The sequence below is a fragment of the Oncorhynchus keta genome, chromosome 28, assembly GCF_023373465.1.
Source record: "Oncorhynchus keta strain PuntledgeMale-10-30-2019 chromosome 28, Oket_V2, whole genome shotgun sequence".
Classification (NCBI taxonomy): Eukaryota; Metazoa; Chordata; class Actinopteri; order Salmoniformes; family Salmonidae; genus Oncorhynchus; species Oncorhynchus keta.
Genome location: NC_068448.1, coordinates 45,467,872 through 45,612,050, shown reverse-complemented (window position 1 = coordinate 45,612,050; position 144,179 = coordinate 45,467,872). Strand labels below are relative to the sequence as shown.

The 144,179-nt window shown below is 42.8% G+C and overlaps 3 protein-coding genes and 1 pseudogene across 6 annotated transcripts in view; 2 read left to right on the top strand and 2 right to left on the bottom strand.

Moving 5' to 3' along the window:
* The window catches only part of LOC118361484 (CYFIP-related Rac1 interactor B-like), a 58,344-nt gene extending 20,792 nt beyond the window's left edge, over positions 1–37,552 (bottom strand). The window contains exons 1-2 of the mRNA XM_035741460.2: positions 37,256–37,552; positions 21,519–21,610 (exon numbers count right to left, since the gene is read on the bottom strand). The gene's annotated coding sequence lies outside the window, so the exon portion shown is untranslated. The remainder of the gene's footprint in view (positions 1–21,518; positions 21,611–37,255) is intronic.
* Positions 37,553–49,172: 11,620 nt separating this feature from the next.
* Positions 49,173–52,830, top strand: LOC118361132 (elongation factor 1-alpha-like; annotated as a pseudogene).
* Positions 52,831–54,355: 1,525 nt separating this feature from the next.
* Positions 54,356–125,417, bottom strand: LOC118361483 (arf-GAP with SH3 domain, ANK repeat and PH domain-containing protein 1-like). Of its 4 annotated transcripts, XM_052483157.1 has the most exons (31): positions 125,215–125,417; positions 124,786–124,880; positions 123,194–123,320; positions 99,388–99,460; positions 96,645–96,790; positions 90,335–90,409; positions 89,063–89,112; positions 87,130–87,259; positions 81,659–81,744; positions 80,247–80,322; positions 80,050–80,136; positions 78,403–78,503; positions 78,218–78,287; positions 75,534–75,621; positions 75,160–75,208; positions 72,429–72,607; positions 70,331–70,464; positions 70,041–70,132; positions 69,504–69,690; positions 68,102–68,187; positions 67,319–67,434; positions 67,097–67,164; positions 64,794–64,901; positions 64,359–64,593; positions 60,637–60,705; positions 59,517–59,654; positions 56,464–56,542; positions 56,268–56,332; positions 55,640–56,142; positions 55,257–55,379; positions 54,356–54,709 (listed from the first exon to the last, which is right to left on the bottom strand). In XM_052483157.1, exons 2-31 carry the CDS (start codon positions 124,860–124,862, stop codon positions 54,635–54,637), a joined length of 3,492 nt encoding a protein of 1,163 aa, XP_052339117.1. In that variant the 5' UTR covers positions 124,863–124,880; positions 125,215–125,417; the 3' UTR covers positions 54,356–54,634. The 4 variants fall into 4 exon arrangements, with proteins under 4 accessions (XP_052339117.1, XP_052339120.1, XP_052339118.1 ...); XM_052483160.1 differs by lacking the exon at positions 59,517–59,654 and having other exon boundaries at positions 125,215–125,416; XM_052483158.1 differs by lacking the exon at positions 60,637–60,705 and having other exon boundaries at positions 125,215–125,416.
* A 1,194-nt stretch (positions 125,418–126,611) lies between these two features.
* Positions 126,612–144,179, top strand: part of LOC118361482 (transcriptional repressor NF-X1-like) — a 29,714-nt gene continuing 12,146 nt past the window's right edge. Inside the window, exons 1-14 of the mRNA XM_035741458.2 lie at positions 126,612–126,851; positions 127,585–128,592; positions 128,941–129,102; positions 129,520–129,597; positions 136,002–136,107; positions 136,226–136,297; positions 138,201–138,340; positions 138,485–138,584; positions 138,769–138,986; positions 139,067–139,164; positions 142,388–142,418; positions 142,554–142,636; positions 142,830–142,938; positions 143,309–143,428. Coding sequence (XP_035597351.1) covers positions 126,830–126,851; positions 127,585–128,592; positions 128,941–129,102; positions 129,520–129,597; positions 136,002–136,107; positions 136,226–136,297; positions 138,201–138,340; positions 138,485–138,584; positions 138,769–138,986; positions 139,067–139,164; positions 142,388–142,418; positions 142,554–142,636; positions 142,830–142,938; positions 143,309–143,428 — 2,347 coding nt within the window. The 5' untranslated portion in view covers positions 126,612–126,829. The remainder of the gene's footprint in view (positions 126,852–127,584; positions 128,593–128,940; positions 129,103–129,519; positions 129,598–136,001; positions 136,108–136,225; positions 136,298–138,200; positions 138,341–138,484; positions 138,585–138,768; positions 138,987–139,066; positions 139,165–142,387; positions 142,419–142,553; positions 142,637–142,829; positions 142,939–143,308; positions 143,429–144,179) is intronic.

The following is a 144,179-nucleotide window of genomic DNA, read 5'->3' as shown; positions in this document are numbered from 1 at the left end:
CCCTCCAAAAAAGTAAGAGATAAGAATAACAAATAATTAAAGAGCAGCAGTAAATAACAATAGCGGGTAAATATACAGGGGGTACCGGTACAGAGTCAATTTGCGGGGGCACCGGTGTCTAGGTAATATGTACATGTAGGTAGAGTTATTAAAGTGACTATGCATAGATAGTAACAGAGAATCAGCAGCGTGGGGGAGGGGGGGCAATGCAAATAGTCTGGGTAGCCATTTGATCAGCTGTTCAGGAGTCTTATGGCTTGGGGGTGGAAGCTGTTTAGAAGCCTCTTGGACCTAGACTTGGTGCTCCGGTACCGCTTGCCGTGTGGTAGCAGAGAAAACAGTCTATGACTAGTGTGGCTAGAGTATTTGACAATTTTTAAGGCCTTCCTCAGACACCGCCTGGTATAGAGGTCCTGGATGGCAGGAAGCTTGGCCCCGGTGATGTACTGGGCCCTTGCAGTCGGAGGTCGAGCAGTTGCCATACCAGGCAGTGATGCAACCCGTCAGGATGCTCTCGATGGTGCAGCTGTAAAACCTTTTGAGGATCTGAGGACCCATGCCAAATCTTTTCAGTATCCTGAGGAGGTTTTGTCGTGCCCTCTTCACGACTGTCTTGGTGTGCTTGGACCATGTTAGCTTGTTGGTGATGTGGATGCCAAGGAACTTGAAGCTCTCAACCTGCTCCACTACAGCCCCGTTGATGAGAATGGGGGCGTGCTCGGTCCTCCTTTTCCTGTAGTCCACAATCATCTCATTTGTCTTGATCACATTGAGGGAGAGGCTGCTGTCCTGGCACCACACGGTCAGGTCTCTGACCTCCTCCCTATAGGCCGTCTCATCGTTGTCGATGATCAGGCCTACCACTGTTGTGTCATTAGCAAACTTAATGATGGTGTTGGAGTCGTGCCTGGCAGTCATGAGTGAACAGGGAGTACAGGAGGGGACTGAGCATGCACCCCTGAGGGGCCCCCGTGTTGAGGATCAGCGTGGCGGATGGGTTGTTACCTACCCTTACCACCTAGGAGCGGCTCGTCAGGAAGTCCAAGATTCCAGTTGCAGAGGGAGGTGTTTAGTCCCAGGGTCCTTAGCTTAGTGATGAGCTTTGAGGGCACTATGGTGTTGAACGCTGAGCTGTGGTCAATGAACATTCTCACATAGGTGTTCCTTTTGATCAGGTGTGAAAGGGCAGTGTGGAGTACAATAGAGATTGCATCATCTGTGGATCTGTTGGTGCGGTATGCAAATTGGAGTGGGTCTAGGGTTTCTGGGATAATGGTGTTGTGAGCCATGACCAGCCTTTCAAAGCACTTCATGACTACAGACGTGAGTGCAACGGGTCGGTAGTCATTTAGGCAGGTTACCTTAGTGTTCTTGGTCAGCTTGCAATTGGCTCATCCACCCCCCCCTCCTCCTCTCTCCTGTAGCTATTCCCCAGGACGTTGCAGTAAATGTGAATGTGTTCTCAGTCAACTAACCTGGTAAAATAAAAAAAATGTAATATATTGTTCTGTTTGTGAATGCCAAGTGGACAAAAAAACGGAATTTCAATCTCTGGTTGTTTTGCAACCAGTCAGATTTCATGGAAGCGAGGCAGTTGATTCCGAGAAGCAGAGGGGTGTGTGGGGAGGGGAGATAATCTCACCTCAGAAGGAGTAGTGTGAGAACTAAGCCCACTATCCTTCCCCAGCCCCTCTCACTAGTGTCAATATGAGGCACACAGATTCACCCAGTTCCTGGAAAAACCACAGTTAAAACCAACCCCCAAACCAAGCAGAGGGAAACCACTGTTGTAGAGTTCTGGGAGAGGGAACCCCTGCTGTACACACTGTCGGGTAAGAGGCTCCCATGTTTTGTGTGTGTGCACACACACACCTTATGGATGTTCCTAATACAGTTAATTCCTAGCCAATGACTCATATTTAGGGCAGAATTAGAGTATGGTACAGGAACACACATTCTGTATGCGCTACTGTACAACACAAAACTTTCCAGTCTCGAGGTGCACTTAGACTGCCTGTCACAGCACTGAGTCATTCCCTAGAAGGCCATGTTGAGGAAATAGAATAAATATGGAAAATATGGACCAGACAAGCATGTACAGTTCTGCAGAATCGGACAAACTGAAGCATTCACACTGCCCAGACTCAGGAGCTAAAGAAGTCTATGATTGCCCCTAAGGTATTTGGTCTGCTCCTTTTATGACTGTAGTCTATTGGCGATATTTAGAAAGCATCTCAATGCAGGAGTGCTGATCTTTGTACTGTACTGAGAGACAAAGTTCAAATGGCATTGGATCAGGGGTAGAGTGAAGATGAGATGAGAAAAACTTTATTGTCCCTGAAGGTACATTTTCTTGGGCATTTAAGTGCTGTTGCTGGCTAGTCGTGACACTGAGCTAGACTGGCGACACCTTGTGACAAGGTGGAGAAGGCTGAGAGATTCCACCTTGGTGACAGGGTGAATACTCTGATTACTGGTGGCAGGTTAAAACAAACTCAGTGGCTGAGTGAGTGCTGGTAAACCCGAGTAAGCTGATTAAGGTTAAAGTCTAGGTAAAGCTTAGTGACAGAGTGAAGCTCAGTGACATGTGGAAAATAATTGCCAGTGATTGTGAATGAGCGCAGAAGCAAGGTAATTGAAAAGTGATGACTAGAGACAAGATAAAGTTATAGGCTAGTCACTACATTTTTCATCCTTGTGGTTGAATAACTCATGATGAATAAATATAAGTATTGTTCTTTTAAAAACAAGTCTTGGTGTAATCATTTGAAGGAGGCATCGAGGACACATTTGTCTTCGCCTGTACACTAGTACCCCCTGCAACTTTCGTGAATGACCTCTCCCTCTCCCTGCACTCGCTGAACCGGTTTCCATGTTACCCACTGCCCACCTGGGGCACACCCACCTGCCACCTGCCACGCCTGGCTCTTTCATAACACTCTCCGTTAACGTGACCTGAATGATGCTGCTACACCTCACTGGGTACCTTCCTACTACCTTATACGGGTGGTAGCCACATAGCGGAAAGACGGGAGAGATGACAGCGTTGGAAAGGAAAAGAACAGAGGCATCGTTTCAAGTCTTATTAGTTTGTATGTACGGGATATGCATGGTGCACATCGTCCAACGAAATGCTTACTTGCAGGTTACTTCTCGACAATGCGGCAACAATAAGAAATAGTAAAAAAAATAAGAATACAAAGAAAGTAAATGAAAGTAGAATAGAATAAACATTTTAGCATGAGTGTAATACAGGATTGCATCATTTATAGTCCAATAGTTACACGTGCATTGGGGAGGGGGGCGGGGTGATGGGCAAATGTATAACTTGAGCAGTACAATAAGAATCTGGTAGCAGCGGTTGTGATGTGTGCTAAGGTGAGGAGAATCAGAGCAGGTGGTCAGTACAGTTTAAGTGTTCAGCAATCTGATTGCTTGGAGATAGAAATGGTCTCTGAGCTTGTTGGTATCAGACCTCATGTACCTCAATGCTGAACTGCAGTCAATGAACAGCATTCTCACGTAGGTGTTCTTCTTGTCCAAATGTGTTACGGCCATGTGAATAGCGATGGAAATGGCATCTTCTGTGGATCTGTTGGAGCGGTAGGCTAATTGGAGTGGGTCCAGTGTGGGCCATGACCAGCCTCTCAAATAATTTCATGATGACCGAGGTGAGTGCGACGGGGCGATAGTCATTTGGGCATGTCCCCTTGTTTTTCTTGGGCACTGGGACGATGGCGGTCTCCTTAAAGCAGGTGGGGACTACAGAGACCGTTTGAAGATATCAGCTGGTATTCACTCTTCAGAGAGTTTCCCCACGTCAGCCTCGGAGAGAGAAAACACCTGGTCGTCAGGAGCAACGAGAGTCTTCCTGGAGCGGCTCGGTACTGTTGAGGGGAAGACAAGGGAGGAATCACCTCGTTGATTATCCCCAGAAGGAGGGGAAGGGGTGAAGTCACATCACCATGTTGTTGAATGACTAGGCCTTCCCAATGCCTCTCCCCTAGTCCTCTACTGCCCCCTCTCAGAGAGGCTGAGTGACTGAGCTGAGTAGTATGAGGCATGGTGCCACTACCAGGCTCAGAGAGTTAAACACAGCTCCTTCGCTCTCGCTCAGTCTACATTGAGGTCATTTTAAGGACGGGGATTTGCGGTAGCTTCGGCTCCGCATTTCAAAGTCCAAGAGAAGATCCTCCAGCTTATGGATAACCTAATGAGAGATGAAATGAGGACAGGCTTTCTTTCTTTCGCTTTTTGCCGCGCCAGCAGAAATAATTTTGGTGAATGGTTGAATTACAGACCCCCAGGTTCTCATTCAAACCAAATTAAAAGCTAAACCCATTAATGATAACTAAAAAAAGCTATATATCAAACTTTTTCTCGTATATTGCAAATGTTTCTATTTTGAGCCAAAGTGTATGTACCAGTGACAAATGGGAAATGGTTTTCAAATCAAATCAAATTGTATTGGTCACATACACATGGTTAGCAGATGTTAATGTGAGTGTAGTGAAATGCTTGTGCTTCTAGTCCGACAGTGCAGAAATATCTAACAAGGAATCTAACAATTCCACAACTACTACTTAATACACACAAATTAAGGTAAAGGGATGGAATAAGAATATGTACATATAAATGTATGGATGAGCGATGACCGAACGGCATTGGCAAAATGCAGTAGATGGTAATAGAATGCAGTATATACAGATGAGATGAGTAGACATGTAAACATTATTAGTGACTAGTGATCTATTTATTAAAGTGGCCAATGATTTCAAGTCTGTATGTAGGCCTCTGTGTTAGTGATGGCTGTTTAACAGTCTGATGGCCTTGAGATAGAAGCTGTTTTTCAGTCTCTCAATCCCAGCTTTGATGCACCTGTACTGACCTCGCCTTCTGGATGGTAGCAGGGTGAACAGGCAGCGGCTCGGGTGGTTGTTGTCCTTGATGATCTTTTTGGTCTTCCTGCGACATCGGGTGCTGTAGGTGTCCTTGAGGGCAGGTAGTTTGTCCCCGGTAATGCGCTGTGCAGACCGCACCACCCTCTGGCGAGCCTTGCAGTTGTGGGCTGTGCAGTTGCCGTACCTGGCAGTCATACAGCCCGACAGGATTCTCTCAATTGCGCATCTGTCGAAGTTTGTGAGGGTTTTAGGTGACAAGCCCAATTTCTTCAGCCTCCCGAGGTTGAAGAGGCACTATACTATTGCGCCTTCTTCACCACACTGTCTGTGTAGGTGGACCATTTCAGTTTGTCCGTGAAGTGTACGCCAAGGAACTTTTAAAAAAATCGTCCACCTTCTCCGCTGCTGTCCAGTCGATGTGGACAGGGGGGTGCTCCCTCTGCTGTTTCCTGAAGTCCACGATTATCTCTTTTGTTTTGTTGAGTGAGAGGTTGTTTTCCTGACACCACACTCCGAGTGCCCTCACCTCCTCTCGGTAGGCTGTCTCGTCGCTGTTGGTAAATGGTTTGTGGTAATGATCCATTGCTCTAAATCATGTGAGATGAAGAGGTGTAGAACATTCAGTGCAGTGCTGAGAGGAGAGGAATGCAAGAGAAGAGACAGGAAGGGGGTGGTTTTGCGCCCATTCATTGGTATTGGAGGTTCTGATATGTCAGTGGGAGTCCCGGGCCAGCGGACAGGGTGTGGTTGTTTTTGGATTGGACCCCCCACTGGGCGATCGTGTGCTCACAGAGAGGAGGGGGGGTTTGTCTAGGGCCAGGGTGCCCTGCTTTACAACCGGGAGCCAAACAACACTCTCCAATTGGCTAAGCCACACTGCCCCACCATGTGCTGTATCCATGGACTCAAAAAAAGCTGGTGCCATTGAAAACAAGCAACCAGCCTATCAGAGGCGAGCTTGGAGAGAGATGGTACGGTGGTGGTAAGACTTCAAAGCACATGAATATATTAATACAGATGAGGTCCTGCGCCAAAAAACTGCGGATTAGGAGGGGAGCGAGGGGATCTGGTGAACAGGCAGTGAAGGAATGTTTTTTCCAGCTTCCAGCACTAAGTGAATAATTTCCCTGAGCAAAATGCAACTTGGTTTTTGCCAAATTGCTGTCATGTTCTGAAATAAAATAAAAACTAAATGACAACTCAAATATTTATACTGACAATATTCCTGTATAAAAAATATATACTTTTTTATTTGAGAGCGGACTTGCACAGCCTAGGAGAATGAAACAGTGGAGGAATAACAATAACAACATGAGTGAGGAGATCTCGGTGTCAGCCCTGAAGATCCTAATATTCAGTGCCACCCCCATTGAACATGGTGACCCCCCCAGGATGGCATTCCTGGAGTCACACACCTCCGTACCCCCTCCAAGGAAACGCCCCAGAACACTGCTGGACTTGAGGCTCCGCGTCGGCTGCGATGTCCTATAAAAAAAACAGCTCATTGCTGCAGGGGGATTATAGTACTGACATCCCACTACTACACTATTCTCTCTCTCTGCAGCAGCGTGAGGATCCACTCTTACTACGGCAGTGATGACAAGCCATCCCCATTTTTTTCCTCTTCAACCTACAGACAAAACTCCATAATGACAAAGCAAAAACAGGTTGTTTTTTTTTAATACATTTTTGCTAATTTATTAAAAGTACAAAACTGAAACACCACATTTACAAAAGTACTTAGATCCTTTACTCAGTACTTTGTTGAGGCACCTTTGGCAGCAATTACAGCCTTGAGTCTTCTTGGGTGTGACACTACAAGCTTGGCACAGCTGTATTTGAGGAGTTTCTCCCATTCTTCACTGCAGATCCTCTCAAGCTCTTGTCAGGTTGGATGGGGAGCTTCGGTGCACAGCTATTTTCAGATGGTCTCTCAGGTTCAAGTCCGGCCTCTGGCTGGGCCACTCAAGGACATTCAGAGACTTATCCCGAAGCGCCTCCTGCGTTGTCTTGACTGTGTGCTTAGGGTTGTTTTCCTGTTGGAAGTTAAAACCTTCACTCCAGTCTGAGGTCCTGATCGCTCTGAAGCGAGTTTTCATCAAGGATCTCTCTGTACTTTATTCTGTTAATCTTTCCCTTGATCCTGACTAGTCTCCCAGTCCCTGCCGCTGAAAAACATCCACACAGCATGATGCTGCCACCACCATGCTTCACCGTAGGGATGGTGCCAGGTTTCCTCAGACGTGACACTTGACATTAAAGGCAATCTTGATTTCATCAGACCAGAGAGATAATCTGGTTTCTGATGGTCTGAGTCTTTAGGTGACGTTTGGCAAACTCAAAGCTGGTTTTTGCTGTGACATGCACTGTCAACTGTGGAAAATTATATAGACATGTGTGTGCCTCTCCAAATCATGTCCAATCAATTGAATTTATCACAGGTAAGGATCTCAAGGATGAATAATGGAAACAGGATGCACCTGAGCTCAATTTGGTCTCATAGCAAAATACTTATGTAAATAAGGTATTTTTGTTTTTTATTTTTCATAAATGTGAGAAAATGGGGTCATTATGGGGTATTGTGTGTAGATAGATAAAAGAAAAGAAGAAAATATTTAATACATTTTAGAATAAGGCTGGAAACGTAAAAGTATTGAAAAAGTCAAAAGGTTTGAATACTTTCCAATTTTGATGGAAATGCAAAAAAAAAAAGGTATTTAGATAAGGATGTAGGATGTATACTGTGTGTCTACAATATGTGACTATGATATGTGGAGGTGTATTTGAGGGGGGGGGGGGTACTGCAGTGGTGGGAGCAGAGCAAAGAGGAAGGCAGCTTTAAACTTGACCTAGATTCTCAGGGTGACAAGCCACATGGCATTAGCCCAGTCGACCAGGACCAGATCCACCGGAGCTCGCTGCTCTCTGACACTGGCCCGATACGACAGGCAGAAAATGGGGGAGCACTTCCCAAAATGAGGCTGGCACGCAATTCTCCCCATGATGAGCATTGCTGCAGTCAATGCACGTGTTTTATCTCCCGTTTTGCATCAACGTAGCCTACTACTTTCACATTTTAACACTCATCAAATTGAGGCAAACTACAATTCATCCTTAAAGCTGCATAGTTGAAGATAAAAAAAAATAAACCTTTGAAATCCAAAGCGACCAACCAAAGCAGCAGAAATCACAGAGAGAGAACTGGGGGATGAAACCAGGAGATTCAGCTAAGCCCTACTCTATGGACTGTACCTGATCAAAGCCAGAAACCATGGAAACAACTACAGTCGGCTACACATATACGCTCACACACACGCACGCACGCACGCTCGCACACACACGCTCGCTCACACTCGCTCACACACACACACCACTTTGTATTCCAATACTTGCGAGGACTTTTTACCGTAACCTTATCCCTAACTTTAACTCCTAACCCATAATCTAACCCCTAATCCTAAAACTGCCTTTTTAGAAGTGAGGACTGGCCAAATAGCCTCACTTCTCTGAATTTCCCTTGGTTGACCACTGTTGTGAGGACTTCTGGTTGTTGCAACTATAGTAAAAAGTGTTGGGAACACACACTATTCTTCAAGAAGCAATGGCTATACCTAGATCATTAATTCAAAAGTTTTTAAAAAATGGATGTACGAATCCCAGATTGCCCCTTTAACTCTCTCTGAGTAGTTGAGGCAGTATTTGGTATTTGATTAGGATCTCCATCAGCTGTTGCAAAAGCAGCAGCTACTCTTCCTTGGGTCCACACAAAACATAATACAGTACATCATTAGACAAGAACAGCTCAAGGACAGAACTACATACATTTTTAAAAAAGGCACACATAGCCTACATATCAATCAATGCATACACACAAACTATCTAGGTCAAATAGGGGAGAGGTGTTGTTGCTTTATTTGTTTTTTGAAACCAGGTTTGCTGTTTATTTGAGCAACATGAGACGGTTTTCTTGAATTTATTCTGGATTTGGGGACTAATTTATAGTCCATAAAGACAGAGCAACCTGAGGATCACTGCAGTGCTGTGGTGACCTCTCCGTGCACGAAGAAAGAAAAAACACGCAGCGACTGAAATATTCTTAATGTTTTTTTTTTTCATTTTCTCACAAGAGCAACATCAGTACTGGTGATGAGAAGTCCCCTGTAGCCAGACACTGTAATATGGGGACATGACGTGTGCAGGCTGAGGTTCCGGGGCTTAGTTGTTGTACTGCCACTTAATAACAGAGGAGGTGATAGAGAAAAGTTGCTGCCACAGAGGCATATTATATCCATGCCTTCCTTGCAGAGAGCCCAAGAGGTCTGAATGAACAACTTCTGTTAGTTTGCTTCCTGTAAAACAACAGTCGCGCAATTCTTTGTATTTTGAAGCCCTTATGGAAAACAATAGAACATTTATGTAAATAACGTATTTGAAATAATGAATGTAAATAATATATGTAAATAATAACTGTGCAAAAACAAAGCAGTAGTACAATGTGGAGTCATCTACAAATACGGGTGAATGTCTATTGTTCTCCAAACTCTGACAAAGGGCTGCTGCTGAAACGTGACAGTTTATTCTGACTTCTGCTGCTAAACAAATACATTAGAACTTTCAGTGAGTTTCAAATCAAAATCAAATATCATTTGTCACTGCGCTGAATACAACAGGTGTAGGTAGACCTTAACATGAAATACTTACTTACAAGCCCTTAACCAACAACGCAGTTCAAGAAATAGAGTTAAGAATATATTTACTAAATAAAATAAAGCAATAAAATAACAATAACGAGGCAATATACAGGGGGTACAAGTACTGAGTCAATGTGCGGGGGTACAGGTTAGTCAAGGTCATTTGTACATTTAAGTAGGGGTAAAGTGACTATGCAGGTAGGGGTAAAGTAGATAATGAACAGTGAGTAGCAGCAGTGTAAACACTCCACTACAGCCCTGTTGATATTAATGGGGGCCTATTCGGTCCTCCTTTTCCTGTAGTCCACGATCATCTCCTTAGTCTTGCTCACATTGAGGGAAAGGTTGTTATCCTGGCACCACATGGCCAGGTCTCTGATCTCCTCCCTGTAGGCTGTCTCATCGTTGTTGGTGATCAGGCCTACCACTGTTGTGTCGTCAGCGAACTTAATGATGGTGTTGGAGTTGTGCCTGGCCACGCAGTCGTGGGTGAACAGGGAGTACAGGAGGGGACTGAGCACGCACTCCTGAAAGGCGCCCGTGCTGAGCATCAGCTACCTACCCTCACTACCTGGAGGTGACCCGTCAGGAAGTCCAGGATCCAGTTGCAGAAGGAGGTGTTTGGTCCCAGGGTCCTTAGCTTAGTGCTGAGCTTTGAGGGCACTATGGTGTTGAACGCTGAGCTGTAGTCAATGAACAGCATTCTCACATATTTGTTCCTTTTGTCCAGGTGGGAAAGGGCAGTGTGGAGTGCAATTGTGATTGCGTCATCTGTGGATCTGTTGGGGCGGTATGCGAATTGGAGAGGGTCTAGGGTTTCCGGGATGATGGTGTTGATGTGAGTCATTGGGTTTTCCTTCGTTCAAGTATATGCCTTTTGAACCCAGCACCCAAATACTTTTTGTTACTACAAACACTTGAGCTGAGCACACCAATCTCTTTCTATGACCTCTCCATGCAGACAGCTATAACATTGGGTGTAATGGGGCAGAGAGCAGAACTTCCCCACAGCCCCATAACCTGTGGGGTGGTAATTAGTGAGGGGTGGGTGACGATGAAGGGGGGCGCAGGCTGCATATCGTAGGTCACATGTCGCAGGCCCCAAACCATCATTACACAAATTACATTTTGACTGTGTTTGAGTCATGGACGCAACACAGCATACTGTATCACACTTTATAGTTGGCAGAATATAGGCCTATATATCAGCATCTCTTAGAGACTGTGTATGACATTTTATATGAGAAGTACATACAGTACACTGCACATGTAAGTAACAGATTCAGTATTATTTATTTTTTTGCTTCTTTGAACCCTCACAAGATAAAGGGTGGGGCACAGTGGAGCTTGCTGAGGAGATGGGGAGATGACGGTTATCAGTACAGACGTGCTGGTATCTCGATTATAATGCATTGAGCGCCCTCTGGAGGTGATGAACAGAAATGCATAGAAGACCTTGAGGAGGAAGAGCGACCACTCCCAAACTCTGGGCCATGCTAGAGGTATTACACATGCCAGCTTCAGCTACAAATCCTTTAGGTACCACAGCAAACTCAGATGAATAAATATCTCAAATTAAAACATTCTAAAATCATAACACATGCACCAACCCTGACATTGAAACGTTACCATAGAATTTACATGCATAATGTGGACTAACTTTCTAGTAAAACCACATTGGATTAATTAGCATAACCTGTTGGATATAAAAATGTGTTATATGCCAGTTAGCAGACACTTTTATCCAAAGCAATTTACAGTATTGCATGCATATATTATCGTTTGGGTGACCACAGCAGGAATTGAACCCACAAGCCGGGTGTTACTAGCACCATGCTCTACCAACTGAGTTGGGTCTCAAAGCCGTGGAACACACAGAATGTTCGACATCTTGTCATGCATGCTGCAGCCCATCCTTTAAAATGGGGACATTTCCTCAGCTCTCAAACACTGCAGCAACTCCTCAGATTAGCAGACATCTTGCCATGTACTGCATCAAGGGTTAAGGGGGGCTAGTGTTCAAATAATTGGATTAGGGCACCACCTTGTGCCATGTTGAGCTACAGGAAGAATGCAACATTAATTTGGGCAGTGGCACTAACAGTGATATTGTAATTTATATGGCCTGTCCTACAGAACAGACGTATGCTAGATCAATAGAAGAGATAGACAGAGAGGAGATGCAGAGAGAAAGAAAGACACAGACAGATAGGAGATGCAGAGAGAGAGAGAAAGAAAGACACAGACAGATAGGAGATGCAGAGACAGATAGGAGATGCAGAGAGAGAGAGACAGAGAGAGACAGAGAGAGACAGAGAGAGACAGAGAGAGACAGAGAGAGAGAGAGAGAGAGAGAGAGAGAGAGAGAGACAGAGAGAGAGAGAGAGAGAGAGAGAGAGACAGAGAGAGAGAGACAGAGAGAGAGAGACAGAGAGAGAGAGACAGAGAGAGAGAGACAGAGAGAGAGAGACAGAGAGAGAGAGACAGAGAGAGAGACAGAGAGAGAGAGACAGAGAGAGAGAGACAGAGAGAGAGACAGAGAGAGAGACAGAGAGAGAGACAGAGAGAGACAGAGAGAGAGACAGAGAGAGAGACAGAGAGAGACAGAGAGAGACAGAGAGAGAGAGAGAGACACCGAAAGAGACACCCAGAGACACAGCAAGAGACACCCAGAGACACAGAAAGAGACACCCAGAGACACAGAAAGAGACACCCAGAGACAGAGAGAGAGACACCCAGAGACAGAGAGAGAACACCGAGACATAGAGAAAACACAGAGACAGAGAGAGACACCGAGACAGAGAGAGACACCGAGACAGAGAGAGACACCGAGACAGAGAGAGACACCGAGACAGAGAGAGACACCGAGACAGAGAGAGACACCGAGACAGAGAGAGACACCGAGACAGAGAGAGACACCGAGACAGAGAGAGACACCGAGACAGAGAGAGACACCGAGACAGAGAGAGACACCGAGACAGAGAGAAAACACAGAGACAGAGAGAGACACCGAGACAGAGAGAGACACCGAGACAGAGAGAGACACCGAGACAGAGAGAGACACCGAGACAGAGAGAGACACCGAGACAGAGAGAGACACCGAGACAGAGAGAGACACCGAGACAGAGAGAGACACCGAGACAGAGAGAGACACCGAGACAGAGAGAGACACCGAGACAGAGAGAGACACAGAGAGAGAAAACACAGAGAGAGAAAACACAGAGAGAGAAAACACAGAGAGAGAAAACACAGAGAGAGAAAACACAGAGAGAGAAAACACAGAGAGAGAAAACACAGAGAGAGAGAGTCGTCATCTGCCTTTGGACTAAAGAGCAGAAACCTGGACTTCACCAAAGAAATCAGAAATACAGACATTGTCAAACATGGTATAGAGGAGACGGACCCAAGGGTTTCCCTCTTGGTCACAGGGAGCTGGTAGCCCCATCCACCAACCTACCAGGTGTGAAACAGGGAAGGGCTCAGGGGGTATGCTAACTTGGTATGGAGCAGACCTAACTCACTCCATTAAATTAATCAAAACAGGAACATTTTACATTTGGCTAGATTTTCAAAAGGAAATTATTTTAACAGAGAAAAATGTCATCCTGTGTGCTACCGATATCCCCCCACTAAAATCCCAATACTTTAATGAAGACATCTTCTCCATCCTGGAGGGGGAAATCAATCATTTCCAGGCCCAGCGACATGTACTAGTCTGTGGCAACCTAAATGCCAGAAACGGACAAGAACCTGACACCCTCAGCACACAGGGGGACAAACATCTGCCTGGAGGTGACAGCATTCCCTCCCCCATATGCCACCCCCTAGGCACAACATAACCAACCAAAACGGGTCACACCTCCTGCAGCTCTGTCGCACGCTGGGTATGTACATAGTCATTGGTAGGCTTCGAGGGGACTCCTATGGTAGGTACACCTATAGCTCATCTTTCGCAGTAGTACTGTAGACTACTTTATCACTGACCTCAACCCAGAGTCTCTTAGAGCGTTCAGTCAGTCCACTGACACCCCAATCAGATCACAGAAAAAAAATCACACTACTTGGAACAGAACAAAACTCAAACATGAGGCAGCAAAGCCAAAGGAACTGAATAATATTAAGAAAGTCTGTAGAATGTAGTGTGGAAACCTACCAAAAAACTGTTAGGCAACAACAAATTCCTTTTAGACAACTTCCTGGACAAAACGTTCCACTGTAATAGTGAAGGTGTAAACTTGGCAGTAGAACGTCTAAACAGCATATTTGACCTCTCAGCTTCCCTATCAAATAAAATAAAAATCTAACAGAAAACCAAAGACAATGAACAACAATGACAAATGGTTTGATGAAGAATGCAAAAAAACTAAGAAAGAAATTGAGAAACCTGTCCAACCAAAAACATAGAGACCCAGAAAACCTGAGCTTACACCTTCACTATGGTGAATCACTAAAACAATACACCACAGAAAACAGCAACTCGTCCAAGCCTTCCCCATTTCTCCTTCTCCCAAATCCGTTCAGCTGATGTTCTGAAAGAGCTGCAAAATCTGGACCCCAACAAATCAGCCGGGCTAGACAATCTGGACCCTTTCTTTCTAAAATGATCTGCCGAAATTGTTGCCACCCCTATTACGAGCCTGTTCAACCTCTCTTTCGTGTCGTCTGAGAATCCCAAAGATTGGAAAGCAGCTGCGGTCATCCCCCTCTTCAAAGGGGGGGACACTCTTGACCCAAACTGCTACAGACCTATATCTATCCTACCATGCCTTTCTAAGGTCTTCGAAAGCCAAGTCAACAAACAGATTACCGACCATTTCGAATCTCACCATACCTTCTCTGCTATGCAATCTGGTTTCAGAGCTGGTCATGGGTGCACCTCAGCCACGCTCAAGGTCCTAAACGATATCTTAACCACCATCGATAAGAAACATTACTGTGAAGCCGTATTCATTGATCTGGCCAAGGCTTTCGACTCTGTCAATCACCACATCCTCATCAGCAGACTCGACAGCCTTGGTTTCTCAAATGATTGCCTCGCCTGGTTCACCAACTACTTCTCTGATAGAGTTCAGTGTGTCAAATCAGAGGGTCTGCTGTCCGGACATGCTGGCAGTCTCTATGGGGGTGCCACAAGGTTCAATTCTTAGACCGACTCTTCTCTGTATACATCAATGAGGTCGCTCTTGCTGCTGGTGAGTCTCTGATCCACCTCTACTCAGACGACCCCATTCTGTATACTTCCGGGCCTTCTTTGGACACTGTTAACAACCCTCCAGGCAAGCTTCAATGCCATACAACTCTCCTTCCATGGCCTCCAATTGCTCTTAAATACAAGTAAAACTAAAAGCATGCTCTTCAACCGATCGCTACCTGCACCTACCCGCCTGTCCAACATCACTACTCTGGACGGCTCTGACTTAGAATACGTGGACAGCTACAAATACTTAGGTGTCTGGTTAGACTGTAAACTCTCCTTCCAGACCCATATCAAACATCTCCAATTCAAAGTTAAATCTAGAATTGGCTTCCTATTTCACAACAAAGCATCCTTCACTCATGCTGCCAAACATACCCTTGTAAAACTGACCATCCTACCAATCTTCGACTTTGGCGATGTCATTTACAAAATAGCCTCCAATACCCTACTCAACAAATTGGATGCAGTCTATCACAGTGCAATCCATTTTGTCACCAAAGCCCCATATACTACCCACCATTGCGACCTGTACGCTCTCGTTGGCTGTACCACGTTCATCTGTACAAAACAATAGTACGCAAGTTTAAACACCATGGGACCACGCAGCCGTCATACCGCTCAGGAAGGAGACGCGTTCTGTCAACTAGTAATAAATGTGCCTCGCTTCATACTCGTCGCCAAACCCACTGGCGCCATGTCATCTACAAAATCCTGCTAGGTAAAGTCCCCCCTTATCTCAGCTCGCTGGTCACCATAGCATCTCCCACCTGTAGCACACGGTCCAGCAGGTATATCTCTCTAGTCACCCCCAAAACCAATTCTTTCTTTGGCCGCCTCTCCTTCCAGTTCTCTGCTGCCAATGACTGGAACGAACTACAAAAATCTCTGAAACTGGAAACACTTATCTCCCTCACTAGCTTTAAGCACCAACTGTCAGAGCAGCTCACAGATTACTGCACCTGTACATAGCCCACCTATAATTTAGCCCAAACAACTACCTCTTTCCCAACTGTATTTTATTTATTTATTTATTTATTTTGCTCCTTTGCACCCCATTATTTTTTTCTACTTTGCACATTCTTCCATTGCAAAACTACCATTCCAGTGTTTTACTTGCTATATTGTATTTTCTTTGCCACCATGGCCTTGTTTGCCTTTACCTCCCTTCTCACCTCATTTGCTCACATTGTATATAGACTTGTTTATACTGTATTATTGACTGTACGTTTGTTTTACTCCATGTGTAACTCTGTGTCGTTGTATCTGTCGAACTGCTTTGCTTTATCTTGGCCAGGTCGCAATTGTAAATGAGAACTTGTTCTCAACTTGCCTACCTGGTTAAATAAAGGTGAAATAAAAAATTTAAAAAAGAAAAAGAAAATGAAGGAACAGCACTTCAGAAATCAGCTCAATGTAATTGATGAATCCATAGACTAACCACTTCTGGGAAAATTGGAAAACTCTAAACAAACAACACGAAGAGTTATCTATCCAAAACGGAGATGTATGGGTAAACCACTACTCCAATCTTTTTGGCCCTTTAACAGAGAACAAACAGCAAAAACATATACATGATCAAATACAAATCTTAGAATCAACTATTAAAGACCACCAGAACCCACTGGATTCTCCAATTAAATTGAATTAACTACAGGACAAAATAAAAACCATCCAACCCAAAAAGGCCTATGGTGTTGATGGTATCCTCAATGAAATGATGAAATATACAGACAACAAATTCCAATTGGCTATACTTAAACTCTTTAAAATCATCATTAGCTTTAGCATCTTCCCCAATATTTTCAACAGCAACCTTGGGAAAATCCTCTGCATTATCATTAACAGCAGACTCATACATTTCCTCAGTGAAAACAATGTACTAAGCAAATGTCAAATTGTCTTTTCCAAAATCACTGTACAACAGACAATGTATTCACCCCGCACACCCTAATTGACAAACAAACCAAAACAAAAGGCAAAGTTGTTGTTGATTTCAAAAAAGCCTTTATCATCTTCCATTACCTATGTATGGAGATGTGGGGCCATATGTTTGCAGGGGAAAATGGAAAATGCCTTCAGGTACTGTTCTCATCAAATATATATATATATATATATCTCCTTCATCAAGACAATCCACAAGTCAGCTTTGAATAAATATTTGCTATGTTGTAGTGTTGTCTACAATGCTTCCAAAAGATTCCAAGGCCAAAGAGCCGTAATCGACAGAGACTGCTGAACTACACTGAGCAAGTAAAATACGCCTAAACCATGGAGCCAGTAAGCAAAGCTTCAATACTAGTTAGGGATAAAGCATGTTAAACATATTCATAAACCTATTTGTACAAACTATTCAAATGCATATCTCAAGATCTTTAAATGTAGGTTATACCTTATATTCTCCATCACCACCTGGTGGCACTATTGCCTAGTTGTATTTTTTTGTATAAAAATCTTGGCTATACCTCTTACGCCTTGATCAGACCGACAGCAATCATTGCGTTTTGGTCTACCAGAAGTACATTCATTTCCATTAGAATGCTGCGTTTACCTTGCAGCATTGAGTTGCAGAGGCAGTTGCAGTTTATTCTGTGTGGTGCATATGTTGGACTTATCCAATGTGTGCATGAAATTGTATGTGCAGACTTGACAGAAAGAGTAGCAAAAGGTGAATGTTGAACTTTCCACTAAAAATGTTGGACTACATAATAAAAAAGTTTGACTGCAGAATTTATTAACCAGCATTGATGCCATTACGCTGTCGGTCTGATTGAGGTGTAACGTGGCGCCGAATGTCATGCATTTGAAATGGGGACATCCACAATGGACTGGAATCACAACGCCCCCTTGAAGGCTCCGTTGTGAGACGGACACCGCATACCTTACAATTTTCCAAACTTTGTGTCTCCTTCAGCCCAGCCAGAGTCTGTCAAAGAACAGGAAGTTACCAAAAAGAAAAATGTGAAAATATGCAGTTTGATACCTTTATGGGATATTTAACAACTACCCAATCCTATATATACCCATTCCAAATACACATTGGCTGTTAAGCCGATAATATTGTATGAATGTTGCCTCCTGTTGAAATGTATTGTGATGGTAATGACGTTTGGTTTTGATGATAGTTATTAGGTGGCGGTAGCTAGCTAATTGTATCTTCAACCTAGCATTGTTTTTAGCTAGCTAGCTGCTCTGTAGTGCAAGCTAGATTGACTTGCTATAAAGTTAGAGAAAAAAGTTAAGTAACTAAACAAAACGTTTTATTATCACCTGAAACAATATTTATCCTGTCTTGAATGAAAAGGTCACATTTTGCAATCTCAAAAAAGAAATGCGATCTCTGACGAGAGAAAGGCTTGTTTCCATCTTGCGTTACAAACACAGACAGCATGAAGATAGGCAGTGGTGTAAAGTACTTAAGTAAAAAATAGTTTAAAGCACTACTTAAGTAGTTTGTTGGGGTATCTGTACTTTACTATTTGACAACTTTTACTCCACCACATTTCTAAAGAAAATAATGTACTTTTTACTCTATACATTTTCCCTGCCACCCGAAAGTACTTGGTACATTTTGAATGCTTAGCAGGACAGGCAAATGGTCCAATTCATGCACTTATCTAGAGAAACATCCCCGCTCATCCCTACTGCCTCTGATCTGGCGGACTCACTAAACACAAATGCTTTGTGCCGAAAATTGTGCAGTTTGGTTTGGTTAATATAAAGAATTTGAAATGATTTTTACTTTTACCTCTGCCTTTGTGCAAGGAGGAGCAGGAGGGGCACTGCCAGAGCCCTGCAAAATGACCTCCAGCAGGCCACAAATGTGATTGTGTCTACTCAAACGGTCAGAAACAGACTCCATGAGGGTGGTAAATGAGGGCCAGACGTCCACAGGTGGGGGTTGTGCTTACAGCCCAACACCGTGCAGGACGTTTGGCATTTGCCAGAGAACACAAAGATTGGCAAATTCGCCACTGGTGCCCTGTGCTCTTCACAGATGAGCACAGGTGACAGACGTGACAGTCTGGAGACGCCGTGGAGAACGTTCTGCTGCCTGCAACATCCTCCAGCATGACCGGTTTGGCGGTGGGTCAGTCATGGTGTGAGGTGGCATTTCTTTGGGGGGGCTGCACAGCCCTCCATGTGCTCGCCACAGGTAGCCTGACTACCATTAGGTACCGAGATGAGATCCTCAGACCCCTTGTGAGACCATATGCTGGTGCGGTTGGCCCTCGGTTCCTCCTAATGCAAGACAATGCTAGACGTCATGTGGCTGGAGTGTGTCAGCAGTTCCTGCAAGAGGAAGGCATTGATGCTATGGACTGGCCAGCCCTGAATCCAATTGAGCACATCTGGGACATCATGTCTCGCTCCATCCACCAATGCCACGTTGCACCACAGACTGTCCAGGAGTTGGTGGATGCTTTAGTCCAGGTCTGGGAGGAGATCCCTCAGGAGACCATCCGCCACCTCATCAGTAGCATGCCCAGGCGTTGTAGGGAGGTCATACAGGCACGTGGAGGCCACACACACTACTGAGCCTCATTTTGACTTGTTTTAAAGACATTACATCAAAGTTGGATCAGCTTGTAGTGTGGTTTTCCACTTTAAATTTTGAGTGTGACTCCAAATTCAGACCTCCATGGGTTGATAAATATGATTTCCATTGATCATTTTGTGTGATTGTTGTCAGCACATTCAACTATGTAAAGAAAAAAAGTATTTAATAAGAATATTTCATTCATTCAGATCTAGGATGTGTTATTTTAGTGTTCCCTTTATTTTTTGAGCAGTGTATAAAAACTAAGGAAGAACTTTTCACTTCTCAAACACCAAACTCCGTCCTTGTCTCTTTGGTCTGTTCCCGGAAGTATTTCGATGTTGCACCTCGAAAAGTGTGTGGTAATACCAGTGACATGGAATTGAAAGACAGCTGAGCTATGTCCTATAAACATTTGTTTATATCTAGTATATTTTCTTTCATTATGACTTTTTTTTAAACTCAAAATGTCACTAAACCACGTCTCAAAATATGTCACTAAACCATGACTCAAGCCAATTTCATGGTACTGACAGTGTTCTACAATATATATATATATATATATTAAATGGTTTGCAATATAAAATGTCTTAGATATTTATTAACAATAAAACACTTCAATTAAAACAAAACTGTGTCATTATCTGACACGTTTAAGTGTTTTTCTTGGTGGTTAAGGGCGTCATATAATGACCAACCACACAGAACATATTAAATTAAATTTGCTTATTAAGTCCTAGACTGATTGTCTGCAGCTTTATCAGACAGACAGGTAGGAAGCTGTGGTGAGTGGGTCCTATGACACCTCTGATTAGGCCCAAGAATGACAGCTCCGCCACTGAGCCATCGTAACGGTCTCCAAGGAGACTAGAGGGAAAATATAAAAAGGGGTGGGAAAATGCCACATGCAGGAATGAATAAAGACAGGAGTGATGTTGTCACTCAATCATAGACACCCATTTCTAATGCTGACTGTACCAGTGTCTCTGAGATGTGGAAGATTCTAGGCTTAGATATGGTTAGGGCTAGTTGCGTAGCTGTGGAAGATTCTAGGCTTAGATGTGGCTAGAGCTTGTTGTGTAGGTGAGGAAACAAGGAAACAACAGTGAAATCCTCCATCTGGATACAGCCAGATTTGCACACAACAGACACATAAGCCTCCAAATCAGAACAGTTTACCTTGAATATAAAATCCTGAATGTGTAACAGGTCAGGAACCAAGTGAAAGTGTTGCTTCCGTCCAACCTGAGCTTGAACCAGGGACGCTTTGAACACATTGACAACTGTCACCCACAAAAGCATCGTTATCCGTCACTCCACAAAAGCCGCGACAACTACAAAAGCTGCAACAACTACTTTGTCTCAGAGCGGGCGACGTCACCAACTGAGCACTACTAGAGCACAACAAGTTAGTAATTTCACATAGACTAGACTAGCATAACAAAAATAAAAAGTTTAATCACAAATGTTCAGACAGAAACCCAGACAAACACTCTCTATTAATCAGACAGAAAAACATTGAGACCTAAGCCCCCTGGACTAAGCTCTTGTTTGTGGTCGAGAACACGTTCGAACACTTGGCTGTCAGCTTCACTTCTATGAGGTCAGACAATCGCTGGTGACCCTGGGACGACCCTAGTTAGATAAGTAGCACCGCCACCCTGCCTTGGAGAATAGAGCAGGAAGTTGAGGCACTTGCATTACTCAGACCCATTCCACGGCCCACAATGCACTTCATTTACATACCAGCATTACACAAACAGCGTACACATCGTGACCCCAATGGGGAAAAAGTGCAACACAAGCATTCCCAACAGGAACTTGAAGGAACTTAAAATGAAGAGAAAAACAATGCTTAAGAGTGACCAAAGTTCAAAAGACAATGCTTGTCTTAAAGCTGAAGTTCCACTAAGTTATTTTACACTTGAGGTATAAAGAATCGGAGAATAATAAAGAATCAGATAGAAAGGCCTTGTAGCAGATAGCAATTTTTGCTGTGGTCTTGCAGTTGAAACCTCAGGTTAGATGAGTCAGGACATGACAGCGGTAGGTGTTGATAGCTCCGGGGTGAAGTTTTTCCTAGGCACAGAACTACAGTAGAATCAGCTTCCCCCTCCTATTAACCATTAGTGTTAAAAATGCTAAACTGACCCAAGATCAGCGTCTACAGGCAACTTTGTGGCGATACTAACCTGCAGAAGAAGCTCTGGAGGTGTCAGTCAGGAGGAAGGAGGCCCAGCCTGGCAGGTGGCCAAGTTCACAGTCCTCCAGCGGAGATCAGGTCCTGAAAACACAGGTTCATTGAGTCTCAAAACAGATACTATAAAGTCCATCATCTAATTTCCTTGTTCCTTCAAAATCAAAACCTTTTGGCGACTAAACTTAACCTGAACAATATTCAAAGCTAGTTATTCCTCTCGGTCTATCTATAGTCCAATCATCATGTAAGCAGGTCCAGCAATTCACATGACCACAACACACATTTCCAACCTCTAGGACCTTGTTTATCGATCATGCATCGCACTGATCCATAGATTTACCGAACACTTTTGACCCGAGAGGCCACATGAATACAATGTTACCAGAGGTTGAGAATTTGTTGGACAGCAACTGTGGCGAGTTAGTCACAAGTGCAGGCCTTCGTGATTCTCTTGCAGACAGTTTTTTTTGAGGGCAACGTCGCAGCAGTCTGATAGAAACTGGGAGGCACAGCGGCTAGACACACACCACTTCCTTTTGTGCAACACTTCCTCTCATTTAGCGTGCACTTCGGATTTTCCACTAGACTCCCTGGTCCATACCTCCTGTGAGGCTACAATCGACAGAACATCCTTAGTGTTAGTTCAACCAAGACTCGTGTTCACTGCAATCAACTCAGCCAATGGTTTGAGGTACAAGATGGGGGGAAACAATCCTCAATGTCACAACCCTAGAAATATAAATTCTAGTTCTATGGTCACAACAAACGTTTTTTGCATAGTCACCCTTAAAGAATCACTGGTAAAGGAGAACCCTCATGGCAATAAAAACATTTGAACCATTTTGGATTTGAAAGGTTACTTGAAATAAACCACAACCACACTCCCCTTTGAGTTCTCTGGCCCTTTTCAGCTTTTCAGAACGCGGTTGAGTGCAGGTTCAGTAGACTGTGAGACGATTAGGACACTGTACTATCCACCAGCCTGCATACAAATAGGCTGCAAACAAATGGCCTTCCATAACGGACTAGGGGTGGTCATGCAGAAATGTGATCGGACTTCTAGCTCTGAGACTTTCGCCTATAACAACAGAGCTAGTCGCTCTAAGATTGAGCTGTAGAGACAAACCGTCAACATCAAATATATCTAGGCTTTGAGATGGCAGGGGAAAAAATACCTGCATAGTACTACTCTGGTGGCTATGGGATATCAAACCCCATCTCAGATCGCCCTTGTGTTTGAATGTGAAACCTTATTACCCCTGTAATACCCTTCTACCATTCTTTAAACCATTTGTTTGCGATACGTCCCTCTTTAAAACCTACAGTGTATCAACATTGTAAGGGGCTGTAGGTCTCACCGGAGAGGTCGTAAACATGTCTCGAGACGTCTTCATTTATATGTCTTAAGAGATCTCAAGACTCAAAATGGCTGGGTATGAAATTTTAACATGGTAAGTACAAGACAAAGTATCGTTGCCGCCTGTAGCATTGAATGAAAGGGTAGCCAGAGAGCATTTGGCCTCCCTTGATAAAAGAAAAATGTATAAAATAATAGCCAATCAGCATTGAGCTAAACTGAGTGAGCTCAGCTGTGGATGGTCCTGGTGCCTCCCCCCCAAAAAGTATAAAGGGAAGCCAGTTTAGATTTGGCTTCAGACCAATCACAAAAGCCAAATGTCATTGACAGAAAAAAACAATTGAATTGTTACATCTCGTTGTGTCATTGTCCTCCGGTGGCTAGCTAGCTAGCTAGCTAAAATCGCCCCTTTCCAAAATTAGACATGGGGAGGTGATCGGGATTTGGACTTGTGGTTTTACTTAATTCTGGCCAATGATTATAACGGTGATTCTTAGGGTTAGGGTTAGGGTTAGCTAATGTATGCTAATGTTAACTAGCTGGCCTGGCGCATCGTTGCCCACGAAAGGAAGTTAAGCTAGCGAGCAAACATTTTAGCCAGGTCGCCTAGGACAACAAAAACTAAAAGTGTGTATTGTATGACAGAGTCATAGACCGTTTTGGTAAGATGAAAGAGGAGGGTTGCATTGGTGTTTCTCTACAAGTAGGGTGAGTCAACATATTTTTCTACTTGCATGCACACACAGAAATCAGTAACATGGACAGCCACATCATATTTAGCGTACGTTGATTGGACTAAATCGTTTTTGGTATCTTTTAGTTGTCACTGTATAAGACTTAGCATAAGTAATTAGATGACGTTGAAATGTTGAAGTTGAAATGGTGCTGGAAAACAGGCAGTTCCTGTTTTCTTTGTGACTTGCAGTAACTCGCCTTGGTTCTAAATAAATAGTTGTTCAGTAGACTGAAAATGTCAGACACATGACCTTTCTTGACCATGCTGTAGGTCATGTAACAGTTTATGTGTAATATGTAGTGAAACAAATGTGTGGTTGAATTAATTATGCCACTATGTCTTATTGTCTCGGCCTTAAGGCCTATACATCACGGTGTCAAGGCATATGAACTAACAAGTTCTCGAGCAAACAATGCAATTATCACAACACATAGGTTGTAATATGGCTTTATTTTCTGGCTTGGCTTCCCCAGTAATTGTACCCACGCACCGCTACTGAAGACAAAATTCACAAACGAGTCATGTCTGTGGTATAATCAATTAATTTAGTTAACTGTAATATCTTCCGTTAGGTTCCTAGTGAATACAATCCTGCAGCATTCACACACACACGCAAACACCAACTTGTTATGTGAATGGAGACTATGGAGGCGGCCTCAGAGCTTCAATTCTTCTCCACAGTGCCCAATTTGTTTTCATATATTTTGTTGAATCGTCACATCCATGCATATAGATCTGCCTCAGTTTCCGTCCTTAGTTGAAATAAGCTGCGTTTTGTCTTATTTAGGGCTTATTTAACCGGCTCTAGTTTCAATATGATCATCTTCATTCCCCTGTATAAAAGCGTGAGTCAGTTTTCCTCAGCTCTAAGCCCCATCCATCTCACTGGCAACAAGGAATTGGAAGATGTTGTCATGGTAACAACCCGTAATTACGTTTCCATTTGAGGATTTATCCAACATGTAAAACGACACCAGCTTGCTAAAAATATTTTTCAGAATATTCTAAAATCTCAGGATATAACATTTATGTGGTGGAAAAAAATAAGAAATAATGGCAATAGGAAAAATTATAATTCATGATCTACAGCAAACCTTTAAGTTGACCACAAAAAAATATAAAATACTTTGGATGTTTAATAAGTGAAAACAACTAAACAAATGTAGGAAGATAACTATATCCTGTTACTCAACAATATGAAAACGGATCCAACTAAATGGAACAATCTTGTTACAGGTAGAATAAATCTCTTCAGAATGGCACTGCTCCCAAAGTATTGATATATACAGCGCCAGTCAAAAGTTTGGACACACCTACTCATTCAAGGGTTTTTCTTTATTCTTACTGTTTTCTACATCGTCGAATAATAGTGAAGACATCAAAACTATGAAATAAACAGATATGGAATCATGTAGTAACCAAAAAAAAGTGTTGAACAAATCAAAATCAAAATGTTATATTTCAGATTCTTCAAAGTAGCTACCATTTGCCTTGATGACAGCTTTGCACACGCTTGGCATTCTCTCAACCAGCTCCATGAGGTGGTCACCTGGAATGAATTTCAATTAACAAGTGTGCCTTGCTAAAAGTTCATTTGTGGCATTTCACATTTTGGTCTGGTACTGTATTTTTGGTAATACCCATCACCCCACCAAATACATCCTTTAAAAAAGTATACTCGGTCATAACATACTTTACAAAGAAAAATACAACTCACAATATAAAGGAAGGTTTTACATCTTCCTAAGTCTGATGGGGGTTTTATCCTTCCAGACTAGGAGTAGTATCAACTCGTCACCCAAGGATTTTTAAATTGTTCCATATAGGTAAATGCAACAGCAGGTACATATTGAAGATGTGCATGCTCATCCCCAGAATCTTTATCTTTATTTATTTATTTCCAAAGGATAAAGCTAAGAACAATAACAATGTGATAGTCATGAACATTATAACTATTGAATACAATTAAATCTATGCTACAAGAACCAATATCACTCCCTAAACACAACCCTATGGAACAATCCTTGGAAAGCTTTTCAGAATTCACTGATAAATTGGTCCACACGGAAAAATACAGGCATAGAATTAAAAAGCCATTTTGACCCGACTAATGTAGATATTTTCAAAGTTTCTATTTGAACTCTTTTAGACATCAGAGCAATCTTGAGGGAATCCTATTTGAGTCAGAAACAGATGTTCATATGATAGGAAAGATAGAAAAAAATATATAAACTATTGGAACAAAGACTTAAAAATAACTGAGCTAATAACTGTGCTAATAACTTAGCACAAGATAGTTATGTTCCAACATTCCCTCTAACGCAAGAGGATGAAAATGGGGAGAGACTAGCTGAATTTTTCCAATAAATCTTGTTTCGATGCAAAACTAATGAATACACTCAGTTCTCGCTTCGAGGCAAGCAACACTGAACCATGCACCATCTGTTCCGGACGTCTGTGTGATCTCGCTCTCCATAGCCGATGTGAGTAAAACCTGCAAATAGGTTAACATTTACAAGGCCGCGTGGCCAGACGGATTACCAGGACACATACTCAAGAGCATGTGCTGACCTGTGAAGTGTCTTCACTGACATTATCAAACTCTCCCTGACCCCGTTTTTAATACCAACATGTTTCAAGCAGACCAACATAATAATCCCTGTGCCCAAAAATGCCAAGGTAACCTGTCTAAATTACTCTTGCCGCATAACACGCACATCTGTAGCCATGAAATGCTTAGAAAGGTTGGTCATGGCTCACATCAACACCATCATCCCAGACACCCTGGACCCACTCCAATTCTCATAATGCCCCAACAGATCCACAGATGACACAATCTCTATTGCACTCTAAACTGCCCTCTCCCACCTGGACAAGAGGAACACCTACGTGAGAATGCTGTTCATTGACTAAAGCTCATCGAAAGAAAGGCATGTTCTTTTATGCGTTGTATGTCTGTCAGATAGCGCCAACATTTACAAGAGACAGAACGTGTCTGGCAAAAAACCCTCTACACTCAACAACTAGGCTCTATTTTTTTTATGTATATATTTTTAGGCTCTATTCAAATATCCTTTTCTTGAGGTAGTCACTGATAATTAAAGTGAGTGGATGCAACACTTCCTCCACATTGGTTAAAGGCAGGCAATCTTACTATGTCAGATGAGCTATAATAAGGGGGCATGTTTTTTACTATTCAAAATGGCCATACTGCAGCGTTTTTTGTTTTCTTTCCAGAGGTCAATGATGTGTAGTTGCAAGTGACATCATCTCAAGCAACTTTGCTGTTCCATGAAGCAACTCAAATGTGATTAAAATTGCATGCAAAATTCACAGCAACTTCCAGGCAACTAACTGCCACTAAGTTACTGTGAAATGCACAGTAACCTCTTAATAGTGCAGCTCTTAATTGTCACATTCTCTTAAAATATTACAGAACTGACAGTGTTAAAATAGGTGCTCAACCTTTGACAACATAACCATCAACCACTTAAACTGTTACAACACTTCCACTGATGGTTGGCACAAATAATTAGAATTCAGTAACTTGTTGTTTACCGTATTTTCACTGCAACCAGTAGCCTGTAGTGTATCGTAAAATTACAGGCACATAAAACCCGTTCGTGCCCCGTGGACATCTAATTAGCATAATAATTATTTAAAAATCCCATACAAATGTGTCAGTTTAGAGCCTCCCGGGTGGCGCAGTGGTCTGGGCACTGCATCGCAGCGCTAGCTGTGCCACCAGAGACTCTGGGTTCGCGCCCGGGCTCTGTCGCAATTGGCATAGCATCGTCCGGGTTAGGGAGGATTTGGCTGGTAAGGATATCCTTGTCTCATCGTGCACCAGCGACTCCTGTGGCAGCCCCGGGCGCAGTGCGCGCCACCCAAGGTGGCCAGGTGCACGGTGTTTTCTCCGACACATTGGTGCGGCTGGCTTCCGGGTTGGAGGCACGCTGTGTTAAGAAGCAGTGCGGCTTGGTTGGGTTGTGTTGTGTTTTCGGAGGACGCATGTCTCTCCCGAATCCGTACAGGAGTTGTATCGATGATACAAGATAGTAATTACTAACAATTGGGTAGAAAAGGGGTTAAAAAAAAAAATTTGCATTGGATGCATCCACCGCATCTGCCTCTAACAATTTCACATTATATGTCAGTGTCAGTTGAAAAAAGTAATGGAAAAGGTTTTTTTTTTTTTTAAATATATTTTATTAAAATGTTTATTTGGCCTGTTAGCCCATACAAATGCATTGAATAACATATTCACTATACGGAACAACATATAGTCCCCCCCAAATCTAAAGAATTATTATTATTATTATTATATAAAAAAATATAAAAAATTACCCCTTATTTTTTGTCACTAAACAGTCTCCAGAATGTTTAGTGACAAAAAACAAGGGGTACATTTTTTTATATTTTTATATAATAATAATAATAATTATTATTATTATTATTTAGATTTGGGGGGGACTATATGTTGTTCCATATAGTGAATATGTTATTCAATGCATTTGTATGGGCTAACAGGCCAAATAAACATTTTAATAAAATATTTTTTTTCAATACTTTTGATACTTCAAGGGTTCTTAAAATTCAAAATTACATTTACATTTACATTTAAGTCATTTAGCAGACGCTCTTATCCAGAGCGACTTACAAATTGGTGCATTCACCTTATGACATCCAGTGGAACAGCCACTTTACAATAGTGCATCTAAATCTTTTAAGGGGGGGGGGGGTGAGAAGGATTACTTTATCCTATCCTAGGTATTCCTTAAAGAGGTGGGGTTTCAGGTGTCTCCGGAAGGTGGTGATTGACTCCGCTGTCCTGGCGTCGTGGGGAGTTTGTTCTACCATTGGGGGCCAGAGCAGCGAACAGTTTTGACTGGGCTGAGCGGGAACTGTACTTCCTCAGTGGTAGGGAGGCGAGCAGGCCAGAGGTGGATGAACGCAGTGCCCTTGTTTGGGTGTAGGGCCTGATCAGAGCCTGGAGGTACTGAGGTGCCGTTCCCCTCACAGCTCCGTAGGCAAGCACCATGGTCTTGTAGCGGATGCGAGCTTCAACTGGAAGCCAGTGGAGAGAGCGGAGGAGCGGGGTGACGTGAGAGAACTTGGGAAGGTTGAACACCAGACGGGCTGCGGCGTTCTGGATGAGTTGTAGGGGTTTAATGGCACAGGCAGGGAGCCCAGCCAACAGCGAGTTGCAGTAATCCAGACGGGAGATGACAAGTGCCTGGATTAGGACCTGCGCCGCTTCCTGTGTGAGGCAGGGTCGTACTCTGCGGATGTTGTAGAGCATGAACCTACAGGAACGGGCCACCGCCTTGATGTTAGTTGAGAACGACAGGGTGTTGTCCAGGATCACGCCAAGGTTCTTAGCGCTCTGGGAGGAGGACACAATGGAGTTGTCAACTGTGATGGCGAGATCATGGAACGGGCAGTCCTTCCCCGGGAGGAAGAGCAGCTCCGTCTTGCCGAGGTTCAGCTTGAGGTGGTGATCCGTCATCCACACTGATATGTCTGCAAGACATGCAGAGATGCGATTCGCATCAAGTAGCAAAATTGTCCTTGGTATGACTTTGCCAAAAAGAAGCAGTTAAATACATGGGGGGAATATGTTTCCTGATCTTTCGTATATTTCAGACATTTCAGAACAAACTTCCTTCGTATTTTTTTGGGGGGGACTTTCTGTTATTCAATGCGTTTGTATTAGAGGTCGACCGATCAATCGGAATGGACGGTTAATTCGGGACGATTTCAAGTTTTCATAACAAATCGGTAATCTGCATTTTTGGACACTGATTACATTGCACTCCACGAGGAGACTCCGTGGCAGGCTACCTACCTGTTATGCGAGTGCAGCAAGGAGCTAAGGTAAGGTGCCAGCTAGAATTAAACGTATCTTATAAAAAAAACAATTGATGTTAACATAATCACTAGTTAACTACACATGGTTGACGATATTACTAGTTTATCTAGCTTGTTATGCATTGCATATAATTGATGTGGTGCCTGTTAATGTATCATTGAATCACAGCCTACTTCGCCAAACGGGTGATTTAACAAGCGCATTCGCAAAAAAAACCGCTGTTGTTGCACAAATGTGTACCTAACCATAAACATCAATGCCTTTCTTAAAATCAATACAAGTATACATTTTTAAACCTGCATATTTAGTTAATATTGCCTGTTAACATTAATTTCTTTTAACTAGTGAAATTGTGTCACTTCTCTTGCGTTCTGTGCAACAGAGTCAGGGTATATGCAGCAGTTTGGGCCGCCTGGCTCGTTGCGAACTGTGTGAAGACCATTTCTTCCTAAAAAAGACAGCCAACTTTGCCAAATGGGGGATGATTTAACAAAAGCGCATTTGCGAAAAAGAAACAATAATTGCAGTAATGTACCTAACCATAAACATCTGCCTTTTTTAAAATCAATACACAGAAGAATATTTTTTTAAACCTGCATATTTATTTAAAATAAATTAATGTTATCAGGCTATATTAAACTAGGTAAATTGTGTCACTTTTCTTGCGTTCATTGCACGCAGAGTCAGGGTATATGCAAAGGTTTGGGCCGCCTGGCTCGTTGCGTACTAATTTGCCAGAATTTTATGTAATTATGACATAACATTGAAGGTTGTGCAATGTAACAGCAATATTTAGACTATTGGATGCCACCCGTTAGATAAAATACGGAACGGTTCCGTATCTCATTGAAATAATAAACATTTTGTTTTCGAATTGATAGTTTACGGATTTGACCATATTAATGACCTAAGGGTCATATTTCTGTGTGTTATTATATAATAATTAAGTCTATGATTTGATAGAGCAGTCTGACTGTGCGGTGGTAGGCAGCAGCAGGCTCGTAAGCATTCAATTCAAACAGCACTTTCGTGCGTTTTGCCAGCAGCTCCATTGTGCTGATTATGACTTCAAGCCTATCAACTCCCGATATTATGCTGGCAATACTAAAGTACCTATTAGAACATAAAGGTCAAAGGTATATGAAATACAAATGGAACATTAAACATGTGTATTTATTTGAGACTAAATTGATTTTATTGATGTATTAAGTTAAAATAAGTGTTCATTGTTCATTCAGTATTGTTGTAATTGTCATTATTACATATATGTGTATATATGTATATGTTAAAAAATTATAAAAAATAAAAACAAAATCGGCCGATTAAATCGGTCTCGATGTTGAAAAATCATAATCGGTCGACCTCTAGTTTGTATGGGCTAATAGCAGTAAGGCTCAAAAAATGTTTCCTTCTTATAACATTTCCATATCAATCAAATGCTATTTGTCACATGTGCCGAATACAACAGTGAAATGCTTACTTACAAGCCCTTAAACAACAATGCAGATAAGAATTTTAAAAAATATATATACATAAATAAATAAATAAAAAGTAACTAATAATTCAAGAGCAGCAGTAAAATAACAATAGCGAGGCTATATACAGGGGGTACCGGTACAGTCAATGTGTAGGGGCACTGGTTAGTCGAGGTAATATGTACATGTAGGTAGAGTTATTAAAGTGACTATGCATAGATAATAACAGAGTAGCAGCAGCGTAAAAGGGGGGGGGCAATGCAAATAGTCTGGGTAGCCATTTTATTAGATATTCAGGAGTCTTATGGCTTGGGGGTGGAAGCTGTTTAGAAGCCTCTTGGACCTAGACTTGGCGCTGCGGTACCGCTTGCCGTGTGGTAGCAGAGAGAACAGTCTATGATTAGGGTGGCTGGAGCCTGTGACAATTTTTAGGGCCTTCCTCTGACACCGTCTGGTATAGAGGTCCTGGATGGCAGGAAGCTTGGCCCCAGTGATGTACTGGGCCATATGCACTACCCGCTGTAGTGCCTTGCGGTCGGAGGCCAAGCAGTTGCCATACAAGGCAGTGATGCAATCCGTCAGGATGCTCTCAATGGTGCAGCTGTAGAACCTTTTGTTTTCAATCTCCTGAGGGGGAAAAGGTTTTGCCCTGCCCTCTTCACAACTGTCTTGGTGTGTTTGGACCATGTTAGTTTGTTGGTGATGTGGACGCCAAGGAACTTGAAGCTCTCAACCTGCTCCACTACAGCCCAGTCGATGATCGGGACATTCTCGGTCCTCCTTTTCCCGCAGTCCACAATCATTTCCTTTATCTTGATCATGTTGAGGGAGAGGTTGTTGACCTTGCACCACACGGTCAGGTCACTGACCTCCTCCCTATAGGCTCGTCATTGTGGGTGATCAGGCCTACCACTGGTGTGTCATCAGCAAACTTAATGATGGTGTTGGAGTCATGCCTGGCCGTGAGTGAACAGGGAGTACAGGAGGGGACTGAGTACACACTACTGACGGGCCCCTGTGTTGAGGATCAGTGTGGCGGATGTGTTGTTACCTACGCTTACCACCTGGAGACAGCCCATCAAGAAGTCCAGGATCCAGTTGCAGAGGGAGGTGTTTAGTCCCAGGGTCCTTAGCTTAGTGATGAGCTTTGAGGGCACTATGGTGTTGAACGCTGAGCTGTAGTCAATGAATAGCATTCTCACATAAGTGTTCCTTTTGTCCAGGTGTGAAAGAGCAGTGTGGAGTGCAATAGAGATTGCATCAAATGTGGATCTGTTGGGGCGGTATGCAAATTGGAGTGGGTCTAGGGTTTCTGGGAAAATTGTGTTGATGTGAGCCATAACCAGCCTTTCAAAGCACTTCATGGCTACAGACGTGAGTGCTACGGGTCGGTAGTCTTTTAGGCAGGTTACCTTAGTGTTCTTGGGCACAGGGACTATGGTGATCTGCTTGAAACATGTTGGTATTACAGACAGAGGGAGGTTGAAAATGTCAGTGAAGATACCTGCCTGTTGGTCAGCGCATGCTCGGAGTACACGTCCTGGTAATCCATCTGGCCCTGCGGCCTTGTGAATGTTAACTCTGTTTAAAGGTCTTATTCACATCGGCTGCGGAAAGCGTGATCACACAGTCGTCCTGAACAGCTGTTGCGCTCATGCATGTTTTAGTATTACTTTCCTCGGAGCGAGCATAGAAGCAATTTAGCTCATCTGGTAGGCTCGTGTCACTGGGCAGCTCACAGCTGTGCTTCACTTTGTAGTCTGTAAAAGTTTGCAAGCCCTACCACATCTGACGAGTGTCGGAGCCGGTGTAGTACGATTCGATCTTAGTGTTGTATTGATGCTTTGCCTGCTTGATGGTTCGTCAGAGGGCATAGCAGGATTTCTTATAAACTTCCGGGTTAGAGTTCTGCTTCTTGAAAGCAGCAGCTCTATCCTTTAGCTCAGTGTGGATGTTGTCTGTGATCCATGGCTTCTGATTGGGGTATATACGTACAGTCACTCTGGGGACGACGTCATCGATGCACTTATTGATGAAGCCAATGACTGATGTGGTGTACTCCTCAATGCCATCAGAAGAATCACTGAACATATTCCAGTCTGTGCTAGCAAAACAGTCCTGTAGCTTAGCATCTGCTTCATCTGACCAATTTTTCTATTGACAGTCACTGATGCTTCCTGCTTTAATTTTTGTTTTAAACAGGAATTAAGAGGATAGAATTATGGTCTTTACTCCACACATCTGTGTGTGTGGAGTAAAGGTGGTCTAGAGTTTTTTGCCTTCTGGTTGCACATTTAACATGCTGGTTGAAATGAGGTACAACGGATTCAAGTTTCCCTGCATTAAAGTCCCCGGCCACTAGGAGCGCCACCTCTGGATGAGCTTTTCTTGTTTTCTTATGTCCATATACAGCTTATTGAGTACCAATGCCAGCATCAGTTTGTGGTGGTAAATATTATCATGAGATACTCTCCCTCAGGCGAGCAAAACCTTGATACTTCCTTAGGTATCATGCACCGGCTGTTGCTTACAAATATACACTGACCGCCACCCCTTACCAGAGTCTGCTGTTCTATCCTGCCGATACAGTGTATAACCTGCAACCTGAATGATATTCATGTCATCATTCAGCCACGACTCGGTGAAACATAAGATATTACAATTTTTAATGTCCTGTTGGTAGGATATACATGTACGTCCACTTTATTATCCAGCGATTGTACGTTAGCCAATAGTACCGATGGCAAAGGCAGATTAGCCACTCGTCGCCAGATCCTCACAAGGCACCTCGGTCTTCCATCCGTGAAATCTCCCTCTCTTTCTCTTACGATTAACGGGGATGAGGGCATGTTCAGGTGTCTGGAGTAAATCCCTCTCATCTGACTCCTTAAAGAACAATTATTCGTCCAATTCAAGGTGAGTAATCGCTGTTCTGATGTCCAGAAGCTCTTTTCGGTCATTAGAGACGGTAGCAGTAACAATATGTACAAAATAAGTTAAACAATGTGAAAAAAACAAAGAAAATAGTTTGTTAAGAACCAATAAAACGGCAGCCATCCCCTCCGGCGCCATTCCAGTATAGCTTAGTAGTGGTTGAGGGAGTGGATGGAAAATGGGTTTACAGCCTGCGAATCCAAGCTGAAGTCAAAGTAGTGTACAGCTGTTAAAAAAATAAAAAATAAAAACAGTAGCCTACAGTAATAAAGATATGTGCACGTACATCTAAATGTAAAAATAACTGCAACTCAAGTATGATATAGTTATAGAGGTTTAAAATATTTGTCTTGGAATGCTATGATTCCTGGGATTACTGTATATTGTGGTGTTATTATAAAGTAATACAATTATGTCAGATAAACAAATAATTAATTAAATGACCTACAGTGCTTTCAGAAAGTATTCACACCCCTTTACTTTCTCAAAATGTTGTTGTGTTACAGCCTGAATTTAAAATAGTTCAAATTGAGATTGTGTCACTGATCTACACACAACACCACATAATGTCAAAGTGGCTTTTTTTTTTAATGAATTGTTTTTAATTAAAGCTGGAATGTCTTGAGTAAATAAGTTTTCAACCCCTTTGTTATGTCAAGCCTAAATCAGTTCAAGAGTAAATATGTGCTTAACAAATCGCATAATAAGTTGCATTGACTGATTATGTGTTCAATAATAGTGGTTAACATTTTTTTTATGACTATCCCATCTCTGTACCACACATATATCTGCAAGGTCCCTCAATCGAGTATTGAATTTCAAGCACAGATTCAACCACAAAGACCATGGACAGTTTTCAGTGTCTCGCAAAGAAGGGCACCGGTTGGTATATGTATAAAACAAAAAGCAGACACTGAATATCCCTTTGAGCATGGTGAACTTAAGTAATACTGCAAAAAAAACGTGAAAAAATAAATGTGATTTTTGTCCTGAATACGAAGTGTTATGTTTGGGGCAAATCCAACACCACCAAGTATCAGTCTTCATATTTTCAAGCATGGTGGTGGCTGCAACATGTTATTGGTATGCTTGTCATCGGCAAGGACTGTGGAGTTTTTTGGGGGATAAAAAGAAACTGAATCCAGCCATAAGCACAGGCAGAGAATTTGGCAGGTGAATTCAGCTTTCAGCAGGACAATAACCTAAAACACAAGGGCGAATATTCACTGGAGTTGCTTACCAGGACAACATTAAATGTTCCTGAGTGGCCTAGTTACAGTTTCGACTCAAATCGGCTTGGAAATCTATGGCAAAACTGGAAATTGCTGTTAAGCAATGATCAACAATCAACTTGACAGAGCTTGAAGAATATTTTAAGAATAATGGGCAAATATTGTACAATCCAGGTGTGCAAATCTCTTAGAGGCTTACACCAAAAGATTCACAGCTGTAATCAGCGCCAAAGGTGCTTCTCGAAACTATTGACTCAGGGGTGTGAATATTTATGTAAATGTCATATTTCTGTATTTCATTTTAAATACATTTGGCAACATTTCTAAAAACATGTTTTCACTTTGTTATTATGGGGGTATTGTGTGCAGACGGGTAAGAAGAAAAAAAATGATTCATTCAAATTTGAATTCAGGCTGTAACAACCAAATGGGGAATAAATCAAGGACTAATGAATAGTTTTTGAATGTTATGTATACTGGGAATTCAGTGCATGTAGATTAGCCTATACTGTGTATCTTCTCAAAAGAAATTACTATGAAATTATGCTCCAGAATTGATTGAGACTAAACTGAAATGCATTGCAGTCACATAGATATGAGTCATCATGCCATACAGGATGAGTAGATTGATATTCATGTGAGAGAATTTACTGGGTCAACTCCACTGAGCTCCCACTGCAGAGAGGCTTTCATGGTGATTTCACATAAAGGAGACAAATCCAGCCAGGCTGAGCAGACAGAGCAACACACATCATTGTTACTTAACTGTGGGCCTGGCTGCATATTGGGCTTATGGGATTAATCTAAAATGATATTTCTCTGGGTTAATGACCCATTCAATTACAGCTATGTGATAACTCATTCACAGGGTTCCCACATAGAGGAACAACTCCCGCTTTGTAACTTTAGATTCAACTGCCTGAAAATGAAAGTAAGATTAGGGCTATGTCTCTCAGTAGTACCAGAAGTACTAACACATGGCTGACACAACAAAGCACAGCGAGAATTCCTTTATTTACAGCATCTGTTCCTACAATGGACAGGCAAGTGGTGTGTTTGCCCCATACAAGCGCCATGCTGGCAAAGCCTGTTTACCTCTCGTATGCCATGGAGGTGACGTCTTAAAATGGACCACAGTGTCCCTCTCTTTAGGCTACGCTATCACAGTGCCATTCTTAAGTGAAAGGAATAATGTGGTTGTTGAGTTGTGCTAGTAACTTAGAATAACACTCCATTGTGGGTCTCTGTAGACTACATCTCAGATCTGTATAATATTTTGGGGAAAGTATGCTATTAGAAGTAATATCACCATAGCCTACATACAGAGCACTGAGATTAAGCATGTGGTATTTGTACAGCAGATGTTGCACTAAACATCATGGCAATATACCACAGCCTAGTCACATTACCAGCATGACATTATTACACTAACTTACTGAACATTTTCACTTGCACTTTCAGTGTATGAGACTGCAAAGGCATGGAAGGGGTTAATAAAAAATTGAAATTATTTAAAATTCTTGCTCTTCATATTCAATATCAATGCTTATCACATCATATCCAGGTATTGGCACTTAGATCATAACCCCAGCCATAAGGTAATATTTTAGCACTGTAGCTAGTCTACAATGCACTATGACGAATGGTCTGTCATCAAGATGAAGCAGCATCTGCACACAAACGTGATATGCTACATACAGGGGAAAATAACGTAAACACGAGTAAATGTGGGATACAAAGTATATTGAAAGCAGGTGCTTCCACATATAAGTTTCGTTCATGGAGCAAAACAGCCTACGCTTAAGGTCAGGGGGTTGAATTAATTTAGAGGAAGGAAGTTATCGATGCACTTAAACCACAAACAGACACACACTAAAATGTGTAGCCATATTACATGAAACAAAATGCTTATATTTTTTGCAATGTTCTGGCAATGCCTTTCACACACAACGGCGATAAAGAGAACACAGACAAGACCCCAATGAATGTTACTCCTGCTGTTGGCTACTCTGCCTGCTCCTATCACAGCAGCACAATTACTTGGCCGACATACATAATAACAAAACAGTATTGTGTTTGAGACTACCTAAACAAATAACATGAAAAAAAAAAAAAGGTTTTACCTTGATGCTCGAAGTACGAGAAAAGGGAGTCGCCGTACACCTGGTTGCACGATAGCAGCTCAAAGAATAACGAGTTGCTTCAGCTGTCTGCTATTTCCCGGTTGGTCTAACGTCATGGAAAAATCTAAATGGGATCCTTGGGACGTCCCAACTCTGACGTCACCACATTGAAATTGAAATTTGAAAACGATTAAGGCAAGGCTGATTTAATATGACGATATGTAGAAACTGCTTCCCCAATAGAAATTCCCGATCACGCTTGTAGACGATGTCATGGCGACATTGAGTAACTTTAGAGCTCGCCAACACAGAGTTTCTAAAGCCAGATGCGCAACATCACGAGACTTCCGGTGACGGTTTTGAAGCACACCAAGCAGACCAAGCTGAGGTTAGGGGTTAGAGAAGTCAATGAGAGAAGTGAAACATTCTTCCTTAGTTGTTACATTTTTAAAAAATCTAAAGATAAAACCTAGATTTGAGGTAATTTCATAAGTAGTTGAATATGTTGTTACTCCAACTGCATGAAAGTGACAAACTGACACGTTTTCATTTTCGTCAAAAACAACTTTATATCGAAGGCTTGTCTTTGAGTTGATGGCCTGCACTTGCGCATGCGCTTATCTGGCCAATGACGCCATGACATCGTCTACAGGCTGATTGTGGATTTCAGTGGACACCTCATAGTACGAATAAAACCAAGCAGTCAAACTCGAAAATGGTTCCAATCGTTTTTGCGCTATATATTTTTTAAATAGTGAGGCTTAACTTGGCGTGATGTGGAGGCTTAACTTGGCGTAATGTTTTGATAATATATTCGCCTCTATTTACAAAAATAAATAAAAAATAGTGATCTGTATTACTTGTTTGTATAGTATGTTGACTTTGGTGTCTATTTCAAACCTTATGGCATTTTTCAAGGATGAGCATAAGAGCATTTAAAGGGGAGAAGACCACTATAACACTGGCCATGTGGAGAAGTGCAGGGGCAATTTACCTGTTTAGTCTGGGCCAGCATGAGGGATAAAGTTTTTCCTGTGTCGTGAGTATAGCTATTAAGTTAAGTTTAGGCATCTTAGCAATACAATGTGTTCTATAGAGCTGTCAACATTCTACAAGGAAATAGACACTTAATCAATTATAACATCCTTAACCAGATTACCCCAGGTTTCAGATTTACAGTTGAAGTCGGAAGTTGACATACACTTAGGTTGGAGTCATTAAAACTAGTTTTTCAACCACTCCAAAAATGTCTTGTTAACAAACTATATTTTTGGCAAGTCAGTTATGACATCTACTTCGTGCATGACGCAAGTCATTTTTCCAACAATTGTTTTACAGACAGATTATTTCACTTATAATTCACTGTATCACAATTCCAGTGGGTCAGAAGTTTACATCCACTAAGTTGACTGTGCCTTTAAACAGCTTGGAAAATTCCAGAAAATGATGTTGTGGTTTTAGAAGTTTCTGATAGGCTAATTGACATAATTTGAGTCAATTAGAGGTGTACCTGTGGATGTATTTCAATGCCTACCTTCAAACTTAGTGCCTCTTTGCTTTACATCATGGAAAATCAAAAGAAATCAGCGAAGACCTCAGAAAAAAAATTGTAGACCTCCACAAGTCTGGTTCATCCTTGGGAGCAATTTCCAAATGCCTGAAGGTACCATGTTCATCTGTACAAACAATAGTATGCAAGTATAAACACCATGGGACCACGCAGCCATCATACCACTCAGGAAGGAGACGCATTCTGTCTCCTAGAGATGAACGTACTTTGATGTGAAAAGTGCAAATCAATCCCAGAACAATAGCAGAAGACCTTGTGAAGATGCTGGAAGAAACAGGTACAAAATTATCTATAGCCACAGTAAAACGAGTCCGATATCGACATAACCTGAAAGGCCGCTCAGCAAGGAAGAAGCCACTGCTCCAAAACTGCCATTAAAAAAAAAATATGTATATATATTTTTTTTAACCTTTATTTTACTAGGCAAGTCAGTTAAGAACAAATTCTTATTTTCAATGACGGCCTAGGAACAGTGGGTTAACTGCCTGTTCAGGAGCAGAACGACAGATTTGTACCTTGTCAGCTCGGGGATTTGAACTTGCAACCTTTCGGTTACTAGTCCAACGCTCTAACCACTAGGTTACCCTGCCGCCCCCATAAAGAAAGCCAGACAACGGTTTGCAACTGCACATGGGGACAAAGATCGTACTTTTTGGAGAAATGTCCTCTGGTCTGATGAAACAAAAAATAAAACTGTTTGGCCATAATGACCATCGTTATGTTTGGAGGAAAAAGGGGGAGTCTTGCAAGCCGAAGAACACCATCCCAACTGTGAAGCACGGGGGTGTTCGCATCATGTTGTGGTGTTGCTTTGCTGCAGGAGGGACTGGTGCACTTCACAAAATAGATGGCATGATGAGGGAGGAACATTATGTGGATATATTGAAGCAACATCTCAAGACATCAGTCAGGAAGTTAAAGCTTGGTCACAAATGGGTCTTCCAAATGGACAATGACCCCAAGCATACTCCAAAGTTGTGGAAAATGGCTTATGGACAACAGACTCAAGGTATTGGAGTGGCCATCACAAAGCCCTGGCCTCAATCCTATAGAAAATGTGTGGGCAGAACTGAATAAGCATGTGCGAGCAAGGAGGCCTACAAACCTGACTCAGTTACACCAGCTCTGTCATGAGGAATGGGCCAGAATTCACCCAACCTATTGTGGGAAGCTTGTGGAAGGCTACCTGAAATGTTTGACCCAAGTTATACAATTTATAGGCAATCCTACCAATACTAATTGAGTGTTTGTAAACTTCTGACCCACTGGGAATGTGATGAAAGAAATAAAAGCTGAAATAAATCATTCTCTCTACTATTATTCTGACATTTCACATTCTTAAAATAAAGTTGTGATCCTATTTGACCTAAGACAGGGAATTTTTACTACGATTAAATGTCAGGAATGATGAAAAACTGAGTTTAAATGTACGTGGCTAAGGTGTATGTACACTTCCGACTTCAACTGTTGATGAGTAATCCAGTAACTTAGTTCTAGAATGTTGTCATTGATGAGAATGAATCTAAAAATCTATTGACATTCAGAATTGACTTTGCTTATACATCCAGTCTGTATTGTAGTTGCATGACCAGAGACAAATCTTAAAAGGCACAGTGTTTATTTATTATGAGTGGTACAGTCTTGATTTATAGGATCATTCCCACTGTATGATTAATAAAGTATGTCACGTGTTAAAATCCCAAGTTATCAATTAAAAGTTTACGGAAAAACTGCACTTGTCCTCATGAAAATTACTGTTTATTAAATATTCTACAGCAGTAATGTCATTAATTAAAATAAACTTTATTTATACAACACATTTCTTACAACAAATGCAGTTCATGGCGTTCAAAGTCATGCATTGAAAGGCACGTGGCACTTAAAATCCTTCCTCTTGGCATTTCTCTATTGGTGACCAGGCGATTCTATCTACCAAATGGGAATGCTGCCGTGGAGCTCATAAGTGTAGCCATGTGGCTGCATTAGCTATTTTTGCAGTTATTGGCTGTACGTATGTGGAATGCGAGTAGAGGAAGCCAGTTGTGCCCAACCAGGTGCAGTCAGCGGAGGACCTGTACCCGGCAGAAGACTATAACCCTCTGTCCCGAGAGCCCATAGAGGAGGATCTTCAGTGGCTAAGGTGCAGGTTCAGTGGAATGGCATGGCTCCATGAACCTGAGCCATAAGAACCTGTCTGTACCGGACATTTTTAAAAAGAAGGGCACCTAGGGCATGCAGGCATCTTGGCTGGCATGGCGCTGCCGGTGGAGCAGCAGGAGGCTATACAGCAGGCAACCGTTTGACAGAGCACCAACCTCAACTGGCACACCATGAGGAGAGGAGGTTGACGGCCAGCAATTTGTAGCAGTTAGGACCAAGCGCGTTACTTTGTCGCTGCTATAAAAAAAAAAGGGTCCTCCAATCACAGTCGTTGGATGGGGTGTTGTCTGTAAAGTGGGGCACATTTAATGAAGATGAGGGTATCAAGGCATTCAAAATGGCTACGGGGATGGATGTGCAGGAGTCAGGGCTTTGGGACACAGGCTATGGGATCCTGGGTATCTCACCGGATGGTTTGGTGGGCACCACAGCAGTGGTGGAGGTCAAGTGTCAGTATGGTGTAAGAGAATTTACCATTGAAGACGCAGTGAAGTTGAAGGATTTCTATATCCATAAGGAGCGAGGGTCTTACCGCCTCCGTGAAGACTATCCTTACTGGCACCAGGTCCAAGGGCATCTCCACTGGAAGGGACAGTTGCTTCTTTGTTGAGTAGACCACCATAGCCTCCATCACCATCCCCATCCAGCGTGACGACCTTTGGCAGACTCATATTGCTGGACTAGAGGAGTTTTTCAAGGACCACATGCTCCCAAAGTTGTCACTGCAACAGTGAACATCTGTAAATATCTTATAAATAGTTTTTGCATACAAATCAGTTTTTGTTCTTACCTTGAGGTTTTATTCCAATCAGTTTTTTTGATGGGGTGGGGCACTGGACCAGTGTATTTGTCGCGCCTCCTGTCAGTACCTGTTTTCAGGGAAGCCTATGGTCCAAAAATATTTCACATAGTTCACACACACACACTAGGCTCCCAGAATAGGTTACATTACATACAAGTTTTGCTCAAAGCAGCCAACTAAAGTAATGTATTTAATGTACTTTCAATCACAATGGCTGGTCTGAGAACTTATATCTGTAATGTTTACATTATTTCGTCGTGTGGAGCTTCCTGGAGCTTCCTTTTCTGTTAAATGCAGGGCCATTTGGAACATTTGCAATAATGCAATAATTAAAGTAGTTTGCAGATATTTCCGTTTCGCTCATTTTGCAGTTAAACCAGCCCATTTAAAAATGTATCATTACAGCATCATGTCACTCCTCAAACTATAATTTAGCCAGGTGAATTTGTAGATATATCTGCACAGTATGTTAATTTGTCAGCTAATTATCCAGCCAGTTTAAGTGGAATGATTAACTGACAATATTTAAATGAATGGTCAGTGGTGGGTCTTTTTCAAAACTGTATCACCAACTTCATCTGGACAGAAATCAAATAGTTTATCGTAACACAAACCCACCTTGGACAATGTGACAAGTAGTCCCTCAACACCCAACCATAAGTCATAAGAACCATAGACAAACAGGACAAAAATACTGTACATATATATCTTCAAATGTACAGTTGAACACAATATTGTATCACATTTGATGAGCTACTGATATGTCCGTCCACAAGCTCGATCTGCTGTAATCTACAACTGGACTCTTGCGCTCGGATCACACGGGCGCAGGTTATCCATGTACCGGAAGGCCTGAGGGATGCACTCTGTTGAACTGGAAAACAAAGAGACGTGGTCAGTGGTGGATCTTTTTCCATGCTAAAACACACCATCTTTATCTGGACAAAAAATGCATTCTTTATTATAACACAAAATCACCTTGGACAATGTGATATGTGGTCCCTCAACACCCAATCCTTACGCCTCATTGTTTGTTTTTGTTTCCCAAACAGCAGTCCGGATCTTCCTCTTCTGCCATGGTGGATGAGCACCTTTTCTGGTAAATTCAGGGCCATTTCTCTTTCCCACAGGAAAATGGCACCTGCAGACCCAAGTGTTGTCACTGGGTTTCCGGTCCACCCATCTGAAGAAAATAAAAAATACTAGCTAGCTAATAACTAAAATGGTAACATACTGTATATACAGTGAGGGGGAAAAAGTATTTGATCCCCTGCTGATTTTGTACGTTTGCCCACTGACAAAGAAATTATCTGTAACGATTGTCATAGCTGGAAGAAGGTGAGGACCAAGGTGCAGCGTGGTACATGGTCGGCATTTTATTAAATATAACTGAACACTAGATAACAAAGTAACAAAAGGCACAACCGAAACAGCTCCGACAGGTGCAGCACACACTAAACAGAAAATAACTACGCACCAATCATAGTGGGAAAACAGGCTGCCTAAGTATGGTCCTCAACCAGAGACAACGACAGCTGTCCCTGATTGAGAACCATACCCGGCCAAAAACAAAGAGCCACTCCTTTGTTGCCTTGGCCGTGTGTTTTGGGTCATTGTCATGCTGGAATACCCATCCACGACCCATTTTCAATGCCCTGGCTGAGGGAAGGAGGTTCTCACCCAAGATTTGATGGTATATGGCCCTGTTCATCGTCCCTTTGATGCGGTAAAGTTGTCCTGTCCGATTAGCAGAAAAACACCCCCAAAGCATAATGTTTCCACCTCCATGTTTGACGGTGGGGATAGTGTTCTTGGGGTCATTTTGGTCTCATCTGACAACAACACTTTCACCCAGTTGTCCTCTGAATCATTCAAATGTTCATTGGCAAACTTCACACGGGCATATATATGTGCTTTCTTGAGCAGGGGGACCTTGCGGGCACTGCAGGATTTCAGTCCTTCACGGCGTAGTGTGTTACCAATTGTTTTCTTGGTGACTATGGTCCCAGCTGCCTTGAGATCATTGACAAGATCCTCCCGTGTAGTTCTGGGCTGATTCCTCACCGATCTCATGATCATTGCAACTCCACAAGGTGAGATCTTGCATCGAGCCCCAGGCCGAGGGAGATTGACCGTTCTTTTGTGTTCCTTCCATTTGCGAATAATCGCACCAACTATTGTCACCTTCTCACCAAGCTGCTTTGCGATGGTCTTGTAGCCCATTCCAGCCTTGTGTCGGTCTACAAGCTTGTCCCTGACATCCTTAGAGAGCTCTTTGGACTTGGCCATGGTGGAGAGTTTGGAATCTGATTGATTGCTTCTGTGGACAGGTGTCTTTTATACAGGTAACAAACTGATATTAGGAGCACTCCCTTTAAGAGTGTGCTCCTAATCTCAGCCCGTGTTACCTGTATAAAAGACACCTGGGAGCCAGAAATCTTTCTGACTGAGAGGGGGTCAAATACTTATTTCTCTCATTAAAATTAGTTTTTCTGGATTTTGTTGTTGTTATTCTGTCTCTCACTGTTCAAATAAACCTACCATTAAAGTCATAGACTGATCATTTCTTTGTCAGTGGTCAAACATACAAAATCAGCAGGGGATCAAATACTTTTTTCCCTCGCTGTATTAAAATACATTAAACCACAGACTTGACTATAGTCATGGTAAAATAGACTGGTCTTTGGTCTATCTGCACATCTAAAATCCTACTATGTGGATGAGACATTTCTGCTGGGTTGGAGGAATTATCTGGAATGCTCAACTAGATGATCAGGACAGTCTAGGGTACTATTTCCCAGAAGAGGTGAAGTATTGCAATGAGCTATATGACTGTACTTCTGATTCTAATTCTCAAGAGGGAAGTTAAAACCCTCAGCTATGAGGTCACTGAGGAGAACCAACAATGATAGGGGGATCGTCTGAAAGGGACTGATATGCAGGGATGGAACATAAGGATTTTGGGCACTGGCCAGCAGACCATGATTTCTACCAGCCCTGGTAACATTCAGGTCCTAAATCTGTGGGATGCAATGTTTGTAAAGGCAAAATTTCACTGCTGTGTCAGGTTAGTTTGGCACATTGTCTACTAGCCCAGTCTGAAAAGTACTTGCCTCGGGCGAGCATAATTTCTATTCCTGCTTTCATGTACAGTGCTTTCGGAAAGTATTCAGATCCCTTGACTTTTTTTTGTTATGTTAAAGCCTTATTCTAAAATGGACTAAATAGTTTCCCCCCCTCATCAATCTACACACAATAGCCCATAATGACAAAGCAAAAACCTTTTTTTATAAACTCCATGGTTCATTGGACAAAGCCTATGTGGAAATAAATTGTGCTTTTGTAGAGTTTTTGGGATATACGCCGAAAATGAAGTCTGTGGGAAACACAGGCTATGAGATCTTTTTGTTTTGTTCGATGAAATAATCTTCATCAGCTTTTTGTGAATTTCAAAGCATTTAGGGAGTGAACGTTTTTTATAATATAAATCAGACCTCTCCAAAATGAAAATGTAAATGGATGGCCCTCCCTTCAAAAAAAAATATTTGACCTAAACCCTCCCTGAACGCTTGAAAAAACAAACATGTGACCCTCCCTTATCCCCAAAATAATAATTAAAACAATTTAGTGGATAGCAGTTTTACCCTCACTTGTTGGACAGACCAGAGCCTTAGATACACCGTTGTAGAAACTGTTCTTCATCCTGTAAGCATTACAAAAGCATGTGACAAATAAAAACACTGATTTGATTTGTTTGACCCACGCAAATGTGACCAAAGACATGACTGAAACAGAACCAACTTGCCACCAGACCATCCGGTGGCCAGTTTATTAGGTACATCCATCTAGTACATCCAGAATAGCCTGAATTATTTGGGGTATGGACACTTTGCTCAATTGTTATCAAGGGACCTACCATGTGCCAGGAAAACATTCCCTAAACCATTACACCACTGCCACTAGTCTGTACCATTGACACCAGGAAGGATGGAGCCATGGACTCATGTACCAGCGATCATACCATTCTCAAAATCGCTTAGGTCACTCGAATTGCCCATTCTAACTTTCAATCGAACAGTAACTGAATGCCTCAAAGCCTCTCTGCCTGCTTTATATAACCAGCCACAGCCGCGTACCTAATAAACTGTCCACTGAGTGTATACAAATGAATGTGATATTTGATGCTCCCTCTCACTAGTTGATTCTACAATGTAGGCCTACACACATGATTTAAGTTTGTGTGATTGTGTAATATGGTGGTTGGTGACATGTTTATTCGACATTATAAACAAACCTTACTGTTACTGTCCGACGTTCTGTCACAGATGCACCTTCCCTGACTTCACTCCTCAACTTTCTTCAACACAGTTGGTTGCTTTCGCCTTACCATTCAAACGTGAGGTTGGAATAATAACATGTTCAGCTACTTAAGATGTTGGCTCAAATCTAGGTTGTGCCTTTAGATTTAAAGGAAATTAAACTAAGGAAGAACTGTTCACTTCTCTCATTGACTTCTCAAACCCCGGTCTGAGACTTCCTAAAATCGCCACTTGATACAGCTACTACCGGAAGTGACTTTTAGCAGCAGATTAGAAGAGCATTTTTGCAAACACTAACCCTTTTCCTAACCTTAACCTTATATCCTAACCTGCTATGTTAATTAACCAGGTGTCTGGTTAGACTGTAAACTCTCCTTCCAGACTCACATTAAGCATCTCCAATCAAAATTTTAATCTAGAATCGGCATCCTATTTCTCAACAAAACATCCTTCACTCATACTGCCAAACATACCCTCGTAAAACTGACTATCCTACCGAACCTTGACTTCAGCGATGTCATTTACAAAATAGCCTCCAACGCTCTACTCAGCAAATTGGATGCAGTCTATCACAGTGCCATCCGTTTTGTCACCAAAGCCCCATATACTACCCACCACTGTGACCTGTATGTTCTCGTTGGCTGGCCCTCGCTACATATTCGTCGCCTAACCCACTGGCTCCAGGTCATCTATAAGTCTTTGCCAGGCAAAGCCCCACCTTATCGCAGCTCACTGGTCACCATAGCAGCAACCACTCGTAGCACGCGCTCCAGCAGGTATATTTCACTGGTCACCCCCAAAGCCAATTCCTACTTTGTCCGCCTTACCTTCCAGTTCTCTGCTGCCAATGACTGGAACGAATTGCAAAAATCACTGAAGCTGGAGAGTCATATCTCCCTCACTAACTTTAAGCGCCAGCTGTCAGAGCAGCTCACAGATCACTGCACCTGTACATAGCCCATCCAACTACCTCATCCCCATACTGTTTTTTTTTGCTCCTTTGCACCACAGTATTTAAAAAATATATGTTTTATTTTACCTTTATTTAACCAGGCAAGTCAGTTCAGAACTAATTCTTATTTTCAATGACGGCCTAGGAACAGTGGGTTAACTGCCTGTTCAGGGGCAGAACGACAGATTTGTACCCTGTCAGCTCGGGGGTTTGAACTTGCAACCTTCCGGCTACTATGCTCTAACCACTAGGCTACCCTGCCGTATCTCTACTTGCACATTCATGTTCTGCACATCTATCACTCCAGTGTTTAATTGCTATATTGTAATTATTTTTGCCACTATGGCCTATTTATTGCCTTGCCTCCCTTATCTTAACTCATTTGCACACACTGTATATAGACTTTTTTCTATTGTGTTATTGACTGTATGTTTGTTTATTCCATGTGTAACTCTGTGTTGTTGTTTGTGTTGCACTGCTTTGCTTTATCTTGGCCAGGTCGCAGTTGTAAGTGAGAACTTGTTCTCAACTAGCCTACCTGTTAAATAAAGGTGAAATAAAAAAAACATGCATAATCTATATGAGCAGAATTGCTGTCTTATCGCAATTTGGAACGAAATCCTTAATTATTTTTCTGGAAGCTGTGTTGTGACATTGTCCCTACATTTCCAACCATTTGACTGACAGCTAGCAAGAGGCACATCATGCACACACAGCAGAGCAATGATGTGGTGCACATACAGTGGCTTGCGAAAGTACCCCCTTGGCATTTTTCCTATTTTGTTGCCTTACAAACTGGAATTAAAATGGATGTTTGGGGGGGTTGTATCATTTGATTAATACAACATGCCAACCACTCTGAAGATGCAAAATATGTTTTATTGTGAAAGAAACAAGAGATAAGACCAAAAAAAACAGAAAACTTGAGCGTGCATAAGGGGGTATGTCTCTATAAGCTTGGCACATCTAGCCACTGGGATTGTTGCCCATTCTTCAAGGCAAAACTGCTCCAGCTCCTTCAAGTTGGATGGGTTCCGCTGGTGTACAGCAATCTTTAAGGCATACCACAGATTCTCAATTGGATTGAGGTCTAGACTTTGACTAGGCCATTCCAAGACATTTAAATGTTTCCCCTTAAACCACTCAAGTGTTGCTTTAGCAATATGCTTAGGGTCATTGTCCTGCTGGAAGATGAACCTCCATCCCAGTCTCAAATCTCTGGAAGACTGAAACAGGTTTCCCTCAAGACTTTCTCTGTATTTAGCGCAATCCATCATTCCTTCAATTCTGGCCAGTTTCCCAGTCCCTGCCGATGAAAAACATCCCTACAGCATGATGCTGCCACCACCATTCTTCACTGTGGGGATGGTATTCTCGGGGTGATGAGAGGTGTTGGGTTTGCGCCAGACATAGTGTCTTCCTTGTTGGCCAAAAAGCTCAATTTTAGTCTCATCTGACCTCCGGGACTCTGATCTGGTTTTGACCTTTTGCCTGTCCACGACCATTCTCTTGACTACTCCTTTTGGACGAATAAACATTCTATGACTCCAACCATCTTCCTCCTGTGGCTGCATCTGGGTCTCGCCTTGTGTCAAGATACTTCCATATGTTTGGGGAGTCTCCTACATGCCTTTTGGCGAACACTAAACATGTTTGCTTATTTTTTTCTGGCCACACTTGCATAAAGCCCATGTGTATGTGTCAGTGCTGTGTGTAAGTTGACTATGCAAACAATTTGGAATTTCCAACACATTACTGTTTCTTATTAAAAAAACAAGAAGCGATGTAGTCAGTCTTTCCTCAACTGTTAGCCAAGAGGGACTGGCATGCATAGTATTGATATTAGCCCCCTGATTATAATGAAGATAAAAACAGGCTGGTCTGTTCTGGACCAGCTGCAGCTTAACTCGGTCCTTCTTTGACCATATGACTGGACAATAATCAAGATCAGATCAAACTAGTGCCTGCAGCATTGTATTTAGTCAAACACATTTTTTTCCAACAGTTTTCTAGGAGCTGGCCTGAAGACAAACACTTTCCTTTTTCAGATTAAAGATATGACAGATAGAAAGCTACTGAGGATGTTAGCTGACTCTATCTACAATAACTCGGCAATGCCAGAAGGTTTGTCATTATTGATAGATAACAATAATTTCCCCACCTCTTCACAAAATTCACCCTAATTTTACAAAATTCAAACTTAATGTATTTCTTTCATTATAAGATGTTTGATGCATGAAGATGATGGCTCACTGTTCTTGGTTGGCATTTCCTTCCTTCCTGCCCACTTTGCCAATGAAGTAATCATTAAAATAATATAATAACAATATCAAATGCTCGGCCTGAACATCGCTTGTGGTACAGTTGCATATCAGTGAGAAATAATTTTGTTTCAGAGTAGTGCGCATGTGCAATAACTTTGAACTTTGTAGTGTTGTACGAGAAGACTGCAGCCCAGGTAAGGAACAAATAGCAAGCAAACTAATTGGAGCAACATCAGTTACATTTCCTTGAGCAACTGCAATTGTGGCTGATTTAATTTATCCTCCTAAAGATGGGTAATAGCTCTTTCAAACATGCCTGGGAGAGGGAGTGAGGAATAACCATTGACATTTCACTGTTGAAATTCAACGCCCACAAATACACCGCTACGATAATTGATGCTCCAGGCCATCGCGATTTCATCAAGAACATGATCACTGGGTCATCACAGGTAAGCTGTCCATGGTAGCCTATCTGCCTGTGGGGGTTTGCAGTTTAAGCCAGGGATGGGGAAACTCCAGTCCTCGGGAGCTGGTGTGGTTTCACACTTTTTCCCATCCCTAGCAAACATAGCTGGTTGAAGTAATTGCGTTCTAAACTGAAGATGTTGATTATTGGAGTTGGGTGTGTTGGCTGGGGCAAAAGTGACACCAATCTGTCCCCATAGGACTAGTTGTCTATCACTAGTTTAGGCCAATGCGAATGATTGGTCTTGGTGGTAACCTAATCTTGTGCCTTTGTTCACCATTCATTTCAGGCTGATGTTGCCCTTCTGGTGGTGTCTGCTGCCAGAGGGGAGTTCGAGGCCGGTTTGGCCAGACCAGGGAGCATGCCTGGCTCTCCTACATGCTCGGTGTCAAACAAAACACTTTGACGAAGTGATCCAAAGCGTGAGCATTTTCCTCAAGAATCAGCTATGATCCCACTATTGTGTAATTCGTTCCAATCTTGGCTGGACCGGGGTCAACCATATTCTCCCATCTCAGAAAGTGAGAGAATTTTGATTTCATTTATAAAGATGTCTGCTGTGTACATGTCACTGCTCAAAGGTTCCAGTGTGGAAGATCAAGACTGGGATTCTGAAGCCTAGCATGATCCTGTCGTTGTCCCCTACAAAGCTTACTGCAGAGGTCAAGTCCATGTAGATGCACCACCAGGGTCTGGAGCTGGCTGGGCCTGGTCACAACGTGGGCTTCAACATCAAGAACTTAGCTGTGAAGAACTTCCGCTGCGAAGATGTGGCTGAGTACTTTGTACTGTGCTCATTTAGTTCTGTATTACTTCCCACAGCTCATAATCTGAACCATCCTGGCAAAATCAAGATGGGCTACTCTCCTGTGCTGGACTGCCACATCACCCACGTGACCTGCCGCTTTGCAGAGCTGAAGGAGAAGCTTGACCGTCGCACATTAAAGACGCTAGAGGACTTTCCCCAGACCCTGAAGTCTGGAGATGCTGCCACTGTCAAGATGATCCCCAACAGAACCCCCTGAGAGCTTTTTCACCTACCCTCCTTGAGGTACACTACACTTCTCACCATCTTTTCAGGGTACTGGCAGTGAGCTTAGAAATTGCAGCTGTTACTGCATAACATTTTCTAGATCAATGTTTTACTAGCACATGGCTTTCCTTCCTACATGTCTGGTCTTTTAACAAATGGCTGCTTGTACACCAGGTGCTCCCCATCTAGACTAGATTATGATTTTTCAACACCGATACAGATACCGATTATTGGAGGACCAAAAAAAGCCGATACTGATTAATCGGCCGATTTAAAAAAAGAAAATGTATTTGTAATAAGGACAATTACAACAATACTGAATGACACTTATTTTAACTTAATATAATACATCAATAAAATCAATTTAGCCTCAAATAAACAATGAAACATGTTCAATTTGGTTTAAATAATGCAAAAACAAAGTGTTGGAGAAGAAAGTAAAAGTGCAATATGTGCCATGTAAGAAAGCTAACGTTTAAGTTACTTGCTGAGAACATGAAAGCTGGTGGTTACTTTTAACATGAGTCTTCAATATTCCCAGGTAAGAAGTTTTAGGTTGTAGTTATTATAGCAATTATAGGACTATTTCTCTCTATACGATTTGTATTTCATATACCTTTGACTATTGGATGTTCTTATAGGCACTTTAGTATTGCCAGTGTAACAGTATAGCTTCCATCCCTCTCCTCGCCGCTACCTGGGCTCGAACCAGGAACACATCGACAACAGCCACCCTCGAAGCAGCGTTACCCATCGCTCCACAAAAGCCGCGGCCCTTGCAGAGCAAGGGGAACAACTACTTCAAGTCTCAGAGCAAGTGATGTTTGAAACGCTATTAGCGCGCACCCTGCTAACTAGCTAGCAATTTCACATCGGTTACACCAGCCTAATCTCGGGAATTGATAGGCTTGAAGTCATAAACAGCGCAATGCTTGAAGCATTGCAAAGAGCTGCTGGCAAAACGCACTAAAGTGCTGTTTGAATGAATGCTTACGAGCCTGCAGCTGCCTACCATCACTCAGTCAGACTGCTCTATCAAATATCAAATCATAGACTTAATTATAACATAATAACACACAGAAATAAGAGCCGTAGGTCATTAATATTGTCGAATCCGGAAACTATCATTTCGAAAACAAAATGTTTATTCTTTCAGGGAAATACGGAACCGTTTCATATATTATCTAACGGATGGCATCCCTAAGTCTAAATATTGCTGTTACATTGCACAACCTTCAATGTTATTTCATAATTACGTAAAATTCTGGCAAATTAGTTGCATATACCCTGACTCTGCGTGCAATGAACGCAAGAGACGTGACACAATTTCACCTGGTTAATATTGCCTGCAAGCCTTTCTCTTAGCTAAATATGCAGGTTTAAAAATATATACTTCTGTGTATTGATTTTAAGAAAGGCATTGATGTTTATGGTTAGGTACACGCTGGAGCAACGACAGTCCTTTTTTTGCGAATGCGCACCGCATCGATTATATGCAACGCAGGACACGCTATATAAACTAGTAATAACTAGTGATTATGATTGATTGATTGTTTTTTATAAGATAAGTTTAATGCTAGCTAGCAACTTACCTTGGCTTCTTACTGCATTCGCGTAACAGGCAGGCTCCTCGTGAGGTAGGTGGATAGAGCGTTGGACTAGTTAAGATTGAAGATTGAAGATTGAATCCCTGAGCTGACAAGGTAAAAATCTGTTGTTCTGCCCCTGAACAAGGCAGTTAACCCACCGTTAACTGACTTGTCTAGTTAAAGAAAAAAAAAAGCCTAGTTAAAAAATTATATCGGCGTCCAAAAATACCGATTTTAATTGTTATGAAAACTTGAAATCGGCCCTAATTAATCGGCCATTCTGATGAATCGGTTGACCTCTGATGTAGACTATGGCTGACTTCGGTTTTTACAATACATGACAATATTGTGTTCCTTCCTTCAGGTCGGTTTGCAGCAAGGTGCTTGAAGCAGATGTTTGCTGTGGGGGTCAGTGGATAAGGATCAAAGAAGCATGCACAGAAAGGCCATGTCTCAAAATGAATGAATTTTAGTTTACCAGTTCTGTTATGAAAAGAGCTTGTAGCATGAAGTTGACTGTGTGTGTGTGGGTGTTGCAACACAAGGCACTGTTTTTGAATGTGAAGTTGCTTTTACATTTGACTCCTCTGGAATGACTTAAGGAATTGAATGGCCTGTTGCATTTTAGACTGCAATGTTTAAATGTGCAAAAAGCTTCAGACTGAAATAAGTATTTTACTTTCCCTGAAGTTCTGTACATTTGTAGCAACTAGTCCTTTTTCTTTAGAAGTGACTACAAGTGTTAGTTTCTGTACATGCTGTTCTTGTTTTGCATTAGTAAAATTAAGGCAGCTGGGTTGGTGACACTTATTCTTACTATTGGAATATAAAAAAGGCAAATGATTCAAATCCATTACAACAAAACACTTTAATACAATGGAATGATTGGGGTTGATATTCCTTTACATGGAGTGTAAACCAGAGGAATTAGTCAATGGGGAGGTAAGGACACATCTATCAGTTCCATCTGGTTGCAATGACCTGTCCAAAAAGCACTCAGCATTCTAAGGATATAACACTGGGCTAGGCAAACTTTATTTCTCCTCGACTGCCTCTTTCTGGATGAATTTGAATGTCCACACCGGCTACATCTTAGTTTGTCTAAACAGTGGCACTTGTGACTCTTGTCCCATATATAAATCCTGATTGACCTAACCCTGTATGGGTTTGAAGTGTCAATGGACATTTGTTCAAATCTCTCCCTAGGCCATCTGAGAATTCTCCCCAAGTATTGCTTCGACTGACCTCATTGACCTTCCCATGTCCTCATGAGTGTTTGTAGCGATCAGAAGTGGTTCTTCAAACCCTGAGTGGCTTTTTTTTTTAAATAGCACTGCTCAATTCCAGTCATGTTTCTACCATGCACAGAAAGGTCTACATAGTAAGGTGGAGATGACTGATCACACAGTGAAACGGTGTTAAGAGGAGAGAACTACTGGTGACCTGTGAGGTTCCACAGGGGCTTCTGATATCCCACCGTACAGTAGCAGCAGGTGTGATACTGAAACAATCCTAATACATGTGCAACACAAAGCGAGCAACGACAAGGAACACACTGAATGAAGACGTATTTCATCATGAGTTATCATGGTACGCTTCAGTCGGAGACATGAGAATCTCTTCAGTCTAATGGGGGTGTAGGATGACGAAATGGTGAGACATGGGTGACATGGTTTCTTTCGTATTTGTCCTTCTCCAGAAATGCAAGCAATGATATCAGTGATGCCCACCAGTAAAATGATTACAGATAATATTGAAACACAGCTGCCCTGTTATCTGGCAGGCAGAGAGCACATGTATGATTGTACATGGTTGTACAATAAAACATGTATATACACACACACACACACAGAAATATATATATATATATATATATATATATATATATATATATATATATATATATATATATATATATATATATATATATATATATATAACAGTAACAGCATGAACATAGACTTTAGGGTAAGTGCTAGGTTTTGAGAGTGGCTATGGCAGTCATAGGCCGTGCTCTAAGGTTAAGATAATACTGGTAAGAATACTTGTTTTATTTACAACATGGATGTGCTCAGCATCCAGTGGCTAGTTGAGCTTACTTCGGTTTCTTGTGTTTTTTTTCTTTAGCACACTGGTTTCATATGTTGTTACAGTAGCTATTTACAGAACAGGGATACTACTAGGGGTGAGGGCGGGGGTTTATAGTGCAAGCCTCATCTGGCTGTCATTCACTTAAGATGTGGACAAAGGACATTGGGAATGCCCCTTTCCTTTCCGTCTGCCCTTCAATGTGGCCGATCTGAAAGGAAACAGAGAGAGAGAGAGAGAGCGATAACGTGTTAGGTGAGGGCAGTGTTCCTGTTCAATGTTTAGCCTGCTATAAGGTCTGTTTGGCTGTGAGTACGGCAAAGTGGTAACTAGTTAAGGTAACACCAGGGAGCCTGCTAGGTTGGGACTAGGTTAAAGGTAACACCAGTGAGCCTACTAGGTTGGGACTAGGTTAAGGTAACACCAGGGAGCCTGCTAGGTTGGGACTAGGTTAAGGTAACACCAGTGAGCCTGCTAGGTTGGGACTAGGTTAAGGTAACACCAGTGAGCCTGCTAGGTTGGGACTAGGTTAAGGTAACACCAGTGAGCCTGCTAGGTTGGGACTAGGTTAAGGTAACACCAGGGAGCCTGCTATGTTGGGACTAGGTTAAGGTAACACCAGTGAGCCTGCTAGGTTGGGACTAGGTTAAGGTAACACCAGTGAGCCTGTTAGGCTGAAAAGGGGTTAGGGTAACACCTGTAAGGGTATAACAGTTTAAGTGTAGCACCAGTGAGCCTTCTAGGGGGCCGTTACTCACCCACCACTCCCCGTCCTCCTCTCCTGTCACTATGATCACCTCTCCCTCCACAAACGTCAGCTCGTCATCGTTGTCAGCCTGACAGTCATAGATTGTCTTCACCCGCCGAGATTTGGTCTTCCCCTAAACACACACATGAACATTACCAAAATGTCACTAGAGACAAGTCAATAGAATGTGGACTGGTCTGGTTGCAAAAACATTCTGTGTTGTGACCCACCAATTAACAATGCCACCACAACCCTGTCTGTGGCCTCAACCCAAGAGGAACTGGCCACAACCCACCAGTGGGAACCCACTACTATTTGCAGAACTACCTAGATATTATTCAATAATACCAGAAAAGTGCTATGGTTTCTGCTGTGTCCTTGAGTGAACTTTACCGTGTTGATCTTCCGGGGCAAGGGCACTGGTGTCTCTGGAGCACACGCTGGGCTCCCATTGGTGTCCTCGCTGCCCTGGGGGGACGGGCTCTCCATCTCTGCCTGTTGATTAGCCACCGGGGAGTCGGGGGGCTGGGGCTTCGGCGCAAGCTCTCCAGGGGGTGGTCTCGGATTGGGCAGATCTGCTGCCCCTGGTTTCGGATGGCCGTCTTGGGAGAGCTGAGGCTTGGGGGGTAGGTCTTTGAGCTGGGGTTTGGGCGGTAGGTCCCCTAACTGGGGTTTGGGAGGGAGGTTGGCGAGCTGGGGCTTGGGGGGCAGTTCTCCAGGTTTAGGGGGCAGTTCAGAGAGCTGGGGTTTGGGGAGAAGGTCCCCTAGTTGGGGCTTGTCGGGAAGGATGGCTTTTGTTAGGCATTCAGGTCCTGGAGGGGATTTCTGGAGCACCTCCGGGGGCAGGCCAGGTTTGTCCATAGATGGGTGTATGGTGTCGATCTTACGCAGTGCCACTAAGAGAAGAATCAGGACACAGGTACTATATTAAACATATGCTGACTCTAATGCTGGGTCATATGCCACAAATAATGTGCTCCCACCATCAGTTATAGGCATTGCTAATCCCATTTCAACGTACCTTTCTGAGGTAGTTTGGGTAGAACCCTTGGACCAAGTGTAGACTTTGTGTTGCTAGAAGTAGTGCTAAAAAAACAGATGTTTTTTTGAAGTTAATGAAACATGATCCGATCAGAACTCTCAATCTGGCTATCATATGTAAACAATATTCTGGAAAATATTCTAAATGCCTGCATCCAAAATGGATGTCTATGTACCTTTGCTGCTGTGGAATGCCCTCAAACTTGTTGGACAAAGGTGACACCTTGTTCGCAGGAGGAGGGGTGGAGTCACTTCCTGAAATATCGAGATGGTTGTGAAAGATGGAAATATGCTGCTCTGTGTCTATACATAATAATGTATAGACACTAATAATATATTCAGCCCTATATTTCCCCAAGTCCCAAAATGGTCATCTAAATAAGCACAGCTTGTATGTTTGATTTAATTCTCCTGTTTCAATTATTATTATTATAATTCATAATAATTCCTTATGATTCTTATGTAAAAATATTTGAAGTTCATCTATACATAACATATTGATATATAGTGCATTTGGAAAGTATTCAGGCCCCTTCAGTTTTTCCACATTCTGTTACATTACAACCTTATTCTAAAATGGATCAAATGTGTTTTTTTCCCTCATCAATCTACACACAATACCCCATAATGACGAAGCAAAAACAGTTTTTTAGAAATGTTGGCAAATTTATAAATATCTAAAAAAACATTTACATAAGTATTCAGACCCTTTATTCAGTATTTTGTTGAAGTACGTTTGGCAGGATTACAGCCTCGAGTCTTCTTGGGTATGACGCTACAAGCTTGGCACACCAGTATTTGGGGAGTTTCTCCCATTCTTCTCTGCAGATCCTCTCAAGCTGTCAGGTTGGATGGGGAGCGTCGCTGCACAGCTATTTTCAGGTCCCCTCCAGAGATGTTTGATCGGGTTCAAGTCCAGGCTCTGGCTGGGCCACTCAGTACCTTCAGAGGCTTGTCCTGAAGCCCCTTCTGCGTAGTCTTTGCTGTATGCTTAGGGTCGTTGTCCTGTTGGAAGATGAACCTTCGCCCCAGTCTGAGGTCCTGAGCACTCTGGAGCAGGTTTTCATCAAGGATCTCTCTGTACTGTGCTCCGTTCATATTTCCCTTGATCCTGACTAGTCTCCCAGTCCCTGCCGCTGAAAAACATGATGCTGCCACCACCATGCTTCACTGTAGAGATGGTACCTGGTTTCCTGCAGACGTGACGCTTGGCATTCAGGCCTAAGAGTTCAATCTTGGTTTCATCAAAACAGAGAATCTTGTTTCTCATGATTTGAGAGTCCTTTACGTGCCTTTTGGCAAACTCCAAGTTGACTCTTATGTCCTTTAGGTACCTTTTACTGAGAAGTGGCTTCCGTCTGGCCACTCTACCATAAAGGCCTGGTTGGTGGAGTGCTGCAGAGATGGTTGTCCTTCTGGAAGTTTCTCCCATGTCCAAAGCGGAACTCTATCAGAGTGAACATTGGGTTCTTGTCACCTCCCTGACCAAGGTTCTTCTCCACCGATTGCTCAGTTTGGCTGGGCGGCCAGCTCTAGGAAGAGTCTTGGTGGTACCAAACTTCTTACATTTAAGAATGATGGAGGCCACTGTGCTCTTGGGGACCTTCAATGCTGCAGAAATGTTTTGGTACCCTTTCCCATATCTGTGCCTCGACACAATCCTGTTTCAGAGCTCTACAGCTCTATAGCCATCACTAAACACAGAGAGGCTGCTGCCTACATACAGACTCAAATCATTAGCCTCTGTAATAAACGAATCACCACTTTAATAATGTTTACATATCTTACATTACTCATCTCATATGTATATACTGTATTTTATACCATCTATTGCATCTTGCCTATGCTGCTCGGCCATCGCTCATCCATATGTACATATTCCATCCCTTTACATTTCTGTGTATTAGGTAGTTGTTGTGAAATTGTTAGATTACTTGTTAGATATTACTGCATAGTCGGGAACTAGAAGCACAAGCATTTCGCTACACTCGCATTAATATCAGCTAACCGTGTGTGTGTGACCAATAAGATTTGATTTGACAATTCCTTCAACCTCATTGCTTGATTTTTGCTCTGACATGCACTCTCAACTGTGGGACCTTATATAGACAGGTGTGTGCCTTTCCAAATCATGTCCAATCATTTGAATTTACCACAGGTGGACGCCAATAATGTTGTAGAAACATCTTAACGGTCAATGGAAACAGGATGCACCTGAGCTCAATGAGCTCACCTCGAGTCTTATGGCAAAGGGTCTGAATATTTATGTAAATACATTTGCAAACATTTCTAAAAAAAAAAAAATGTTTTTCTCTTTGTCATTAGGAAAGGGGAAAGGGAAAGGGGGATACCTAGTCAGTTATACAACTGAATGCCTTCAACTGAAATGTGTCTTCCGCATTTAACCCAACTCCTCTGAATCAGAGAGGTGCGGGGGGCTGCCTTAATCGACATCCACGTCTTCGGCGCCTGGGCTAATGTGCGCAGTTTGATGCGAGAAAATTATAATTCAATACATTTTAGGCTATAACATAACAAAATGTGGAGAAAGTGAAGGGGTCCGAATACTTTCCGAATGTACTGTACTTTAACTGGTATACAAATACAAATATATTGCTGTACCACAACATGCAATTTTTATAGTAGAAGAGGTGGGGGCTGAGCTTTCCATTAGCTACCATTATGGACTATTATGAGGTACAGAAGCTGTACGCTAGTGATCTGGTATTCCTCAGGTAATAATCAGCATTTTCTTCCATACTAATGATGTTTGAGGGCGTTGTCTCACAGTAAGAGGACACTGTAATGTGCTGTTTGTATTTCAAATGACAGACAAGACAACAAAACAATACAAATAAAATAATGATCTGACATCTAACACATACATTAAACAGGATTGCCATCACACAACAAAATGATCAGGCTGTGTCTGTGTCATTTATAAACAGCACTGAAACACTCTGGTCATGGGGAGAATATGGTTGGAAACCTCAATACTAGGCCAGATATGGGTAACTCTGGTCCTGTAGGGCCTCAGTGTGGGTATGCAATTAGATTGACCTTATGTCAATCATGTGTGTTAGTGCTGGGCTGGACCAAAGGCCTGCACACACTACGACTCTCCAGGACCAGAGAGTTGAATGGATTATAGATCATGTCCTTCTAATAAAGACGACCAAGTAGTATTCAGATGTGCCTGCTTGGGTCTGGCCACAGAGGGAGGACTCACCCCCGGATAAGCCCCCTCTACTGTGGGAGAGCGGGCTGGGCGGGTCAGACAGGGTGCGTTTGTGCCCAGGGGGAGGGGGCGGAGGCTTCTTCTTAGACAGGGTGGAGCTGCCTCCAGGGGTGAGGGTGGAGGGAGGAGCTGGAGGGGTGACAACATACAAACTCATGCAGTGAAGGGACAGGCGATGGACAGGTGTCATTCATTCGGTCACCTGGGTTACCAACAGGAAGGTGAGGTGCTGGGGAAGGTAGTTTGAGAGGGAGGTGTCTTGCCATCAGGACAGGGTTCAACAAAGTTGCTGGACAACGTGGGGGAGATATGTTAACACAACATCAATGCAGGTAAAAAAAAAACAGCATACTGGTGAACAGAAAAATCCTGGATGGGAATACAGAGAAGATGAACAGAGAACAATGTATAGTGTGTGTGTGTCGTTTCGTCCTATCTTTGTAGGTGGGTGTACACCACAAGAGGTGGGTGGCCTCTTAATTGGGGAGGAAGGAAGGGCTCGTGGTAATGGCTGGAGCAGAATAGGAACGGTATCAAATACACCAAAGGCATGGTTTCCATGTGTTTGGTGCAATTCCATTTACTCCATTCCAGCCATTATTATGAGCCGTCCTCCCCTCAGCAGCATCCTACAATGTACACACTCCTGAGATTTTAAGACCTACATAGAGTAAGTTCTCCCGAAACAGCTAGTCGCATTCCCAGCAGTGTGTAAGCCTGGAAACAGACGCTAGAAGAATGTGGCTAATAGAGAACTCAGCCGGTCAGAGAGGAAAGTCAATCTGCATCCCAAATGGAACCCTATATCCTCCCTATATGTAGTGCACTACTTTTAGAATCCATAGGGCTCTGATCAAAAGTAGAGCACTACGTAGGGAATATGATGTCATTGCGTCAGCTATGGTAACACTTTACAGCTCAGGGGTGGCGACATGTCACAAAATGTCATGAGACTGTGGGTAAGCAAATAATACCGACCCACACTGCTACAGTGCCATTGTTACAAGTTGAAGACGCCACCTGTTTTTTTACTGGGACGTAAAGTGCTACTAGTACAACTGGGCAGCAGATCTATACACAGCAGGACAAAATGTAAAAACGGGATATTCACTGATGTATGGTCGAGTGCCAGCCAGAGTGGCGTAGTGCGAGTGAGAGCCGAGGAATGCCAAATGGGGCGCTGAAAGAGAAAGAAAGGATAAAAACAGAGAGAGAGAGAGATGAAGAGTGTAGGAGAGAATCTATGTCAAGCTCAGAGAGCTTCTCCCACACACTGGTTTGCATTTGAAAGTACACCCTATTCCCTAAGTAGTGCATTACCTTTGACCAGAGTCCTTTGTAGACCTTGGTCAAAAGTAGTGCACTAATATAGGGAATAGGGTGCCTTTTGGGACGTCGACAATATAAAGCAGCCGATAAAATCTTATCAGTGACAAGCAAAGCAGAAGAGGAGAAATTGCAAAAGCAAATGCCTAAGCAAGCTACTCCAATGACCACTTCAAAAGAGACCTGCGGGTAAAAGCTCTTGTGAGTAAAAAGCAGCTGCTGGTTTTCTTCACTCCACTCAACAGCGTATTGGCATCAACAATGTAGCCCACCGTATTGTAACAAGGATATAGTAGTTTGTATTGGCATCAACAATGTAGCCCACCGTATTGTAACAAGGATATAGTAGTTTGTATTGGCATCAACAATGTAGCCCACCGTATTGTAACAAGGATATAGTAGTTTGTATTGACTTCAACAATGTACTGTATTGTAACAAGGATATAGTAGTTTGTATTGACTTCAACAATGTACTGTATTGTAACAAGGATATAGTCGTTTGTATTGACTTCAACAATGTACTGTATTGTAACAAGGATATAGTAGTTTGTATTGACTTCAACAATGTACTGTATTGTAACAAGGATATAGTAGTTTGTATTGACTTCAACAATGTACTGTATTGTAACAAGGATATAGTCGTTTGTATTGGCATCAACAATGTACTGTATTGTAACAAGGATATAGTAGTTTGTATTGACTTCAACAATGTAGCCCACCGTATTGTAACAAGGATATAGTAGTTTGTATTGGCATCAACAATGTAGCCCACCGTATTGTAACAAGGATATAGTAGTTTGTATTGGCATCAACAATGTAGCCCACCGTATTGTAACAAGTATATAGTAGTTTGTATTGGCATCAACAATGTAGCCCACCTTATTGTAACAAGGATATAGTAGTTTGTATTGGCATCAACAATGTAGCCCACCGTATTGTAACAAGGATATAGTAGTTTGCATTGGCTTCAACAATGTTCTGTATTGTAACAAGGATATAGTAGTTTGTATTGGCATCAACAATGTAGCCCACCTTATTGTAACAAGGATATAGTAGTTTGTATTGGCATCAACAATGTAGCCCACCGTATTGTAACAAGGATATAGTAGTTTGTATTGGCTTCAACAATGTACTGTATTGTAACAAGGATATAGTAGTTTGTATTGGCTTCAACAATGTTCTGTATTGTAACAAGGATATAGTAGTTTGTATTGACTTCAAGAATGTACTGTATTGTAACAAGAATATAGTAGTTTGTATTGGCATCAACAATGTTCTGTATTGTAACAAGGATATAGTAGTTTGTATTGGCATCAACAATGGAGCCCACCGTATTGTAACAAGGATATAGTAGTTTGTATTGACTTCAACAATGTACTGTATTGTAACAAGGATATAGTAGTTTGTATTGACTTCAACAATGTTCTGTATTGTAACAAGCATATAGTAGTTTGTATTGGCATCAACAATGAAGCCCACCGTATTGTAACAAGGATATAGTAGTTTGTATTGGCATCAACAATGTACTGTATTGTAACAAGGATATAGTAGTTTGTATTGACTTCAACAATGAAGCCCACCGTATTGTAACAAGGATATAGTAGTTTGTATTGGCATCAACAATGTACTGTATTGTAACAAGGATATAGTAGTTTGTATTGACTTCAACAATGTTCTGTATTGTAACAAGCATATAGTAGTTTGTATTGACTTCAACAATGTTCTGTATTTTAACAAGCATATAGTAGTTTGTATTGGCATCAACAATGTACTGTATTGTAACAAGGATATAGTAGTTTGTATTGGCATCAACAATGTAGCCCACCATATTGTAAGAAGGATATAGTAGTTTGTATTGGCATCAACAATGTAGCCCACCGTATTGTAACAAGGATATAGTAGTTTGTATTGACTTAAACAATGTTCTGTATTTTAACAAGCATATAGTAGTTTGTATTGGCATCAACAATGTACTGTATTGTAACAAGGATATAGTAGTTTGTATTGGCATCAACAATGTACTGTATTGTAACAAGGATATAGTAGTTTGTATTGACTTCAACAATGTTCTGTATTGTAACAAGCATATAGTAGTTTGTATTGACTTCAACAATGTACTGTATTGTAACAAGGGTATAGTAGTTTGTATTGACTTCAACAATGTACTGTATTGTAACAAGGATATAGTAGTTTGTATTGGCTTCAACAATGTACTGTATTGTAACAAGGATATAGTAGTTTGTATTGACTTCAACAATGTACTGTATTGTAACAAGGATATAGTAGTTTGTATTGGCTTCAACAATGTACTGTATTGTAACAAGGATATAGTAGTTTGTATTGACTTCAAGAATGTACTGTATTGTAACAAGAATATAGTAGTTTGTATTGACTTCAACAATGTTCTGTATTGTAACAAGGATAGTGAAGAGTAAACTCTGGTGTGAGTGTTGGTGTTCTAACTCCTTTCCTCAGGGAGGGATGTTATGGTTCATTATAATTGTGCTGACTGCTGGTTGCCTCCAGGAGTCTGTTTGTATATGGTCAGATAGTGTTGATGATAAGGAAGTGTGCTGGTCTTTGTCCCAAATGGCACCCTATTCCCTATACAGTGCACTGTTTGACCAGGGCCCATAGGGAATCACATAGGGCTCTTGTCAAAAGTAGTGCACTATGTAGGGAATAAGGTGCCATTTGGGACGCATCCCCTAGATTCCCATAATGAAGCATTAAAAAGACCAGCCGGGTGTATTATCCTATCTGGCTGTGTGCATCTCCACTTTCCCTTTCACTCCTGCCTCGCCTGCAGCCATCATTTCCTGGGAGGTGCCTTGCTTGTGTAAGCAGTCTATATGACAGCCGCTTCCCACCCTGATTGACAAATTACATTCCTCTCAAGGGTGTGTGTGTGTGTGTGTGTGTGTGTGTGTGTGTGTGTGTGTGTGTGTGTGTGTGTGTGTGTGTGTGTGTGTGAGAGAGCGAGAGAGAGAGAGAGAGAGAGAGGGGGAAAGATTAATCATATCAGCAACTTGGTTAACTAGTGTTATGATAACAATGTTTTATACAGAGCAAAACAGTAAACCGTATTACTGTGTTATTCCTGAGTACCAGTGTTTGAGATAAGAGACAACTTGCAAGTCTCCATATATGTAAATGCTAGCCAACCTGCTGCGCATCCAATGAACATTCCACAACTGGCCACACAACCTTTAGGAAATTTGCATTTAAGGTAGAAATTTGCATGAACATCAATGTAAAAAGAGGAGATAGGTCAAACATGATCTCATTATATCTCCATGTATCTTGTCATGCTTGTCACACTGATAAGAGTGCTCCGGGTTGAAGTTTCCCCTCGGTACAGATCTAGAAGCAGCTTCCTCTTTCCCCATTCCTATCCATAACCATGAGTGGGTAAAACGCAAAACTGACCAAAGATGAGCATCTAGGGGTAACTTCACCCTACACTGATAAGCGTCTGGGCCCTAGCCAATCACAATCAGGTCTCACCTTTTCCCTGGTTCCTGGGGGGCAGAGGGGGGGCGTCGGCCACAGGGGAGGAAGAGGAAGTGAGGTCGGTGGAGGCGGAGTACATCTGGTTGGTGAAGGCGCTGTAAGACATGCGCTGCTGCTTGTCCCGGTGGCTGATGAAGCCTGGCAGAGACAGCTTGTCATGAGGAGACATGCTGGACGCGTGGCAGAAACTCTGCGGCCTAGGAGAGCGGTCTTTCTTGATGGGACTAGGCTGCAGACAGAGAGGGGGAGAGAGAGACAACAGGCGCGTCAACTTGGAAGTGTCAACATGGAAGAGTGTCAACTTTCACGTTGGCCTGAATCATGCATTGACGTCAATGGGAGATTGGCGCAAACATTTAAGCGCCGCATGTGGATTTCAAGTTGTGTGCTTATGCCCAGGCGTGTGTGAACGTCAAGTCCCAGTCCGACCTTGTCATCCAGATCGTCATCGCTCTCGTCGATCTCATCAAGCCTCAGGCTCCACTCATACTCCACGTGGATGTGAGGGTAAAACTTGCCCGCTGCAGCCTGCAACAGCTGGGACAAACACACACACGTTCTGATTACTTTATTTGGATCCACAATTAAACAATAAAATACAGAGGAGGACCTACATGTTTAAAAGGTCGTACAAATAAAACACACTGTGATTATACTCCACGAAGCAAGTCAGTCGAAAGGAACTGTATTTTCACCCAACAATCTACCACAATGAATAGAAGACATGCAACATGAACAAGATTGTTGTTCTCCTTTACTTTGACGTGCAAAACATGACATAACATCCCTAATGGCAAAGCACCAACTCACGGTTTTCTGCTACACGTGCCAATGGGAGAATCTCAATTGCATCTCCTTGACTCATCGCGTGCTCTCCTTGTCTCCTTCTCAAAACCCATTGGAGGAAAAGGTCAGAGGGGAGGAACCTTTGACTTTCTTATCCTATGTGTTTTGAGAAGGAGGCAACGAGAGATGTCTTTTTAGGATTGCTGCCAGTGTGGCCATGAGATGGGGGTAAAGATGGCGGACAGGAAAAAAAGGAGAAAAGTGGAATATGAAATGGTGGATCACACAGAACTTTTAGAAGAGCTACAGAAGGAACTTGAGCGTGACGAGCGTGAGGATTAAATCATTGCGGTGGCAGGTGTGGTGAAGACCGCCAAGCTTGAGCCTCGTCTTGATGATGACAAAGATGAATCTGGCCCAGTGGGAGTGAGATTTTTTTGGAGAGAATGGATTCTGGCAGATCCATATGTGGTGTCAGGTTGGGTAGAGAAGAGGTTGGGGAATGTTGGGTCGGTGAAAGTGAATCGTGTCGATTTTTTAAAACCTTTTTTTGCCGTCCAGAAGGAGCGTGCACTCTGCCATATGCGACTGGGAACAAGAACTGTGACTTTGCATTCCTCTCTGGAGCAGGGAGAAAGGAAATGAGTGAAAAAAGAGAAAGGAGAAAGGAGTGTTGAAAGGAGTGATAACTGGAGTGGTGTTAAGTGTTGAGGAGGATCAACTGAAGTTGAAGATTCTCCATGTCTGCGACGACCGCCGTTTGGTGCGACATAGACCCGATGGAGAGCGTGGTGAAACAGAAAATACCGTTCCACTCATTCCGCTCCTGTCTGCACTACCGAGTTTTGATGCACAGAGTTTTTACCAGATAAAGTCAAGTTAGGATGTGTCAGTTATCCCATGAGAGCTTTGTCCCGAATCCATTACAGTGTTTTAGGTGTCAAGCTTATTTGTCATGTGGCAGCAGCTTGTAGGAGGGAGATGTGAGAAGCGTGCCGGAGGACATGAGACAAAGGAATGTGTAGTATATCTGAAAAAAGTTGTGTATGTAAACTGTAGGGGTGCCCATGGTGCTGGAGATCAGAGGTGTCCGGTGAAAGAAAGGCAGGTTGAGGTTGCCAGGATCAGAGTAGTGCAGAAGATATGCTGAGCCAGTGAAGAGAGTAGTAGAGGACGATGGGTCCAAGGTGAGAGATCCTAAGAGGAGCCCTGTGAGTATGCTGAGACCAATAGAGAGTGATAGGAATAAAATGTGCTTAAGGTTGTTTTTTTGGGTGTTCATGGCCATGGTTGTCATTTGTACCGCAGGATGTGGAACGTAAATCACAGAGGATAGATGTTGTGGTGGCAGCTGGAGAGAAGTACTTCTTGGTTGTACGAGATCGCAGAAGAGTTACAAGATGTTTTGAATGATAGTGTTCTGTCCTCCCAGGCTGCTGGCCTGGAGCAGGATCAGATGAGGCCAAAGTAGTGTAACAGTGGTGAGGTTTTAATGGGTGTAGGGTTAGTTGGTAGGGCAATTTATTCACAAAGTGTAATGAATTCATACTACAGAATAGTAGGCTGATACACAGCCAATACAGTAGGTGGAGGCAAGCACCTATAACATTTGTTTGCGGACCAAAGAAGAAAAAAAAGAAGGAGGAGGCGAGGAGAGAGGGCGCGAGGAGACAAGGAAACGCAATTGAGGTTCTTCCTCTCTCGTCACTACAGCCCTGGGTGGGCCTTTGGCTGCTGCCCTCTAGTGTCCAAAAAATGTGGTGGTCAACTAGTCCCTTCGATCTATACTACTGTCTACTGTGCTGCTACAGAATCAGATATAGTGTGGATACTTCTTCAACAAAGAACAGGATTTCATCTTTGAGTGTTGCTATCAAATAATACAAATAGCCAAACATATGGTGGATATGGAGCATATTGGCTCATGTTCACAGTGAGATACTTACAGCCTCCTCACACTGACTGTTCTTCAGTCGCCTGGCAACATCCAGTGCCGTCTCACCATTCTGATTGGCTAAAAGAACCGGCATGAAATTGGTTACACATGATTCTGACACATTCCATCAAAAGTCCATTTTGATTAAGAACAGGCATGTTCACATAATCAAAGTGTGTGTGTGTGTGTGTGTGTGTGTGTGTGTGTGTGTGTGTGTGTGTGTATTACTCACTGATGTCAGTGGCTGGTTTGCCCCTCAGCAGTAGTTTGAGGCATTCATGTTTCTCGTACATGCAGCAGTAGTGCAGAGCAGTGTTCCCCCACTCTGTCTGCTTATCCAGGTTCCCACTGTGACACAAACACACAACATGGTCATGTCACAGGTCACACCCCCTTTAACACCGAGGTAAAGGTGTCACATTATCATTCACGCTTCGATCAGAAGAATCAAACGGACATAAAAGCATCTAAATATACTTCTAAGCCACACTAGCGTGTTTTATCTATCCTCAAATGGAAAACAATTCAGCCAATTAGCAAGTGTTAGCATGAAATTGTGAAGGTAGACTTATTAATTTTACTGAGGATCCTCCATTTCCCGGTCTGCCTGAGGAGTAAGCGAGGCAGGGAGTAAACCATCGAGAAGACTGAGAGGATTATATTAAGGCGGGGAACAAGTGGCGGCCCTGACCCAGTTCTGTTTGCCTTGTGGGAATCTAAGCTGTGCTGAGCACTACCCTGCTCATCTTCCTCTTGCAGTAGTGGAGAGACGAGGAGAGCACACTGGCTTCCATGAAGGCATTCCATCAAAATATCACATTTAAGACTTCATTTTACATTATGTAATTACTATTTATTTATAGTATTCTGTTATATTTTTGAGTATTTGAGCACAACAGCGTGTGATCTTGTGAGTTTTCACTGCTGTTAAAATCTCATTTCCAATCAGCACAATGCTTCACGTACGCCATAATATGCTTATTTTCACTTAATTTTCCCTTATTTGGCAATTTACCTGTTCTGCACGAGGAAGTCGACCAGATGCAGTGAGGTCTGGTCAGCGGTGCGCACAGAGTAGTGGAGTGCAGTCTCTCCGACCTCCTGAGGGGGGCGATCACACACAGAAAAAGACATGCAAGACATCATGGAGAGAACATCTCTCTCTCTTTCTCTTTTGCAGCATTTAAAAAGAGGCTGCAGACAACAAAATGGCTCCTAAAATGTGTTTCTCTCCCCCCAAGGCAAGACGAGCATTTGATGGCGAGCTTGATGCGAACATTTGGATGTACCGATGCCGGTAGAAGATACTGAAATTATGATTCAAGGCTGGCTTCAGTCTACAGCCCGCCTTCCCCAATATGAACAAATGCCACCACTACCACCTCCCTGGTCGTGGCCGAACATGTCCACGCTCACACTTTCCGAGAGAATCAGCCATCAAGTCGTTGAGATTTTTCCTGGTGGATGTATCCTTCAAGCAGCATGCATGTTTCTGTGTGTCTCCTGGCACTCTTTTCATTGAAAATGACTGGTAGCTACGTCGGTAATTATGCCTCCAAGTGCGAGTCCCCAGAAAGGAAACTTAGTGGCAAGAGTATGCATACAGTGACACAATAATACCAACCACTAGGAGTACAGCTGGGGTATCTGTTTGGGACTCTCGCTGTCTGGGACTCTGGGTAATGATGTGCTGCTATCTGTTGAGGACACTCCGCCTGCGTCCCAAATAGAACCCTATTCCCTTGATAATGCACTACTTTTTTTTTTACCAGAGACTTGCCCAGTGCACTAGAGTGCCATTTGGGAGAGAGACTCGAAATCAGGTTCACTGACAGACAGGAATGTATTAGATATCAGTGAGTCAGCCTGGACTGGGAGCTCTGCGGCCTTCAAACAGAGTCAGTGACACATCCCTGGCCACTATTCCCTATGGACTACTTCTGAGAGCACACCGCATCGCTACGTGGTTCAACGTTCAGTGGGCCACAGTACTGACAGCGCAACTGAGTGACTTTACACGTTTGAGCAATGTTGTCTTGTCCAACGCTGCTTAGTAAAGGGAGTAGAAAACGCAATTGTTCTCTGTGGACTGGTCATTACTGCCCATGTACAGTGCAGCCTCCTTACAAGCTCAGTACAACCTACTATTTCCCTATGAAACAGTAGACTTCTGCTCATATTGTCAAATCATACCCACCATACCAGATCAGGGCCTGCATTCAAAGCATCTCAGAGTACGAGTGCCGATTTAAGATCAGCTTTATTTTTGGGATCATAATGAATAAGATCATATGGATAGGGGGGGACCTGATCCTAGATCTGCAATCCGATGAGACAATTTATGAGTATGGGCCCTGATCAAATGAGATGCGATAATAATACAGTCCAGGGTCTATGATGTCAGAGGTCCGACTCACCTGTCCACCCTCAGGCAGGGGCTCCATTAGCTCCACCCCCTCAGCGTACACCTGGATGAGAGACAGCAGATCCCTGGACTTGACCGCCTCACACAGCTCGATGGTCTTAGCTGCCGAGGAGGTACAGGTCTTCCGTGCAAACTTGTGGTCCACATACTTAGCATTGATGAACTCCTTCCTCACTGTCCTGTAGGGGGGGGAGAAGAAGAAGAAGAAGAAGAGTAGTAGAATAAAGAGATGGAGAGGGTTTTGGAATGTTTGTGCGGATAGCTTTTGCCATAGAGATCCTATAATCCAGTTTCTAGCATGAATGTTTTCCTGACCAAGGTGGCCATTTTTTGGGGCATGTTGCTAGAATGCCCATGACCATTCTAGTGTTATATTTAATTCTGTGGCTTTTCCTGCCAGACACATCTAACTGCATAAGCTCAAACATACACCAGATTATGCACCCAGTGAAGGTGAGGTCAAATTTCTATGGAGTTTCTAGTCTCTAAGCAGTTCATGTAGTTGCTATTGATGATGCTGAGTACTTACATATCACTTGAAGAAGTGGGCTTTGGTGAGGGACAAGGAAGGTTCCCCTCCATTATTTCATTGAAACTACTGTTCCCTACGTTCTTGGCCAGCTTTGAAGGAAGAGAGACATTTGCCTAAGTATCAAGTCAACAGATGAATGTTAAGATGCTCGTAAGCACTTTGCTTTAATTGTCATAATCATAATCACATCGTAAAATAAAGATTGATTTATTTCTATCCTGTTTTTGAATCTATGTTTGTATGTTGATTTACTGTGAAATTTTTTAAAATGTATTTGATTTACTCACCAAGAGTTCAGAGGTGCCTAGCTTATCTAGCTCCATGGATTGGATGCGTGAGATGTGCACTCCCATCTCCCGGTGGATACCAGAGCACTCGATGCAGGTCAAGATGCCTAGGTTAGTGGACAGCCATTTTGGATCTAAGGGCACAGAGAACATGACAACATAAGTTTGTTGCAAACAGGCCTGTGGATAGCTCTCTTGGCTACAAAAAAAAATACAAAATCGGGCTAGAATTCACAGTTTAAGGTACAGACGTTTTGGTTCCAAAAACAGAAATCCAGATATTTTTTTGTACTACCATAAACATACGGTATATATTTGAAATCCAGAATGATAATGCTGAAGGGGGTTGACTATTATCAGTACTAAGCTGACGTGTTATTTCAGGGTGGTATTCAATAGGCTTCAAATGAAAGAAAATGGACTGAAACAGGGAATGACAACCTGAACTGGTCCAATAAGAAATACATGTTGTGGTTTTCTGTTGCAAAACGTTTTGCCACGGTTTGCACTAAAGTCCAACATCACCATCAATGTGAGCAGTGGCAAAAAAACAGCACACACCACTAGAGGGCCTCGGCAACCTCAGGAGCACTACCAGAGCCCAGCAACTAGAATACATTGCATCATTCTGTGTCAAGCAGAATGCCTGAACATGCTCTGACAGCAGAGCCATGTGGTGGAGGGCTAGAGAAGCTTTGAGCTCTTTACTGTAAACCGCTACAGTGACTGACACCACAGCCAAGCCTGAGTGATGCAACTTAAGGTGGCTTAAACCCAGCCTGAGAGCCATACGCAGCTACGCAGACGTAAACAAACTATCTTTACAGATGGCTGAGTGCTGTTAGCTGCCAAGCTTGCTAGCCTGTCTGAATTTGACAGGTTTGTGGCGGATGGACAGGTGGAAGGCTTTCAGAGGCGACGAAACACCAATAAAGCACATGTATGACAGGATGCACAGGGTGGGGTGAGAGCTCGAGAGCTGCAAAACAGTTGCCACTAATACTCCGCTAGAGAGTTTTATTTTAGACAGGACGGGGTCAAAGGAGCACCATATATGAGCCAGCAGTACACTAGCCGGAGGACTCGTTTTAGGGCCCTGTCATAGCCAGGGGTCACTCTTCACAGTATGACAGTGTCGCATAGCTACAAAGGAGCAGCTTGGTCGACTGGGAGGATGAGAGCAGCTTAGCAAGGCATCAGAATGAAGTAGAAAGCATCAGAGAGCGGTTCAAATGTGGCTCCCCATCTCCCACTGTGATGCCGTGACTTTGGGATGCAGCCTGTTAGCATGCTTAAAACAACGGGTATGCTTATGGTGACCAGACCGGCGCAATGAACTCACTCCAGAGAGGGGGATGTGTGTGAATTATGCAACACGGTGATGTAATCATGTTGATGTTGCAAGAAACACAGGTTTATTTGTCGCTAGCCGCCCGCTAACTCCCTCAGGGGCTCTGTGTGTTTATGCTGACAGAGGTGGATAGGGTGAGTAACTGAGGCGGTGTGTGTGTGTGTGTGTGTGTGTGTGTGTGTGTGTGTGTGTGTGTGTGTGTGTGTGTGTGTGTGTGTGTGTGTGTGTGTGTGTGTGTGTGTGTGTGTGTGTGTGTGTGTGTGTGTGTGTGTGTGTGTGCATTGGGGAGTCAAAGGCCAGGGTGTCTCTGCTCTGGGGAGTCTGTTTTTACAGCAGGGGAGGATCAAGTTGGAGGAACAGGGGCCAGAAAGAGGCCCCTGATGCTGCTGCCTTTCTGCTTGCTTGGTTAAAGACATCAGGCTGGCTGCATAAGCATATCTCAGGTGTCACCTACTGAGCGAGATAGGGAGCAGCCATGACAGTGCAGAACAGTGGATCGATGTTGGGCTGAGCAGGGATTTTGGAGGGACAACCTTGAAGATGATGAAGTACCCATCAGGGAGTTCAAGGGCGAGATAAAATGCTGAAGCAAAGGTGTTGTTGTCTTCTCCTATCACAAGGTGAATGGTGAGTATGCACAAAGTAGTGGTACATAGGGGGGGATATAAAATATAAGGCCCTTGGAAATCCATAGAGGTGGAGGTCAAACGCACACACTCACACATAAACATTGTACTGTATATGTACCTGCAGCGCCACAGTCACAGCAGACTTCGTTGCCAGGGATGCGCAGCACGTCATCTATGATGGCTTTGGTCAGGTCCTCGAGGCCGTCCTCACCTCCTCCTCCTCCTCCTCCGTCCTCTCCTCCACGGAATGCCATGTTCAGAGCCTCCTCCTTACTGTTGGATAGCACCGAGATCCAGCTACACACACACACAACGCATACACAGAGACAGATGCACAAACAGAGTAACAAGTTATTACAGAGCAAGGGGGTTTTAAAATTGCATGAGAATAGTATATAGAAGAGTGCATTTTGGGGATTTCTGTGTGCATAAGCCTGTTCGGTAGAGGCTTTTAGACAAGGGGATGAGTCAACTCCCAACTCCATCTGACAGTATATTCTATACTGTAATATGTAATATTAATATGTATACTGTATTATCTTGAGCCCTTTATGTTAACACTGAGGGTACAAAACATTAAGGACACCTTTCTAATATTGAGTTGTACCTCCCTTTGCCCTCAGAACAGCCCCAATTCACCGGGGCATGGACTCTACAAGGTGTTGAAAGCGTTCCACAGGGATGCTGGCCCATGTTGACACCAATGCTTCCATGTGGACTCCAATGCTTCCATGTTGACTCCAATGCTTCCATGTTGACACCAATGCTTCCATGTTGACACCAGTGCTTCCATGTTGACACCAATACTTCCATGTTGACACCAATGCTTCCATGTTGACACCAATGCTTCCATGTTGACTTCAATGCTTCCATGTTGACTTCAATGCTTCCATGTTGACTCCAATGCTTCCATGTTGACACCAATGCTTCCATGTTGACTCCAATGCTTCCATGTTGACACCAATGCTTCCATGTTGACACCAATGCTTCCATGTTGACACCAATGCTTCCATGTTGACTCCAATGCTTCCATGTTGACACCAATGCTTCCATGTTGACTCCAATGCTTCCCACAGTAGTGTCCGGTTGGCTGGATGTCCTTTGGATGGTGGACCATTCTTGATACACACGGGAAACTGTTGAGTGTGTAAAACCCAGCAGCGTTGCAGTTCAAGACACACTCAAACCGGTGCGACTGGCACCCACTACCATACCCCCGTTCAAAGACACTTCAATCTTTGTCTTGCCCTTTGACCCTCTAAATGGCCCACATACACAATCCATGTCTCAATAGTCTCAAGGCTAAAAAAAATCATTCTTTAAACTGTCCTCCCTTTCATCTACACTGATTGCAGTGGATTTAACAGGTAACATCAGTAAGGGATCATAGCTTTCACCTGGATTCACCTGGTCAGTCTGTCATGGAAAGAGTATGTTATGTTCTTATTGTTTTGCATCCACCCTAGATATGGTCTAAATGTGCCTACTGTATCAACCAACACATCTGAACACCCTCCACACACACACACACACACACACACACACACACACACACACACACACACACACACACACACACACACACACACACACACACACACACACACACACACACACACACACACACACACACACACACACTCTAGTTAACCTTGGAAGTCCTTCAACAGCACAGACTCCTCGCAGCCGTCTGTCTGAGTACGCTCATTATGAATCAGCCAGGAAGTGACTGCTACTGTTGCCAACCCACCCGCTGTTCAGCACAGCACAGTACAGCACAGCTCCTTCCTACTTGAATGTAATTTGTGGATTTGTGGATTCAAATAAAGTATTTAAAATGTGTGAGTGTGTGTGTCGGCTAGGAGACAATCATTGTGTTAATTAAAGTATGTTACTGTTTGTGTGTGTGTGTGTGTGTGTGTGTGTGTGTGTGTGTGTGTGTGTGTGTGTGTGTGTGTGTGTGTGTGTGTGTGTGTGTGTGTGTGTGTGTGTGTGTGTGTGTGTGTGTGTGCGAGCGAGCATGCGAGAAATAGCAAGAAATGAGTATGACGATACGTGGGTGTACGCGTGTCTTTAAGGGTGAGTTGTTTACTTGCGATACACAGGGCGTGGGTGGGCGAACGTGTGATTGCATAATGCAGGGACGTTATATTTTCAAATAATAAATGTTTCATTTCAAACACTTATTCCACGCCCTATGGGCCCTGGTGAAAAGTAGTGCACTACATAGGGAATTGGGTGCCATTTGGGATGTATCCTAAGGCGAGGCTAAGAGGCAGGGCCTATTGTGTCGCAGTAAAGTTCATGTCAGCGTGGTTAAAGGCAGTGGTTCATAAGGGCCCTGACAGTTTAGGAAGACAGAGAAGTTGGAATTGATTTCAATTAATGATCATTGGGTATGAAGTGGCAGAATGTGGTTGAAACTGTGTGTGTGTGTGTGTGTGTGTGTGTGTGTGTGTGTGTGTGTGTGTGTGTGTGTGTGTGTGTGTGTGTGTGTGTGTGTGTGTGTGTGTGTGTGTGTGTGTGTGTGTGTGTGTGTGTGTGTGTGAGAAATAAATGATGCGTGTGCACCAGAACAAGTGACAACCATAGGTCCAGAGAGATAGAAACCCCTACTGCTGCTAGAACCTAGCAGTCCTTTTTCTCTCTCTAAGTAATACAAATACCCTGTCAATGGAGCATGAAAGACGCTATCTTTCTTTGTTAAATCTCACTGATCATTCAAGCTCATAGCTACATTATCAAGGCCACGTTCATGGCTTCAGTGTATCACTTTGTACCTGCCTTTCGACTTAGATACTACAGTAAAACAATGTGTATAATGTGATCGACTGTGTTGATACACTTACATGACAAACTCCGGTTCATCCTCAGCCTGGAAGTGATATGTCCGGTTGTCTGTGGGCAGAGAGATTAGAGGGGAATGTGATCTCGGACCTAGCAGACACTGTGTAATCATGTCCTGTAATATAGCCCTGTTGTGAGGCGCATGTTGGGTAATTCACAAGCACAGCGTGTTTCAGGTTTTCCTTTCAATGTCGAGACGCCATTCAACAGCCAGTCGGGATGACACAAAATGGTCTCTTCGACTCTTTCTGTTTCTGAATGTCCATAAGAGGTCATTTAAAAGGCCCCTTCTCTCACAGGCCACCCAGCTCATGCTGGTGGCCACCCACAGTAACTGCTGTATTGGCATAAGGGTTATGGTAAGAGGGGTACTTACGGGAAATTAGATCAAAGCACTTCCTGTCCTCAGCGCAGGGCTTGACCTGGCAGGTGAGCAGGTTGAGTTTCACAGGCTGCCTGTTGGACTGCACAAACACACAGACGACTTAGCTTCTTGATGGAAATTATGAAAATGAGTCTGTACATCGACCAGTATTGGTCCTATGAAACTAACACTACAAGCCTACCTGACTCTGGATAGGGTGGGGTGGTAAAGTAATAGGTCAATTAATATTTTAATGTTTGGCATTGTGGGTATTTCTTTTTGTCTCGGCTGAATAAAGAAACTATATACAGTGCATTCGGGAAGTATTCGGACCCTTATACTTTTTCCACATTTTGTTACGTTACAACCTTATTCTAAAATTGATTAAAAAATATATATATTCTCAGCAATCTACACACAATACCCCATAATGACGAAGTAAAAACAGGTTTTGAGAATTTTTTGCAAATTTATACAAAATTAAAAACAGATATCTTCAGACCCTTTGCTATGATACTCTAAATTGAGCTCAGGTGCATCCTTTCTCTACTGATCATCCTTGAGATGTTTCTACAACTTTATTGGAGTCCACATGTGGTAAATTCAAATGATTGGATATGATTTGGAAAGGCACACACCTGTCTATATAAGGTCCCACAGTTGACAGTGCATGTCAGAGCAAAAACCAAGCCATTAGGTTGAAGGAATTGTCCCTAGAGCTCCGAGACAGGACTGTGCTGAGGCACAGATCAAGGTAAGGGTACCAAAATATTTTTTGCAGCATTGAAGGTCCCCAAGAACACAGTGGCCTCCATCACCACCAATAATCTTCCTTGAGCTGGCAGCCCGGCCAAACTGAGCAATCGGGGTCACCGTCCTTGGTCAGGAAGGTGACCAAGAAAACGATGGTCACGCTGACAGAGTTCCTCTGTGGAGTTGGGACAACCATCTCTGCAGCACTCCACCAATCAGTCCTTTATGGTAGAGTGGCTAGATGGAAGCCCCCCCCCCAAAAAAAGCACATGACAGCCTGCTTGGAGTTTGCCTAAAGGGACATAAAGGACTGTTAGACCATGGAGAAACAAGATTCCCTGCTCTGGTAAAACCAAAACTGAACTCTTTGGCCTGAATGCCAAGTGTCACGTCTGGAGGAAACCTGGCACCATTCCTTGGTGAAGCATGGTGGTGGCAGCATCATGCTGTGGGGATGTTTTTCAGCGCCAGGGACTGGGAGACTAGTCAGGATCGAAGGAAAAGATGAACGGAGCAAAGTACAGAGAGATACTTGATGAAAACCTGCTCCAGAGCGCTCAAGACCTCAGACTGGTGTGAAGGTTCACCTTCCAACAGGATAGTGACCCTGAGCCCACAGCCAAGACAACGCAGGAGATTTTCCGGGACAAGTCTCTGAATGTCCTTGGGTGGCCCAGCCAGAGCCCGGACTTGAAGCCGATTGAACATCTCTGGAGAAACCTGAAAATAGCTGTACAGCAACGCACCCCTTCCAACCTGGCAGAGCTGTTTTGTGAAGGGGGTAGTACACAGCGTTGAAGGGGGTAGTACACAGCATTGTAAGAGATCTTCAGTTTCTTGACAATTTCACGCATGAAATAGCCTTCAATTCTCAGAACAAGAATAGACTGACGAGTTTCAGAAGACAGTTCTTTGTTTTCTGGACATTTTGAGCCTGTAATCGAACCCACAAACGCTGATGCTCCAGATACTCAACTAGTCTAAAAGCCCGTTTTATTGCTTCTTTAATCAGAACAACAGTTTTCAGCTGTGCTAACACAATTGCAAAAGGGTCTTCTAATGATCAATTAGCCCTTTAAAATTATAAACTTGGATTAGCTCACACAACGTGCCATTGGAACACAGGAGTGATGGTTGCTGATAATGGGCCTCTGTACGCCTATGTAGATATCCCTAAAAATCTGCCGTTTCCAGCTGCAATAGTCATTTACAACATTTCTGATCAATTTGATGTTATTTTAAATGGACAACATTTGTACTTTTCTTTCAAAAACAAGGTCATTTCTAAGTGACCCCAAACTTTTGAACGGTAGTGTACATTTGCAAAAATAAAAAATAAACTGTTTCAGACAAAGAACTGAAGATAAGTACATGGATTCTCTGTGCGTTTTCTTTTTTCTGGAGGTGCAGACAGGCAGGCTCGTACATAGGCTACAGATAATTTCCTTGAAAGGAAGGTGTCTATATATCCAGTAAATGAGATGATAGTATTATGACATTTGGGGGATCCACCGCAATCTAGAGTGGAATTAAACAACATTTGGGACATGCTAGTTGTGTCTGTGTGCACTCTCTCTGTCGCATGTGCACCGTGTGTCTCTGTCTATCTATCTCAACATTGCTTATTGTATTAGCTCTCAGCAGCAGATAGTGAATATCTGATCCAGTGCTGCTGTACTCCACAGTATCCACAGGCCCAGGGAAGAGAAGAGCCAGCAGCAAACTCAGAGATGAGTCACCACAGCAATGGGAGAGGGTGGGGGGGGGGTTCGCTGAGGGGTTGCCCTGGCAACCCATCCATGTCGATTCCCCTCTGCCAACTGCCAGATTGATAGTGCTCTACACAGCTTCTTTCATACCATAAGTTGCCTCTGATCTAGCCTCCACAGGTGTGTGTGTGTATGTGTATGCGCGCGTGTGTGTGTGGTATGTTTGCCTCTCACCGTGGCATGAGAGATGGTGAGCATGCCACCCTTCACTGAACACTTCCTCCTCTGCCACACCTTCCTCAGCCTGGAGGAAGACAGCAACACCAAGGCACAAACAAAAGATCAGAAAAGGGCTTTGCATACCTGAGTGTATTAATATAAACGCTTGTTCAGTACTGTTCAGTGTGTGTGTGACCTACCCATCACTCTTCTTCATCAGGTAGCCTTTCTTCTCACAGCCAAACTCTTTGTTGCCCTGCAGCTGGTGCATGCTATAGCCACCCTGCTTACTCTGGGAGTCCTGCGGCAACACATACAGTGTTCAGACACAGAAAACTCAGCAAATCACCACACACAACCAACCAAATATGCCTCTTACGGAGAGTGCAGGCCAGGGTCGTTATTATTTATCGGTTCATGTTTGATGTTCAAAGGACCATGGCGTCCGTCCCAAATGGCAGCCTATTCTCTATTTAGTCCACTGCTTTTCACCGGGGCCCGGGTCCAAAGAAGTGCACTGCACGGAGAATAGGGTGCCACTTGGGACGCAAGCCATGTTCTAAACACACGATTAAATGAAAAACACAGTGGAGTGCATGCTCTTCAAAATGTCTCAGAAGTCAAACGCAGGCAAGACCAACAGAAGCATGCCAATCATGCACACTTACTCTTCTAGACTTGAGTCCAGACAAGCAGCGAGCAGAGGGGGAGATAGAGGGAGAGAGTGTGAAAGAAGCAGCTGAGAAGTAGGCGTGAGACAGTGCCTGCATGCATGCATAGAGTGTAGGTGTTAGTTCAGTACAATATCTACAAGTAGAGGGGTAGTGAGTGAGTGACAGTATGTGGGTGTTATAAACCACAGGATGTTTAGTATGACTCGTCAGTTCCGTCCCAAATGGCACCCAGTTCCCTACATAGTGCACAACTGAACAGGGCCCATACACTCTTGGAAAACAAGGGTCTAGCACCTAAAAGGGTGCTTAGGCTGTCTCCATTGCAGAATCCTTTGAAGAACCCAGGGAGAACCATTTTGGGTTGCATGTAGAACTCTTTCCACAGAGGGTTCTACGTGGAACCAAAAAGGGTTCTAACTGGAACCAAAAAGGGTTCTGACTGGAACAAAAAAGGATTATCCTATGGGGCAGCCGAAGAATCCTTCTGGAACCCTTTTTTCTACGAGTGTATGGGCCCTGTTCAGTAGGGCACTATGTAGGGAATACAGTACCATTTGGGACTAGGCCACTAGCAGAGACTTGCAGTTGTGTCGACACGGCAGCCCAGTCCATCTCAGCTAGGCTCTGCACACTATTACACAGTATCGTCATTCAAAACACAGTGAGCAGCTAGCATACACTAAGCACATCTCAATTTGGGTATAAGACTGAGGGGAAGACCACATTGTTGTCGTGTATAAGGCAGTTGTGACCAGTGAGTGCTCAGAAAGAGATTAGGGTAGGTTAGTTAAGACAGTGACTGGCTCCCCACCAATCAGCCAGTGAGGCACCACACTGGCTGCCAGCATGGTACAGCACTTGATGCTCACTCTGTGCTACACGAAGCTAGCAAGTAGGTACACCCACCATAGGGTCAAAGGTTACGGGTTACGGGTGAAGAGTGTACAGTCTGATTCTCTACCAAGCAAAGATTTTGTGAACGCATGGCTGGAGGGAGTTTCCATTATATTCTTAAATTAACACCAGTCCATTCCATCTAAATCCACGAGGGGTAGTGTACGAGTGCACAGGAGAAGGGTAGAGAATTGGAATGCAATTTATATGTTTGCCAACTATAGCCCGCTTGGGCCCAATTGGCCCTGTTTAGCCTTGTTTGGCCTGGTTCCTGCCTACCTCCTTCTGGTCCAGCTGAAGGGAGGACTTGATCAGATCTCTGAGAGCAGTCAGATGTTTCTTCTCCTCATCCTGGGTCTGCTTTATCTGAGAAGGAGATACACAGGGTGAGATTAACACTCACAATGAGTCTGGATAACAATAGTCTGTAGAGTAGCAGCCATCAGATGGAGAGAAGTCTGTGGGTGGGTATTTACATTGTAGAGGTCAGCAGCCAGCTTCTCAATGTACTGCTTCAGCTTATCCGCTGTCTTCAAGCCATCTTGGAAGAAACTGAAAGAGAATACAGGGCGGATATTAGAATTCCACTGACATTTTCACAGTCATTTGGTGGGGCGTAGCATCGTTTACATCATTTAGAAATGTCAAGTGTCATAGAATGTTTATATAGGCATTAGGAAGGTCATAAGGAGTGGAGGGGTGAATGAGAATGATACTGATGCAGTGTATAACACTGCTTGGCTCTCTGGCTTTTGGCAAAGAGATGTATCTCTCTCTTTCCTTCTCTCTTTTTCTCTCCTGTCTCTCTATGGCTGACTATGGCTGTGTCCAGAGCTGAATGCTAAGCACCTCCTGTCATCCATTATAGATCTGCCAGTGTCAGTGGCACACACCAGAATGCAGCTCTGCATCCTCTCAGCTCCACTAACAACCTCTCTCTCCCCATCTCTCCTTCTCCCTCGCTCTAGGAATCCATCAATCCTCCCTCAGTCCACTCATCCTACTGTAACTTACAGTTTTCTCGACCTTTGTTTTTCCATCGTTCTATAAGGCATGCCTCTACATAGTGATTTTTCGCTGTCAGCGTCAGAAACAGTAGGACAGCCACAGGTTTGTGTTGAGTAGATAACAAGAAAACTGCATTGTTTTGTTGTGACATAACCACCTAGCAACACTGAGGCTGTCAGGCCCGTCGGTGACGCAGCCAGGGGACTGCCGTTATTTACCCACAAACCCCCACGGCTGTCACAACGCATCGGCATGAAGGCCCATGCATATTTATGAGAGCTAAATATGACTCTGCAACCCTCCCTACCCAAGACCTGTGAATCATGCAGCACCATCACCCCACCCGAGAGAGAGGGATGGAGGGAAGGGGGGGTTGAGAGGATAAAGAGAAGGGAGAGAGAGAGAGAGAGAGAGAGAGAGAGAGAGAGAGAGAGAGAGAGAGAGAGAGAGAGAAAGAGAGCGAGAGAGAGAGCAATCACGGCCAGACTTGAAAATCTAGTCGTGAGAGTACATAATTCCCTCCGAAAAAGATTCATATTTTCTTGTGAATGTTTGATACATTAAGTGTTTTCCACCAATTAGTCACATCTAAGTTGACACATCTCAGTAGTTGGGAGGGGGTCTCACACTATGGTAAAGGAGGAATATACTGCGGTACTGTGCGGGGCGGCAGGCAACCTAGAGGTTAGAGCGTTGGACTAGTAACCAAAAGGTTGCTGGATTGAATCCCGAGCTGACTCCCCGAAGTAAAAATCTGTCGTTCTGCCCTCGAACAAGGCAGTTAAACCACTGTTCCCCGGTAGGCCGTCATTGTAAATAAGAATTTTTTCTCAATTGAATTGCCTAGAAAAAGTTTTTTTTTTTTTTTAAATGTACTTACTTGCACTGTGCGTGGTAATACTTGATTAGGTTCTGGAGAAGGTCCACACCCTTCTTGGTCTTGATCTCATTGACTTTGATCAGATACTGCAGAGAAAACACAAGAGGTGGTTTGTGAAAACTGACATCAAATAGAATGCTCCGTTACATGATTTTGGAGTATTTCACTGCTTATACATGGTGATACATTAAACCAGGGGTGGACAATCACTGGAGGTCTTAATTGAAGGCTATTTTTTATTTGAACGGAAGGCTATCATTTACGAACCAGTAAATCTTCATGGCTTGGCTGAAGCAAAAGCCTGCACCCACCCACATAAATGGAAACTGAGCGCAAAATGGTCCACCCTTGCAATAAACCACCATAGAAAATATGTGTTGGTGTGAAATATTGAAATATGTCTTCTGAACACTTTGAAGGATAATCCTATCAGAATGCCCAAATGCTGGAGGATGATCCTTTGATCTACACTGCCAACACAGCATGGAGTCTGTGGGAGCTGGAAACAAAGTGGTAAACATCTAAACGTCACTGGAAGGAATGCCAACATAGAATATCACGAGAGAAAGATGTCCCTTGCCTGGTTTTACAGTAAACTGTGTTCGAAATGGATAACTAGAATTGTGTTTTTCCAGTTGGTTTTTAGAAAACCACTCGGGCCTCCGGAGAAAGTGTGTTTCACTGACTAGCATCCTAAACGAGGCCGTCTAAAGATAGAGAACAAATTCCCACCAACAAACTCATGCCCGGCGAACAAATGAATACAGCATCATCTTAATCTTACGTTTATCCCATGGCGTGACAACCTAGAACAGGTCGTGAAGGGACACTATGTAGACCAGAATGCCCTTTTGAGCCCCCCCTGTCCCTGTGCTCCCAAAGCTTCTCTGCACCATTGCTTACAATGCAGTCATCTTTGTGTGTGTGTGTGTGTGTGTGTGTGTGTGTGTGTGTGTGTGTGTGTGTGTGTGTGTGTGTGTGTGTGTGTGTGTGTGTGTGTGTGTGTGTGTGTGTGTGTGTGTGTGCAGTGCACGTTTGCGTGCTCCCCTGAAACAAAGCACACACACAGTCACACACACATTGCTTTTGTATGCCTGAGAGTGTGCGGCTCAGAGATTAACCAAATTGGTCTGGTGTGGGTTTAGTGTGTGTTGTGAATGCCTGATGGTGCATGTGTTTGGGGGCTTTGTGGGAATGAGAGGCGATGGATGGATGGATACTACTGTATCAGTGGCTGGTCTCAGATCAGTAATACAGCCTGCTGTGATGAGCATCGCCTGGCCTTCTCCACACTAACAGCAGCAGCAGAGCAGCGTGGGATAGGAGAGTGAGTCTATGTCCCAAATGGCACCCTATTCCGTATGTAGAACCCTACGGGCCATGGTTCAAAGTAGTGCACTATATAGGGAATAGAGTGCCATTTGGAATTCACCCTGAAAGCATCCCCTAATCTGGTGACTGAGTAATGTGGAGAGGGGGTAACCATACCAATTTACACAATACTAGCACTGCTATCAGTCAAGTTTATAGGGTCAGGAGTTTTCCTGTGCCTCTCTAGCACAACACTGGAAGCAATATCAACAACAACCCACGTGTAAGAAATCACCCTAAAAATCCAAGAGATGCAAACCACCCCCTCTCGCTGCACACAGAAATAGAGGTGCATGGGTGGAGCGCCTCCGTGACGGCGCCAATTAGAATCCCATTGTGAAGCACTAAGTTAATTAATATATCAATTATCAGTACCATTATGCAATGTGAGCAAATAATCTGCAGATAAAGAGGGAGAGTGGAGTATGCGTTTTTGCCCACCGGGAGGTAGCTCGATAGCACAGCTGAGCGCATCGCTCTTACAATTTGGTATTTTACTCTAGAGTAGTGGTATTCCATTTCTAATGACACAACCTTAAAATCGGTACGTTTAAATTTTCACAACAAAGAACCCAATAAATTACATTTTCATTGCTCTTTACAAAATTAAAAGATCAAATAAATGCATTTACTTACTTTTCTTTTCTTCTACAAATGATCTCTCTCAAAAACATTTGTACATTGTCCCATAAAATAATCTGAACTCTTACTTTTTGTTTCTCTTTTTTTAATATATATATATACAGTATATACAGTTGAAGTCAGAAGTTTACATACACTTAGGTTGGAGTCATTAAAACTCATTTTTCAACCACTCCACAGATTTCTTATTCACAAACTATAGTTTTCGCAAGGACATTTACTTTGTGCATGACACAAGTCATTTTTCCAACAAATGTTTACAGACAGGTAATTTCACTTATAACTCACTGTATCACAATTCCAGTGGGTGAGACATTTACATACACTAAGTTGACTGTGCCTTTAAACAGCTTGGAAAATTTCTGAAAATGTTGTCATGGCTTTAGAAGCTTCAGATAGGCTAATTGACATCATTTGAGTCAATTGGAGGTTTACCTGTGGATGTATTTCAAGGCCTACCTTCAAACTCAGTGCCTCTTTGCTTGACATCATGGGAAAATCAAAAGAAATCAGTCTCCCAAGGATGAAGTCTGGTTCATCCTTGGGAGCAATTTCCAAGCGCCTGAAGGTATCATGTTCATCTGCACAAACAAGAGTACGCAAGTATAAACACCATGGGACCACGCAGCCGTAATACTGCTCAGGAAGGAGACGCGTTCTGTCTAGTAGAGATGAACGTACTTTGGTGCGAAAAGTGCAAATCAATTCCAGAACAACAGCAAAGGACCTTGTGAAGATGCTGGAGGAAACAGGTACAAAAGTATCTATATCCACAGTAAATCGAGTGCCATATCAACACAACAAAGATCATACCTTTTTGGAGAAATGCCCTCTGGTCTGGTGAAACAAAAATAGAACTGTTTGGCCATAATGACCATCGTTATGTTTTGAGGAAAAAGGGGGATGCTTGCAAGCCGAAGAACACCATCCCAACCGTGAAGCACAGGGGTGGCAGCATCATGTTGTGGGGGTGCTTTGCCTCAAAAGGGACTGGTGCACTTCACAAAATAGATGGCTTCATGAGAAGGAAAATTATGTGGATATATTGAAGCAACATCTCAAGACATTGGTCAGGAAATTAAAACTTGGTTGCAAATGGGTCTCCCAAATGGACAATGACCCCAAGCATACTCCCAAAGTAGTGGGAAAATGGCTTAAAGACAAGAAAGTCAAGGTATTGGAGTGGACATCACAAAACCCTGACCTCAATCCTATAGAACATTTGTGGGCAGACCTGAAAAGGCGTGTGCAAGCAAGGAGGCCTTACAAACCTTACTCAGTTACACAAGCTCTGTCAGGAGGAATGGGGCAAAATTCACCCAACTTATGGTGGGAAGCTTGTGGAAGGCTACCCAAAACATTTGACCCAAGTTAAACAATTTAAAGGCAATGCTACCAAATACTAATTGAGTGTATGTAAACGTCTGACCCACTGGGAATATGATGAAAGAAATAAAAGCTGAAATAAATCATTCTCTCTACTATTATTCTGACATTTCACATTCTTAAAATAAAGTGGTGATCCTAACTGACTTAAGACAGGGAATTGTTACTTGTATTAAATGTCAGGAAGTGTGAAAATGTGTGTGAAGTTTAAATGTATTTGGCTAAGGTGTATGTAAAATTCCGACTTCAACTATATATAGTGTTTAAAAAATAAATACAAATAATTTAAAAAAAAAATATATATATATATATACAGTGGGGCAAATAAGTATTTAGTCAGCCACCAATTGTGCAAGTTCAACATAGGTACACTTCAACTCTGACAGAGAAAATGAGAAAACAAAATCCAGAAAATCACATTGTAGGATTTTTAATGAATTTATTTGCAAATTATGGTGGAAAATAAGTATTTGGTCAATAACAAAAGTTTATCTCAATACTTTGTTATACACGCTTTGTTGGCAATGACAGAGGTCAAACGTTTTCTGTAAGTCTTCACAAGGTTTTCACACACTGTAGCTGGTATTTTGGCCCATTCCTCCATGCAGATCTCCTCTAGAGCAGTGATGTTTTGGGGCTGTTGCTGGGCAACACGGACTTTCAACTCCCTCCAAAGATGTTCTATGGGGTTGAGATCTGGAGACTGACTAGGTCACTCCAGGACCTTGAAATGCTTCTTACGAAGCCACTCCTTCGTTGCCCGGGTGGTGTGTTTGGGATCATTGTCATGCTGAAAGACCCAGCCACGTTTCATCTTCAATGCCCTTGCTGATGGAAGGAGGTTTTCATTCAAAATCTCACGCCCCATTCATTCTTTCCTTTATACAGATCAGTCGTCCTGGTCCCTTTGCAGAAAAACAGCCCCAAAGCATGATGTTTCCACCCCCATGCTTCACAGTAGGTATGGTGTTCTTTGGATGCAACTCAGCATTCTTTGTCCTCCAAACACGACGAGTTGAGTTTTTACCAAAAAGTTATATTTTGGTTTCATCTGACCATTTGACATTCTCCCAATCTTCTTCTGGATCATCCAAATGTTCTCTAGCAAATGTAAGACAGGCCTGGACATGTACTGGCTTAAGCAGGGGGACACCTCTGGCACTGCAGGATTTGAGTCCCTGGCGGCGTAGTGTGTTACTGATGGTAGGCTTTGTTACTTTGGTCCCAGCTCTCTGCAGGTCATTCACTAGGTCCCCCCGTGTGGTTCTGGGATTTTTGCTCACCGTTCTTGTGATCATTTTGACCCCACGGGGTGAGATCTTGCGTGGAGATCCAGATCGAGGGAGATTATCAGTGGTCTTGTATGTCTTCCATTTCCTAATAATTGCTCCCCCAGTTGATTTCTTCAAACCAAGCTGTTTACCTATTGCAGATTCAGTCTTCCCAGCCTGGTGCAGGTCTACAGTTTTGTTTCTGGTGTCCTTTGACAGCTCTTTGGTCTTGGCCATAGTGGAGTTTGGAGTGTGACTGTTTGAGGTTGTGGACAGGTGTCTTTTATACTGATAACAAGTTTAAACAGGTGCCATTACTATAGGTAACGAGTGGAGGACAGAGGAGCCTCTTAAAGAAGAAGTTACAGGTCTGTGAGAGCCAGAAATCTTGCTTGTTTGTAGGTGACCAAATACTTATTTTCCACCATAATTTGCAAATAAATTCATTAAAAATCCTACAATGTGATTTTCTGGATTTTTTCTCTCCTCATTTTGTCTGTCATAGTTGAAGTGTACCTATGATGAAAATTACAGGCCTCTGTCATCTTTTTAAGTGGGAGAACTTGCACAATTGGTGGCTGACTAAATACTTTTTTGCCCCACTACAATATATATGTATTTGGTGGCCCCACTGCAATTTTAGTGGGGTTGCGACCCCAACTCTGAATACCACTGCTCTAGAGGGATACAGCTCACTCACAAGCATTGGTTTACAGAAAACTACATACTGTACATCTCAGTCAGTGCCCAGTTTGTGCCTAATCAATGCCCATTAGTCTGTGCCCAGTGTCCACTACTGACCTCACACATCTGGAGTTGGAAGAGACGGCGTTCCTTCTCCATCTCCTCAGCGATCTCCGCGCCTGTTATCTCCGTGCGAATCATCCCATGCTGCTTGGCATGCTCCCTCTTTTCCTTCTCGATCTTTGTACTGAAATTAAACAGACAGACAGACAGACCGACCGTGTTAGAGAAACCAGGCAGGCAGACAGACCAACAGACAGACAGACAGACCGACCGACCGTGTTAGAGAAACCAGGCAGACCAACAGAAAGTGTTTAAGTCCATGACAACTCTTTAAATCAGATGGAATTCTCCGGCAAGAAGTAGAGTTTTCACAGGGTGGAACATTCCATAAATGATCATGTTGCTCTGTGTGATATACAGTCCATCCGTTCTGACATTGTCATGACACCGTAAACAACTGTACGCAGACATAACCATATATAGTGCAAACCCCAGGTGTCCCAACACAGCTATGTACTGTACATCTACACTCGGGATCAATATTTTCCACAAAATCCACCAAGTTTCAATATCAGTAACAATTCATATTTATTTTGTGAATCTTGGGAAATTTAGCAAAAGTAGTTTAATAGTTTAAAACCAAGATATGGTCACTATTCCAGAGTTCTCTCCAAATAAGAGGGGTACTGCACCACCTTGTCGGCTTGGCTGCGCCACAATGTAAAGATTTCAGAGCAAGTAAAACTGATATTTAGTCATGATAGAGTAACTATCTTGATCGCCAATGACGGTGTGAATTTGCGGAACAGGGCGTCCATAAATTCAGAGTGTTTTCACGTTCCTCAATTCAGTGCAGTTCGGCAGTAGGCTATCTCGACACAGAACGCGCTCAGGATGCACCCCGAGTATAGCGTTGTCGATTCAGACAAACTTTGTCACGGCAGTTTAACGACCAAAGTTGCTAAGCTTCCTAGATAACCTCCTTCAACGAATGAAAGAATATCTCCTATATTTGGCCAAATCTATATAGCTGATGATTATACAGATAGCAGATCAGCTCATGAATAACTGGCAGAAGAGAGTGGAAATAGTATTAATTTAAAAAATATATATTTCACCTTTATTTAACCAGGTAGGCTAGTTGAGAACAAGTTCTCATTTACAACTGCAACCTGGCCAAGATAAAGCAGAGTTACAGATGGAATAAACAAATAACACTGTCAATAATACAGTAGGGAGAAAAAAAAGGAGAAAAAAAGTTAACGGTATCTTAACAAGAACAGACCCTATCTACTCTCATACCATTTGTTGATCACACATTCTCTACCGATGCTCTCACATGGGAACCAAGTAGGCCTACAGCGCAGAGAAGCGGGGGAAATGTTATAGAGGCGGTATTTTGGCATGCATAGGCGAGAGACATGCTTTGATAATGCATTGCAACCTATGGATTACGGAATAAAGTTACAAATGTTCATGCAAAACAGGAGTCAGGATTTGGGGTTTCAATGGGATTGATACTTGGATAGGAAAATAACCTAGGCTCTAGGGCAGGATGTGTGACCGTCTAAAGACTCACAGTGACAGCTCAAAGAGGCACACGTTATTTTATAAGCTATTACTGCAGGGGTTTCCCAATAGGGTTTATTAACTGCATTCTGGTCGCATGTACAGCCCGTCGGTGTCAATTATGCGTGTGCTTTGAATTGATGGCGACTTCGTGTGAAGTAAATATGCTAGGCTAAAGGCTACCACGCGACAACCTTTTTTGGATTATGTGCTATTTTATTTTTTTATCTGCTTCCCTGCTTCCGTGCATATTTTGTGTGTTGTGGAACTGCATTATTGCGACATTGGGGGATTTCTTTGTTTATTTCCCGGGTCTTGTCATTACATTTATTAGGGAAATGTGAAGAGTATTCCCTCTCCGGGATCCCGTTTACCAATGTTAATCCCTAATGTAGACATTTATTATTAACACACTTACAACTTAGCTTCATAATCCTTCCAGGCTTTGTCAAAGGGCTTCTTTATGTCCTGAAAGAAATAGGACAGAGTATGAGTAAACAGCAGTAATGAGGTCAATCTGGAATCCCACAGTGCAGTGCTAACTCTCTCTCCAACACAGGCCGACACCGCCACTGCAGCCAAGGAGCCAAGGCCTCATCCTCACAATTTATGTTTTGGAAACCCACTACCACGCCATGTTTCCAAACCTCACGAGTTCATGACCCCTTTATTCGTGGCGCTCGCCTTCAAGCACAACACAGGGACACTGTTTACGCAAGGATTTACAGTGTGATCTTTTAAACAGTCAGGCCCACTAGTCCCCCCCCACCCTTCCCCCTTCTCCACCTCTCTCTCTTTCTCTCTCTCAAATGCAAGCACACTCTCACACACACCCACTCTGTCTCTCAAAACGATTCAATAATGTGATTCAATTCTGTGATTTTACTGCGATTCCATGTTCCAAACATATATCTTACCATATACATTGAGTGTACTAAACATTAGGAGCTCCTTCTTAATATTGAGTTGACCTCACAACAGCCTCAATTTGTCGGGCATGGACTCAAGATGTTGAAAGTGTTCCACAAGGATGCTGGCCCACATTGACTCCAATGCTTCCAACAGTTGTGTCAAATTGGCTGGATGTCCACGGAAAACGGTTGAGTGCGAAAAACCCAGCAGCGTTGCTGTTCTTCAGCAGCTTTGCAGTTCTTGACACAAACCGGTGCGCCTGGCACCTACTAACATATCCAGTTTAAGACACTTAAATACTTTTGTTTGAGCCTCTGAACAATCCATGTCTCAATTGTCTCGAGGCTTAGAAATCCATCTTTAACCTGTCTCCTCCCCTTCATCTACACTGATTGAAGTGGATTTAACTAGTGACATCAGTAAGGGACCATAGCTTTCACCTGGATTCACCTGGTCAGTCTATGTCATGGAAAGAGCAGGTGTTCTTAATGTTCTGTATACTCAGTGTATGTCTGTGACAAGAGAGTCATGATCAGTCATCGAAATAAAAAAGTGCTGAAAACAAATTGGCTCACTATTTAAAAAGAAGATGAAGAAGAACAAGCTATGATGCAGGAACTACTACTACTACTAACATACACATGAATCGACAGAGCTGCTAAGTGGGCTCTACTGAGTGGCCTCCAGTGCTAGGTCCTCTCCTAGGTGGTAAGGCAGAGAAAGAGAGCGGGAGTGAGGGAGAGAGCAAGGAAAGGAGGGTCTTTACTGTAAATATTACCCCTTTCACGCCTTTCAGGTCCCCCTTCAACAGCGAGTCCAGGGTGAACATCACATTATGGCTCAGGCTCTGGAGCTGAAGAGAGAGGGAGGGAGAAGGAGAGAGAGAGAGAGAGAGAGAGAGAGAGAGAGAGAGAGAGAGAGAGAGAGAGAGAGAGAGAGAGAGAGAGAGAGAGAGAGAGAGAGAGAAATAAGGATGACAAATATAAATTCTATTTGGACACAGTTCTATTAGAACACACCAAAAACTACACATATCTAGGACTAAATACCAGCAACACAGGTAGCTTTCACATGGCTGTGAATGAGCTGAAAGACAAAGCAAGAAGAGCATTCTATGCCATTAAAAGTAACATCAAAATCGAAATTCCAATTAGAATCTGGCTCAACATTTTTCAATCAGTTATAGAACCAATTGCTCTATATGGCAGTGAAGTATAGGGTCCAATCTCTAATAATGAATTTACCAAATGGGACAAGCATCCAATCGAAATACTGCATGCAGAGTTTTGCAAGACTGTATTGCAAGTGCAAAGAAAAACTCCAAATAACGCATGTAGAGCAGAATTGGGCCAATACCCCCTCCTCATTCGAATAGAAAAAAGAGCCATCAAATTTTACAACCATCTAAAAACAAGTGACCCCAAAACATTCCATCACACAGCTCTACAATGTCAAGAGATTAAAAAAGAGAAGAGTCCCTTCAGCCAGCTGGTTCTGAGGCTCATTTCACCAACCCAAACCAACCCCATAGAGCCTCAGGACAGCACTCAGAAAATCTGGCACAAACAAATCATCACAAACAAAAAGAAAAATATATCACCTATTGTAGTAAACTTCAATGCTATTTGGCTCTAAACAGATAGTACATGGTGGCAGACTATCTGACCACTGTGACTGATAGTAAACTGAGGAAAACATTGACTAGGTACAGACTCAGTGAGCACAGTCTGACTATAGAGACCGGTCGTCACAGACAAACCTGGCTGCCCAGAGAGGACAGGCTGTGCTCACTCTGCTCCAGGGGAGAGGTAGAGACAGAGCTGCATTTCCTATTACACTGTGACAAATACTTAGACCTAAGAGAATATTTATTTCCCAAAATTATAATTCAATACAAAGAATTTGAAACAATAAAATATTTATTGGGTGAAAAGCCAAAATGTGCAGTTTTGGCAGCCAAATACAGTATGTGTCCCCCTGCCACAACCTGCGGGACAGCCAGTGAAAAGTGCAATGGAATGTCGATCATATTTCCCATCTTGTTTTGTCTTGTCATGTCCCATGTCCACTACTACTATAATTGCTGTTGGTCCACCATTTATTTATATAAATATAAATATATTCTATATAAATATATATTTTTATTTTATTTTTATTTTTCAATATGTATACTTTGACAATGTAAGTGATAATGAACTTGCCATGTCAATAAAGTCAATTGAATTGAATTGAGAGAGAGAGAGAGAGAGAGAGAGAGAGAGAGAGAGAGAGAGAGAGAGAGAGAGAGAGAGAGAGAGAGAGAGAGAGAGAGAGAGAGAGAGAGAGAGAGAAAAGGGTTAGGATGAGAAAGAGAAAGAGAGAGAGAGAGAGAGAGAGAGAGAGAGAGAGAGAGGAGAGAGAGAGAGCAAAGAGAGAAGGAGAAAGAGAGAGAGAGAGAGAGAGAGAGAGAGAGAGAGAGAGAGAGAGAGAGAGAGAGAGAGAGAGAGAGAGAGAGGGAGAGGGAGAGAAAAAAGGGGTTAGGATGAGAAAGAGAAAGAGAGAGGGAGAGAGAGAAAGAGAAAGAGAGAAAGAGAGGGCGAGAGAGAGGGAGAGAGAGAGAGAAAGGGGTTAGGATGAGAAAGAGAGAGAGAGAGAGAGAGAGAGAGAGAGAGAGAGAGAGAGAGAGAGAGAGAGAGAGAGAGAGAGAGAGAGAGAAAGAGAGAGGTGGTTATGATGAGAGAGAGAGAGAGAGAGAGAGAGAGAGAGAGAGAGAGAGAGAGAGAGAGAGAGAGAGAGTTGTTCAGTAACTCGGTCACCAGGGCAAGAGTCAGGCATCTACTCTTTCAGCTTTCATCTGGAGTACATCAACAAATACTTGTGACGGCCCGAAGAAACCTTGACAGTATTATCTTCAGTCTAGGGGTGAACTCAATCTTGGCTATTTAGGAACCAGCAAAAACATTTTAGACTCTTAAAAAGTGTGCTAAGCTATTTAGGAATCAGCAAACACAATTTGACTACCATTTGCTTACAGCGCTGTAACCACATTGATCAATGCAGGTCAATATTCCTGAGCATTTATTCCATTTAGGCCTGTGATGGTCAGTGCCAAGTCCCTTCCGGTCCGGGAAACAAACAACACTTAATGGCCACTAATGTGTTGCTTAAGTGCCTCCGTTGCAAAGACCCAATGTCTAAATCAATCACCTACTTATTGGCTGCTGCTCTACAATTAGAGCTGGCCATGGTCTGTCTCCCTGCATCCCAAATGACACCCTATATCCTATATAGTGCACTACTTTTGACCAGAGCTCTATGGGGGTTCTAAGGGCCCTGGTCAAACGTAGTGCACTATAAAGGGAATTGATTGCCATTTGGGGTGTCACTTTGAAACCTGGGCTCAACCCCACTACTCACTACTCACCAACAGGGTGGTCTACTTCCTCTCACTCTGCTCTCCAGAGAGAGGCCCCTTATTTATGGATGGTAAATACCACAAACTAGTGTCAGCATATGAAGAGTTTACTCCATACATAGAGAAAGAGAGAGAGAGAGAGAGAGAGAGAGAGAGAGAGAGAGAGAGAGAGCAAAATGTCCGCCAGAATAATAGTAACGTCAATAACCAATGGTGATGTATTAATCTATGACAGGTTCATGTGAGGGAGTTATCAACATCAATACCTTTACCAATAGTAGTACACACTGACACCAGCCCTTGGGGAGCACTTATCAAAAGGATATATTCAATAAACACTCAAATGACAACTAAAGTGCATTCGTAAAGTATTCAGACCCCTTGACTTTTTCCACATTTTGTTACGTTACGGTCTTATTCTAAAATTGATTAAAGACTTTTTCAGCCCTCATCAATCTACACACAATACCCCATAATGACAAAGCAAAACAACTTTTTTAAATATTTACATAATTATTCAGACTCTTTACTCAGTACTTTGTTGTTACATCATTTTCTGGAATTTTTAAAGCTGTTTTCTAAGGCACAGTCAACTAAGTGTATGTAAACTTCTGACCCACTGGAATTGTGATACAGTGAATTATAAGTGAAATAATCTGTCTGTAAACAATTGTTGGAAATATTACTTGTGTCATACACAAAGTAGATGTCCTAACCGACTTGCCAAAACTATAGTTTGTGAAAAAGATATTTGTGGAGTGGTTGAAAAAAGTTTTAATGACATGAATTGAAGTGTATCTAAACTTCCGACTTCAACTGTACATGCTCGGTCGTTTGTGCGTTATTGTTGTCACGATAGCAGAATTTTGACTTCGATACAGATACCAAACATTGAACAATATGTTGAAAAATGGTAGAACAACACATTTTTTAAATTTTCTATTTTACTAGGCAAGTCAGTTAAGAACAAATTCTTATTTTCAATGACGGCCTAGTGGGTTAACTGCCTGTTCAGGGGTAGAACGACAGATTTGTACCTTTGTCAGCTCGGGGATTTGAACTTGCAACCTTCTAGTCCAACACTCTAACCACTAGGCTACCCTGCCGCCCAGAAAGATAGAATAACTTCTATTCTATATTCATTTTTTAAAAATAAAACACCATATCTTGAATATCTACAATTTGCCTTATGCGAAACCATATCTGAGACTCTTAGTTTAGATGTCATTTTATAATTACATCTAAAAATGTATAGATTTGTTACTTGATACATATCAGGGTTAATTTGCTCATCTATGGCCATAATATTGGGTCAAATTACATTCATTAGACCTATGATTCACTATTCATTACAGCTAAATAATTTAAGGTGTTAAATTAATAATGTTGTTCCAAAACGACATAAAAAAACCTTTGAAGCTCATTTCATTGAAATACAATATATTTTACAGACTACTACGATTCCCAGAGTGCATTTCAACTCCCAGGGTGCAACGCTCCACCCAGGGCTGGGTCAAAGATTTTAATAACTATCCCTGGGGTGTCACCAGTTACCACAGCCACAAATTCAAAATGAAAACAAAAATGTGCTTTTTGGTTTTCATTTAAGGTTAGGGTTAGGCATACATTTAGCAGTGTGGTTTCAAATCAGATTGTAATAGCCCACCCAATTTACCTAACTCATCCCCACACTGTTTTTATTTATTTACTTTTCTGCTCTTTTGCACACCAGTATCTCTACCTGCGCATGATCATCTGATCATTTATCACTCCAGTGTTAATAATTGTAATTATTCGCCTACCCCTCATGCCCTTTGCACACAATGTATATACTCTTTTTTTCTTTTTCTTTTTTTTCTACTGTGTTATTGACTTGTTTATTGTTTACTCCATGTGTAACTCTGTGTTGTTGTCTGTTCACACTGCTATGCTTTATCTTGGCCAGGTCGCAGTTGTAAATGAGACCTTGTTCTCAACTAGCCTACCTGGTGAAATAAATAAATAAACTTTTTTTTTGTTTAAGAAGATAAATTGTAGAAATTATGACTTTGTGGCTGCGGTAACTAGTGATGACCCAAGGGCTGGCTGGGCTGCTGCTAGTAGTCTAAAAAGTAGTCTAAATAAATATATGCAAAGTAGTCTAAATATATTGCTGTCATAGCTAAGTTATGAGTTCATTTTGCATTACTTTTGGGTTGTAATCATATTATAATGCACACATGAATGTCATGCTGAATATACTGCATGCTCATGCCATTGTTACAAAAACATTATTCAAATGTATTTGCTAGAAGAATAACGTTAGGCTACAATGCAAATGTCATGTGTAAAATCATTTTTTATGTTATTTTGGAAGTAAATCTCCTTTGCAAAGCACACTGCTTTGTAACACCTTTTGCATAGTTGTTTCAGTGGGCTGGCCCTCATCATCTGCTCTGTAAGCAAAGTATTCCCAAGTTTGCTTCTGGAGACAGTTTTGTCAACAAGCTGCAGGTGTGGAGGTATGATGTTTTGGTTTGAAAAATCCATGCTGTCTGCATTTTCTCTCTCTCACTTGCTTCTAACAAGTGGCTTGCTCTGTGTCAGTGTAGCCTGGCTAGCTTACTACTTATTGCCCTCTTGAAAAGATTCAGACAAAATACTAGACAGACTCGATCCTCTCAATCCATATCAGATGTGCGACACATTTGACAGAAGTACTGAAAGTAAACACAGATTCTGAACCTCTCCCTGTCTCTCATGATCTAGTAAAAGTTTCGGTATAACGTAAAGCACTATCACGTGTACGCACGCACACACACGCGCACAGACACACACACACAGATGTGTATTTGTAATTTGACCAGTTTCACAGCAGGAAAATAATTCAGCAGAATTACAGGAAATGTGAATTATTGTGTTGATTATAAATACATGTACATTTTCATAGTGGTTGACACATTTTTGTTAAGATAAATCTGACTTTATTTTTTTGTTCGAATTTTACCCCTTTTTCGTGGTATCCAATTGTTAGTAGTTACTATCTTGTCTCCTCGCTACAACTCCCGTACGGGCTCGGGAGAGACAAAGGTCGAAAGCCATGCGTCCTCCGAAACACAACCCAACCAAGCCGCACTGCTTCTTAACACAGCGCGCATCCAACTCAACCAGCCGCACCAATGTGTCAGAGGAAGCACCTGGCGACCTGGTGAGCATGCACTGCACCTGGCCCGCCACAGGAGTCGCTAGTGTTCGATGAGACAAGGATATCCCTACCGGCCAAACCCTCCCTAACCCGGACGACGCTAGGCCAGTTTTGCGTCGCCCCACGGACCTCTCGGTCGCGGCCGGCTGCGACAGAGCCTGGGCCCGAACCCAGAGTCTCTGGTGGCACAGCTAGCGCTGCGATGCAGTGCCCCAGACCACTGTGCACCCGGGAGGCCCTTAAATCTGACATTTCAAAGCGGAAATTACAAACTTCAGAAGCCTTTTTAAACCTCAAATACCCTTCCTTGCTGCACAGGAAAAATTATCTGAGACAACAGAGTGATCAAATTAAGATAGGACATCTGTACCCAAGTCAAGCGCATCCCAAGATGGGAAACCCTCATGTGAAGGTGTTCGCTCTGTCACCTCTTTGTCAATTAAATGGTGGACATTCTGAGCATTACCAGCCATGAGTAACTGAACTGGAAAAAAGTCCTGTGTGTCTCACCAGGTTCTTGAGCAGGGTCGACAGCTCCTTGGTCAGGGTGGAGAACTTGACGAAGGCTGTTCCCAGGTCAGGGTTGTCTCTGCTGATGAAATTGCTGCCAAACTTATCCAGAGCCTGGGCATAGTTCTCCTCATTCTGGACATGGTCTGGGAGAGAGAGACAGAGGGAGACAACCAAGGTTAACATTCCTTTGAATTTGAAATAATGATAACAAGGGTAGTGTTGCTAGGCTTTGAGTCCCAAATTGCACCCTATTCCCTATATAAAGCACAACTTCAGTAGTGCAGTATATAGAAGGGTCCATAGGGCTCTGGTCAAAGTAGTGTATAGGGAATAGGGTGCCATTTAGGATACAGCCAGGGACAGGTGATTGTGATCAAGCATGGAAAGGTTGACATTTGCCATCTGGTTACAAATGCAACAGCTTAGTGTGGTTTCTAATCACTTTTACAACTTAAATAAGATGGTATTTCTGTAAAGCTCAGTATAAAGGGGTAGATCTTGCTAACTGGGTGTGGGTGAATGGGTTGAAGAGGAGCATTGGTAGACTGCCATTTCATTAGGAAAAATGATTGGTGCAATATGAAATGCGGGTAGACTCCCATTCATTGTCATAGGAGTACAGCCCCACCAGAATCTGTCACAACTTTCTATCAGCATGTTAATGTGCAACCAGAGGAAAAATAACTCTGGACCACCTTTACTCCACACACAGAGACCATACAAAGCTCTCCCTCGCCATCCATTTGGCAAATCTGACCATAATCCTATCCTCCTGATTCCTGCTTACAAGCAAAAATGAAAGCAGGAAGCACCAGTGACTAGATCAATAAAAAAGTGGTCAGAGGAAGCAGATGCTAAGCTACAGAACTGTTTTGCTAGCACTGGCTGGAATATGTTCCGGGATTCCTCCGATGACATTGAGGAGTACACCACATCAGTCATTGGCTTCATCAATAAGTGCATTGATGACGTCGTCCCGACAGTGACCGTATGTACATACCCCAACCAGAAGCCATGGATTACATGCAGCATCCGCACTGAGTTAAAGGCTAGAGCTGCCGCTTTCAAGGAGCAGGAAGCTTATAAGAAATGCCGCTATGCTCTCCAACGAACCATCAAGCAGGCAAAGCATCAATACAAGACTAAGATCGAATTGTACTATACCGGATCTGACGTACTACACAGCCGAGAGCTGCCCAGCTGCCCGAGCTAAACTATTTCTATGCTCGCTACGAGTACTCCAAGCATGCACTGACCAACTAGCAAGTGACTTCATTGACATTCTGAACCTCTCCCTGTCCGACTCTGTATTACCAACATGTTCTAAGCAGACCACCATAGTCCTTGTGCCCAAGAACACTATGTTAACCTGCCTAAACGACTACCGACCCATAGCACTCACGTCTGTAGCCATGAATTGCTTTGAAAGGCTGGGCATGGCTCACATCAACACTATCATCCCAGAAACCCTAGACCCACTCCAATTTGCATATTGCCCCAACAGATCCACAGATGATGCAGTCTCTATTGCACTCCACACTGCCCTTTCACACCTAGACAAAAGGAACACCTATGTGAGAATGCTATTCATTGACTACAGCTCAGCGTTCAACACCATAGTGCCCTCAAAGCTCATCAATAAGCTAAGGACCATGGGACTAAACACCTCCCTTTGCAAATGGATCCTGGACTTTCTGACAGACTACCCCCAGGTGGTAAGGGTAGGTAAAAACACATCTGCCACGCTGATCCTCAAAACAGGGGCCCCTCAGGGGTACGTGCTCAGTCCCCTCCTGTACTCCGTGTTCACTCATGACTGCACGGCCAGGCACAACTCCAACACCATCATTAAATTGGCTAATGACACAACAGTGGTAGGCCTGATCACCGACAACGATGAGACAGCCTACAGGGAGGAGGTCAGAGACCTGGCCATGTGGTGCCAGGACAACAACAATGTGATCAAGACAAAGGAGATGATTGTGGACTACAGGAAAAAGAGGACCGAGCACGCCCCCATTCTCATCGACGGGGCTACAGTGGAGCAGGTTGAGAGCTTCAAGTTCCTTGGTGTCCACATCACCAACAAACTAACATGGTCCAAGCACACCAAGACAGTCGTGAAGAGGGCACGACAAAACCTATTCCCTCTCAGGAGACTGAAAAGATTTGGCATGGGTTGCATCACTGCCTGGTATGGCAACTGCTCGGCTTCCGACAGCAAGGCACTAAAGAGGGTAGTGCGAACGGCCCCGTACATCACTGGGGCCAAGTTTCCTGCCATCCAGGACCTCTATACCAGGCGGTGTCAGAGGAAGACCCTAAAAATTGTCAAAGACTCCAGCCACCCGAGTCATAGATTGCTCTCCCTGCTACCGCAGGGCATGCGGTACCGGAGTGCCAAGTCTAAGACTCCTGAACATCTAGTCAGATGGCTACTCAGACTATTTACAGGGCTGTATATGGAATTGTATATGGGATTGAACTGTATCCAAAATCAGACAGGATACCTGAGCGGGGCCAGGTCAGAAAGGGTCTAGAAACCCCTTCTTCAAGGCACTAACAACCTAAAACTGACTATGTGGAGAAAAGGTTGAAACTCTGAAATATTTTGTTTCATAAGAGGGCATAATTACTCACCCAGAAAAGTCTATATAGAGATCATCCCTTTTCAATGTCTTCCACAAGCACAACCCTCTTGTTAATGAGCCTAGAAAACTGACAGAGAGCTTTCTCTCACCTTGGCCTGAGCTGTAGATGGCCTTGACTGATTTCTTCACCTTCTGCAGTGCAGTCCTGTCCTGATCCAAAGCCTGTAAACACAGAACGAGAGAGAGAGAAAGAGAGAGAGAGGATTGTTAAGGATTTACAATAGCATCACAGACTGAACTTTGTAACCAAAACACAACACAATTGTTATACAGTAAATTATAGTCATTTCAGAAAATGAAGCTAACCCTCTGAACACTATGAGATTTTTACAGTGCTGGCATAAAAACTGGCATAACAATTTATAAAATGCTCAAAAAGCACCACATGACCTGAAATATGGCTTATCAACATTCCAAATAAAATTCCAAACTGTTTGTTGTATAAGGGTTCCATACAGTAGCATCATTAGGACAGTAGTGCCCGAGGTAGAGCAGCTGTGTCTTATAATGCCTCTATTCTCCATGCTTCTCTGTTTCGCAAAGAGCAAGACCATGGCCCTTCTTGCTATTCTACTCATTCTGCTATTCCGTTGGTGTTTTAAAAATCTATACATCTCACAAAGCTGAGATAGAATTGAAAACACACTAGGGCTGTCCCCGACTAAGATAAATATTGGTCGACAAAGAGTCGTCTGCTCTTTCGACCAATCGATTGGTCGTATTTTTAACGTGTATATTTCCATATATAGACACATGCTATGTGTTTTAATCAAATCAACTGTAGGCACTGCACTTGTCTGATGCTTTAAGCAAACTTTTTGATGAAATAATTAAGACACAAATAACTAGTCCGACCGCAATTGATTTGATTGTGCCGGACCTGGCTCAGATTTGCTGCGCTGTGTTAAAAAAAAAGACAGCGATTGACTGTGTGACTAGCATCTGTTGTCTCTCTCTCCTCCCTGCAGCAGTGACCACCACAGAACATCAGCAGTGTATCACGCAGCCCGTGTTGCTGAAACTGCAACATAATTACAGCCATTTCTGATTGAAAAGTTGTTACCGAAATTTGTATAGGAAAAACATTCTCTAATTTTCTCTAATTCCCGTTGCTCTCTTTACGTGACAATAAGGCCTGACCTATAGCATATCTTAATCACATGAATACATTGGTTTATAACAAACTCTGAACACCGTAACACGTGACAGCAAAATGGATGCAGAGGACAAACAAATAAACTGGAAACGGGGGAATGTTTACTGGTTGCCCAGGGGGTAAAGGGAAAGTCAGATGTGTGGAATACATTTAACAAGTTGTGGGGAAATACTGGAGAAGAAGAAAAATAAGGTATGAAGCCAGCGCTGCATGCATATTATGTGTACCAAACAGGTAGAGTTAGATTACAATATCATTTTTCTGACCATTTGTAACACTGTAAACAACACAGAATAAATTATAAGTGTACCAGAGTCTGTTGAAACGTTTTGGCCTATTAATTGTTTTAGCTAATCATTCAATGGTTGCTTTGTTATTTTATTTAAAAACGCTTGATTGCATTTCACATCATGAATGACTCGTATACTGTGTGATGATATGAACAAATAAATTATTGATTGATACAGTAGTCTATATAAGAATTGAAATACAGGCCTAAGTAAGTTACGGTATTAAGACTAAACGGGATGCGCTCTTAGAAAGTATTCACACACCTTGGCATTTTTCCTATTTTGTTGCCTTACGACCTGGACTTAAAATTGATTTTGGGGGGGGTTGTAATCATTTCATTTACACAACATACCTACCACTTTAAAGATGCAAAATATTATTTATTGTGAAATAAACAAGTGTGACGATCCTCCCACTCTCTCTGCCATATTCTATCTCTTTGCTCTTGTTTTCCTTATTAGGATGCCGGCAGGAGGAGCTGGGAGGGTCGTCAGCGACATGGGACACACCTGGGCCCGGGTGTGTCCCGGGATAAATACACCCCTTCCTCATTCCTTGAGGAGACTCTCTCCATGCAGACACACGGATAGAGTTTGGTTATGGCATTTTTGTGGCTGATTTGTTTGTTTGCTTTGGCGCCTTTCACCACCCCTCATTATAATATTTATGCACTCAAACACTCACTTACACTACTGATTACTGGCTACACACACCATTGTTAATTGTATTTAGTTTACTTCAGTTAATAAATATATTTTGTTATTCCTTATCTTCACGTTGTCTCCCTTTTTGTTACGAACTTCAAGCCGGTTCGTGACACAAGAAATAAGACAAAAAACAGAACTTGAGCATGCATAACTATTCACCCCCCTAAGTCAATACTTTGTAGAGACACCTTTTGCACCAATTACAGCTGCAAGTATCTTGGGGTATGTCTATAAAAGCTTGGCACATCTAGCCATTGGCATTTTTGTCCATTCTTCAAGGCAAAACTGCTCCAGCTCCTTCAAGTTGGATGGGTTCCGCTAATGTACAGCAATCTTTAAGTCATACCACAGATTCTCAATTGGATTGAGGTCTGGGATTTGACTAGGCCATTCCAAGACATTTAAATGTTTCCCCTTAAACCACTCAAGTGTTGCTTTAGCAGTATGCTTAAGGTCATTGTCCTGCTGGAAGGCAAACCTTCGTCCCAGTCTCAAATCTCTGGAAGACAAACAGGTTTCTCTCAAGAAATTCCCTGTATTTATAGCGCCATCCATCAATCCTTCAATTCTGCCCAGTTTCCCAGTCCCTGCCAATGAAAAACATCCCCACAGCGAAGCATGGTGGTGGCAGCATTATGCTGTGGGGATGTTTTTAGGGTTCTCGGGGTGATGAGAGGTGTTGGGTTTGCGCCAAACATAGTGTTTTCCTTGATGGCCAAAAAGCTCAATTTAAAAAAAGTATATATTTGGGGAGTCTCCCACATGCCTTTTGGCGAACACCAAACGTGTTTGCTTATTTTTTCTGGATACTCTTCCGTAAAGCCCAGCTCTGTGGAGTGTACGGCTTAAACTGGTCCTATGGACAGATACTCCAATCTCCACTGTGGAGCTTTAAAGCTCCTTCGAGGTTATTATCTTTGGTCTCTTTGTTTTCTCTCTGATTAATGCCCTCCTTGCCTGGTCTGTGAGTTTTGGTGGGTGGCCCTCTCTTTGCAGGTTTGTTGTTATGCCATATTCTTTAAAAATATATATAATGGCTTTAATGGTGATCCGTGGGATGTTCAAAGTTTTGGATATTTTTTATAACCAACCCTGATCTGTACTTCTCCACAGCTTTGTCCCTGACCTGTTTGGAGAGCTCCTTGGTCTTAGTGCCACTTGCTTGGTGGTGCCCCTTGCTTAGTCGTGTTGAAGACTCTGGGGCCTTTCAGAACAGGTGTATATATATATATACTGAGATCATGTGACACTTAGATTGCACACAGGTGGACTTTATTTAGCTAATTATGTAACTTCTGAAGGTTGTAATTGGTTACACCAGATTTTATTTAGGGGCTACATAGCACAGGGTGTCAATTCATATGCACGCACCACTTTTCCGTTTTTTTACATTGTAATTTATTTTAAACAAGTTATACTTTTCATTTCACTTCACCAATTTGGACTATTTTGTGTATGTCCATTACATGAAATCCAAGTAAAAATCCATTTAAATTACAGATTGTAATACAAAGAAAATAGGAAAAACGCCAAGGGGGTGAATACTTTTACAAGGGTAGTGTAGGCCCACAACTCGATGGTGGTTATGCAACGCTGCTATACTAAGCCTACTAATGATATTGACATTACTTATTATTATAATGCTGATCATAATAATAATAGTAATAAGGAGATAAAGGAAAAGGGGGGGTTATTATTATAAAAAATAAAAATATCGGACCATTTGGAACAGTTTAAACAACACTAAATAAATGAAATAATACCAGAGAGGCTGGTCTAATGAAAAAACAAGTTTATTCCAGCAGAGCAAAGATTAATAAAAGCCAAATTCGTGAGGCTTGGTGCTCACAGAATCAGTAGGCTATTAAACAATCATTCAAACAGGCAACAGAAGCAGGATCTGTCTTATTTCTGTAGATATACATATGGATGATTTATAAATTCAGGCACATTTAACAGTTAGGTTATTGATTATAGACCTAATTAAATTGGGGTTTCCTCTCTCCTCACTTTTCTTAGACAATTAAGCCAAGGGCTGTTTTCTCGTCTCCTAACTCTGCTGCTGCCTCCGCCACATTGTTCTCAACACCAATATGCTGGTTAACTTTTCCATTGTGCACATAGAAACATGGTCTAGGAAAAGGCGCCAATTCAACAGCGCACTGATGTGTTTCAGAACCACGGACAGCGACTGTTATCCAACGCAGGAGAAAACTTGTTTGTTTAAAATTAATATAATTTGTGCACCATGATTTGTTTTTGTTATCCATTTTTTGCTTCTGCTCGACTAATGAAATCTAAGTCAACCAACATTCTATTGACCAGACCAGTCAACTAAATGGGGCCAGCCTTAAAAACAAACACACACACTGACTACTACACTAACACACACACAGTATCTGTCCAAGGTCACTGTCTAAATGGTGATAAAATACTGGATAACTCTAACAAGATCTGTTATACCTACAGTAATGAAGTCTCTAGCACTCATTTACAAGGCCATATTTCCTTGATTATGATCCGTACTGTGATTGAATCAGAGGCAGATGTTTGTTTACAAAAGTAGTGCACAACTTTTGACCAGAGCCCTTTGGGACGCAACCTGCGATACTGACCTCCAGATCCTCTCACCGCACAGAGCGTCGCAATTAGGAGAACGCGGATGTCATGCTTTTATCGGCGCTGAGGGCAGAGCCACTCTGCATGCACACACTTTCCTTGGCTCACAGCACTACCTATGCCTACTTGGAAATGTGCTTGCTTTCAAAAACTCTGTGCCCTGTGGAAGTGTAGAATGTCTGCGCAGATCGAAGGTTTCACTTTTGTGTTTTTCAATGCAGGGTATTCTGTATCATTCGCCACAGAGCCAGATTAAATGACTGTGAGGTTTGATGTGCCAAAACAAATGTTCAGGTTAAGAGGATTTGATAGTATCACAAACAGTACTCACACACTCAGATATGTAGAAGTACACACACACACACACACACACACACACACACACACACACACACACACACACACACACACGAACACACACTTATGGAGATGATAAACACCAACATAAATACAGGAAATCGGGCTCTGCTGGTCACAGGGGAGGCACCCTACAACGTCGGTCGAGCTAATTACATTTCACAATGCAATTAAGGCCCAGTCTTGGTTGTCCCCTGGACAGTTTTACGTCGCTGTTACACAATTTACACAGTACTGTATGGCCCAGGGGCCCTTAGTGCCCTTACTCCCATTGCACTGTGCTTTGATCTCTCTCTCTCTCTCTCTCTCTCTCTCTCTCTCTCTCTCTCTCTCTCTCTCTCTCTCTCTCTCTCTCTCTCTCTCTCTCTCTCTCTCTCTCTCTCTCTCTCTCTCTCTCTCTCTCTCTCTCTCTCTCTCTCTCTCTCTCTCTCTCTCTCTCTCTCTCTCTCTCTCTCTCTCTCTCTCTCTCTCTCTCTCTCTCTCTCTCTCTCTCTCTCTCTCTCTCTCTCTCTCTCTCTCTCTCTCTCTAACGCAGGAGCCCGACCTGGCGCTAGTGTATGTACCGTTACCTAGTAGCCTACATACAAATACTCTCATACTGTACATGATCCTTCAGTGTGGTCCTATCTAGACTAGAATGTTCTGTGTATTCACAGAGAAGGCAACTTTGTAGAGAGTATGGTTGGTATAATCAACACCCTTTTCATAAATATTAGGCTGTATTCTGGAACAAATTGCTTTGGCTTTAGCAGAAAGCTGTGTTGTCTACATCTTAGCAAACATGTTTATCTCTAGTCTGTACTTACTAAATTATCATGACATGATGAGAATATAGGCTACTGTAGACCAAGGACACATACAGGGTCATAGGCATCATGGTGGACCCCCTGACACCCTCATCCATGAATGATTATTCAGAGGCAGTAGGCTGAGATGAATTCTCCAGAGGGAACAAAGGCAACGCATGCAGCAGCAGCAGGAGGAAGACTGCTTCTCTAATGGTGCCCATGTTACAGGGCAAGAGAGCGAGAGAGCGAGAGAGAGAGAGAGAGAGAGAGAGAGGAGCAGCTGGCACCCCCTTCAAAGGTCACCCATAATCCTCTCTGTGTCTGCGTTGCGGTAATTAAATATTCTGCTTTGATATGAACATGCTCTTACATTAGTAGGGAACATGCTACGTCGACATGACATTACAGGGGCAGGGATATATGTGTTGTGTACCCAGGGACCTTGCGACCACAGGAGTAGGGTTTTTAGAGGCCTTTGTCCGACTGTAGCACAAGCTTCAGTTTTTTTTTCTCGCACAGAGCAAACCACTATTGAGGCCATTTTTAATTGACGATGACGCGACAGACCGTGTGTGACAACCGTATAGATTTCAGTTACGACTGAACAAGGTCAATTGCCAATGGCATTACTGCCATTCAAAATCGCTGGGCATACATCATTATCACAGAGAGCACAGTAAAGACTTTGGGGTGGGTTCAGGCAAATTCCCACTCATTCCAATCCGTCGTGGAAACACTTTTTTAGGTATACTCTAATATACGCAAGCGCTACCATCCAATCAATGAGTAGAAACACTAGATGTGTAGGAGGGAGGGGAATTTGGCTTCGAGCATTCAGCTCAGTCTCCAAGGGCCAAAATAGTTCAATGGAACACAGCTCACTTGGCTAACAGTCCTCCGCACCCTCTGGCAACCAGTAAGAACACATCTCAGCTCTAGCAAGAATTCCCTCACAAAGCCTGCAAACTATTCAATATAGTCAATTCTTTGTTCTGATCGACCAACAGCCAATGTTCAGCTCTGACACAATCCAGTGTGATTGGTGATTCAATGACTCAAAACAAGAGTTGAGGGGATAGAGATGTTTCATACCTAATATTCTGAAAGGGAACCTAGCCCACAGTATATGGCAGTGTGTTGATTCCCCTGTGAAACGTCTACCACCATGAAAGCTCGTATTGTGCTGGTAGCTGGTCATTGTGGCTGTGCATGACGGGAGACGGGAAGGTAGAGAAGCTACAGCTTCAACATTTCCTGGGTTGTGTCCCAAATGGCCGCCCTATTCCCTATATAGTGCTGTGCTGATCAAAAGTAGTGCACTACAAGTAATGCCATTTGGGATGCAGATCTGAAGTTCCTGCCCCAGGTCTTATCCTCCCAGTGCAGAGCAGACCTGGCATTTCCCCTCCAGCCCTCCTTCCATAGGAAACAGGAAGCAACAGGCCTGACTGTCACTCTCTTAGTTATAACACCATGGTATTTCACTGGCAACTTATGGTAAACTGCGTTTTGCAGATAAGTTATAGATCACAGTTACAGAAGTGTTCTCTAGATTAATTTCTCTACTGTGAAATTTGTGGATTTCTCTGTCAATTGGTACCACTCGGTTCATAACTTTGTCACTCAGTTCATAACAAGATCAGCCACACGTACAGACAGACAGTAATGGGGTTACCACAGAGATGTGAATGCGCTGTCTCGCACATCAGCAAGTTTCTCTAGTCTAACCATTCTGTCTATCGGTCTGTCTATCTGACATTAGTGGGCTGACACTCAAGATGACGCAGTGCCTTGTAGTGAGTTCAAGGCCCAACCCCACATGAGTCCTGGTATCACAATGCCCCCCTTAGTTTAAGAAGACTCGTTTGTAACTAAGAGCTTCACTGTCGGCCATGCATTAAAGACCAAAATTGGTTCAAGAGAATTGTGATAAACAAAAATATATATCAGTTTTATTTAAGGACCAAAAAATTGACAGCTGTGCTATATAGATTGTTGGGAAGAGATTTTGGCTGTATCGATTCCATGGCACATGGTTTATGAATTGACATGCAAAACGGCAGACTCAAAACGGCGGATTCAAAACGGAGGAATCAAAACGGAGGAATCAAAACGGAGGAATCAAAACGGAGGAATCAAAACGGAGGAATCAAAACGGCGGATTCAAAACGGCGGATTCAAAACGGCGGACTCAAAACTGAACTGAACTGTGGTTTATATTCCTGAGAGCTTCTACTCAGTCCTCATCTGAGATTTCTGACCCAAGTTCTTGTTCCCAAGCCCTTTTAATGGTGTCTGTGGATACCTGTATGTGGGCCTGTAGCACATCATACAGTCTAGAGACCGACCCTTTAGAATGGCGTTTGACAAGGATCAATCTATCTAATGTAGGACTATTTGGCTTCATGCCATACTGTGGGATATGTGTCCTTACGAAATTCCTGATTTGGAGGTATCTGAAAAAATTTGTTGTTAGCATGTTGAACTTTCCCTGTAATTGTTGAAATGAAGCTAACTGACCATCTATGTATAGATTACCAATTGTTGTGAGCCCCTTCTCCCTCCACTGTGAAAACACCACATCATCCAATGCGGGGTGGAAAGCATGATTCAGGCAAATCGGGCTGTCAATGTATACAGTGGGTATGTTAAGAAAATGCCTAATCTGTTTCCAGATCCAGATGATGTCAGAAATATATGTTTTCAATCGGTTTGCCAATATCTTTGTCAACACCTTGTTTTCTATGGGGAGTAACGACACGGGGCGATAAGACGACATCTCCATGGAATCTCTGTCTTTTTTCAAGATCAGTGCTATTGTAGCCTCATACAGTGTTTGCGGGAGTTTGGCATTTTCTTTGGATTGTTTAAACATTCGCAACATAAGTGGAGCTAGACTGGCGCAGTACTTCTTATAGAATTCTATTACATATCCATCGGGCCCAGGGGCCTTGCTGTTTGGAAATTGTGCTATCGCTGTGTTAATTTCCTCCAAAGTTATCCCTGCATCGAGTGCAGAAGCTGCCCCCCTGTCTAGTTTAGGAAGTTCACATTCAGCGAGAAAGCGTTCCATAGTTTGTGGATCAGTAGCATCGCATTTTGATTGGTATAGCTCTGAGTAAAACTGAGCAAAGCATTTATTAATATCCTGCGGATCTGTTACTATTTTACCCTTCTTGTCTTTTATTTTGTGAATAGCTCTAGATGCCTGTACATGCCTTAGCTGTCTTGCTAATAATTTATGTGGTTTGTCACCCAGTTCAAAATAACTTTGATGCGTTCTAGCAAGTAAAGAGCCCACCCGTTTCGAAAGGATGGTATATTATATTCATATTTTAACTTTGTGATCTTCTCAAGGACTGTATACGAGGAATTCGTCCTAAAAACGTTCTCCTGTTCCCCTAACTCTCTTTCAAATTCTCTCAGCCTAGTATTGGCGCGTTTCTTCCTCTCTGATGTATAAGAAATAATGTAACCTCTAATCACAGCCTTTAGAGATTCCCAAAGGGTGGAGTCGTCAACATCCCCCGTGTCGTTAGTTCCGAGGAAAAAGGCAATCTGCTCCTTCAAATACTGACAAAAAGCCTCATCTTTCAACAGGTATGCGTCTAAGCGCCACGGTCGCCGACCTGTCGACATATTGTCGAGTTTCAGCACCATGGACACAGGAGAGTGGTCCGTAATTAGAATAGGGTGATAGGTAACCGACTCAGCTGCTGAAATTAGTTTAGAGTCCAACAAAAAAGTCCATTCTGGAATATGATTTATGAACTGATGAAAAGAAAGAATAATCCCTGTCTGTTGGGTGCGTCAGTCTCCAAACATCAACAATGTTGTTTGTCATCAATGTATTTAGACAGACACTGGCATTTGATTGTTGAAGTGACCTTGATGGCTGTTTATCTAAAAGAGGATCTAACGTACAGTTAAAGTCCCCTCCAACAATAACACTTCTATCCGAGATATTTGGTATGTCCTTAAATACCCTTTGAAAGAATAATGGATCATCGAAGTTGGGTCCATATAAATTGACCAAGGTTACTGGTTTCGAATTCAGTGTACCAGCCACAATAATATACCGACCATTAGGATCTGAAATCAAGGATGAATAAACAAACGGAATGTTTTTCCTTATCAGGAATGCTACCCCTCTCGCTTTTTCATCAAAGTTAGACTGGTATGTCTGACCGATCCAGCCGACTCGTAGCTTGGCCTGAGCGGAGCGTTTAATATGAGTTTCTTGAAGAAGCACTATGTCAGCACCCAGTGATTTAAGATGAGAAAAAAACGTAGCTTGTTTCACCACATGCCCTAAGCCATTACAGTTCCAGCTGACTATCTTTATTCCACCTTGTCTACTCTGTGCTCGGTCACTATGTGGCATTTCTTATTTTAGAGCAAATTGTTGCTGTCATACAAAACTCAGAAGAAAAACGTCCCGCCGTGCGGGAGCTTGTCATGCCACTTGAACTAATAATAAACGTGAACAAAAAACACTTACCCCATCCCCCCCTCCCGTCCCTTTACTGAGTGACTTCCCCAAACGAAGCACTCCTTGGCTAACACACAAACCTTAGTGTGTCTAGACATACAGCTTGAACTATAGATGCTCCGCATATACGCTAATATTAAATAACACTTAACACTTAACTCTCACGTTAGGGGGTGAGTGGCGCTAAAACATGATGTGCCAAACAATGCTATATTAGCCACAACATCTCACCAATCATAAGTCCCAAATTCTGATCTTCTAATCGAAAAGACATAGTCTGGAAATCCAAACACATTCCTGGCCTGTATTTGGTCATTTAGCCGGCTGACACAGCCGTTCTGTATCCTCAGCCAGGGAGCTTGCTTGTCAAGAACAGATCGGCCTCTTTTGGGTTGTCAAACGTACGTGTTGATCCTTCGACTGTCACCTTAAACTGGGCTGGGAAGAGGAATCCATATCGGATGTTGGCCGCCCTGCATCTGTTGCGTACCTCATCATACTCTTTCCGTTGGTTCCTCACCTCCAAGGTAAGATCTGGGTAGAAAGACACCCTGGCTCCGTTGAAGTTAAGGGGGGACTTTTGACTAGCCAGCTTGAGGATGAGATCCCTGGTCTGGGGATAGTGCAGCCGTACAATGAATGGCCTTGGTGGCCCGCCCTTGGCCGGCTTCGTTGCCTGAGATCTGTGTGCGCGGTCGATCAGGATGGCCGTTTTGATGTGTTCACTCCCCAGCAGGGCCGGTATCAGCTCCGAGACAAATTCAGTGGGTTTCCCTTTCTCAGTGTCCTCCTGGATGCCACATATTCGGATGTTCTGGCGTCTTGAATGCGACTCAAGCATTTCCAGTCGGGCTTTCAGGGTTTTGTTGTCATTTTTGAACATTGCGCACTGTTTCTCTATGTCCTGTAGCCTGGCCTCGTGTTCAACTGTCGTCTGCTCAACCTCATGCACCCTTCTCTGAGTTGCCTTCACAGTTTCGGCCAAAGTCCCAATAGTCTTTGAGATATCAGCCAACCTTGTGTCCACCTTCTTGCTTAGTGAGTTTATGGCAGCCAGTATGTCACTTTGCGTAGGCTCTGTGAGGATCTCTTGGAAGCTAGCCTCTTCAGCTAACTCCTCGTGGGTTGGCAACGTTGAAATTGGTTCGTTGTCTATCTCATTCAAATTATCTTGCGCTCGCTTTTCTGGTGCCTTTTCGCTTTGTCATACTTGTTTGAAGATATAGGTCGTGAGAGGTTAAGATAAATACTAATTTGTTTCAAAATGGAGCAGAGCTCTAGCAAAGGATGTCTACTCCATAGCACGCTCTCTAGCGCCCCAGGTTAGCCTTCTTAAAGGGCAAGGATCCTAAGCACACAGCCATGACAATGCAGGAGTGGCTTTGGGCCAAATCTCTGAATGTCCTTGAGTGGCCCAGCCAGAGCCCGGACTTGAACCCAATCGAACCTGAAAATAGCTGTGCAGCGACGATCCCCATCCAACCTGACAGTGCTTGAGAGGATGTGCAGAGAAGATTTGGTGAAACTCCCCAAATAAAGGGGTGCCAAGGTTGTAGCGCAATACCCAAAAAGACCCGAGGCTGAAATCGCTGCCAAAGGTGCTTCAACAAAGTACTGAATAAAAGGTCTGAATACTTATGTAAATGTCATATTTCAATAAAGAAAATATATATAAATTTGCAACAAATAAAGCTTTGTCATTATGGGGTATTGTGTGAAGATTGATGAGGGGAGAAAATAAAAAATACTTTCCAAATGCACTGTATATATAAAAAATATATATATGGTGGATTGGAAATGATGGAGACAATTACATTGGTGGAAGCTATAATCTATAAAGAAATAAAGAAATCGTACACGAGAGGGCATGCTAAACTACTTTTTTAGCATGGCTGTCATAGGTACGAGCTGGAGCCGAGTACTGTATATATCCATAAGAATTATGCTGAGTCATGATTTCGACTGGCTGAAAAAAAAGATGTCAGTCTCGTCCTGACACGTGGAGATCAAATTTCAATGTTGAAACTATTTTGCAAATGTTTTGCAAGACAGTCAGCAACGTTTGTACAACCCCTCATTGTTGCAAACCAAATGTTAGGCTAGAAGCAAGGGGAAATACTGTCTAGATACCTTTTACAGTGGAGATCATGTTAATGAATTGACTGGCTGGGCTGATGGGACACTGGTTGAGCAGGGAGAAAACTGTAAATTTGTCTAGGAGCTAGAACCAGGGCAACGTGTCTGTCGCCACCATCTTGTATCAGCATTGTAACTTATTACAGCTTCAGTGTCTACTTAACTGAAAATATCTGCTGCAAACCCCTCACTCCCCAATCAAACTGGGTGAGGTTAAATAAGACGTACATTTTTGTCAACAATAAAATGGAGAAATCACAAGATGCATCTGCCATTAAAGGTCTTCTGTTAGCAACAGAGGTGTAAAAGTGTATTTATCTATTTCATCGTATGTTTTTTCTACTTTTTATTGCACTGCTCAACCAGCGATTAGAAATACCTATACTAGCATAGATTTCTCGGTTTGGTAAGATGCGATTTTCCCAACAAGAAAATGTCATATGAAAACGGAATAATTCAAGAGACATTCACAACTCAGGACAGATGTGGTAAGCTGAATTAATGATGTAGTTTTGGCTTTTTAGAATTGGCCCCTGTGTCACATACAGGCAAATGAAACAGAACAGTGTACATCGGCATATTGCATTACTTGACTCTCTCACACTGACGTCCGATCACATTTTCCACGCTAGTTCAACCGCATAACTGTCATTTAAAAGTGCATGCAAAGGGCCGTCATATAAAAATGTTTGTTAGGTAAACTGTCAGCATTATAAATTGTGACTCATAATCCCCCGAGCGAGGCAGTACCCCCCGTAGTAACAAGGGGGGTTGAATCAGAGGTCACTGTTTAAAAGTGCCATGTAAGCCCATCAGATCTGATGGCTCTGTTGTTGCTGAGTTCCATTAGAGAGCGAGAGGAGAAGGCTGGCGATCGCATGGTGGGGGTGTCCGAGTCAGTTTAACACCAGTGGTCTTCAATGGAAGGCCCCAGACAGATGTGGATTCCCCCTCGCCCTGGCCACTCCGTATCCCACACCCTCCCTTCGCCTAAATCAGAGAAAGAGCAGGGATCACAGCCCTGAAAGCTAAACATGGTCAGGGGCTAATCCACTGCTAATAGCCCTTGATGATGCAGTGTCACTGTGGCAGGAAGGGAAGGTAGGCCAACAGCTGGAAGCTCCGACCAGAGACCGATTATCCGATTTCCCTGATCTCTCAGACAGCAAACAAACCAACAAACAAGAAACTTAAACAGCATCCAAACACAAAGCCCCCAAACCCTCCCGCTGTGCAAGAGACACGCCACAGATAGATTCGATAATATCGCTGGAGGATTTCTTTAAGGAGGTTTGGAAAGGGTGTGTTGGGGTCCTAACCGGGTCACAACACGTCTTTGTCCTGAGGCGTGGCAAATTGGCAATGGGACGCTTGGATTTCGGCCAGTGTCTGAACCCGTATTGAAACAAAAGAACCCTAAATCTGCATTTTCTTTTCCTTCATTTACAACAAGCCCCTCCTTTTCTCTATGAGTTCATGAGTGCTGGGGTCAATGGCTTTCCTCTAGGACTGTGAGAGTCAAGGCCTGGAGGTTGGGGAAGGCAGCGTTGACACTAATGGATGCTCTTATTCTGGCCTGAGGGGTAAACACTCCAACGCTGACGCTCTGCTTCAAGAGGAAACGGTGGTGTTGAGCCCCGGTGTGTGTGTGCATGCACGCGGTTGTGTGTATGTTGTCAGCTGGGCATTTGATATAGCGTTTCATCTGAAGTGCTGAACATGCATGCCAGGATATGGCTTGTTGGCTCAGATGTGGAGTTACACAAGCTTGCTCCCTCAGAACGGCAAGGTTTCCCTGGTGCCTACAGAGGTCACTCTGTCCCCCTGGAACTGCCTTAACACTGGCTTAGGACAGTTGGTAACAACAATGAGAGGAAATCTTACAACATTAACATGATGTTGTCTAAGGGGACTGGTCTAGACCGATCCTACTTCAGACATGACTATCTCCTGAATGTGACATTATCATGCAGTAGAAGGGAGGCCATCATGTCTGAGGTTGAGAGGAAAGAGTGGGGAGATACTCAGTAAAAATATCCCTGTTTGGTATTTGCTACGGCTCAAGTGTGTGGATATCACCGTGGCCAGTGAGAATGTATATACTTGTGGTTTTGGAATAGCGGCTCTTTCACCGACAAAATCCCATTAACTGTCAAACGTTATACATGTCCTTAGAAAACGTCAAGGAATGATGTAAAGCGCAGGAATCTAGGATGTGACTCTGGTATGGTTCAGGTCCATGTGGTGTGGAATGGAACGAAAACACTTAGGGACTAGAAATAATATGCTACTTCTGATTGTGTGTTTTATTGAAGCGGGGTGAGCGGCTCATTCCTTGGCTCTTACAGCCAGATGCCTTTGGATTTACTGCTTGTGGTTTGAGGGCAGGAAGCTGAGTTGGTAGTGGTAGAGATATCAGCCAATCACTGATCAGATAAGAGCAAGATTAATAATACAATTGTTACTTTGAGTTGAATGGTTTGTTTGTGTTACTGGCGGAATTGGAGTTCGGCTTACTGTACTCATACCCTCAGGCCTCATTGCTGACCTAGATCACATTGGTGAGAGAGGCTATTAGAACTTTTTGTGACCGTTTCAATGTTTTCAGACTATTTTCCTCCCTGTTGATGGTGTTATAAATCAATAAGTTGGCTTGGTTGATAACAAAAGAAAGTAGTTCAATGAGAGGTGGCTGTTTGTACTGCGTCTAAAATATTTATTTTGGATTCATGTCTTTGAAGTGAACGAACAGAGAATGAGTGTAGCTTAAGAGGTCTTGAACTTGAAAATGTTTTCGGTTACACGAAAGGGATTGCCTCATACCCTATGCTACTTCAGTTAGTGATTGACATTTTGGTCAAGTTTTCTTAAAGGTAACGTCAAGCCACTCTCAAGTTGACCTGCTCTCCATTTTATTCAGGTGACGGAGAGAGAGTAGGCAAGCGTAGCCCATATCTAGTGAACGGAGTTCATGGTTCATCATGAACTCTGTGACTGTCATTCACTGAGGTTACTAGGTTGATGTGGACAGTTGGGTTTTAGAGGAAACCTTTGCTTCTCTTGGCCATGGACAGGCAATTCAGCCTTATACGGATAGCTCCGTGGTGAATGTTTTCCATGAAAGGTGTCAAATATTGTCATATAATTATAAATACTGTTTATACAGATTTTATACCCATTTCTGTATAAATAGCCTCTAAAATATATGTAAACAGACCATAAATGTCTCAGATTATTTTGTATTTGTTTTTATAGCTGTGAGTGCTATTATATGACACAATATCAGTACTTGTTGCATTTACAACTTGTCTAAGTCCTATCAACAACTGATTTGAGCCAGTGTTGAAACCTGGAACCTGACCACACTCGACACAGCTGAGCAGCCACCCTCTTCAGCCTTTACTCAACACATGTCCCCTTCTCTGCCCTGCCTCCCTCTCTGGCCAACACCTGAGGCAGGCTATCACACAAAAGCTGCCTTAAATCTTTCTATGTGAGATAGTCTGACCTCAGTTACTTTTGGAAATGTTACATCCGCCTATTTCCCTTGTCCTGGATCGGAAAGTTCAGGCTTCCCCCAGCTCCAGGCCAGAGAAAGGGATGTTCACTCATGTCCTGCCAATGAAATCTGTTCTCCGCCCTTCCTGTTAGAATCGTGCCCCATTTTTTGACAAATGGGGAAGACAACATTTTCAGTTGTAGAGGCATATGCTCTTGTCAAAGTCTAACCACTTTGGTGGCCTTGTGATTGACTTACTGAAGCTTGTTTGAGCCACACTAGGGATGGTCACAGTTATTAGAATATTAGAATATCTGAACGGACGTTAGTATTCGATTACTTGCAAGAGTATTCATTAAAAAGATAGATAGATAGATAGATAGATAGATAGATAGATAGATAGATAGATAGATAGATAGATAGATAGATAGATAGATAGATAGATAGATAGATAGATAGATAGATAGATAGATAGATAGGCCTATTTTAATGAAAAGGCATTGTCTAAAATGTAATGAATATTATCTATGTGGCATTGCTACATACATTATGTAGCAATGGATTCATGTCTTTAAAGTGAACGGAGAATCGGATAGACCATGCAATTAAACATTTTAATAAAACAACAGTTATATGACAGTTGTTATGAGTGAGCCTCACAATAGAAAGATGTACCGGTAGCCTACACACTTTTCACATGTGTAGCTTGTTATTGTCAGTCAATCAAAGCAGCACTTACCGTCAGAGGCTCCATGTGTAGTAAGTGAAGTGGGAGATTGCTAATCAATGCAAATGGAATAACAATTATGGAATTAAATTGGCTAAATAAGAAGGAGTAGGCCACAATGATCAATCAACAGGTAGGCTGTTGTTAAATATGAATTGAGTTGTTGTAGACAAGGACACTGGGAGCACAGCAAAATAACCTCAATTAGACTCGCTAGCTAGCTGGCTAACTAACTTAGCTGGCTAGTGTTGCTAGCTGGCTAGCTTCTTTACATTAATTTGATGCAGTCAAGACAGACACTACCAGATCAGATGCTAGATAACCTATAGCAGAAACAAGTTTGTCTAACTTACGCGAGTCGGTTTGTCTACTTTTTCTCAATTCAATTCAATTCAAGGGCTTAATTGGCATTGGAAACATATGTTAACATTGCCAAAGCAACAAAAGTGATATAAACAATAAAAATGAACAGTAAACATTACACTCACAGAAGTTCCAAAAGAATAAAGACATTTCAAATGTCATATTATGTATATATACAGTGTTGTAACGATGTGCAAATAGTGAAAGTACAAAAGGGAAAATAAATCAACATAAATATGGGTTGTATTTACAATGGGCCTCTGTGTCTCTCTCCCTCCTGTGACACACCGGTCCCTCTCCCACCCGTCTGTGCTGAAACAACAAGCAGAGTGTGCCGCCTCTCCTGAGTTGTGCGTGCAAGTTCACATTGATGTTAAAAACAATTTTTTAACTTTCTTTTTTCTTTACCATGCATTTAGACTATCCGGATAACAGAAAAAAAGCCACGCTATCTTCACCCTGGTCTTAGCAAACACCAGCTATAAAGACACTTCCAATACAAATACAACTGGACTTTGCAGCAGTCTGCCACTTTGACCTCCACCCAACACATTCGTGCTCATTGTGATGATATAACATTTCACCAGTGTCATCAGTCTTGTACTTGGCTCACCTTCAAGATGTATGTCTTTCGATTTTATGTATCCTGTGCTTGTGCGTTTGTCTGATCACATTTGAGCTCTTTTTATTTTATTTACATTTTTTGGGGGGTTGGATCAACTTTAATATTGCAGATAGATTGTAGCTTCCATCAATGTAATTGTCTTCATAATTTCCAATCCCTTATATATTTTTGGGGTAAATATATACGCTAATCGAACCCACAAATGCTGATGCTTCAGATACTCAACTAGTCTAAAGAAGGCCAGTTTTATTGCTTTTTTAATTAGCACAACAGTTTTCAGCTGTGCTAACATAATTGCAAAAGGGTTTTCTAATGATCATTTAGCCTTTTAAAATGATAATCGAACCCACAAATGCTGATGCTTCAGATACTCAACTAGTCTAAAGAAGGCCAGTTTTATTGCTTTTTTAATTAGCACAACAGTTTTCAGCTGTGCTAACATAATTGCAAAAGGGTTTTCTAATGATCATTTAGCCTTTTAAAATGATAAACTTGGATTAGCTAACACAACGTGCCATTGGAACATAGGAGTGATGGTTTCTGATATTGGGCCTCTGTACGCCTATGTAGATATTCCATAAAAAATCTGCCGTTTCTGGCTACAATAGTCATTTACAACATTAACAATGTCTACACTGTATTTCTGATCAATTTGATGTCGTTTTAATGGACAAAAAAATAGATTATCTTTCAAAAACGAGGACATTTCTCAGTGACCCCAAACTTTTGAACGGTCGTGTACATGCAGCTCTTGCTGTGATCTCAAAAAAAGCACATCAACTCACAACCACTCCTGCTGTAAACACAGTCCAGTTCAAAGTGAATGGCACAGATCCATATATGGAAATGGACTATTTGCATATAGGGATACGGCAGCTCTGATTGGTTATGGCGCACTGGTCTGTGTAGAGTATGGGCCTGAGTCGTGCCTATCAATGCAATAGAATCCTACTCCAATGCGCTCTGCCTACAAGAAAATCTCTTTCATAGTTCCTTTTGTTTCGGCATGTTGCATTAAAAGTGGCTAATATTGCCTTGATTCGATCACAATTCGCACAGTAGAGGGAAAAGTTGATCGTGTTAACTATAGGGAAAACTATAAAGTTGAGTAAAGTTCAATATTGTGCTTCTCTGGGCAGATATTTCTACTGCCCGGCAGTCCCGGGGAGCTGCGCGTGTTGCGCAGTTTAGAGGGAACAAATAGATATATCAAATAGATATCAATATCAAATAGATATTACCAAAATTTCCACATTGTATCGGATGAGAATAGAGGTCAAAGATGCCAAGATCAGGATAAGTTGGAACTGCAAGTTTCTCATTGGAAAAAGCTGCGGAAATCTTCTTACGATTTCCCTAAGAAAGGGAGGGAAGCTTAACTAACCCTGTCTGCACATGAAGTCCTTCTCCACACATTTCTCTGAACCTTTCAGGGAATTGAATTGCAAATGAGAATGAATATCGTCTAACCATTCTTTAGAACATTCCTTGTGTATTATTGGGCGTAGGTGTGAATTAACCCAACAAGCTTCCATTACTGCCCTCAACTGTAATGAATTTCCTCCTCTTCTTCCGAAGAAGAGAGGCGAAACGGATCAGAGGACCAATACGCGGCGTGGTAATTGTCCATGGTACTTTTTAATGCTTTAAGGTACACATGAACAAACTAACAAAAACAAGAAATGTGAAAACTCAAAAACAGTCCTATCTGGTGCACACACAGAGACAGGAACAATCACCCACAAACACACAGTGAAACCCAGGCCACCTAAGTATGATTCTCAATCAGAGACAACTAATGACACCTGCCTCTGATTGAGAACCATACTAGGCCGAAACATAGAAATAACCAAAACATAGAAAAACAAACATAGACTGCCCACCCAACTCACGCCCTGACCATACCAACTAAATACAAAACACAGGAAATAAAGGTCAGAACGTGACATCAACACCATAATGATGTCACTTCCTGTTATCCAAGACGGCACATAAGAACGCGGCTCTGGTTATTATTAGCCATCTATCTTGCCCATCTCACTGTTCATTGTTTTCCATATTTCATTTTAGCACTGATCCAAACATAAACAGTAAACACGTAAGGGAGCTTTTCCCTGTTGTGACTGGGCAAACTGGGTTGTGGTAATAAGGTCAGTGCTGGTATGAGGGGGGAATCGTGAACCTCTTTGTCTCTCCAAGCAGCCACCCATAAATAATTCAGGTGTGGAGTTGGAGTAAGAAGTTTGTATGTCACTGCAGCTCTCCCTCTCTGCACCTTTAGATGACTGTGTGTTTAGAAGCCTGAGGAGGGAGGCTGACGACTGTTCTCCTCTACTTGCAGGTCAGCTCTCCCCCCTCAGGTTACACCATGAAATATTCACCCTGAACCTTTGCATAATTTACCTCATCAACATAATGAGGAAATTACTTGGAGACCTTGGAAGAAGGTGTGTGGTGAGGACAGGAGCGGGTTTTGGGGTATGGCTTTCTAAGTGCTCTGCACTCAAACAGAGTGAATGAAGATGGGAAGAAGTTATTCGGGGCCTTCTTTACCATTTCTGTGAGAGAGAGATGAGAGAATGGCCTCCCAAGTTTCCTCAATGGTTATGTTGAAAATGTAGACAATAACAAGCAGGCCTACTTTAATACATTAATGTATTTGGTTGTTTCTCTTCAAATACTACATGACTAACCTTTTTCACCCAAATTATTTCCAGAGGTCATGGCAATGCTGCAGGAGTCCTGGAATACTATAAAACTTTTACAGAGTTGGAGATCCATAAAGTTTGTGAGGAGGAATGGCATCTAGAAGGTGGATGTCGTATCCCAGTGCAGGAACCCTGACGAGGTGTTCTGCTCTTTACTCATTTTAGATCAATGTTTCGGGAAAAAGCTTGATTCAATGGCATCTTGTCTTTGTTCAAAGAAGAAAGAGTATACGTGTCACGCCTGGCCATAGAGAGGCTTTTTATTCTCTATTTTGGTTAGGCCAGGGTGTGACTAGGGTGGGCATTCTATGTTATTTTTTCTATGTTTTTGTATTTCTTTGTTTGGCCGGGTGTGGTTCTCAATCAGAGGCAGCTGTCTATCGTTGTCTCTGATTGAGAAACATAGTTAGGTAGCTCTTGCCCACATGGGTTTTGTGGGTAGTTGTTTTCTGTTTTTGTATTCTGTACCAGACAGAACTGTTTCGGTTTCGTTCATTCTCTTTTTTTCCCCCTTTTTTTTCATTCAGTGTTCAATTCATAAATAAAGATGAACACGTACCACACTGCACCTTGGTTCTCACCTTCTTCAACCAACGACAGCCGTTACAATACGTTCCTGCTCTTTCTTTTTTTTGTCAGTCAATGGTTCCCGTCATGTGATCCGGGCTAGGACTTAAGAGTGGCTACCGCTACAGCCCGGGCAGGGAGCACATGGCGGCCCATCCAACAGATGTTTTTCGTTTGTGATGCAGTCTCTCTCTCTGAGCTGGAAGGCACAGAGCCAGAAAGGTGATTCATGACGCGAGCCTTTCCTTGTTACACTAAACGAAAAAAAATGCGCTCCGTGTGGAGAATAAACATGGGTCCGGTTCGGTTTTACAGATTTTTCTATTATTGTACTATAAACCTTCGGGGAGAGACATTTGGAACTTCTAAATGCTATGACACATTGCCCATGACCAGCCATTCTGGGAGAAAAGGCTAATTTGTCAACCATTTCGTACATCTGTGCAGCATGTACTATCAACTTTCCATCTAAGCATACTGTATACTCCATTTACTATGGCTCTTTCTATGTGGACTTTATTAACTTGAGGTCACTGATAATAACATTGCTATCACTAGTAGGTGAGAAACAATAAACAGAGATTGTCTTATGTTATTTAATTGAAACCTAAGTTCTCTGACTACTTTAGGGTGTTTCTTTAGCCTTGTTTTCAGAAGATGCAGCAACATCTTAGCATTTGTCTTAGTTCTCAACAAGCCTGGCTGTAGTGTATATGACAGTCTGCTGTTTCTTGGCGTGAAGGAGTGGCAAAACGCAATGGATTGAAATACTGAATCTATAAAACTTCTCTGTTCTCTCTCTTGCCTCCTTACTACACATTGGAAATTGAGGATGAGACCACTGACACTGTGATATAGAATCGATAGGGAGAGCAACGATTATCAGCATTGATTATCTGCCATGGCGGCTATTTATATACACTTTGTGAGAACATGAAACCAGGGACTTCAAGAGATGCAACATTGACTTCATCACTATTTTATTCAGCCAAAAATGAGATTGTGTTGGTTTTCATAGGGAATGGCAAAGGTGCATGCTGCTGGCCTTCTATGTTGCCCCATTTCCTAAAGGCAAACACAACGCAGATAGGGGTGGTATGGGGATGCATGGCTCCCCATGGTCTCCACCTGTCTCACCTGATTACACTCACCTTGCTAATCAGACGTGTGTGTGTGTGTGTGTGTGTGTGTGTGTGTGTGTGTGTGTGTGTGTGTGTGTGTGTGTGTGCGTGCGAGCTCTTCCAGCACTAATTGCGATTGAAGGGGGAGGCTGCAGTTCGATGCACAGTACTATCAAAACATGCTGAGGTTCAGAATCAGGCTGATGTTAACGCTATATGTGTGGAGCCATTCCAATTTGGAATCACTGTAAATGCCAATATCTTTCAGTGAGTGGCTGGAGGCTGGAGGGTTTGCTGCTCCATCCGTCCCCACCCCCACTCTGTATGGAGACAGCCAACACGCTCTGCCGCTACAGCCTGGCTACTCTACTCTCCTCTATCATATCCAATCCTCCCCCTCTGCCTGGCAACACCAGCCAGCAGCAGTAGGAGCAAAACTAGCTTAATCGAACTGCACTGAATTAAAATAGGCTTCAGCATGAGCAAACCACAGAAGACTATCATGACATCATCACTACACTACAAAATGCAAAAAAAACATTTATGCTGATATTTTGGATACCATTATTGTATGTTGTAACATTGTAACTCAGCACAGTTCTTTGACAGTGTGTGTTATACAGAGCATGTTCACATCACATTATTAGGCTTTGAAAGAATAGGATACATATGAACTGGATATAGGCTGTTTTGCTTCTAGTAGGCCGGGGTAGGGCAGAGACAACTAACTGATTCTTCAAGCTTGTCAAGGACAGTAAAACTAGGCTTCAGTGGTATACGGTATATACCGTATATCGGATAATTTTGAAATACAGAAATTCAATACTGTAAAAAAAATATATATATATATATATATATATTCAACATATGATGATGCTTAGCCAATGCGTATAACTAACCATACGTTAACAATCTAAGATAGACCAAATAAATTAAATCCAGCTCAGGGCTCCAGCTATCCATTTGGTTTGCTAACTTGCTAGCTAAGTGGCTCGCTTGCGAGATCAATCTTCTTGGTTACATCAGAGACAATCAATCCCCCCCTCCTGGATCAAGATCCCTGCTGACTAAATTTGTTTTGTACTTAAAAATATAAATATAATAATAATTGAGCCCCTATGTGTTCACTGCCGGTAATATCGTGTACCCCACAATAACGGTATAAAGGTATGAACATCTGGATATGCCCAACCCTATTAAACAGATTTGTATTTTCCCATGACCCTTGGCTTTTATGTCAACTTGTGCAAATGGAAGCATAAGTGTTACAAAGTTGCCAATAATTCCAATTGATAGCAGGCAGTTTATAATGATAATAATCGGCATGTATAAACAGAGTAATTCCAAGTCATCACAATCTAACGTTGCCATGGTGGAATGATTATCACAGAAATTGTGTTTTTGTATTGTTTGCACATCCGAATAGTGCTGTCTGCGAAGGACACTTTCTGCCGTTATTATGCAGAATAAGGTACAACTTTGGGCATGGGCATTTGGACACGCCAACGTAGATGCCGAGTCTTTTTTAATGAGTGGCTCGGGCCCCTGTTACTACTAAATGGAGTTTAGGATAGGCTATTTCTATAAATTGTATAATTTGGGTAGCCTATGCCTATTGTAGCTATGTCATCTCCGTAGTGTCATGATTCATCAATGCGCAATGGTCGCTCTGGCACCAAGTTGCACGTAATTCCATCTGCAGCTATGGCTGACTCAATGTTAACATGATGTGGCCTTACCTCTTCCAGAACGTTGACTGTGTTCCTACAGCTCTGCAGGCGGGTGGTGAAGCTGGATGTGGTAGGAGAATTGTAATCCTCTGTTGTCTCCGAGAGAAACTCGGACACCGATATTTGATCCGGCATCCTTCAGCAGGGAATCGCCCAGAAGAGGATTGCAAGAATTGTTGAGAAAATCCTAAATCATGAAAATACAACTGGCGAAGAAAAGTACGAGATGTCTAACTCTGTGACTGGGTCGAAAACTGATAGTTTACAAACTAGAGATAGAATCGAAATGACAAAGACGCGTCTCTTCTCGAATTACTTGGTTGGTTCTCTCCTATGTCTTCACTGTCCCCAAGGGAAAAGGGAATGGACACAATTTCGCCCCCCTCCTCTCTTCTCCCCTCGCCCGTATCCCTTGCTTAAATTACCAAAACACAAACGCTTAATTACTGTCCTATGCTGCCTTGCTGTAAAATAGAATAGCGGATTCCATCATAACGTTTTTGCGGATGTTCATTAAGAATGGCTTTTGCCGATAATACTTTCGACAATCAGAAATATTTGTATGTAATCTATCTTAATCCGTGCTCTCTCGAATTGCAGGATTTCCTTTATTTTCTTATCTTCTTTCAGTTCTATTTTTAATGCAGAACGCAGTTTTGACATTCACAACCACTCTCCTCTCCCCCGCTCTCTCGCTCTCTCGCTCACCCTCTCGCTCACCCACCCACCTCGGATGATGGGGACAAACAAGGAAGAGCTCTGCGCATGTCCATGATCTCCGACATAATACCCAGAGACAGTCCGCAGTAAAAACTCCACTGCTATTTCATTTCCGACCTATGCAAAATCGTTTAATGGGGCTCTACTGAAGTCATCGAATAATATGCGATGTGAAAAGGAAAATGTAGGCAAGAAATACATTTAAAAGCATCCGGAGCATTAGCCTAGACATAATGATGTATGATCATAATAGCCTATAGCAACTGATATTTACCAATTATATATGTAGATTTAGAAATACAAATTGACTGTACTACTGTGTTCTTTATTTAAATAAAATTAGCTTATTTATTAACATGTACAATAGTTTATATTAATTGGAGCCTAAAGAAATGCATTAAAACAATTTTTCTGACTGAAAAACCTCAATGGTGTACATTGTAGCTTACTTATTGGACAATTGGTATTATATTTATCAGATCTCTTAAATGTGTTACTGTACTAGATCTGAAAAATATCCATTCACATTGATGGTAACTTCCATTGTACTTAATAGGGATTGTATTACCTGGTGCTACAAGTGTGTGTCCTGCAGGTGATCAAATTAAGTGCATGCAACCCTGCTGTATGGAATAATTGGAATGTTCTCATTTTGGCGCTCCAACATTGAGAAAAATCTTTGTCAGTGAAGAGAAATGTTTAATCAGATAGGCTAGGCTCCTGGTCAATTTACACAGGCTACTAAACTAGAGAAATACCCACAAATGTTTTTGACTGAATGCTTTTAGATACAATGTATCAAGAGAATAGTTTCTGAATATTATGATGTGACACACTGTTTCACATGAATGCTAGTACCAACAGAATTGAGAGGGTCTTACCTACTCGGATTCCATAAAGAATCTTTAGAAGAGAAACTTGACAGACGGGAAGAGGAGGATCTCATGACTTGACTCATTGACTGTCACCTTATGACCTAAATCAAATCAATAAGAATCACATGAGCAGAGTGCTGTTACTCTCTAGACATCAGATTGTGTGGTATATGGAAAATGAATGAAGACAACTTTTTATAATAATATGCCTATCATAGGCAGCTAGTCTATTCATAAATACTTTTACCACCCTGGAATGTACTCTGATGAGAAAGCAGTGTTTTGCATAGATTAATAAATAGCTTTTAATAGGTTCATTGGGTAGCCAACATACAAGTTATAAAACATTTGTATGAAAAAAATGTGATCTCTAACCCTTTCAAGAGCGCTCATATTCGAAAGAAAAATAATATACACTGCCACGCCTAAACTTACCGAAATCGATGCACGTCCAATTTGGAATCTGAACAGAGAGGGAATGTCCACTTGATTGACACAAAGAAGAATAGGCCTGCTTGCTGCGCGCATCATTTCAGCCTCATTTTTAATATTCATTCAACAGAGTAAAGAGTTGAGAGAAGGAGAGAGTGATGTCCTCCCGCAAAGGATCTCGTGAAGATCAGTCACAGCGCAGGGCAGGAAGGGAGAAACCAAACCCACCATGTGAGCAGGAAAATAGCCACTTGCAATGAACAGGATCTAAGAGCTCATGGCACAGGAACTGAGGAAATACAGAAGGCAGTCAAACAGGAAATGTGGGATCTGGTAAACAGAAGAAGCCAAGACGTTTCCTTATCCCCTGGAGCTGATTTCAACTACAGCTGGGGGAAAGTTAGGCTATTTGTCATAGATAACCACATACAGTTATTTGTTGAAGTCAATGTTCAATTTTACAATAGCTTCAAGTTTATTGTTGAAAAAAAAAGACAAAAGGGTTTGAGGACACTATATTCTTCATATTGTTCAACAAAAACATTTGGAATCTTTCCTCTTCTGTACTCCATTTACCCTCAGACTGGGGCTCCCAGTTGGCACCTCTCCATTACAAAACTATATTTTTTCCCTGTCAAAAAAAGCCTATACACGTGGTTGTTATGTGTCCAGTAATTTTACCTGTTTTTCACTGTGGTGACTGTCTGAACAGACATCTTCACACAACCGACTGAGTGATTCAACCCTAAGACACCTCATCTATATAAAAACAATGATGAGATCTCATTATCTGAAAAAGTCTTGACTGAAATAAAAGCATAGACTCTGTGTTTGACCTAGCTCATTATGCAGAACTGTTATAGCCTTGTGTATCATCTCAGAGAGAGTTAACCATTTGCAGAGTTGCATTATCTCAGAAATATTTTTTAAATCAACAGCCTAGTGACCCAAGTCCACAAATCCTTTATAGAAGCCTCTGACGACCTTGATCAACCACACTACTGCTAAGAGAGACTGTCCTTAGGCCATAGGTACCAGTCTATTGCGCCTGTCTGTCTGTCTGGCTGGCTTTCTCACTGAGGCACTATGTATTGTGTGGTATGTGTAGACCTAAGGGTGGGATCATTTGTCTGCACAAGACTGTGGGAAGAATTTTCTCCATGTGGGACAATATATTATTCTATTCAGTTCTATTATTTTTTTTATTTCATTCAGTTCTATTCTATTCAGATCAGTTCTATTGAATTCCATTCCATTCGATTCTCTCCAGGAAAAAGTATCACCCAATGGTAACACTGTGGATCATGGTGCATGATGACCTAGGGTCCCCCTGCTGGTTATTCCAAGCAAATGGATGTCCAGTCCTGCCTGTGAGTCTCAATAAAGTTGGGTGACATAACTTCAAACCCCTTTGCAGAATCTGGAAGAATCGTCGGGGCTCGTGCCAACCACAAGACAAGAGATCTCAATTATGTAAGAAGAGGAGACGTTTTATTATGTTTCATTGTGGGAAAAATAAATGCAAACAGTGGCATTTAATCCCCCAACAACAATAAAAACCTTCGCGTGGGAGAAGAACGTGAGCCACTGCCAACTAACTTGCATCAGCTGGGTTTGAATGGCTGAGTGCTCAGTCACAGGTAAGAAGTAACGTTTGGCTAGCTAGCAGCTAACTTGGCTTGATGGCTAGTTAGCTTGATCCTTTTAGTTTTAAAGAGAAAAGCTAACGTTAACCCTTTATTTAGCTCGCATGCTATTTAGCTAAATCATATCAAAGTCAAATTACAGGGTTTGTGTTGAGCGCAGTTGTGAAATTGCACTCTGCATTAGCTTAACTAACGTTACGTTAACTAGTTAACGTCAGCAAGCTAGCGGACTGAGACAAATTCTCTCACTCAGTGACTCACTTCGCTAGTCTTTGGTTGTCAGTGTGGCCACACTGTTAGACGCATGTTCATTTAACTTTAGCTCGAGAAGCTGGCTGGCTAGCTAGTTAGCGACACAGCCTAGGCTAGGTACTGGTGGACTCATGCGGACTTTTAGCAATGGCTATGCCCTTGCTTGTCGAAGGAAAGCCAGTGAGAACCTCTAACAAATAGTGAACGTTGTTGCCTACTTATGTGATGATGGTTGGCAAAGTCTAACTAACTACATGACGTGCTCTAGTATCAAAGTCCAGAAGAGGTGATCTGTCATACTCAGATCCTTGACACGACTCCAAAGACTAGGCGAACGAAGATGTCAACATAAACGCCTTGTCTTTGGAGTCTCGTGTCAAGGATGTACTTGCAGCCTGTTAAGTTTGTTACCGCCGTGGTTGCTACTCATGTTAAGCCACTCAGTAACACGTAGGTTATGTCTTTTCATGTATAGACTCTCTGGATTTGAATCCAGATGGGCCTTCATCACGACAGAAACCAAACCAACAACAGTCCAGGAGGGGTCGAGCCAGAGTGGACCACAACCGTACTTGGAGTAGTCCTAATAATTATGTCCCACTGCCGCAGCAGCAGCAAGAACATTTTCATCATGGGGTCAAATCATCTCATGACAATGTCCTAGTAAACTTCCATCCTCCTCCCCACCACAGAGAGGATGTACAGAGGGGTCGAGGAAGAGGGGGTAATGGAAGTTGTGGGGGAGGTGGCCGGGGCTCAAGGGGCCGGAATCCGAGGTGGAATAGGCCTGGGGTTGAAATTGGCACTGGGCCCCTTGGCTTACCTGGGGGCCCCCATGGACTTGTTGGTGGAGGCTACAGGCCTGGAACACTCCACATGGAGAGGGGACCCCCCATTGACGGGCCTAGCTGGCGTCGAGACCCTGGGGGCCGGGGGGGAGAGGTGGGGCCTGCCCACGAAGACCACCAGGACACCCGGCCTAAAAAGCCCCGGCGGTTCAGCCAGGAGCCACGGAGAGGAGAGAGGAGCTCTAAAGGACCTCTTCACTCTCTGGACAAGCAGGAGAACCAGGAAAACCATGCTACAGGAGGAGGGGGAGGAGGCTGGGATCCGGTTGAGCCCAGAGAAGAAACCCGATCATTAGAAATTGGAACCAGAAACCGTAAAGGCGGTAGGACCGAGGACAGGAACCCCCATCTTGACCCTCGAAAGAAATTCCAAGAGCCAAAGCGAAGCCAGGGGCCGATCAAAGAATATCCCCAGGAGAGGAAGGAGCCTGAAAGGGGAGCCAGCGGCAGAGACATCCTCCCTGCCCATCATGACAAACTGGGCCCCAGCACTGAAGAAGAGCCCAACTGGAGGGGTCAGGGGAAATGCACCCCCCTGCAGGACAGAGGCCAGAGGAGAACACCCAAATATGACTACAGGCCTGGGCAGAAGAGGGGGGACAACATGCCCAACAAGAGCAAGGAGACACAGACCGGTGAGAGGGCAGTTTCACAGAAAACAAAATAACTAACTAAGCTAAAGAATATCTGAAAACATTTTTTATTAGATCGGTCATTTGTGAATGAGTTTGCTCTGAGAGTAGTTATCATGTTGAAAGTATGTTCCAAATGGCACCCTTTTCTCTACATTGTGCACTACTTTTAAACAAAGCCCTATGAGTCATGATCAAAAGCAGTGCACTATATAGGGAATAGGATGCCATTTGGGATTGAACCATCATTATTAAGACCACTCCAGTTATGGTCCACTCTGGCTCTGACCCTCCTGGACTGGTGCTGGTTATGTTTTGGAGTCTCTGGTGACTCTCTCCATCTCTGTCCAGGTTGCCTGATTGAGCAGCTGTCCGAGGAGAAGTATGAGTGCATGGTGTGCTGTGAGGTGATCAGGGTGATGGCACCTGTCTGGAGCTGTCTCAGCTGCTTCCATGTCTTCCATCTCAACTGCATCAAGAAGTGGGCCCGCTCCCCAGCCTCACAGGCAGACGGTAGGCCGAACACAGACAGACCAACAGGCAGACCCGTGTGCAATTAAGCACTGCCCAGCAGTCACTCATTCAGCTCATTCATGACTTTTAACACAATAGTCCTCCATAGATAGCACATTGCTGCTCCACCCAGACAATATAGGAGTGCAAATTCTGCACGACAGATGAGGCTACAATATCCACTGTAGCAAAAATGCGGCCCCAGTGACCTTATCCTAATTGCAGTGGCCTTCTATTATCTTAATTGCAGCTAATGTGCGCTGTTACTTCTGTACTAACAATGTCACAATATATTGTAATTTTATAAGATGTAACCTTATTTAAGATGTAGTGCACATTTTGTGGACAACCATCATTCTTAAAGAGATCTGTGAAGGATGCTATATGTGATATTCAAGCTGTTGTTCTAATTTTTAGAAACAAATGATGGGTGGAGGTGTCCAGCTTGTCAGAATGTTGTCTTCCAACCCCCAAACACCTACAAGTGCTTCTGTGGTAAGTGATTAGCTAATAGCCATTATTCCCAGACAGTAGTGCATCCCTAGTCTTCCTCGCTCGTTGAGATGCTTTGCGCATTATGTAAGGGATAATCAACAAGGGGTTATGCGTTCTATGGAAAATAATGAATGACTAGCTTCGAATTGGCTTGAAGGGCATTCTGGGGCATGCATTATTTAAGTGATAAGGCCCGAGATTGTCGAGGCCCGGCAAACCATGCTAATATATCCTCCAAACTCTGGCTTTGAGGGCGTTATCACTTTTATACAACGGGTTACCAACATATTCAAATAATGATTGACATATTTTCATTAAAAATGTTATTTTGATATATTATTCATACTTTTTCCATCCTTTCACAGGCTATAGTCCCAACACAAACCTAGGGTTGCAACTAGGGCTGTTGCGATGACCGTATGACTGCCTCCACGTGACCGATTAGTCACAGTAGTTAGGCTTCTCCAAGCTCTTATGCTGGGTAGCTCTTATCCTGGGCCGGCAGGGTAGCCTAGTGGTTAGAGCGTTGGACGAGTAACCGGAAGATTGCAAGTACAAACCCCCGAGCTGACAAGGTACAAATCTGCCACTGAACAGGCAGTTAACCCACTGTTCCTAGGCCGTCATTGAAAATAAGAATTTGTTCTTAACTGACTTGCCTTAAATAAAGATTAAAAAAATAATAATAAATGCTGCTGATGGTCATTAGTAGCCTACCAAGCATGCTAACTGCCTGGTATTGTCCACTCTAATCAATCTGACATCAATGCAAAGGAAACCAAAATTCTAATCAAACACTTCATGAGAGCCCATGATCTCATGTTGCGCAACATTTCTATAGGCTATGCAATTGTGGGAGAAAACAAGAGTGATGGGCGCTAATAAAGAGGATCCCATCAGCTTTCTATAGGCTAGGCTTACTAGATTTATTTCTCAACTTTCCTAATATTAAGCACATTGCTTATGTTTACAACAGGACTGACTATAGGCTACCTGGCTGGCATGAAAATAAACCATGGGGGAAAAGGGGATACCTAGTCAGTTGTGCAACTGACTGCCTTCAACTGAAATGTCTTCCGCATTTAACCCAACCCCTCTGAATCAGAGAGGTGCTGGGGGGCTGCCTTAATCGACATCCATGTCTTCTGCGCCAGGGGAACATTCCCATTCCCAGTGGGTCAGAAGTTTACATGCGCTCAATTAGTATTTGGTAGCGTTGCCTTTAAATTGTTAAACTTGGGTCACACTTTTCAGGTAGCCTTCCACAGGCTTCCCACAATAAGTTGGGTGAATTTTGGCCTACTCCTCCTGACAGAACTGGTGTAACTGAGTCAGGTTTGTAGGCCTCCTTGCTTGCACACGCCTTTTCAGTTCTGCCCACACATTTTCTATAGGATTGAGGTCAGGGCTTTGTGATGGCCACTCCAATACCTTGACTTTGTTGTCCTTAAGCCATTTTGCCACAACATTGGAAGTATGTTTGGGGTCATTGTCCATTTGGAAGACCCTCTTGTGATCAAGCTTTAACTTCCTGACTGATGTCTTGAGATGTTGCTTAAATATATCCACCTAATTTTCCTACCTCATGATGCTATCTATTTTGTGAAGTGCACCAGTCCCTCCTGCAGCAAAGCACCCCTACAACATGTTGTTGCCGCCCCCGTGCTTCACGTTTGGGATGGTGTTCTTCGGCTTGCAAGCCTGCCTCTTTTTCCTCCCAAACATAACAATGGTCATTATGGCCAAACAGTTCTATTTTTGTTTCATCAGACATTTCTCCAAAAAGTAATTTCTTTGTCCCCATGTGCAGTTGCAAACTGTAATCTGGCTTTTTTATGGCGGTTTTAGAGCAGTGGCTTCTTCCTTGCTGAGCGGCCTTTCAGGTTATGTCGATATAGATACTTTTGTACCTGTTACCTCCAGCATCTTCACAAGGTCCTTTGCGGTTCTGGGATTGATTTGCACTTTTCATACCAAAGTACGTTCATCTGTAGGAGACAGAACGCGTCTCCTTCCTGAGCGGTAAGACGGCTGCATGGTCCCATGGTGTTTATACTTGCGTACTAATGTTTGTACAGATGAACGTGGTACGTTCAGGCGTTTGGAAATTGCTCCCAATGATGAACTAGACTTGTGGAGGTCTTGGCTGATTTATTTAGCTTTTCCCATGATGTGGCCTGAGGCACTGAGTTTGAAGGTAGGCCTTGAAATAAATCTACAGGTACACCTCCAATTGACTCCAATGAAGTCAATTAGCCTATCAGAAGCTTCTCAAGCCATGACATCATTTCCCCCAAGCAGTTTAAAGGCACAGTGAATTTAGTGTATGTAAACTTCTGACCCACCCATGTGATACAGTGAAATAATCTGTCTAAACAATTTTTTGAAAAAATACTTGTCATGCACAAAGTAGATGTCCTACCCGACTTGCCAAAACTATAGTTAGTTGACAAGAAATTTGTGGAGTGGTTGAAAAATGAGTTTTAATGACTCCAACCTAAGTGTATGTAAACTTCTGACCTCAACTGTAAGTGCATAGATGACATGTTTTTTCCCACTGCCCCTGTTTCGATACAGGTGTATGATAATGGTCCATTCTAAATCGAAACAAATGTCACATTATTAAATCAACTTTTCGGACGCCTCGTGTTGCCTAGCCCATAGCCCTATATGTTTTAATAAGGTTTGTATCACAACTATCACATAGTATTGTGTGCTCCTTCCAAACAACTGTACTTTAGTTTCATCTGTCCAGAGTATTTTGCCAGTAGCACTGTGGAACAGTCAGGTGCTCTTTTGTGAACTTCAGATGTGCAGTAATGTTATTTGGGGGACAGCAGTGGCTTCATCCGTGGTGTCCTACCATGAACAAGATTCTCGTTCAGTGTTTTACATATTGTAGACTCGTCAACAGAGATGTTGGCATGTTCCAGAGATTTCCGTAAGTCTTTATCTGATACTCTAGGATTCTTCTTAACCTCTTCGAGCATTCTGCTCTGTGCTCTTGCAGCCACTCCTAGGGAGAGTAGCAACAGTGGTAAAATTTCTCCATGTATAGACCATTTGTCTTACCATGGACTGAACATCAAGGCTTTTAGAGATACTTTTGTAACCCTGTCTAGCTTTTTGCAAGACAACAATTATTCATCTTAGGTCTTCTGAGATGTCTTTTGTTCGAGGCATGGTTCACATCAGGCAATGCTTCTTGTGAATCGCAAACTCAAATTTAGTCTTTTTTTTTTTTATATAAAAAAATGAGGCATGGAAGCTCTAACCAAAATCTCCAATCTCGTCTCATTGATTGGACTCCAGGTTAGCTGACTCTTGACTCCATTTAGCTTTTGGAGAAGTCATTAGCCTAGGGCTTCACATACTTTTTCCAACCTACACTGTGAATGTTTTAAATTGTGTATTCAATATATACAAGAAAAGTACAATAATTGTTATTAGTTGAAGCACACTGTCTATTGTTGTGACTTAAAATCTGATCTTCATCTATGACAAATCTATGCAGAAATTCCAAAGGGTTCACGTACTTTTTTGGCCACCGTATAATCAGCGTATGAGTTTCAAGTTTGGGGATGGTAATTTTCACCATAAACATTCACCTTTATAATAAAAGCATTACATGTATAATTGCATTTGCGGTCACTTTTGGTAATGGTGTTTTCCGCTAATGGAACATTTGCGCTTATATCCTACTACCATGTGCGCATTACTGCACTTATAATGTGAAGAAATAAACTATTAGGCTATCAACATGTTAAGCTAAACATTCTGATCCGTTGCGTCAGCCACATTGCCTAAAAACGTTTTCTTCCATGCTAGTTGTTGTATTAATTTGGGATCTATTGCATCATCAACTGTCTCAGACTGTTTGGAATATTTATTTCTGGCACAGAATATAATAATAATTTTGTACTATGGGGGATAGTAGATTGACATAGGCTAGTGCTTTTGCTGTTTGTTAGGCCTACTCATCTTGTTTTCGTCAGCGCCCAGTTGTGTCCCCGATTACGGCCACAAAGGGGATGCCGCCGAGAAATTCAAGGCATTATCAAGTGCTTGTCAAATTGTGAATGAGGGACAATTGGAGTGTGTACAGCCTGAGCAAAAAACTAAGCAGAGCTTAGAACAACTTTTGTACGTTTGTAGAACTACAGTTAATAACTCTAAATTAAGCATATGGGAGTACCTATTTCTTTGTTAACATCTCAACACAGAATAGATGCATGTGCGCACTCCCTCAAATCCTTTGGAGAAAATGTACATTTTCTTTTGCTTTGTTCAATTGTATTCTTCATACTATAAAATAATGCCACGGAATTGTAAACCAATCTTATCTGCTAAATGAAAGTGTTTCCCACAGCCATTTGGCACATCAGGACCTAGGCTATATTACATGGATTTATTACTTTTTAAAATGTGTGGAAGCCAGGAGATACTAAATGTGTTTATGTTAATGGTAAATTACCGTGAGACCGACCAGTTATTTGCTTGACATTCACCGGCTGACAATTTTGTGACCTCCACAGCCCTAGTTGCAACCCAAGCCAACTGGTTGTTCGTTCTATCAGTTCGGTTGCTAGAGACGTAACCCAGTCGTGCAGACTTTTTGTTCTGTAACGTTTGTTCTAAATGTTCCATTGCCATACTGACTGGCAATGTTCTTATCCCTTGCTAGCTTGCTAGCCAGCCAACTTAGTCACGTCAAAATGTCCAGCCAGAATAACAGCAAAGTAGCTGCATTTGCTCACGCTGTTTTCCAGAGACATTTATTTTGATACATCCATAACAATGAGCTTATTTTGCAATTTTGCTCTCCCGTCAGGACACTGTTGTTCAAAGGAGCTAGCCAACAACACAGCTAACACAATCACTTCAAACTGAAGCTGGAAAGACTGCAAAATGGATGCACTTTGTTTTACCTTTTTTCAATGGACATTTCTTTGTATATATCCATAAATGATTCATGATTTTGACTGGCTGAGAAATGCTGTCTGCTTGTTTCATCCCAACTCCTGATGCGTTCATTACTATGGAACAGCTGGGGATTGAATTTGAATGTTGAAACAATGATTCAAATGTCGTAGAGACCGACCGCAAGGTTTTGACAAATCTCCTCTGTTAAACTAAATGTTAGTCTAAAAGAAATGTAAGAATGTCTACATACATTTCTATAGTGGGGATCAAGTTTATAAATTGCCTGGTTGGGCTGATGAGACCGTGGATTGCGCAGTCAGATGGAACAGATTAAATAGTAATTTTAACGTCATAGATTTAGCCGGTGGTAATTTGTGGAATAGACACTGGCTGGAATGAGGTCTTTAACCAATCAGCATTCAGGATTAGATCCACCCGTTGTGTAATTCCCTACGATGCACGGTATAATACAATGGCCAATGGCTAATGCGTGTTGCACCTTCCATGGCGCTGCATTATTTTCCAGAGACCATTTACATGTTATCCCAGGCTATGATTTAACATGTTAGGAATGTGTTCAACATCCACTGAAGTAGCTTGCAAGTGTACTAGATAGCTACGAAAGTTGCTTTGGTAACCAAACAGACTTGCTAGTTTAGCTAACCAAACATCAATCCTAGCTTGATATTATAAAAATCGAATTTAACAATGAATGTTTTCAATTCAACTTTTGCTTTCAAAAGCTGCTCAAACATAGAACATGAAAGAATGCACTTCATAGCCATTGAATTCTACCATGCATTACAAGGAAATAATGCACGCTCTCGAACAGCGATTCTGAACTTGTGGGTTGCGACCCAAGTGAGTTTTTGAATGGGTCGCAGGTGTCTGAGTAAAAGTAATAATAAATATAAACAAATGTATTAACAAATACTCAGGTCTGAATTTAAACAATTTAAACCAGGTAGAAAGTGTGTAGAAAAGATCATGAACATTTTTTAAATATAATTTAATCCCAGAAAGAAATATATTTTCAATAGAGCTATTAGTAGTGCTATTTTGGTTGATTTAGTGGTCTCATACCAGTGAGTTTTTAACATTCTTCATCAAGAGTATGGGCAAAATGTATTTATTGACAATTAGAGGTGGGCATGTTGGTCCCTTGTTTTATAATTGCTACATTTAGTTTCAATACAGCATTAAAAATAGTTTTCCAGATTGTATATTGATTATTTTTCACAATGCGAATATTTGTTCATGGCTGAGACAGCGTGGTTCAGTTTGGGTCCCAAGGCAAAACCAGTTGAGAACCACTGCTCTAGAGTGCCCTTCAAGACAATCAAGAGTATTCAACAATGCCATGGTACAAAACAAATAATCATCTTAATGACACTGAACTGATAAAATAAACAAGTAGTAGAAATCAATTTCCTTGTCCAAAGTTCTTTCTCTACTGTATTTCCTTATTCTGTGATTGACAGGCAAAGTGACCAACCCGGAGTTCCAGCGTAGCGAGATCCCACACAGCTGTGGAGATATGTGTGGGAAGAAGAGGAGCGGAGCAGACTGCAAGCACCCCTGTAACATGTGAGACACAACCCAACCCATACATAACGAACCTCATCCCACCACCACATAACAATCTGTGGTTCAACAACATGAAGTGGTTGTCTTGATTGTGTCGCCTCTGTGGTTCTCTCTGCAGCTTGTGTCACCCCGGACCTTGTCCACCGTGTCCTGCCTTTGTCACCAAAGCCTGCATCTGTGGAAGAACCAGGTACTGTATATCCTCTTGACCTCAAGTTTGCGTCCCAAAATGGGCCCATAGGGATCTGGTCAAAAGTAGTGCACTATATAGGGAATAGGGTACCTTTTGGGACTTGGACAAATATCTACATCGTAATAACTTACCCACTGTTTATTGACATACATTTGAAGTCGGAAGTTTACATACACCTTAGCCAAATGCATTTAAACTCAGTTTTTCACAATTCCTCACATTTAATCCATGTAAAAAATTATCTGTCTTATTTATGTCAGTCACTTTGTTTTAAGAATGTGAAATGTCAGAATAATAGAGAATGATTTATTTAAGCTTTTATTTCTTTGATCATATTCCCAGTGGGTCAGAAGTTAACAAAAACTCAATTAGTATTTGGTAGCGTTGCCTTTAAATTGTTGAACTTGGGTCAAATGCTTCAGATAGCCTTCCACAACCTCCCCACAATATGTTGGGTGAGTTTTGGCCCCTTCCTCCTGACAGAGCTGGTGTAACTGAGTCAGGTTTGTAGGCCTCCTTGCTCGCACATGCTTTTTCAGTTCTGCCCACAAATGTTCTATAGGATTGAGGTCAGGGCTTTGTGATGGCCACTCCAATACCTAGACTTTGTTGTCCTTAAGCCATTTTCCACAACTTTGGAAGTATGCTTGGGGTCATTGTCCATTCGGAAGACCCATTTGCGACCAAGCTTTAACTTCCTGACTGATGTCTTGAGATGTTGCTTCAATATATCCACATAATTTTACTCCCTCATGATGCCATCTATTTTGAAGTGCACCAGTCCCTCCTGCAGCAAAGCACCCCCACAACATGATGCTGCCACCCCCGTGCTTCACGGTTGGGATGGTGTTCATCGACTTGCAAGCATCCCCCTTTTTCCTTCAAACATAACGATTGTCTTTATGGCCATTATGGCCATTTTTGTTTCATCAGACCAGAGGACATTTCTCCAAAAGGTACGATCTTTGTTCCCATGTGCAGTTGCAAACCGTAGTCTGGCTTTTTTATGGCGGTTTTGGAGCAGTGGCTTCTTCCTTGCTGAGCGGCTTTTCAGGTTATGTCAATATAGGACTCGTTTTACTGTGAATATAGATACCTTTGTACCTGTTTCCTCCAGCATCTTTACAAGGTCCTTTGCTGTTCTGGGATTGATTTGCACTTTTCGCACCAAAACACGTTCATCTCTAGAAGACAGAACGCGTCTCCTACCTGAGAGGTCAGATGGCTGTGTGGTCCCATAGTGTTTATTCTTGCGTACTATTGTTTGTTCATATAAACGTGGTACCTTCAGGTGTTTGGAAATTGCTTCCGAGGATGAACCAGACTTGTGGAGGTCTAAAATGTATTTTGAGGTCTTGGCTGATTTCTTTTGATTTCCCCATACTGTCAAGCAAAGAGGCACTTGAGTTTGAAGGTATGCTTTGAAATACATCCACAGGTGCACCTCTAATTGACTCAAATGATGTCAATTAGCCTATCGGAAGCTTCTATAGCCATGACATAATTTTCTGGAATTTCCAAAGCTGTTTAAAGGCACAGTCACCTTAGTGTATGTAAACTTCTGACTCACTGGAATTGTGATCCAGTGAATTATAAGTGAAATAATCTGTCTGCAAACAATTGTTGGAAAAATGCCTTGTCATGCACAAAGTAGATGTCCTAACCAACTTGCAAACACTACAGTTTGTTAACAAGAACTTTGGAGTGGTTGAAAAATGAGTTTTAATGACTCCAACCTAAGTGTATGTAAACTTCAGACTTCAACTGTACCTTCGCTTAGGCTGCCAAATGTTTGTCATTTCTGTGTCACAATTACTAAGGTTTAACAATTGGTATTGGAAAAACTTTGCACCTCAGCCCAAACACTCACAGTAAAATACATCCGTACTTCTCTCTGCAGTCAGCCAATGCGGTGTGGCCAGGCCACTGCCATCCACTGTGACAAGCAGTGTGACTTGATCCTCAACTGTACCGAACACACCTGCACCCAGGCGTGCCACAGCGGACTGTGCCAGCCGTGCCAACTACAGGTCCAGCAGGGTGAGATACTAGAAAAAGTTCCACATAATATAAAAAAATAGCGATGACTTTGTCCTGGTCTCAATCTCTTAGCTGTGGTAATGCGTTACACTGATGCAGTCTCCTGTTTTTCTTAACCTTTGACCTGCTGACGTGCTATTGCAGTGTGCTTCTGTGGTGTTGTCTATCGGGAGGTGCTGTGTGGGACGGATAAAGACTGCTTTGACGGCTCAGGACACTTCTCCTGTCAGAAAGCATGTGGCAAGTACGTTCTAACCAGCAGATAGAAAATAACTTTTTAGTTTGCTAATTTGAGAATGATCTCTTTCCGCCTGAAGGTTAGTCAGTAATGTCTTAGCCAGATTTGCAGAGCATCCTTTTCCTTGCTTCAATCATGCCTTGTATATTATTGATTGATTTTCTGATTCGCAATATTTTCTCGCTCTCAGGATGTTGGACTGTGAGGCCCACCGATGCAAGCAGGTGTGCCACCGTGGGCCGTGCCAGCTGTGCCCACGCTCCCCCAGACTGGTGAGGAATTGCCCCTGTGGGCAGACGGCCTTGGCCAAGCTCCTGGAGCTGGGCTACCCTGAGCGCCGCAGCTGCTCTGACCCCATCCCTTCCTGTGGCAAGACCTGCAACAAGCCCCTGCCCTGTGGATCCAACGGTAAGACCGACAGTGTGTCCACAGGTATGATCTTTCTATGGGATTTAAATGTGTTGACTTGTTCCCCCATGTCATTACAGAGACTATCCACATATGTGAGAAGCTGTGCCACGAGGGCTGCTGTGGCCCCTGCACACTCACCTCCACCATCAAATGCAGATGTGGTTCGAAGATCAATGTTAGTCCCCAAAAAGGAGTACTGTACATCTATGGTGTTTGTATCATGCTTGTATCGTGATGGAAAGTCTTCAAATGTAATCAAATTGTATTTGTCACATGCGCCAAATACAACCGGTGTAGACCTTACAGTGAAATGCTTACAATCCCTTAACCAACAATGCTTTACGAAGTTTTAAGAAAAAATAAGTTAAGGGGGGGAAAAAAATAAAAAAAATAATATAAAAGTAACAAATAATTAAACAGCAGTAAAATACCAATAGTGAGGCTATATACAGGGGGTACCGGTATAGAGTTGATGTGCGGGGGCACTGGTTAGTTGAGGTTGTTGAAGTAATATGTACATGTAGATAGAGTTAGTGACTGCATAGATAATAAACAGAGTAGCAGCAGCGTAAAAGAGGGGTCTGGGTAACCCTTCGATTAGCTGTTCAGGAGTCTTATGGCTTGGGTGTAGAAGTTGTTAAGAAGCCTCTTGGACCTAGACTTGGCGCTCCAGTACCGCTTGCTGTGAGGTAGAAGAGAGAACAGTCAATGACTAGGGTGGCTGGAGTCTTTGACAATTTTTTGGGCTATGACACAGCTGTGATGCAACCAGTGCTCTTGATGGTGCAGCCGTAGAACCTATTGAGGATCATAGGACCCCAAATCTTTCTCCTGAGGGGAGTCTCCTGAGGGGGAATAGGTTTTGTTGTGCCCTCTTCACGACTGTCTTAATGTGCTTAGACCATGATAGTTCAAGGAACTTGAAGCTCTCAACCTGCTCTACTACAGCCCCGTCGATGAGCACTCTCCCATTCTGTCTTTTTCCTGTAGTACACAATCAACTCCTTTGTCTTGATCACATTGAGGGAGAGGTTGTTGTCCTGGCACCACATGGCCAGGTCTCTGACCACCTCCCTGTAGGCCGTCTCATCATTGTCGGTGATCAGGCCTACCACTATTGTGTCATCAGCAAACTTAATGATGGTGTTGGCGTCGTGCCTGGCCATGCAGTCATGAGTGAACAGGGAGTACAGGAGGTGACTGAGCACGCACCCCTGAGGGGCCCTTGTGTTGAGGATCAGCGTGGTGAATGTGTTCTTACCTACCCTTACCACCTGGTCAGGAAGTCCAGGATCCAGTTGCAGAGGGAGGTGTTTAGTCACAGGGTCCTTAGCTTAGTGATGCGCTTTGAGTACTATGGTGTTGAACGCTGAGTTGTAGTCAATGAATAGCATTCTCACATAGGTGTTCCTTTTGTCCAGGTGGGAAAGGGCAGCTTGGAGTGCAATAGATTGCATCTTCTGTGGATCTGTTGGTGCGGTATGCAAATTGGGAGTTGGTCTAGGGTTTCTGGGATAATGGTGTTGATGTGAGCCATGACCAGCCTTTCAAAGCACTTCATTGCTACAGATGTGAGTGCTACGGGTCAGTACTCATTTAGGCAGGTTACCTTAGTGTTCTTGGGCACAGACACTATGGTGGTCTGCATGTTGGTATTACAGACTCAGTCAGGGACAGGTGGAAAATATCAGTGAAGACAATTGCCAGTTGGTCAGCGCATGCTCGGAGTGCACGTCCTGGTAATCCGTCTGGCGCTGCTGCCTTGTGAATGTTGACCTGTTTAAAGGTCTTGCTCACATCGGCAACAGAGAGCGTGATCACACAGTCGTCCGGAACAGCTGATGCTCTCATGCGTGTTTCAGTGTTACTTTCCTAGAAGTGAGCATAAAGTAATTTAGCTCATCTGGTAGGCTTGTGTCAATGGGCAGCTCACGACTGTGCTTCCCTTTGTAGTCTGTAATAGTTATTAGCAAGCCTTGCCACTTCCGACAAGTGTCGGAGCCGGTGTAGTACGATTCAATCTTAGTCCTGTATTGACCCTTTGCCTGTTTGATGGTTCGTCGGAAGGGCATAGCGGGATTTCTTGTAAGATGCCAGGTTAGTCCCGCTCCTTGAATGCGGCAGCTCTATCCTTTAGCTCATCCTGGATTACAGGATGTTGCCTGTAATCCATGGCTGCTAGTTTGGGTATGGCCGTACGGTCACTGTGGAGACAACGTCATTGATGCACTTATTGATGAAGCCAGTGACTGATGTGGTGAACTCCTCAATGCCATCAGAAGAATCACTGAATATTTTAGTCTGTGCTTGCAAAACAGTCCTATAGCATCTGCTTCATCTGACCACTTTCTTATTGACCAAGTCACTGGTGCTTCCTACTTTAGTTTTTGCTTGTAAGCAGGAGGATAGAAGGATGGTCATATTTGCCAAATGGAGGGCGAGGGAGAGTTTGTGTGGAGTGAAGGTGGTCTAGAGTTTTTTTCTTTTTTTTTTTTTTTTTTTTTTTTCTTCTCCCCACCTCCACCTCTGGTTGCACATTTAACATGCTGATAGAAATTTGGTAAAACTGATTTAAGTATACATGCATTAAAGTCCCCGGCTACCAGGAGCACCGCCTCTGGATGAGCGTTTTCCTTTTTGCTTATGGCGGTATACAGCTCTGATCTTTGTGCCAGCATTAGTTTGTGTTGGTAAATAGGCAGCTTTCAAGAATTTAGATAAACTCTCTTGGTGAATAGTGTGGTCTACAGCTTATCATAAGTTACTTTACCTCAGGTGAGCAAAACCTCGAGACTTCCTTAGATTTAGTGCATCAGTTGTTACAATATACATAGACAGCCAGCTCTTGTCTTACCAGAGGCCGCTGTTCTTTCCTGCCGAAAAAGCTTAAAACCCGCCTGCTGTATTTTATTCATGTGAAACATAAGATATTAGTTTTTAATGTCCTGTTGGTAGGACATACGTGATTGTAGTTCGTCTATTTTAATTTCCATTGATTGTACGTTGGCTAATAGGACCGATGGTAAAGGGAGATTACCCGCTCGCTGCCAGATCCTTACAAGGCACCTGGACCTTCGTCCCCGATATTTGTCTCTCCTGCGAATGATGGGGATGAGGGTCTTGTCGGGCGGCTGAAGTAAATCTTTCCTGTCCGACTCGTTAAAGAAAAGGTATTCCTTCAGTACAGGGTGAGTAATCGGTGGCAGAAACATTATGTACAAAATAAGTTACAAATAACGTGAAAAAACACAATAGCACAATTGGTTAAGGGATTGTAAAATGGCAGCCATCTCCAGCGCCAATTTCAATAGTTCTGTATAGTTTGCGCACTGTTGCAAATGGAGGTGTAATTCTGTTCTACCAAAGAGAACCCCTGAAGACCAACTCTTTGTTTTCAGGATGTTCCCTGTGCAACCATCCAGAATGAAGGTAAGATTTTTTTCATTCTTTGGGGGGGGTGTTGCCACTGTACTTACTAAAAGTAGATTTGTCTTGTACGTAAGTGCCTCATCCATTGTCATAATGTCTTCTTAATTTAATCTCTTTCCTTCCTCCCAATTGTAGATGGACTCATTTTTACCTGTGAGAAGCGCTGCCTAAAGAAGCGCTCCTGTGGCCGACACAAATGTGGCGAGCTGTGCTGTGTGGTGAGTGACAGAAAGCAGTGTGTGGCACCCAGTTTGTAAAGAACACAGTCAGGAAGTAAAAGTCATACATTAGTTACCTGAATGAATTTGGTAGTTGTTATTAGGAATGAATTGATGGCACTACAGAGGGCATCCAGATGTGCCTGCCTACTATCTAGCTGGTGTCACACTGACATATGTCCCCGCCCCATAGGGTGTGGAACACACATGCTCTCTGGTCTGTGGCTACAAGCTCAACTGTGGCCTCCACCGCTGCCAAGAGCTCTGTCACCGTGGGAACTGCCAACCCTGCTGGCAAACCAGTGAGTACCAGTCAAAGTTCCCAGTGCTACTCCAAGTGGCACTGCCAACAGATGCACAGACGCCTGAGTCATTTTATCCAGACTTTGCGACTCTTTTTGGTTCAAATGGCAATGTTCCTCACCATATCTTATTTTGCTTAAGTTGAGAGCACATCCTATTTCACAGGGTAGGAAATCCATTTACTATACCAGTGGGGGTGAATCTTAACTTCCACTTCATTTTCACTGTCTCCTATTGACATGTGTTAGTGTGATACAGTATGCTGTGTCTTGATCATTGAGATCACATGGCCCCATTAGCTAAGTAACCTGCCAGACCGGTTGTCATAGGCCACATCCCTCTGATTGCCTACCTGTTTCCTGTGTTTAGGTTTTGATGAGCTGGCGTGCCACTGTGGGGTGACTGTCCTGTTCCCCCCAATCGCCTGTGGGACCAAGCCCTTAGAGTGTAAGAACCTGTGTACCAGGAGGCACAAGTGTGACCACCAAGGTAAAGAATCAAGCTATCTCTAGAACCAAAGAAATAACTACAATTCACCTGGAAGACTGCAAGTCATGACATCTCTTACGAGCTGCATTCCTATTTAGTGCCCTACTTTTGACTATATATATAGCCCTACTTTTGACTATATATATATATATATACAATCCACCTGTGTGTAATCAAGTCTCCGTATAAATGCACCTGCACTGTGATAGTCTCAGAGGTCCGTTAAAAGCGCAGAGAGCATCATGAAGAACAAGGAACACACCAGGCAGGCCCGAGATACTGTTGTGAAGAAGAAACATCCCAAGGAGCACTGTGCAAGCGATAATATTGAAATGGAAGGAGTATCAGACCACTGCAAATCTACCAAGACCTGGCCGTCCCTCTAAACTTTCAGCTCATACAAGGAGAATACTGATCAGAGATGCAGCCAAGAGGCCCATGATCACTCTGGATGAACTGCAGAGATCTACAGCTGAGGTGGGAGACTCTGTCCATAGGACAACAATCAGTCTTATATTGCACAAATCTGGCCTTTATGGAAGAGTGGCAAGAAGAAAGCCATTTCTTAAAGATATCCATACAAAGTGTTGTTTAAAGTTTGCCACAAAGCCACCTGGGAGACACACCAAACATGTGGAAGAAGGTGCTCTGGTCAGATGAAACCAAAATTGAACCTTTTGGCGTAAAAGCAACACAGCTCATCACCCTGAATACACCATCCCCACTGTCAAACATGGTGGCAGCATCATGG

Bases quoted from the DNA above. Each gene is read 5' to 3' on its own strand.
- LOC118361483 (XM_052483157.1), bottom strand. From the start codon at position 124,862: ATGAGTCAAGTCATGAGATCCTCCTCTTCCCGTCTGTCAAGTTTCTCT. The intron at 89,113-90,334 runs GTAATATTTACA...TATTTCTTTCAG, and splicing joins ACCTGAAAGGCGTGAAAGGG to GACATAAAGAAGCCCTTTGA. The intron at 64,902-67,096 runs GTAAGTATCTCA...TGTTTGTCCCAG, and splicing joins ACAGTCAGTGTGAGGAGGCT to CTGTTGCAGGCTGCAGCGGG.